The sequence below is a fragment of the Chiroxiphia lanceolata genome, chromosome 14 (genome assembly GCF_009829145.1).
Source record: "Chiroxiphia lanceolata isolate bChiLan1 chromosome 14, bChiLan1.pri, whole genome shotgun sequence".
In the NCBI taxonomy this organism is placed as follows: Eukaryota; Metazoa; Chordata; class Aves; order Passeriformes; family Pipridae; genus Chiroxiphia; species Chiroxiphia lanceolata.
The window spans coordinates 13,654,606-13,776,501 of record NC_045650.1 but is presented as its reverse complement, the minus strand read 5'-3'; the positions used below and the strand labels follow the sequence as shown (position 1 = coordinate 13,776,501).

Genomic DNA, 121,896 nt, shown 5'->3' with positions numbered 1-121,896 from the left:
TCCTGGCTCACTCCATGGTGGCCAGGGGTGATGGTGGCTTTGGCATGGTTGGTTCCCTCAGAGAGAACTGGTGCAGCAGAGGGAGGCCATTTTTCTGGGGAATGCTCCCTGATGAAAGGGCCATTCCCATCTCTGCTGGGCAGAGGACATGGAAGCAGCTGTGAATCAGCAGTCAGACTTTATCTGACCTTTTATCTGTCTGACCTGCCCTCCCTACAAGACTGAACACAAAATGTCATGCAGTTCCCTTCTATCAAGCCCACAGGCAAAGGTTTATCTAAATTACACGTGTCTGTGTGTCTTGAGTCATGCAGCCAATTTTCCATCAGTGGCTCTCTAAGCACTACATGTCCCTTGATCCACCACAATGGGTATCCAGCCAGGATTACAAAGCATGCAGATCCAAAAGTGACATTAGCCTGAAGCAATAAATAAACTGTTTTCAAACTACCTGTCTTGTTAGCAGCAAGACTTGTTCAGCTCTGCTCCTGTGAATGGCCTCATTTCATCTTCCAAATCCCAAGATGTGCACATTGAAAGGATCTTACATCCCCAGCTTGCTGCACGTGGAAATTATATTAACAGCAACTACACTCCTCAGCACAGAGCAATTAAAGGATCAGGTTAAATAACAACTAGTCTTTGTATCCAAGCCCAGAGCATGTGCTAAACAAATTTGTGCTTGTGGTCTACATCACTGATCAGTAAGTGGCTGTGGCAGTGGCAGGGATATGGTCAGGAGCTGGGGCTGGGGGGCTGCAACTTACCCCAGCCCCAGGGGGATGCAGACATGAGTCCAAGTCACAACTTCATAGTTCTTCATTATTCTGCAAATAATCTCCCTGATACACAGGCGCATGACATTTCTTTGCAAATTTGTTTGAATTTGCATCCAAATAATTTATATGAATGAGTCACTGCCCAATAAGAGATTTAAAAAATGGAAAAAGCATTAAATGAAAAACGTGGAAGTTTTTCCCTTTGCTTATGAAAATAATTAAAGATTACAGCTACCTTTTATATTAATTTATTAGAAAAAAGATACAGTTTAATGTGCAAATATATACACCAAACATTACAATGAAACATGAGGAAGGTGAGCCCCTTCCCTCTAGCAATGACTAACTCCTTCATAACAGAGATGACTGTTTAATGCTTCCCCACAGATTTACAAATACAAAAAATGTATAATGCTTCATTTGCACAAGACAAAAGTCTATTTTTATTTGAAAAAAAAATAATTCTGGCTTTGACATGGCAAAAGTCTGCTATTTTGGTGGCTTTTGTTTTTTTTTTTAAACCTGAGCAAGTTTTGCAGAACAGGGGGACAAAGGGAAGGCATTGCCCTGTGCTTCGTTCGTATCACAGCATCTGATGGTCTTTGAATTACTAAACCACTGAGTCACTTCAAGTGAATGCAACTCCAAAATCTACATCTATGATGTAGTTAGTGACATAGAAGAAAGCGGGCACTACCATTGGCAAAAGTGAGCTGGCCAAAAACACCTGGCTCCAGTTAAATGGCGGTTGACATTTCTCAGGTTCATATCTGTCAGTAAGGACATTAATGCTGCCTCCTGTAATAAAGGAATTATAAACGTAAAATGCAGTTTAGTCCAAAAAGCAAATGAGTTGTGGATCCTGCTATGCCTTGCTCATATATGTGGTCATTGAAGGAGTGCAAAGTGAGGCCATATGAAACCCATCAGTGAAGGAAACCAGATGAGGGCCTCAACAATAACCAGAGGACTCAAAGCCTTGAGCTTGGTTATTTTCCACATCATCCTGCAACCAAGCTTCACCTGGCAACTCCACAGGGTGACATTTCCAATTAAACAAAAACTATCCTGCTCATTTAGAGCTTCTCTCCATTTTAAACAAGAAGGCCCAGCAGTGCTGGAGAAGGCACTACAAGTCCTGAGCTGGGCAATGCCAGTTCCCCCAGAAGACAAGAGTTTCCCGAGGGACCACTGGCCATCCCATGCTCATTTAGGTGCAGAGCCTCTCTCTGCATCAGCTCTTGTGACACTTTTCTAAAAAATACATACAAATAACAGATCCATGGCAAAAACAAGACACCACCTGGTGCCTGGCTGGCCCCAAAGCCGTGGCGAACTGAGAGCTCTGGCCTGGGCTGTGCTTTCAGACATGACACTGTCAAAAGCTGACTGAGTTTTCAGGTTTTCCTTCCTCTTTGGCCAAGGGATTGGGATTTAAGAACAGACTTAAATAAACAGTGGCTCCTTTTTGCTCTGTAACACCCCTCCTCTCCCACCGGCTGCTTCTGTGGGTACTGGCCTAAAGGTTTGTCATCGTGTATTAGAGCAAGGGCTGCTGTGGCTTCATTCACACCCAAATCCTTAGGGACAGGGTGGCCTCAGCAGATTTGGCCTTTGTCATCTTCCTACCATCCTCCTCCTCTTTACCCTCTTTGAAGTATTGTGGAATTTGACCAAACAATAGAAAAAAAAAGCCTTGGTGGAAGACTGCTCGGCTTTTGGATTTTTTTTTGTTGGATATTTTTAATTTCTCCTGTTTCATGTGTTGTACTGGCACAAGAATGCATGTCACAGATCCTGGAGCAGAGGGTAAAAACAGACTTTACATGAAAATTTGAATAAACCCTCAAATTTAGCTTCTAGTTAAAAAGAGAAAACCAGTGAGCAGCATTTGATCAAGATAAGAGGGCGGTGGGGGCAGGCAGGGGACACAGGAAGTTGAAAGAGGCCATTCTGATCTAAGGACTGTCCTTGCCAAGGTATATGCTTATGTCCTTTTAGGGAAATAAAAATATCGAGAGAGCTCTTTTTTCTTTCTGTTAGCCAGATTTGTTGAAATTTAAATATTTTTACAATAAACTAGAATAACAAGTGAGTCAGTTGTCTCCAATAACTCAGTGTTTTTCCTCTTCAGAAAATTTTCTGACAGCATGAAAAGAAACACTCCAGTCAAACACAATCTGATCTGTACGCGATGCTGATCCGCATCGGAGGCTGCCCTGACATCACTCCACAATCCAGGATCTGCAGTAGCAGAACACAACTTTACCTGCCCTCTGTGGAGATTTTCTGTCCCTAACATAAAACACTGGTCTTTTAACCCCTTCAGTACGTCATCATACACCAAGAGCTTTCAGTGATGCGTTATTTGTACACCTTGAAAGAAAGGCAATTCTTTTGAGCAGAAAGTCAAAGGTCTCAGTATCTGTGGCCCTTCTGTGCTTCCCTCTCTCTGACACCTCTGTGGAGGTACAGATCTCCACTGCCCCTGTTGCAATACCACTCCCAGGGCACGGTTGCTCACAGCTCTGCTAAATCAGTTTGAGGACAAACCCCGGGGTTTTAACAAACTAAATTTCACAACAGACAGACAAGATGTATACAGAAAAGTCGGAATTATTTTCAAAATTTTTGTGAACATCAACTTTCACTTTAGAGCTTCTGTGAGGGGGCGAGGAGGAGCAGAGCATGGGGGAACAGCAGGTCAGCTATCTGTAGGATTAACCCCTGTTTTCCAAGCAGCTCTGGTCTGGGACACTTGGTGCCTGCAGGCCTGGGTGCCCAGTTTGCCCCAGAGTCAATAAAGGTGCTGGCGAACCTTTTTCTTGCAGGGCAAGCTAATGAGAGCCTGGTCACCACAGATCCCCAGGGTTTGGGCTAAAGAAGCAGTAAGACTTGCAAGCCCTTCAGCTCTCTTGAGGTAGGAGGAAAACTGTGTTTCTGTTGGCTATGCTGCCTCTCCCACAGGATGTGAGACTGGGCCACATCTCTCAGCCTCTCAGAGTGCCTGAATGGTTGGAGCAGAGTGAGTGCAGAGGAGGAAGTTGAGTAGAAGCCTTGAAATGCCAGTGGTTTCTGCAATGACATTTCTACAACCTCTGTTTGGTAAATCAGCATTTTTGGGATGTCAGGTTACAGTAATGCAATGTGGTAACAACAGGCACACAAAGGGAGGGCAGTGACTTGGCACTGTCAGAGAAGAAATCTTTTGTAAGGGTCCTGTCTGTTTGTCCATGTCGACAGGATCAGACCTCTTATGGCTACTGGGACTTACCTACAGGAGCAAAGCCTGCGAGACCAAATCCAGAGTGGGTCACTCAGCGTCACTGTCTACTTCCATGAGTCAGGTGGCTGTGTGCCACTTTAAAATAAAGACTGCAGCCAAGCGTTTAAAGTTAAATATCTTATAAACTATACACATATGTGATCCTGAGATAGTGCCTGTGACAAGTCCCAAGGTAGATAAGCTTCCTGAACCCAGAGGTCCTCACGCCGCGGGAGCGCATTGTTGTTCTGTTTTGGCAGGCTCCCGGCCTCTCTCGGAGCGCGCTGCACTTCCTAACGCTCTTTTTTTTTTGGGGTGGGTCTAGTGAAACAATCAGATTGACGACTGCTACCAGCAACTCCAATGGCATTTCTTCTGCTGTTCAGATGAAAGCATTCTTGATCCTTTGCCAGTTCTCTCAAGACTTGCAGAAACAGGCTCACAGCTTCCCTTTCTATTTTTTGGCCAGCCAAGGGCTGTGTGGCTGCAGCCTCCTGCTAGAAGAGCAGCTGTGCTGGGCCGTGCTGAAGACACTTCTCAAGATAGGGGAGAAAACATGAGTAGGAATCAGACAGAAAGGCGACAAGTATGAGCCACAAAGGAGAGAAGAAGCTTAATACAATGACTGTCGTCCAGAGGGTCAAAGACCATGCGTTCCAGTCGCATGGGCACGTAGTCCTGTTTTGAGTTCTGACAGCATCAGCTCACAGTCAGACCTTTTAAACCCAGGGGAAAAAATATTTTTCAAAATTCTCTTTGCTTAAGCACTATATATTCAAAAAGTTCCTTTTATTGTTTCAGTATTTTAGCCCTTAGTTGATTAGTCACCAATACCTGTCAGATGCCTGCTGCCATAAAAGCACTCCAAGCACCTGCAGTATTTGTAGGAATATTAAAAAACAGCTTTAGCAACTAGGAATTATGCAACTGAGGGAGAAGGCAGGACGAAGTAGATTAATGCAACTTGTAGTGGATTTGTTAACGTTAAGTGTATGACTCGTCGCAGAATCATGCCAGAAAATGGTACCATGTAGCTTAGTGGTAAGGGCAGTAGAAAGAGTAATGCATTACTTTAATCATCAGTGAACCACTCACTCACTCAACATACTATTTCCAGCTGAAATCAAAGGTTTCCAGTAAAAATGCCTCTACAGATTGTATCTTACAACTCTCTCTGCCTTTGAACTCTACTGTGATAGCTGCTTCATTAACACTGTGGTTCCAGTGCAAAAAAAAAATCTTCCAGATCCCAAATCTTCTTCCTTTAGACTTTTGATTGTCTTTCATCTGTCCATTCCTGCTTAGTGTTCTGTAAAGCTTGAGTTTTCTGTTCATCTACCTGGACATAGTCCACCCTCTGTTCCTCAGACAGAAAAGGTTTCTGCAGGACAGAGAAGAAAAAAACAATATATTAACTTCCAGGTTGAAAAGGAATGCTAGTGAAACTTGTCTTGATTTTCTATTTTCCCTTTCCCTCGTTCCTTGATTGCTTCACTTCACCTTGAAGCTCACAGTGACATCAGCTGACAAAAGCTTTGCTTTACAGCCTGCTTTAGCTATAATTATCCATCTGTTACTCTGTCACTCAGCCCAGCACAGTGAGCGAGGGAAACGTGCTGTGCTGGCTACTTCCATGCAGATAATCATTCTCTACTCATCTGAGTGATCCTGCTGCAGGGATGAACTAACTGCATTTTAGCCACAGGGAGGGTTTAAATAAGAAAGCTTAAGAGTCTTTTGCATCTAGGAGTATTGGCTGATGGGGAAAATGATACACAGGACATAAGGTGACCCAAACTGATAACAGTTAATTTCTTTGCAGTGGTACCTACCCACCACCTGGGCAGGTTAGAAGCTCTTTGGAACAAAGAATGTATTTTCTCAGCAAAGGATATTGAAATGGTTTTGGTGATGCAAGGATAAAGATGCACATTTTACCATGTTACAAGAGATGGTACAGTTCTACCCCATGAATTTATCACAGGCCGTAAATTTGTTACTGCAAAGAGATTTGGGGGAAAACTAGCAGGAAAGGCTTTGTGGAGACTTGATGAAAATGAAAGAGCATGCAGAGATCCTGAAGACATCAACCAGCTTGCCCACAAGCCCTCATGGCTGCATGTCCCAGCGCTGTCTCACGCACTATGCTGAGCTCATGTTAACAGCATCCCTGTAAGTCACACTAAGGACACCTTGTCATCACCATAATCGTGCTCTTATTATATTAATCTTGAGCCTGCCACAGATGCAGTCAGCTGGAAACACAACTGCCTTCATCGTGACACTTGGGGCACCTAGCAGAATGTGACCCTGGGTCTTGATTTCCTCCCAGCAGACAAATAGACAGGAGGCTGTGGGATTTTTTCAGATGACTCGTACCTTCTGCACAGGGGATGGGGAGGCAGAATTAAAATCCAGTGCTAAGTAATCAAGGTTAGATTTCCTTGTCCATGGAAAAGCACCACTGTATGGAGATGTTGCCTGTCTGTGTTCCTGTCAGGAAAGAAGAGAAACTTTTAATGCTCTTAAAACATGATCCTAAAAGGAAGCAGGACCACAACTGTGAGATTTGCCTGATAGAATGAGAGTGAGGACAGTCAGGAGCCACCTAATTTTCTATGCCAAGGGTGCATTTGGTTATTAACCACAGCACAACACTGATAATTGTGGGATGACAAAAAGAAAGTGTAAGAGCCTTTTCCTCCTGGAAAAAACAAACAAACCAGACTGATTTACATGCAATTTTATCAGGAAGGACTTGTGCTCAGCTTCTCAACTCAAGCTCCTTGGAGGCTCAAAGTTGCAGGGGTGCCCTCTTAAACATCATCATTCAGTGAATTTGAAGAAATTGTGAAAATTCTGTTCAAATCTAGCAACTGAAAATTAATCTCACGAAAATCACAGGTGACCACAAATGCATGGAAGGGTTTATTTAACCAGAGAAATCAAATGGGGAGTGGTTACAACTAGAGCTGCCCTCCTGAGCACATTTTCATCTGGTAGAGATGTGGGTTAAAATTTTAGACTGTGTTTCATGGAGGCTGTGGTCAGTTTTGCAATATACTTTTATAGACATTACTCTTGAGCTTTGGCTATGGAGTCAGATTTGTAGACATTGGCTCAGATCTAGGGATTTGAGATCCATTTGCAGCTAAAATTCAAAGGAAACCAAGATTCTGGACTTTTGCAAGATATGGCTAAAGAGTAAATGAAGAAAAGGATACCATGAAGCCAGATGTTCTTCTTTCATGAGATGGGAAGTGGGGTTAGTGCCACCAGCCAAAGCAGAAGCAATAAGAGACTTTAATGGGAGTTCTGTTTCTGCACAATATTTGGTGTGTTTCTTTAGGAAGCGCGCTAACGGCTTTCTGTCATTTCCTGGGAGATTTTGCAGGGCACATTTTTAGAAGGTGAAAAGATTTAATTTCCCTTTGCCTTAATGAGTTCTCATGTAAATATGGCTGATCCCTGTGATCTCTTGGAACTGCTCAGCAACATTCGTGGGCGAACAGCTGAGTTCTGCAGAGCAGGAAAAGGGCTTCCCTTATCTCTCCGTAAATTGGTCCCAGTGTCTATGGTTTAAAACCGTTTCATCATTTAAAAAAACCCCAGAAGGCAAAGGACAAACCTCCTCAACGTTTTTTCTTAGAAAACAAACTTCTGCATTCTCCATCAATGTGACAGAGCAGAATAAAGCAAAGGATGGCTGTGTGAAAATGAAGATTACCATATGAATGTAACTTTCTTCCTCTTCTCCGGAAACTGAATTGGCAAATATTCTTGCTGAATTAATACCGTCTCTTTCTGGTGAGATAAAGCTCATTCGATTGCTATGAAGAAAAACACAGGAGAGGTTAAGGAAGCATCTTACAGATGCTCTGAAATGAAGCCAAAGCCTGACACAGTCCATATGGTGAATAAACTCACACTAACGCTGCAGCCTTTATGGAGAGAACGTCCAAAACCACTCCTTAGTTCTAGACATAGTGTGCTATATTGCTATGAGTGGTTTTGTTGATTTTCTTTTCTTCTGGGATTTATGAAAATTTGCTTTCTGGTATGACAGAAAGCATAAAACATTGAAGCAATTGTTCGAGCAAGGGGCACAGAGACAGCTATAATTCATTTGGGTAATAATGAGGGTAGTTACTTAGCTGTGAGGGTATTCACATATTGGAGATTGATGTGAATTAATCAGCTGCTGGAGGTCCATGCAGAGGAACTTGTCTGGCTTTGCACACAGTGGCAACACATGCTATCTCTGCTATGGAGATGGCTGTGACTCAGCTCTTGCACAAGAAATCTCTTCCACTATTGCAGAATCACTTCCACTTCCATGACTGTCAGAGGTACGCGGTGAGTGACTGCAGGCGAGTGCAGTGGGGTCAGCCAGTAGGAAATAAGGTGGCCACTTTGAGCAGCATGAACAGCATAATTCCTTTTGCTTCATTAGTTCCAGGCATGCTTCTTTTTTAGCTTCGTTAGTGTAGAACATGCACACTCCCCCTGAGCTCGTTATCCTCCAGGACTCTGCACTGTGTCAGCACTGATTAACCCCAGTGCTCTGGCAGAGATGCTTGGGAGGAAGGCTGTTGGCTTTCCCTGGGAGGCAATGCCAAAAGGCTTAACCAGCTTTGGACTCAATGGGCTGAGAGAGGGGTCTGAAACAGAGAAACTGTCCGTCTTATGTCTCTTTTGCCCTTCCCATGACAACCTGAAGTGAGTGGAAATGCCCTGCCTGGCACCCACGTTAGCAAAACCCCACATTTCCTGGAGTGCCTGAGGTGCACAGAGGAGGTTGGTGGGAATTCCTGGCAATCGCATGCACACTCCAGCACAGCTGCTTTCCCCTTAGTGCCAAGATCCCCCCAGCCAGCAGGCTGCAGTCCTCCCCTGCTCATGAATTCCCTGAAAATGAGTCTTCTGCTGCCCTTGGAGCCAAACAGTATCCTCTGTTCATACTACCTTGGCTTTGAAATCAAAAGCATTTGTTTTACTAACAGCTAATTTCCAGTGACAAAAGGCCACACCAACAGTTCAAGTCTGAATTGCTGTGTGGCAGTGCAGAATTCTATGCTCAGGCTCCAAGTCAGGCAGATCTTTATCTCATCTGGTTCTCCCTTGCTATATTAATTTTCAGGAACAAAATTGGCTCTTTCACTTAAAAAAAAAAAGAGTTTAAGCATGCAAAGCTTTTATCCAGCATAGCAGCCACACCAGAGTGCAGACCAGCTCCAGGCTGCTTAAAAGGAACCTTCAAAACAGACTGAGCATCACTGCATGAGGCTGAGTGCACTGGAGCTGCCCGTCGTGAAAGGGAGCCTTGCTTTTTAGAGACAGCAAAAGCCTGGGGGACGCTGGAAGGAACCCTGGGGAATTTTTGTTTGTGGACTTTGCCAGGAAACTGTTTCTTGTGGGATGTGATAAGTTATTTTTAACTCTAATCCACAATGCTAATGCTGAAAACATTGGAATGGCAGGTTTATTGTTGACTTACTAAGGCACAGTCCACATCCTGGTCACGGCAGCATGCTCCCGGATTGTGGAGAGGTTCCTCAAGTCCAGGGGAGGTGGCCGTGCTGTAAGAAGATACAAAACCAATTACATTTCCAATAGCAGAGCTAATGGAAAGTACAGACTGTTTAGAAAAATGCAGTTTTATATTAACAGAAAGGAACTAACGGAGTATTTCACAGAACATAACCGAGACAGAAATCAGTAACAAATGACTGCTTCAGTGGTTGCTGGAAAGCAAAGTCCCTCAATCACCTCAATACCATGTCAATAACAGAGTAAATACAGTGGGCATAAGGAGAGCAAATGCCCCACGAGATCTCTGAGTTTGCCCCAAATCTGCTCTGCATACACTGCCATTGAGAGGCTCGTTCACCCTATGGGCCATAACAGGTTTTGGGCTCTGTTCTAAACAAAAAGACTTCACACATTGGGATCCAAGATCATTCCTGTCCCCAGTCAATGTACACATGCCCTCCATTATCAAAACCCTTTCAGAAAGGGCATGAACTTGCTTCACTTCATGGCAGCGGTCTAAATTTCTGCTCCCACTTTACAGTAACATTTTCTATACCAATTTCTGAGTAATCCTGTGGCTCTGCAACCCAAAGAGCTTTACTGAAGACCAGGTTTAGGCAATTTCTCCACTGCAAACCTGAACTTTGTCCCCAGTATATTCTCTAGAAGTGCAACCCAGATTTTGGAGATGCCATGAAAACCAGGAGTGGAAAATTACCATCAGCAAAAGATCTGCAGGAAATTCCCAATTAAACCAAACAGCTGTGCCTACCCAACAGAGATTTAACCAACAGCCCAGACATCAAGTTTGAGTATTTGAGTGTTTGGATGCCCTATTCCTGGAAGGTCAGGGAACTGGTGAGACAGCAGTATATGTACTTCAGAGCAGCAGGTTTAATCTGCTGTCTCTTGAAGGCTATGTCCCTCTGGCTGTTTGCACTTGGAGTGGATCTGAAGCTGGACTGTGCAGCCACCTGGGCTTTGACTGTGAAAGTAGCCACAGATGCTCTTCTTCTGCTCACAAACCACCCTGCAGGCACATCCCTGGTTACAGTACTGTGAGTCACACAGCATTTCAGCGCATCTTCTAAAGTGGGAACCACTTCAAAACATGCCAAGGACACTATCAAAGGACACCACCCGTGTCCCTGCCATCAGGATGCCCTGGCTGCCATTTGCACTTGGGTCTGGGCTTACGTTTCCTACGAGGCTTGAGGTCTCGGTTCACTGGAGGGGGCTCCACGTCCGAGGGCAGCTCAGGTAACGGGCTGGTGAGTTTTTCAGTGCTGACGACAGGGAAGGTAAAGGTGGCCGAGCCAGGGCTCATGGGGATGTAGCCGTCGGGGGAACAGTCGGAGCCGGGCGCAGAGGGAGAGGTGCTGGGGCGCATGGGCACGTAGCTGTCCTCCGCGCCGTCCGAGGCCGTCGAGTAGAGCGGGGAGAACCGGCAGGGCTTCGGAAGCAAAGGAGGAAAAGAAAGAGAAGTGGGTCAATAAATGCACAGCCAACCCCCTGCAAGCCGGGAGGTGCTTTGAGCTGGGAACGGATCTGAGCCAAGCGCGGTCCAGGAGAGCTCTGATGAGACCTTTCAGAGAGGTGCAAGATGGAAAGACAGGAGACAAACACATGAGTTCAGATGCACAGCCCAGCTTTGGAGAGGTCCACTTCTGAGCTTTGCAAGCCACTGCTGGAAACTAGAGCCAAACTTATCTGTGACTTTAGTAGGTTAAATCCTCCGACTTCAGTGAGGTTGCACTTGCCCCTCCCAGCAGTAATTCTGACCTATAAAATGAGGGAGGCTCCTTCATACCAAAAAAAAAAAAAAATCTGAAAGAACATCTGATGAACTAGATTTTTGCAGATGTGGAAGCTGAGAGAGCAGACAGACTTACAAGTTGCTTCTGATCGCTGAGAATAAGCACTAGAAAATAATTTCATGCAGGCTGGTGCTGGCTGAGTGGCCAGACAGAGACATTACAAACCTTGCAAGCTTTCAAATGGGGGAAAAATATAAGTTGCCCAACACCAGAGCTTACATTCACACAGCAAAGGATCTCCCACAGAAGACAGTATCCAGCACACTGGCTGTGTGATGTGAGATGGTGCTACACAGAACTGTGTCTGTCAAAGGCTGACACAGGAAGCTTTGGGCTGACAGAGCCCTCAATCACAGGTGCTTTGAGAGCAGGCACTTTCCCATGTCCTAAAGAAGAGATATCCCTCAGGATCATTAAGTGATAGACTTCTTTAGACCCTTTCTTTCAAGGGATAAGCCATTTTCTCTGGTGCCCTTGGTCAACAGTTTAATTCTTGAGGCTACTGTAACCTTTTTCATAACAGACCCAGCTTCATCTGCCTTAAAAACAGGGTGCTTAGTTTTGTGTCCTACCTCTCCCTCCTCCCTCAAAAACTTCCTGAGGCCACAAAGCAGCAGCAAAGAAGATGCCCAAAGCCAAGTGCTTCTTCCATTTTTTCAATTCTTCTGCTGAACACAGGAGGGGGATGACTGAATATCGGGATGTGAAATGATTCACTCTGAAGTTTGCCATGTGTCAGTTTTAAATTTGTGCAAGCAGAGTACTTACCAAATTCAAGCTAAGCCTCTTATCTCGACTTCTTAAGGAACTGCCTTCCATGTCTGCTGCAAGGAAAAGAGAAGTGATTAAAAATGTGATAAGGCAGTGCAACCTTACAGAGATAATTCTGGAGTAAAACTCCTAAATGAGGAAATCCAATGACACTTAAGACCAGATCCAACTCAGTAGCATTTCAAGAGTGATTACATCCATTTTAAGTATGATGAAACCAAGGAACATGTTCATGTATAATCCAGCTGTAACTTATGCTTCCTGTAACACAAGCAGTTGGGGAGAATGGCTGGTGCGGGAGCAAGGAAGCAAAAGTTTAAACCCAGAGAGCTCTAGCTCCTCTCTGTCAAAGTGGGGAAATTACATGAAAAGGGACTGTAGGGAATATTATTTCATTGTTGCTTGGAGAGTTATTTAGGAGCCTGGTATGTAAGGTGTCATGGAAGTAAGTGTTATTGTACAGAGAGTGGTGCATGGGGAAACTTAATAGTAAGAGAAAAATTCTTTGCTTTGCCATCCAGAAGTGCTGATATGGTGCAAGTGGCTCAAGCTGATGGGGAACAAACAGCCAGAGAAAGAGTTACCAATCTCAGTGTCCTGTTTTGCAGGTGGGCCTTTGTCTTGGTGCAGGTCCATTTTATTTTTCAAGCAAAACTCAAAAGCCCTAAAATCTACCACTCAGTGCATAGAAGATCAGCAGTGGGAGATGCTTACAAACACCTCTTTTTTCTGGAAAGGGATTTTCTGTGCAGAAAATGGCTTTTCTATGGGAATGCCTTAAAACCCTGAAACCATGTTAATCCACTCTCTGCTCTTATGATGGAGATGTCAGTACTGCACTGCAACTGGGGGCATTTGTGGTGGTTCCAGCGAAAAAGACCAAACAAGAACAAAGCAATTCTATTAGTGCATATATATATTAAGATGGATACTGTCCTGGGACAGCTACATTTATTTATTATTTTGGCACAAGGCTCCATCAGATGGCAGGATACAGATGCCTTACATGTGTACAGCTCATCCCCCTTCATGGCACTTCCACCAGCACATACTGCCTTTACACAGGGCTAATTACATCTGTGCATCTTTTGCAGGTTGCCAAGGGCAAAAAGTGAAGGAAATGACTCAAGTGGGCTCACTATGGGAGCTGGTGAGGAAGAGCTGCCTTCTCCTTGTTTCTTTTTCTGCTCTTTCTTGTTAAACACATTTTAATTCAGAGTTTAACCTTTCGAATAGTTTCAGCTTCACTTAGGGCAAGAAAAAGTGGCAGCACTTATTAATTCATTGCTGCCCCCGTCAGGCAGAGATAATCCTGCAGCACTGCAGCACAACATGACATTTGGCCACTTAATCCTCTTAAAACATTTTGGTGTAAATTGGGTTGGAGGAACATGAATGGCTCAAGTGTGCCAGTGATGTCGGAACATGTGCAGAAGCAAGAGCAGCACCTTTCAGGGAGCAACAAAATGTAGCTGATAATCAAGAATAGCAATTCCACTGATGGGTGTTTCTCCAGAAACCTTCCCAGAATTGTTTGTACACTGATAAACAGGCTGGACAGAGATCTCCTTGCTTTAGCTTCTGAGCTTTAAGAGCAAGATCTAACAGCCCCCAGTATTGTCTGGTCATTTAAACTGCAGGAGCCTAAAGGATGCTTGTCCTCAAAAACCTACTTTTTTTTTCCTCATCAAAACTGAAGCTTTTCATGTCTCTGCAGTATACTTGATGATTTCCAGCCAGGTATCCCAGCTGCCTTTCTCTGTTCTGTGACTCTACATAATAAAGTTTTCTCATTCTGCCTTTACTGGTTTCTGACACCATGGTGTTCCGGGTTTTTGACTTATTTTTGTTTGTGATTATAGTGTTTCAGGAACAAGTGGAAAAGCCAGCTCAGCTCAGAGTAGAGTCTGCTTTGCAGCCAAGCATCACCCTGCAGCAGCAGGTTTTCAGACTACTCTGCCTGAAGTGCAAGGACAGAGTGGGATTTGTTCAAGGACACACAGAGTCCCTGGTTCAATTGGGATTACATCCCATCCCCAGCATCTCCCTGACTTCCCGGTCTTTACTCTAAGCTGCAAAAAGACATGCTGCTCTTGTGGAATGGGGTGGATGTAGAGAAGCAGCACAGCTCCGAAAGAATTTCCCATGTGCACACTTTGACCTGCATAAACAGAGATTTTGGCATTGCCTGATTCAGTGGTTGACTTTTCATTTTGGTGGTTTTTACTACTTTCCCTTTTGGAGAGGGAGGGGGCATGGAAAACTAGCAAGTCATGAGGCACCCTGAAGGGATGACAGCAAAATTGCTGCCCATTTGTACACACACTGAGGGGCTTCTACAGAGCTGGAGCTGAACATGAGGGACAGGCCTGAATCCTGCTTGCTAATTCATTTGAAAGAAGGATTTTGTGTTGCCTTGGGTTGTGTATGATTCCACAGAGAGAAGGACAGAAAGGCACAACTGGAAGTTAGCACCCGCTCCGCGCTCTATCCCTCCCATTGGTCCTGCTTTGCCAGCTCTCGGCAGTGCACTCACCTTTCCAGTTCCTCATGTTGTCTAAGCTGGACAGGGAGATCCTCCTGGGCACCAGAGCGACCTGAGCCCTGCAGATCCCTGCGTGCCCATTCTGGAGGGCCCCGCCGCCCACCTCCTCCCCTCTCCTGTCCGAGAAGTGGGTTGGTTTGGGGGGCCGTGGTGGAGGCGTGTTGGACAGGATGTCCAGCTGGGTTACACCGTAGGGCAGCGCGTTTTGGCTCTTGTCGATCTGAAAGGTTGGTGTCAGCGGCGTCCCCAGCAGGGGAGAAGAGGAGGAAAAGTCACTGGATGGCCCACTAATGTCTATGTTCCTGGACACGGTGCTGGGATTTGCCAGTGGGGCCCCGTCCTGGTGCACAGTGCCAGCACTGGTTGGCTGTACAAGGTACAAGGAGGGCTGGGATTGCAAGGAGTCAACAAAAACGTCGTCTGATGAAGTTTGCTCCAGAGATCTGTCTGAATTTGACCAGCTGTCACACCTGCAAGAGACAGAGGTCAGGAACTGAGCTTTCCTTTTCTCCTGGTTCCAAGAACACAGCAAACAAAAAACCCAACCCCACAGTTCAGGACAAAATCTGTCCCTTCCCTGTGACTGTGGAGGGTCCCCCCTGACAGGGGGATGGGACACTCTGTGGAGCACCTTGGGCAGCAGCAGGTGTCTGGAGGGAGGCTGTGTGTGAGGTCCCCAGCCACCCACCCTGGAAAGGGACAGGACCAACATATGACGCTCGACCGCTAATCTGCGCTATGAAAAGCACCCTCCAAATTGGATTAGGCTGGTGGGCCCCTGCTGTGCCCGGGAGCCTACCCTGAGTGGCAGGGCTCCAGGAGCAGTGTGCCCCGATTTCATCACTGGGCAGGCTGAGGGTGGCTCCAGCCTGACGTATCCAGCAGACCCCAGACTTACCTGTTGTGGCTGAGCTTGCCCGACTCGCAGTTGGAGAGGAAGAGGTAGTCGGGGAGGAAAACTGACCCTGACTCGCTGGGGGTCTCCTCCGTGGCAGACGCGTCGGCAGCAGCGGTGTCGACGGAGAAGGAGGGGTCGGCGATGCGGGAGGCGTGGGTGGAGGCGGCCGGTGATGGCTGTGGGGATGAGGTGGTGTGGGACAGGCTCTCCACGGAACCTGCAACAGGAACAGATGGCCCTGGCTGAGGGACGGCTCTGACTCGCCCTGGCCCACTGCCTCTTCTGGATGCCTCCACCCTGCTTTTGCACCGGGGGTGTTTTACCCCAGAAGGGTGGTGAGTCAAGGCAAAAACTGGTTCTGGGGACAGGGGAGCCCAATTTTGCAGCTCCCTCTGCCCAGGCTGTCAAATTGAAGGGCTGCGGGAGGTACAGACCCTCTTCCTCCGGGGTCCTGCACTCCTGCAGGGCTGTGGCATCCCTCCTGCAGCCAGCAATGAAGACAGCCTCTGCTGAAGAGAGAGCTGAGGCACAGCTGCCTGCTTTATCAAGTATTTTTTGAGTATCTAATGCAAATAATTAATTATTCATCTCCAACACTTCAAATTAATGGTGACAAGGAAAGGGATTGATTTCCTCCCACTTTCTAGATCTCAGTGGACAAAACGGAGCTTTGCAGCTCATGGAGTAGCCAGACAAGCTCTGAACTTGTCTGCAAACTCCTTATGCCTCTCTGGGCTGGACATCAAAGCCACGAAAGCTGTAGTGTAGCTGCTTCTGCCCAGCTGGAGGCTTCTTGGCTCTGCTGAGAAAAGTAACACTATTTTTCTGGAGGCCACAAGACACAAGGGAGCCTGTTCTCAGTGACACCTTCCCTGGGCATAACACTCCAGTCACCCTGGCACAGATCAGGGTGACAGTAGGAGAGGAATAGCTCTGGGCTGCAGCCAGTGGGGTTGGCCCAGAGCTCAGACCATCAAGACCACCCTTCACTGGCAGCATGTGGCCAAGGCACTCCGGCCCATCTGGCCTGGGAACTGCTAGGCAGCACAGTAAGTCTGGTTCTGTTCCTCTCCCAACCTCCAGCCCTGCTGGATAGCTGGGGACATGGGGCTGGGGGGATGAAGGAGTGATGGCTGAACCATACAGAGTTAAGGCTAAACATAGCCTCTGGCCCAGCTTTTGGGGCATTTCAACGTAAAAAATCAAGTCCTCAGTGCAAGCTGGACCTCCCACCACACGAGGAACGGAGTGGGAAGGGTCTTTGCAGAGCAGCTCCCTAAAAGCATCTGCTCCTGGCAGGAATCAAAAATGGCAACACCAAGAGCACAAGTCCTCAGCTAGAGAATATGATTTTTCTAATGAAATTTCAGGTTGCTGCATGGCAGTTCCCTCACCAGGGCTGTGCAGGGACCAGGCACTGCTCACTGGGTGTCCCAACTATCCCCAACACCTGCAGGGCTCGGCAGTGGGTGCCCATCTCTCTGGCTGAGGTGCAGACACTGCCTGAGTCAAAGCCTCAAAACCCTTCTTCAAAACGAAAAACCCCACAGCAAAAACAAACACAAGAAAACAGCCACTGCTGATAAAACCATGCCAAACAAACATGTCTCCAAAGTGTTGCAGGATGGCAGATTTCTCTAATGCCAATATCCAGAATTTGCTGGAAAAGCTGGGAACCAGCTGCATGCAGCCTGCAGGTCAGATCCTGCACTGTATGAGGAGGTCCTGAGATGCTCCAGCAGGTCCAGCCTAGTCCTTAGCTCAACAGAGCCACAAGCCTTGGCACTGTACCAGGTTGTTATAGTCACTTCTCAGCCCTGGGAGGTGCTGGGTATATGTACAAGCAGATCAGGAGGGATGGAGGGGGCTGCCAAGACTTGAGTGGTTAGACAGCAATATCACTAAACACAAACTGAACTCTCTCACGGTGCACTTCTTGGGGCTGTCATGTACAGGGGCAAGAGTTTGGCTCAATGATCCTTGTGAGTCCCTTCCAACTGAGGATATTGTATGATTCTAATGACCCAGAGTCTCATGTCAACCACAGCAACATTCACAGTCAGAAGAAGAATAAAAGAGCTGATCTTCCCTCCCTGCGCTATCCCACATCTCATCCCTTTGAAGTGGGGAGAGAGAGCTGCCTCTTTCCTTCCCATCTACCAGCATGCACTCTCTGCTGCTTCCTCCCATTAGCTTTGGAGGTCTGGGGCAGTGGTGGGCTTCAGGTCAGCAAAGCATATAAGCACGTGCTTAAATTCAAGCTTAAGCAAAGGATTTGCTTTAATTTTGAGCAGGTGCTTATAGCAGCAGGGTTTCAGCAGTGAGCATCTGGAAGGAATGGCTTTTACAAGGTTTCACATTTGCAAAGCAGAGCTGAGGGCTGCAGGCTTCCCGTCTGAAAAATAACTTTTGTTCATCGTGCTGGCTCAGACAGTAACTCTGCTCTCCAATCTTGGACTCGGAGAGCTGTCTTGCAAGTTGACAATGATCAAATATGCACTGGGCTGACTCCCTAGGGATCTCAGAAAAGCATGTTCACATCACCATCTGACTACATTAAAAAAAGCCCAAACCAACAACTAAAACTGCCACAGTGCATAAGAAAGAAATTAATGACATTCTGGGTTATTAACACAGAGAACGAACAGGCCTGAACTCCATCTGGTACTCACAGGGTTTAGCCATGGATTATCCCATCAGGAAGGGCTGTGAGCTGCAGACCACATGGCAGCGGTTGTGAGCAGCATGGAGGGATGGGGACAGTACGGACCTGCCCTTTTCTAACCTTCAGGAGCTCAGGAACCTGCAGTCAGCTCCTAACAGGCTGTCCCTGCCCCTGCCAGCTCTGCTGGTAACCCAATCCTGTGCATTAGAGCTGTACCGCAGCAGCAGCTGGGCAGAATAAATTATGCATGGCTACTTTTAACGGTGAGAAGGCAGAGAATAGGTTTGGTGCCTGCCCTACCCTTTGCCAGAGAGACAGCAGGAGGCTTCAGCTGCCAAAATAACTGCTTTTGTGGATATTAACCCAAAAAATTACTGCCCTGCCATCATGGGGAAAGTCACCATAGAGGATGCTCTGCATCATGGGGAAAGTCACCATAGAGGATGCTCTGCATCATGGGGAAAGTCACCATGCAGGTTTCCCCCCTGCTACAGACCCCAGCCCACCCCTCAAGAATTGTTATGGTGGAACAGCAGTGCAGGGACCTGGTGAAATGGGGGGTTCTAGCCCCCCCAAGGCTACACAGCCATACCAAAGAGGTAAACCCACCCCTCCTGGCCAAGGGCCAGAGCCTGATATCAAACAGCAGCCTTGAGTCTGTGCAACTGAAAAGGGATTTTCTCCCGTGGAGAGGTGAGAGTAGAGGGAGTAGACCCTGGCTCCCCTTGCTCTCAGCATGCTGCCCTGGCTGGGAGAGAAGCTCCCCAGTGTGGCCTCAACAAGGTCCTGGGGAATCAAACCATCCCTTGCCCACGTGCAATGTCTGTACACATTGGCAAATAAAATAAAAAATAAATAAAAATAATTTAAAAAAATAAAATAGAGACACATTTAAAGAGGCAAAGAAACCATCAGGGGAGCAGGCAGAATGGAAGAAGCTCACAGCAGCAGGTGAGGATGAGTGTGAACAACACAGTGACAAGAGGTGAGGGAGAGGTAGAAGAGCAGAAATGCTGTAATTCAACTGCCAGGAGCCAAGAGGGACCCAAGGATAACCTGTCCCTTAAAGTGATCCTGCCAACATCATGGTCCACGTGCTGTGCAGGGAGGGCACCAATGGGGGAGTCTCTCCAGGGACATCCTGCTCTACTGTGGCCCTGGGTGCTGTGGGAGAGAGTAGAGCAACAGGGAAGAGATGGAGATCAGATGGGATCTTCAGGAAAGGGATGCATCCAGGATGAGCAAGGTGTTTACAGAGGATGTTGAACTATGTCTGGAACCTGTGGATGGCGTGAGGGTGAAACCCAAGATGAAAGGCCCCTCTTGGGCTGAGGAGCTGCCTGCCAAGGCACAGCCTGGCAGAGCATTATCTTTAACAGTAAGGCTTCCTAATGAAACAGGTTAAATAACCTTCCCAGCAGTTTCTCCAGTGAAAAGCTGCTATATTAGATTGTATCAATTAGTCATGGTTTCAGCTTGCACATGGGGTAAACTGTGCCCCTGATATCCCACAGCCACCTCATTTCATCTCTTTCCCTGCCCCAACCACTTGGGCCAAGCATCCTCTTGATCCCTTGCATGGCCATGGGTCCATGGGGGTTGGAGAATGATGGTTCTACTGGGAGACTTCCCCAAAGGTGAATGCAAGATTTTATATAAAAATGGAAGGAAAACAGAGGGAGCAAGGCCTCTTCCTCTCTCCCCCAGCTGACTCCTCCGAAGGCGCCACCTCCCCTGTCATTTCCAGCACAGCCAGTGCCACGGTTCCTTGTGGCAGCTGAGTGTTGCAGTGTGCTGAGTGCTGCTGGCAAGTCCTTCCCGACAGCCGCCCTCCCAGGTGCTTCCTGACATCTGCCTGGATCTTGCATTTCATCTCTGTCTCTCAGCCGTGCCTCTCCTGTTGACAACAAAGTTCTCCTCACAGGAGCCACGGCTCTGGTAACTTTGCTCTGCATCTGGCTGCTAACACCCCATACTGGAGGCCTCTGGTGATGGGAAATCAGCTGTTCATCCAGCTTCCTTGCTACTGGAAGGGACTAACTGGGAATGACAGGACAGTGTTTAAAGCTGAGTCACTGTCTAAACCTGTGGCTGCATTTTGTGCATTAAACAAAGAAAGCAGCAGATTGGGTTTCAGACTCAAAGTCACAGCAAATTTTCAGAGATGCAGAGATTAAGAATGACTGATTTCACAACATATAATATTGTCTTTTAGCTTCATTTTAAAAGGCAGAACAGCTTATTAAAATTTTCTGCAATGGTTGTGTCTTTCTGCTGATGATTCGTATCAGGGACTATTATTTTTTTAACATGGTAGCATTCAAGTTAAAAAAACATATGACATTTAATAGGGCTTTTCTCTTCCAACGTTAATTTTTAAGGGTAATTTGTTTAAATCTACAGGCTCTTGGGGGATTTAGGAGCTTCCGAAAAGCTGAAGCAATTAGCAACTGTTTGAAATATGATGTGCAACTTGTGGAGCCGTGTAGATTTAAATCAGAGGATCTGAATATGCCCAGCAGCCTGACCTGAATACACCCCAGACTTGAGCTCACCGGCATGAGCTGCAGGATAAATAGAAGCTCTTATGAGCTATTTGGCATTAGAGATACAGTAAGTGCATGTCTGGAGGCTTAGCTCACGCCATCCCCAATGAGGGCTGTAAGTTCAGGTGCCAGACGTTGCACTGAACCAAGGCAAATGCTCTGCACTGCTGAACTTTGTGTGGGGCAATGTCTGCCTTGGAAAGCTGGGATGTCAGCTTTCCCAACTGCTGCTGCAAGAGCTGCCATTTCTCATCCATCAGTGTCCACACTGGCAATCTTTGCTGGGAGAGAAACACAACTGTGTAATACTATGAGTATTGCCCATGTGCAAGTCTTACAGGCAATGCTGCACTGCAACAGCAAAACAGAACAGGCACTTCCCAGGATAAATGCCTCTATCCAGGGACATCCAATGTCTTAGCTCCTCTGCCACAGATCACATCCCTCTATGCACATCCTCATGCAGTGCCAGGAGAAGGCTGCTTACACATTTGAGAGACAAAAATTATTTTTCTCCCTTCTGTTTTATGTGGAACGGCTTCCCTTAATTTCAGAGTAATTGGTAAAACTATATCTAAAATAATCCTGCACCAGAAGTAACGATGCAAGAGCAACATCTCAGTGTCAACAAGGGCAGAACAAGAAGAAGGTGGTTGCTGCATATCCCTAACTACATCCAAGCTCCAAAGGGCTGTTGATGCCAATCCCTCAAAGCTACCAACTCTCGTTCAGAATTTGTATTCATGGGCAGCTTGTACTGACACGAAAATCTGTCAGCACGTTTTTCTGGTGGTTTCTAAAGCAAATGGGAAAAGAACAGATATCACATTTGTCACAGGACCACTGCAGTGTTCTTCACACTCGCATTTCCCTCAGAAGACACTACCCAAGAGAAGGCTAAGGAACGCTAAGAACGTGATAGATTAAAATAAAGCCTCTCCCATAGCCTTTTGTTTCCTTTCAAGTTATGAGGTAATGGTGTGGCCATGCAGCAGTTGCAGACACCAGTAACACTCTGAGTGCAGCACCACAGAGACCATGGCAAGATAACCTGCCTGGCCACACTACAATACCCCCAAACATATTTACTGCCCTTGGGATCAAGTCCCTCCACTGCCGCCCTTTTCTACTCTTGCACTGCCTCTTATCATACTGAAGGACTTCATTCTGACTCACTTCCTCTAAAACTCTCAGATTGCTGCTGTATCTGCCTCTTGGAAATGTCAAGGGAAAGACAAATTGCTGTTATCTGAGCCCAATTGTCTCATTTAAAAGGTAAGTTAATGATGATACAGGTCCTGACTTTAATTACTGGCTACATCCATCTTGGAGTGGTTAATTCTTGGAAGCTTTCCAAGAAATTCACCCTGCTGAGCACATACAGGTGTAGGGCCTGGCAAAACAGCTGCCTTTATGCTTCACTGGTAGGACCATCTCTTAAGTCTAGATACACACTTCTAATGCTCTCCTATCCTCTGCTTTTTCTTTATTTCGTCTCATTAACAGACTACGACAGCTTACTATTTCTGTCGTTGATTTATGTACATGCATATACACCCAAGTCTGTGCACATTCCACATCCAGCAATGCCTGAGAAAATGGGAGTTTTGCAGGACACTTTCCTGGAACAGGTGTCTTACATTAAGCCAAACTAAATAAATACAGGACATGTAATGAAATAAACGGCCCCAGAACATAACAGTCAGCTTTTCACATAAACAGTACCTTTTCTTATTAAGGACCTGCTGTTTGTTCTAGCAGGAATAGCTTCATCAAAGTGAGACCAAGCAGCCAGTCAGTATTTCCACCCAGCAGCAGTGAGATCTCTGAGAACTTTCAGATGAGGGTTTAGCAGCATCTCAGTGCTGGGTGGAGCTGTAGGAATCACAGCCCTATTACACCTGCCCAGCCCAACCAGCCAGCAGGGTCCATGACTCCTGTCACCCCTGGGCATTCTCCCAGCCTCCAAGATGAGCATGATCCTACCTGTGCCATCTTCTAGATGTCCAAAGTTACAGATCTGGCTGATATTGTGCACCCAGATCTGCATCTCCTCCTCAGTCTTGGCTACCAGGTAGAAGGTGCGGTAGGTGGTCCTCACAATGAAGACAAAGTTGTTCTGAAATTCCTTCTTGATGAAGTTGGGCCCTGAGTGCTTCAGCACTTCGCACTCATTGAGGTCGATGATGCGGATGGGCTTCTTGGAGTGGTTGTTCCTGTAGTATTCCAGCACGTCGGGGTTCCCGCTCATGCGGCCTCTGCGCAGCACGAACCAGCGCCTCCGCCATGCCTGCGAGGGGCACAAACAGGGCTCCTTCAGTGCCAAGCATGTAACACATCGACCAGCCCACACATGGACTCATTAAGGTCGGAAAAGATCTCTAAGCTCCTGACCTCCCCTGACACAACTTAGGGCCATTTCCTCTCGCCCTGTTGCTTGTTACCTGGGAGAAGACACCGACCCCCACCTGGCTACAACCTCCTTTCAGGGAATTGTAGAGAGAGAGAAGGTTCCCCCCTCAGCCTCCTCTTCTCCAGGCTGACCAACTGCAGCTCCCTCTGCCACTCCTCATAGGACTTGTACTCCATGCTTGTTTTCTTTCAGGTTTTATAGTTGTTTCGATAAACTGGCCAAATCATGACTTTGATTTGATGTGCTTGCTATCAACTTGCATTTGAGACCAGAAAAAAGGCAGAGGGTTGTCCCTTTGGAGGTCAAGAGCAGTAAGACTTCTCTGTTCCCCTCAGCCTGCCTGCATGGTGTAATCAAAATGATCCAACGCTTCACCACCTCATCCATATAAGAGATTTTTCCACAAAGACATTTTTCTTTGTGAAATGAAAACACCTAGGACTGCACATATCTGGAAACAAGTGCTTTTTGCCTACCAAAGCCAAGGGTTCCAGATGACTTGTGCAGTTTCCCTCCTATGGTTTTCAGTGCTAATAAAAAGCTGTTAATGAGCTGCCAGTTACTTCTGAAAGCCCAGAACAAACCTTAAGGAAGTTGTAGCATTTAAAGAGAAAATTTCAACACCTTACAAAAGGATGATTATTTACACAGGCTCTATCAACCCAAACCAAACCTGATATTTTCAGACCCTTTTGACTGAAGATATGGATCCCGTAAAGGCTTAAATGAAGTCCTGGCAGCATCAGATGTCATCAGATGCAGCATCACTTCATAAAGCTATATGCAAGCTCCTAGGAATAAACCTCCCTACCTGAATCTTATTCAATAATTATTTGCAAACAGCCTTGTTACAACGATGTAAATCTGGGTGATAGCTTGTGTTTGAGTTAAAAATCTGTTCATTTTGCAAAGGGTGTATCTGTCAGTTTAAAGAGAGGCAACCATTCGGCCTTAGGGCAAAATAACTGAGCTCAGGATGTTTTCACTAAGATGTAAGAGTCCTTACTGGCACAGTTTAGGATAAACCAGGCACTACAGCTTTTGTTGATGCTGAATTCCCATGGGCATGGTGGTAGTTAAAATGATCAGCAAAGGTTAGCTACAATCATTTGTCAAGAAAAAGCATTTTTTTTCTTACTCTAAAGAAAGTTTCTTGTAGTGCAGCCAGCTTTTCACAGTCTGTCAATATTCACCCAGAAATTTATCTAGAAGTAAGTCAGCTCAGCCTGGCAGTACTTCAATCTATTTTGAAAGCAAATGATTCTTCAAAAAAAGTACACAGGGAGCAGAGAACAGAATATCACAGATGAAGCTCTTGCAAGGCTGAACAAACCTGTGTACAGGAGGGCTTTACAGAGTGGGGCATCACATCAGGAATAAAGAGGAAGCAGAGGTGAGGAGCAAAGTGTATTGCACAAGGAAAGTTTTTTTGCCCCCACTGACCTGCTGAGGTTTGAAAGTGATTTTGTCTCTTTTGGAAGTAGCTAGAGATTACTGATGTATCTTAGACAAGTCTAATTTTGTGGAAGCCAGGAACAAAAGAACACACACAGGAAACAGAAACAAAAAATGTTAAATGAAGAGATTTCTGGATTAGCCAGCTGTGACAGTGGAACACAGCCCAGGAGGTGCCTCACATGTAGTCCCAGAAAAAGCCCCCATTTCTGTCACCTGCAATCCAAGTTCTGCACAGCCTTAATGCACTCTCCACATATGAATCAGGACAGAAAGGTGACATCTTGTAACTAACTCTTACCCCTAAACAACCAAAGAGAAATGCTTCAGAAGCCTTGAGCCAAACAAGACCTGCTCCTTTGCCCCTCAGAGAAGCGGGCTGCTAAAGCAGCAAAGGGAAAAAGGCCATCAAACCCACTGCAAAACCACTCTCTATTCCTCTCCCAAGGCTGCCAGCCCTGCAGCTTAAATGCTTCTGCTGATGGAAATTGGATGGAAATCACCTGCTTATGAGCAAGCTGAGGAGGGAGGGGATGGGGGAAATAGTCTGCCTAGCTGGCAGCTGGAGGAAAGTGAGGGTTCAGGGTGGCTGGTACAACACCCTAAGGCAGGACAGCCCAGAGCCTGTCCCCATTTTCAAGCACTTTAATTTTCATGAGTCTAAAGGAGTCCGTAGGTTTAGCACAGCCCAGGCAGCTGGTGAGAGGAAAGAGAAAACTGCTGCTGTGCTTTGTGGAAAAGTCCATTCAGAGGCAAAGGCTGACTGAGGTGTGTGTGAGTGGCTGAGGCTCTGCTAGCTTGGGTTTGTACTGGCTGAGAAGTTACCTCTTAACCTGTTTCCCTGTGGATACACCATTTCATCAAGTTTATTGTCTGGCTGGAGCTGTGAGATTGGAGGTGGAGAGGTGCCTGGTCAGAGTGGTTTATGATGGGAGAGGAGAGTAAGGCTCTCAGAGAAAAGACTGGCTATCATAGCTGAGCAGTCATGAAAACAGGGCTGAGGGGAAACAGTGCCAGATAGCTGCCCAAATCTGCACTGCCCTTGGGAAGGGTGGGCTCCCCGCTCCATCTCCTGCAGAGCCACCCTCAACACCTTCCCCAGGCTCGTGGTGGGGCCCATGCAGCCAGCCAGCCCCCTGTCCAGCTGAAAAACAAGTAGATTTTTCTTGTGGGGGTAACACATGGACTGTAGGAAACATGCCGGAAGTCGGGGGTGGAGTGAGACAGAGGAACTGCCCTTTGGTGGTACTGTAAACTCAAACAAGCCAACAGCCCCTGGCTGCCACTGTTCAGTGCCCCAAATATTAATGTGCTCTGAGCCTGGTGGTGGTAACTCATTGTGAGCTGTAGGGACCAAAGCAGATACCCTGCCTGTGCTGCTGATCTGCCGCTGAAGCTGGAATGGAGGGGAGGGAGAGGCGCTGAGGGACGGCAGCCTGAGTCAGCAGTGCAGGTGAATCAGCATTCACGGGCTCAGATCTTCACAGCCATATAAGCACTCAACCCCTCCTGAAAGCAGTGCAGGTGCCATGGCAGGGTGGCAGCAGCACAGGACAATGGGGAGTCTGCTGGAACCACCTGTCGAGCTCGCCCATTGCCCTGTGCCAGGGGTGCTCCATGCCTGCCACCAAAGGGAGCCATCTCAGGGGGCAAAACTGCCTCATCCAACACTGGGAAAAGAGGAGTGCTGCCAGCCCAGTGCCCCAGCACCCAGCCTTGCCTGAACACAGACAGGTCAGCATCAGGGAGGGGGTAGGAGAGTGGGAGATGTGACCAGCTCTTCCCTGGGTGCTTGCTCTTAACATTTAAACGGCAGCTTAACTGTACCATCAAACTGCATCCACACACACACAGTGCACTCACACCTTGCTTCTCCAGGCTCCTTTCTTTGTCCTCCACTCTCTAGGGAACAAATGGCATCAGCTGCTGACACAATGACACAGCTGCCTGCATGGGTGGGGTTGAAGGACCATCTCCTCTCATTTGACATATCCAGTCCCATCACTCTCTCTCTCGACTCATCTCCATTCTGAAACTTTCCTCAATATGTGCCTTTACTCACAAAATGTTGTCTTCAAGACAGTTTCTCTTATCCTACAATGCACAGGGGTTTTGAGCCACTTGCAGCATGCCTACAAGAGGACAAGAACAGGTTTGCCATTGCCAATTCATAGGACTTGCCCTACTCCGTGGTGTAGGCAAAGCAGGGGGTTTGGTTCTGGCATACCTAAAAGCAGGAGGCTTTTATCTCCGAGTCAAATATCCTCTCCTCATTTTCCTGGAGTTTGCCTGCAATTTGCTACATTATCTCCTTTCCCCAGGGGAAGGGGAGGCAGCACGCTGGGGTCACTGGGAGCCCAGCTGTGGCAAGCCTTGGCCAGACAAGCCTTTGGCAGCAGCTTTTAGCTCACAGGGACCCAGTCAGATCATTCAGCCACGTGCAGAGGGTGCCAGGCACCTCGCACTCCCTGTCTGCAAGGCAGGCAGTCATGCCCTTCCCCACTGCCCACCCCAGCCCTGTGGCAGAGCATGGTGGGCTTTACATAGTTTTACATCCCTGGTAGTTTTCTTTTTACCCTTTCCAATCACAAGGCTGCCTCCTCTTTTCCCTGTTACAGTTCTTCCTGCCATCCCTGTTTTTGTGCCTGTGTTGCATGACCTTCACCGACAGATGTGATGGGGTGTGGTATGTGCCTCCCTTCTCCATCCCTCACCCTGTGCTGACACCACAACACAAGGCACTGAGCACCTGAGGAGGCAGCAGGGCCAGAATGGTGGTGCTGTGGTGAGGAGGGATTTATTTCAGCTGATTGGAGCCAATAATATCTGACAATATTTAGTCTGGAGCTGCATATGCTGCCAAATTTACAATAGAATTTGGATCAATTTAAGGGTGAAATACTGCACTCCATTTACTTAAATAGGAACTGATTCCTGGGATTCAGCCTAGGCTCCTCACTCACACTGTGGAAAGGATCTACATGTCCAGACAAAATATTACATTTATTTGGGGGCCTCCTGAAATAATTTTTTCTTCATGAGGAATGATAGGATGATGATACATTTACATGTCCTCCAAAGCTTTGTGGGCATTAGAGAGAGGCTGTATCAGAAAAACACAACTAGCATCAGACAAGAGCCAACATAAATCTGGAATAATTTTCATCTGTCCTTCGTAAGTGAAATAGTTTGGTGCCAAAAGGAAGAAAGAATTTGCAGCACTGTTGGTCAGCCGCCAGCACACTGCTTTGTGTAACACAAGCCATCAGTGTTTTCATCTTCATACTGAATTTTTGACTTTAGGAATTCCAGAGCCACTTCTGAAGGGAACAGGAATAACTCTGTTTCCATGTCAGTAGGGTTTCTAAGAAAGCAATCAGTCCTTCCACAACCTGATGTCTCTGCTTCTGCTGAATAGGTGGCATGAGGTTTAGAGGGCTGCTCTTACCTGTGAGCATTTGATCTGCCACAGCAGTGTGGGATAAAACAGGCCACGAGCAAACCTATTCTGTGCTGAAAAACAGCTGGCTAGTGAGCAAGGCAGAATGAGAGCCGGAAAGGTTTGGCCAAAGATCTTCATCGCTTACCTTCTGCCTGAGGACTATGTTTTCATTTGTTTTTACAAAATACGCAGTATTTGAGATCTAAATAATTAATTGGAGCACATACAAGCTCAGTGAGGTAAATTTGCCTGAAATGTAATTTTTCCTGGGGGTTTGTTTTTCTCTGGTTTTAATAACAAAACACAGAATAGCCAACAAACCTGAAATTCCTGACTAGATACATTAATGCTCACGACTCCCCCATGAGGATAATCTTCATTTTACAGAATGCAGCAAGGGGGAAGGCAAGGGGAAGCAGAGGGAAGGGTGCACGTGTGCTGACTCCTTGCCTGCCTGGTGGCCTTTCAGCCCTGCTTCTGGGCACAGGACACGTGCTGGTGCCCAGGTCTGCTCTGGCTGAAAGAGGAGTTTGAGAGCTCAGCAATGGGGACAACTGCAAAAGGTTTGGCCATTTGGGATTGTGTCATCCCGCAAAATCCCTTGGAGAGAGGAGAGCAGCAAATCCCACCAGTGAAGGGCCTGGCACAGATTCCCTCCCACAGCTGGCTGAGGGCTGGGAGCACTGGTGTGCACAGTGCTCCTCCTGCCACTCACTGTGGGCCCATGTCTTGACCCAGAAGGCATCCTGGGGGCAAGAGAACTAGCAGAGCTGCAGGATGGTGGTCCCACGGGAGTGCCAGCACTTGAGACACGTTTTCACAGCTTGTCTTTTTCAGAGAACAGTTTTTAAACATACTCTTGTGGAAAAAAAAAAGAAGTTAGGCAGAACTTTATAGCATTTCCTGTAAATGACTTAAAAGAGGAAGTTAAAATTCATATGTAGACGGGTTTGTAAGCAGCTGATTCTAAGCCCACTAAGACCATATATGTTAAGGTTTCCCTGCCTACACAGAGTGGGAGATGTTGGGACTGCAGAGTACAGTCCCTGCAAGAGGGGCCTGTACCAGGAAGGAGTCCGGACCAGCTCCCAGCAAACATAATTGTATTCAAAGAGGACATTGTTGGGAGCTCTTTGTGCCACTCTTTCAAGAGTACCCCCATGCAACTCACACTCCTTGGACTGCGAGACCCTTGCAGGAGGGCTCACGCCTTCTGCTGGGCAGCCTGCAGGGCTCGGCAATAACACTTCATTTACTCACTCACAGAAATCTGAGATGAAAAAGACCTCTTAAACTGCTCAGCCTCTCCCCCAGCTGGAGTTATGGTTTTGCTGTTTGGAGTTGTGGCTGTTGATCTGCAGCACCCATCAGCTCTGCATAATAAATCTCTCCCTGATGAGGCTGTCTGCTTGTCCCTTACAGTGTGTCCCCGTGCAGCTTTCTGGGAGCAGATGAGCTCATTGACCATCAACTACTGGTTTAATGCTTCTCTTGGATTTTTGTCTGCCTTAATTTCTTCTCGGCTCTCACAAACTTCTTCAGCAGTAAGAGGCTGAAACTCATGGTTTATGACTGAGAAAGAAAAATCAATAAATACTCAATTTCAGAGAGGGATACTCCTCCCTTAGGCCCTTCCTGTGCCTCTACAGCCACATAATTTTATTTAACCTAGAGAATAGGAGAAATTTTCTCCAGTCATTTTTGTCCCTTTGCTTGTGTCTCTGGAAGTTGAGGTGCATTCCTGGAGTTTCTGGAAAGGCATCAGTTCTTCCTTCCCCTGCCTGTTCATGCCCACTGCACCTTTATTTTCTCAAGATTAGGGCTCAGCTCTGGTGGGAAGAAGCCTTGAGGCTAACCAGTCTTTCCACACAAAACAACTTCCCACATAGACTGGCACAAAAGGTCTGGCTCATCCTGTGCCAGGGGCCATCACACGAGTTCAGGGCAGAATACAGACTAACACTGGATTTCCATCTGCTATGTCATGAGTCCTTTACTGAGTCACTTGTCTTTCTGATTGTGGTAGTTTCAGTATGACTCTAAATGAACCTTTTTTCAAGAAAGTTGGCATGAGTCTTCCTCGGAGGAGATGTGACGGGTGCATAGTGCAAGGGGAAATACCTTCTTCCCTTCAAGGTGATACAGCTACATCAACTGACGAAAAACACCAGTCAAAAAATTTCCTGCACTGCAAGTGCAATGAGAGCTTTGTAATAAAGCATCTAAGAGGACATCCTGTAGAAGCAGACAGGTTTCCTTTGTTCTGTGTTTTACAGAAAGAAACCTGTGGTTTGTGAAGAAAAAATGACACACACTTAAAAAGAGGAGAAAAAAAATCCCAGTCTTACATTGCCTGCTAACCTACACACATTCCCACTGCCAGTTCTCCATCTTAATCCATAATATTTATGGTGCTTTACATATACAAACATCTGCAACAGAATGAGTCACTGCTATTTAATAAACATGCAGATTCTTTGTAATGCTAATGGGTTTGTTTGGGCATGAAAGGTCAAAGTCATCGTGACCCAAAAACTTGGGAGTTTTAATTTCTTTAAAACCTTGTGAAAGGTAAGAAAACAAGTTCTGAAAATAAAGTTATTAGTAAAACCACTGCATTTTGGGGAGGGAGAAAGGAGCCAGACACTTGGATGAAGAAATGTCATTTCAATCATGTCCCCTGTCCTTTAGTAAAAGCAGTAAAGAACCAAAAACTGTGATTCTCACAAGCATTTTGATTAGAGGTTTCCTCTGAGGACACTGGCAAGGTGACAGTCCCTTGCCTAAGAGGACTAGAAATTGTTTGACAGGACACTGCTGGCTGAAGGGGAGCAGCACTGCTGTGGTCTCCTGGCTTTTCCCATGGCTCCTGTTAGGTGGATCTTAAGGGGCTGTCCCGCAGAGAAGAAATGCTGGTGCTGTGGTCATGCTGCCCAGATGGGTCCCTGGATTTTACAGGGGAAGATGATGATGGAACATCTCATCCCACAGGATCTTGCTATAGGGAAAAACCCACTGGCTTTGATCCCAGCTACAACAAACCCTACCACTGCAGGAAAACACCACACCTCGCCTAGGGGGGCTGCAATGTGTTACGTGGCTTTGAAGGGCACTGCCCTGGGACATGTGGGGCAGGCAAGACCCCACTGCCCCAGGGAGGCTTCACAGAGCTCACTGCCTACTAGTGTCCTGTGGCTATGGAAATGCCTCTGGGCTGGTAAAGCCCTACCTGTGAAATACACAGCAACAAAACACCAAAGAAGTGGTGGCAGGATGACAATCCTATTTCAGTGTATTTCTTTAACAGTGACATCCTGACACAGCCATGGAGTCAATGAGCTGCCCTCCTGACTGCCAGCCCAGGGCATCACTTCTCTATTCTTCCTCCTGTTTTAACAGCAATGGTGCTGACAGCTTGGAGCTTTCCTTGTTAAGAGCTGCCCTGCCAATATGTGCAGGCCTCTTTGAGCTCATTTATAGAATGCATAAGGATCAGCCATTATGAAATTATGGCTAATTTCCACCACAGGGCAGGAGCCCAGCTGTGCCCCGCAGAGCTGCACCTCCCAGGAAGGGGTTTGTGGCTGAGTGGGGTTTGTCAGGAGCACCAATAGACCAGGACCAGCCGGCAATTTCGGCAGCATCTGCAGGGCGCCAGGAAAAAGACACAGTTGGTATTAATAAAAAAATGAAGTAACTCCCCAGCTGCACTTGGCTGTGTTTCATTGGGACTAACAAGACGGTAAAGATGTTCTCACACGCTTTCAGGAAACAACCGGAATTTTTGTGACTCGGCATCACTATAAAGCTGTGCCCAAAGGGATCTGGAGAACTGACGAAAAATCAGGCTGAGGAAAAGAAAGCCAGCTGTGGTGTGAGATCTGCACAAGGGAACAGCCTTGGCCCCGGGATGGCCGCCTTCCCTCTGGGCTGCCAGCGCTTCCATTGGGCCACCAGCTCGCATCAAGAGGATCCTGTGATGGGTGAGCAAAAGCCCTGGGTGGAGGGAAGCTGATTTTGGCCAGCTGACCTTGCCCCTGCCCTGGGCAGGCAGGAGGACCCTGTCCCACCTGCATCCTGGCACACTGCATCCCAGGCAGCCGTGACGCTGGGTGGGGGAAACCAAACTGCTGGGGCACCGGGGTAGATGTGACTCACACCACGAGCATCCTCATAGTCTCTGTTTCATTTTGTCTGTCTTTTTCACTTTTCATAGATGTAAAGTAGGTTGCAGCTCAGAGCAGAGGTCCCAACTGCAGAAGACAGCACTGGAGTGATTAAAGCCATTCAAGGATCTCCTCCCAAACAGAGCCCTCTGCTCCTCTGGCACATTTTTTAATTTCTGAGGGCAGGCACAGCAAAACATTAATTCCTTTAAACTGCCCCCCAAATGACACCACCTGACAGCTGCTACATTTTTGCAGGCATTTAAGCTCCCTGACAGTGAAGACTTACAGGCAGGACTCTTTATGTGAGGATGTTTATAGGCTCCCCAGCTAGCCAAGAGTTTTAGTTCCATATTCCCTCCCTTCATGTTTATATGTAGTATCTAAAATGACATTATGATCCTGAATACAGCTTAAATTTCTGGAGTGCTTTTTTTCACCTTTGAATCTTAAAGCACTTGACAACTGGTACATGATCATTACAGACTGCATATGATGTGATTTGTTCACCTGTCACAGGGATACACCTGCCTCTGAAGTTACACTGTGTTCCTGATAACAGGGATGCTTCTCCATACACCTCCATACAGGGATGCACTCCCACCTGTGTGTTTGCCTTCAAACAATATGCAGTGAAACTTTTGCATCTGAAATCCATTTTACCTGCATAAGGTAGCAGAAGTTGATGGACAGAGGACTGCTGATCTGGCCTGGTGCCACTCCTCTGGTCAGTGAAAAAGTAAAATCTGGATTCTTTAATATCGACTTTAGTGATAAGACATAATCCTAAATAAAGCTAAACTTTGATTTCTTAGAATGGCTTTAATCCAAAAGTCTTGCATAGTCTTAAAGGATTTTTAGAAGATTCTACATGGATCCTTGAGATCTTAATAAAAAATAGGTTCCTCTCAGGTTGTTTAAGAAGCAACAGTTCTAAAATACAAATGCTGGGTATAAACATCTGCTGGAAAACTGAAGCTAGCTAAGTCACAACAGTCTTCAGTCATTTTTAGAAGCAAGTATAGGAAAATGCATATATCAAAGGGACTGAAGTTTGAACAAATTTTGAGCAAATTTGCTAAACTAATAGCTTTTATGGAAGGACTCCAAACCTGCTTCACTAAGGAAAGAAATAGAGTTGGGGCTAATCCCCTTTCTTGTCACTCGCAAGCAAGATGTGAACACAGATGTGCAAAGCAGTTAAAGACTAGAAAGAACTGCCTGGAGATTGTGCCCTGCCTTAAGCTATCGGGACTCCCTCTCCCTCTGTTTTACTTGGAACTGGAAGTTTTCTCAGTATTCTTTACACAAACAGAGCAAATTTTGCTGTTTCACCTTGTTAACTGAACATGTGGCGTGAGGTCAGCAACAGTCGCCAGCCTATCTACAACTGTCTGTGCTCACATGATGCCGTGGCTCCAGCATAAACAGGAAATTGGGCAAGTAACTCTTTTACTAGGGGACTACAATGCTGCTTTTTTAAAAAAAAAACTAGACCCTTCAACAACACGTTGTCAGACCTAATGAAGACAAGCAGAGTAGCCGGCAAGATCAGAATAAAAGCCGCAAATCTTTAGGCTGTAGCACTTTTGCCTGGTCATAACAACGTGGTTCAGCGTCAGGAAATGCAGCAGTGTTTGGTGTTCTGCTCAGCTGATCTGGGTGAGCACAGGGGGGAAAAAGCCGTATCCTCCACATGCACTGTGGTCCGCTGTTCTTTTTTACATCCTTATTGACTTCACGGCTACACGCTGCAAAGACTTTGACCTTTGCACTTCATTTCACTCCTAAAATTGCCGGGAGAAAGGAAGTGTGCAGGAGGCAAGCAGAAAAACAGGGAGGAGGCGCACATGTGTGGGAGGACTTGTTGTAGAGAACAGGTCACTTTTGTTGAAAATAAAAACCAACCTCTCTGCACGTATGTACAAAGATAGAAAGAAAAATAGGAACAGGTCCAATATCATAACAGCAGCCGTCTAGTATACAGATGAGCTCTGGTTTTAGGCATGTGGAGGGGGACACTGATTTCATTGCATGCTTCTAGCTACACAGACTCCAAGATCTCCACTGGGATCTACGTATTGGCTGGAAATCTGTCCCACGGGAACCACCCGGCCTTTGCGGTGACATTTAAACTCCACTGATGTAAGTGGCAACACTCCCATTTGCTCCGAGGGGGCCAGGTCCTCCTCTTGACAGGAAGGCCTGAGAAATGCAGATTCCCAAAAATGGAAACATGATATGAAGAAATTATCTGAATAAAGAAAATCTGCCTCTGGACTGATGAGGAGCATTTCTATCAGCCACACAAGAGGATGAACTCTCCCTTCATGGGTCTAGCCTGGGGTTTGCGGGTTGCCCACTGGCTGCCCTCAGCACTGATTTTTTTTCCAGCCAGAGAGCAAACATCTACTAGTGACTTCAGGCATGGTAAAAGCCCCTGTCTGTGGGAAGGCAGCCCTCATAGCTCTTATCCTGGCCATGCCTGGTCGGGGCAGGCATCATGCAGCACAAACACCACCTGACAGCAACACGGGCAGAGCAGCGGGCTGGGTACCAGGGCAGGCTGCCAGGGCTCCTGAGGGAGCAGAGAGTGTCTGGCGCACTGCGAGGGCTGTCAGAATGTAACCAGAAAACAAATGAATTACGGTGAAATAAGCTGCAGTTTGGAAGGGTCTGTATTTGTCACAGATTGGAGAAATTGGGTCTCTCCAGCTTCAAACTGGAAACAGTGCTGCGTGATTCAGATGCTCAGCCGAAGCCAGTCATCACCGGCCAGATTCCCTCACTGATTATTTACAGAAAACAAACCAGATTATAAACTAAGAGTTATTTGTCAGACCTATTTAGTAAATATTTTAATTGTATTTAAGAGTACACTAAGTGTGTGGGTAAGGCACAAACCAAAACAGACGGTGGAATGAATCGGATGAAATCTGTTTCTACATTGCATGTACACAAGTACAGATGTGTTTTAAAGAAGATATATTTAGGTGGCACATGTTTCCTTTAAAGGGGGTTGAGTTGAACCTCAACAACACTGAAGGAGGCTGAAAGTGCTCAATAGCTGGTTTAACACCCATTTGCTCATTTCAAAGTACACTATTAGAAAACCAACTATACTAAGGAATTTTAAAATCTATTTTGATTGCAGTTCTGCTGTTTTCAGCTTTTTTCTTATCAACTAAATTGTGTGGTTTAACCCTTAAGGATTCTGCTAGGCAGTGTTACATCTATAGACCTGGGTTTTCTTCTTCTTTAAAAGCTGTCTTAAATTAATTTCTGCCCTACATTTCAGAGGAGGTGGAGCTGGTTTTTAAACATTTTTAGACTTATTTTTTTGTTCTCCTTAGTTTGTGTAAAAGTGGTCATCACTCATATGGCTCATAATATACAGCACCCAGTGCCTGTCATTTTTTATTTTAAAATACATAAATGTTAGGAAAAATATAAACAATGCTCCTTGTGCCAGGTTTTCTTTTGTTTGTTTAAGAATTCTCTCTGAGTTGTCAGAATTTTTTTTGTTGCTGTTGTGCTCTGTGTCTCATCCAAGAAAACAGGGTTTCAGGACTAATGGTTTGAAGAAATAGCACCCTGCGAGCTCCGTTCTCCTTCACATTTTAGGTGCTTTTCACAAACTCAGCTGGTTAAAGTCAGCTTGAGTATCCAAACATTCCTTGTGTAAACTTCCCATGCTCAGGAGATAACTGTGTGTTCCCCCTCTCTGCCGTGGGAAGGCAACGCTGCCTGTGAAATTCTGCAGACCTGCACTTTTTTCCTCAGTGCTCTGCCTACTTCACACCGGCCTGTGGAGCACAATGCTCCAGGGGAGCTGGGAATGAGCACCAGGGCACAAACCCTCTGGCACAGACTCGGGACTGTGAGCCTGGATCCTGAGCTGCACTGGTGGTAGAATCATAGAATACCCTGAGCAGGAGGGGACCCACAAGGATCATTGAGTCCAACCCTTAGCCCTGCACAGGACCATCCCCAAGAGTCATATCAAGGGTCTGAGAGCATTGTCCAAACACTTCTTGAACTCTGGTAGCCTTGGTGCTGTGACCATTTTCCTGGGAAGCCTGTTCCAGTGCGTGACCATCCTCTGGGTGAAGAACCTTTCCCTAATATCCAACCTAAACCTCCCCTGACACAGCTTCATGTTGTTCCCTTGGTTCTCTCACTGGTCACCAGAAAGGAGATCAATGCCTGCCCCTCTTCCCCTCATGAGGAAGTATCCTCAGTCCTTTTTCTTTTCATCTCCTGAGACAGGTTTTTCCAATTGCAAATCACATGTAGGTTTAGCTTTTTTAGTCCCCCGTTACCACTGCAAGTTTTTTCCAGAGACACTGATGTGCCCGGGGCTGGCATACACTGTATAGCACTGCTACTGAAAACACACAGTGTGGCAAATAAAGCCCTAACAGTGTATTTAATGTTTATCTTCATTTGCATGACTTCTCAAGCTTCCCTTGCTGAACCAAATGATGAAATCACAACATGTTCAGAAATATTAAATCATTTCCTCAACATCTGAATATAACAGGCTGCAGAAGGAAAACAATTACTTTTGGCATATTGCACACTTTACCCTTAACACTCAGAATTCTGGCATCCCTGCATTTTTACAGGCTTGCACTCTGATCACAGCAGCATTAAGAACAACGAGGGACCATGATTTATTTCCTGGGAAACGCCCCAGACTTGCCAAACACCAGCTTTGCCTATACAGTGTGGATTTTAGGTGGCCAGACAATGCACACACAGGCAGGAACTTCAGGATGCCCAAAAAAAGCTTCCTGCTGCTGGCCTGTGGGCAGCACAATGGTGCTGCTCAGGAACATACCTTGCACTGGGTAGTGTCCTGCTGTCTCCATGGTGTAGATAGCCCAAATTCAATGTGGCACTAAAAGGATGAGGTGTGATGCCATATGAAAAGCCAGGTCCCAGGCATGAGAAATCCTGGGAGGGCTGCTGGGTGCCAAGGAGATCAACAGGGACTCCCCAAATGGAAAAGAGAGAGAGAAAAGAAAAAGTGCTCATTTCTGCAGAACCCCATGGATTTCATACCCAGAAGGGTTCATTGCTGTGAGCTGATGAAGCTGCAGCTTGCAAAAGGACAGGCTGGCTTTCCTGAGCAGGTGCCTTCTCTTTGGGGTTATATTCAGCCAGTTGTCAGGGGTTTGTAATGCAGATTTTTTGTGAGTACAGCAGGAGTAAAACTCACTGCCAAACTCCACAAATAGTGGAACAATTTGGGAGTAAAAACAGATTTCAGAAATGAGAGTTCAGCTTGATCTATTGAGAACAACGTGCAATTAATGTGCTCAGCAATGTCTTAAATATGAGCAACGTGGGAGAAGGGTAATAGCTCCCTTTCTATCATTTTTCAACCTGTCAGCACACTAATCTATGAAACACCAAAAGCCAGATTCTTAGTAAATGTAAACTGGTAAACACAGTTGAAGGCAGTGGTGTTCAGCCTATCTGGATCTATATCTTTTTTAAACCATAAAAGTATCAGAAGAGCATGTGCTTGTGGGATGCTGAAATAGGATCAATGTTACTGTTACAAAAATGAGGACAATGAGCCAGCTGGGTTTTTCCACAGGCATTTTCAAAACTACAGCGTTTATTTCTGCTTTCCTGCAACTTCTTCTCTATCTCTTCTCTTCCCTTCCCTATCCTCTTTCTTTTTTTTTCCTGTGGTTTATGCACTCTGAGCTACACCCAGAGAATGAGGTCACCAGGGAGCAGTAAGGATGTGGATGCAGTCTGTGACTGCATCATTTGCAGTGTGCATGCTGCCAGCTGCCTCCCTGCACCAGGACTCCCTGGAGGCAGCCAGGGGAAGGACCAGGAAGGAGGAGAAGGCACTGAGACTGAACTGCTGCTGTGTGGGGATGTCCCACCCCCTCTGCTGCTGGCGCTGGTTGAACGAGCATTGGAGAAACACATGGCATCGATGCTTCCCAGAGACAAAAGGGATGCTGCTGCAGGGAGAGGTGCCTTCTTGTGCCCTCCCAGTGTCTGCAGCTAAAGAATGAGGGATCCTTCTGACCTAGACAACTGTGTCCCATGAACATGGGGCTGGAGGGGTCTGTCACACCTCCACCCAGCCACTCTCTCCTATGCCAAGTCTGCAAGCAAATAGGGACTATGAAGAGGTCCACTAGCTCCTTGGCTATCCCCTTTCCTCTCCATTATACTGCCTCACCTGAGTGTGACATGTGCCTTCCCATCCCCCTGTGTCTTGGGCAGCCCCTCATGGCTGGCCATAGCAGGTCAGAGCCACCATCTCTGTCTGACAGTCACCTTCACGCCTTCTGCCCTAAGGTAAATGTCTGTACACCTGCTCCCCCTGTGCCCTGAAACATTGGGAGCACCTGAAGCACATCTGGGGCACCTGAATCACATCTGGCTCCAGCCCTACTGAGGCTGCAGGGCTTCTCAGGATAATGCAACCCCAACAAGATGGTGAGGCCACGCTGATGTCTTGAGGTGAAAGGCCCCCACTTAACCTTGGTAATGACCAAAAAGTCTGTGTTCTGCTTTCCTCTGATGGGAAGAGTTGGTCAATTGGCTTAAAACCATACCTCGCCCAGCCCAAATTTGTAAATCTTCAAAACTAAAAGCATACAGTCCTCTGTGCAGCCTGCAGTGCTTGCATATGCTTCTGAAGGAAGTGAATGTAAGGGTAGCCGATGCTAACGCTTAAGCTTCTTGAATGCTGTCAACTTGAACTGCAAAACAGGAGCTGAAGTGAAATTCTGGCTGGCTTGGAGTTCCTCTGCTGATTTTTGAAATCATATAACCTCATCTTTGGTTTTAAGTGGATTTTATTGCTTCTAATCCTATGGGAAAGATTCATGAAGACAGAGAAACGAGCAGCAGAAACGCCAAGACAGCCTTTTACACTGAGATCTGCTCCAACCACAACGTACATGCATAAAAACTCCAAATTCTTCACAGATATAACCATTTCCTGATCAGCAGAATGTGCAAGCAGAGTTAATCCACAGGGCCCTCCCTTCTTTGTTGAGGACACTGCACTCCCTTCCACTGTTGAATTCTTCTCTTCCTCCCATCAGTGATGCCCCAGCCACAGAACAGTTAAATAACTGAAGGTCTCTGCCCAACAATTTGCTTTCAGCTTGCTTTAAAGAGTGCAGATCCTGGACAGTTAGTGCCTTTGCACCGGCTAAGAAACCTCTGCTCAGAACATTTGTCTTAGGGAGGGTGTGGACACAGACAAATTTACAACCAAGAAACCATATGCAACATCCTCAACTCTACGCTGAACTTAGCAGTGTTCAGCCTATTAGAGAAAAGTAGACTTTCCCCATGGCTGCCCTCGGTTGTAATGTGGTGTTTGGCAGCCATGGGGGACTCAATTTTTTTATAACAGGTCTCAAATCTACTTCTGTTTCAGCAGGCAATGTTTTGCGCCCCCTGGTTCTGCCACTTAGGCTCCTGCCTAGTTAATTTAGGAGCGACAGCATGTGGGTATCACAGGCCTGTTGGCACTTGTAATGATGGGAGAAAGGATGCAGGCTTTGTTCAAAGAGGGGTCATTTCAAGGGTGTTTATGTTCTAGGAGCAAAGCAAAAGTAGAGCAATAATAAGTGTTTTCAAAGGGAGAGTTAAAGTGAGAACTGAGAACTAAAAAAGGAGAGTAGGGGAGTCCCAAATGGGCAAGAAAATTGGAAGGACAGGAATGGGAGGAGCAGGAAAGCTGAAGGAAGGAGGACAAATTAAAAATGAACTGTGGGGACCATGCAAAGAGAGGACTCGGCTCTGCAGCTCTGTGGGCAGGATGTCATTGAGGAGCAGCTCCATCCCCAGCAGCTCACATTGCCACAACCCACAGAGGGCTGATAGCAAATCCCTGCTCCCAGGTTGAGGAAGCCATGGCTCCTCCAGCAAGGGTTCTCAAAATTAGACTCAAGTTTTTACTAAGGGTGGAGTAGCCCCATCATATTCTGAATCATCGGGCTGTGGGCTGGCCATTGTATGCATTGTTATGAGGTATCTTCTTTGCTAAAGCCAAGCAGAAAGGCCAGCAAAGCAACAGCAGGGAAGGGGCCGTTACTGAAGTCCTACGAGAACTGTGAGGAATGATGACAGACTATGGCTCACACCCTTGCTTCGAGTGCAGGAGCTGCCACTGCAGAGAGCACAGTGTCCCAAGCGCTGTGTGGAGGACATGGCTGGCCAGGGCAGCTCGGGGAGCTGGCTCTGGAGCACCTCTGGCTGCTGTGAAAGAATTGCAGAGCCTTAGAAACCTCCTGTTTTGCTAGCACACTGCAAGCAGAGGGCAAGAGCTAATCAAGCTGCCTGTGCTAATTAAGCTGCCTATTGCTGGGAGAGGATGGGGATGTGGCTGGATGCCAACAGTAATATGGTAGGCGGGATCAGAGGGCTCTGCTGATTCCCAGGGAAAGGCTGCTTTGGTAACCTGGTACTTATGCTTTCTTTCTTCCCTCTCCTGGGGTTGCTTGTGGAATGACACAGCCCGTGCAGCCCTTTTGGATCCCCACACACCTCCTAGAGATGTGTGGGCAGGAGCCACTGATCCTGCTGGGAGGGCAGAGCTGTGGTGGGAGGCAGCCGCTGGCCTCGCGTCCCCTCTGCTCAGCCCCGCTGTGGGCTGTGACGGCTGGGGCTGGTGCTGCTGGCAGAGCTACAGCCTCGTGTTTTTTGACCTTTTACTCTTCCAGAGATAGAAATGGGATTTGTCTGAGGCTTGGAATAACTTCCTGCGATTGTGCTGGAGAGGGCTAGTCTGGCTTGCTAGATAGCTGTGTCTGTCGGGCTGGCTCAGGAATGGAGAAAGCCTCTGCTCTGTGACTAAGCCGAAGACAGATTTAAAGGAGCCTAAAGACACCAGCTGTGCCTTAGAGAAAAATAAGCTGAGAGCACTGTACATTGTTCCCAGTAGGACAACTGGGCCTAGGCTGCTTCTCGGTTTGGGCATTAGCCATTACTGGAGAACCACAAACAACCCCTAAAGCAAATGGTGTCTGTGTTTTGATAGTGATTCCTCAGATGGTAACTTATAAATTCCCTCCAGATCAGTGACGTATGTGTGTCTGCATGTGTGGGAAAGTAGGTAATGGTCTGAAAATTGATCCTTTGGGATGATGAGAGCAAGCAATAGTTGTGCAAGCTTCCCCTTCCTCCTCCTCCAGCGCTCCTCTGCCTCTGCTGCCAGCACAGGCAGTGACACTGGGCAGGCACCGAGGCTGAGGTGAGGGCTACTCTGCTTTTCCTGCATCTTTTGCCACTCTTCTGCATCTTTTTTGTTCCATCTTTAATTGGCTTCTGGCAGCCTTTATAGGTGACATTGTCAGGTGAGTTGTTTACAGAAGAACTTTGCCTGAAGAGGTGGAGGAGCCTCATCACCTTTGCCTCAGCACTGGCTGGGGTGGGGGGACACCTGGATAAAGGCACTGGACCACTCTCTTGCTGACCATGAAGAGGCTAATACCTACAGTCTGACAAACCTGTGCATCCCTGGGAATCCAAAAAGGGATAGGTGCAGACATACTATTGCAAAGCTCTTTGACAACCTTCATCCATGGCCCTGTTGCACCAGACAAAAACATTAAAGCCCAAAATGATGAGTTTTGATCCAAGGTGTTTACAGTCACAACTAGTGCACTGGAAAGTGTAATGGCACCTGTAAGAGTTGCTCTCAGGTAAAAAAGAGCCAGCCTGTGCAACCAGGACATACTCCACCTTAACCCCTAGGTAAAGGTTTTACCTAACTGTTTGGTACTGTGGCTGTGGTTACTGTCCTTCCACATCTGGCACATGGTGCCACTGTTGGTAAAGGCAAGGTAAGACCTCACCTAGATGGTCTCTTGTAATTCAACAGATCTCTTGGGATCTTGGCATCAGCCCTCCCTGCTTGGACAGGACTGGGAGAACAGCTCTCCTCACCTCTGCAGCTGGTGGTTGAATCTGTGCTGTTCCTGATCCATGAGTGTGCTTCATAGCAGGTAAGAAATAAAAGATTTGGCTCTTCCTGCCCAGCAAAAGCAGAGCTGTCCCAAAGCCAAGTCATGTTTCTGTTGCAAACAAGTCCTAACACAGAAGTTCAACATACTTAACACTTCTGTGCATGGACACCATTCTCAGGTTTTCAACCTCAAGGGAATTCCGGGCGTTAGTGGTATGTATCAGCAAATGTGATTTATAATGTAATTGTGTAATATGGTAATAGTGTAACATCATGCCTTTGAGCTTCAGCACACAGCAGGCCTCTTATGTAGCAGAAGAAAACAGTACTGGACTGCACTGCTTATCTGTTTGCATTAAGTTCTGACTCCTACATGTATTTCACTTACTGCTTTCTAAATAGGTAGTGTCAAAGAAACTGGAATTTTGTATCTGAACATATTTTTATTGAAAAAAAAGAAAAGAACTGCAATCCTAACAGAGTGAAAATTCAACAAAGAAAAACTGCTTAGTTTATTTGTAGGTAATTTCATGTAATTAATTAATTTAAATCCTTTTAAAAATCTTTTAAATGCTTTTGTGCATTTTTACTGAATTCCAATTCCATTCAAATGGAGTGCTTTCAAATCAAGTAAAATAGTCCTTGCTGCGGAACAGCAAGCTTTCCACAGTGATACCTCTTAAATATCAAACTTATAAAAAACATAAGTAATTGTATATTAAGCTACAGCAATGCCTTGATATTTATGGATGGATATAAAGTATCCCTGTTAGCAAAAACAAGTGTTACATTTGTCCTAAGAACTCCATTTCATGGTAAATCATTGCACATCAACTAATGAAAGTGTATTTCAAAGAAATAAATGAAAACTACTTGGGGAAAAAACTGAGATTAAGAAATCATAATTTAATTCAAAGATTTCTACCTTCTCGTTTAAATTATTGTAAAAATCAGTCTTAACACTGCTCTATGCAGATTAATACTCTATACAGGGATGTTTCCTCAAGGTGATTGGACTAGACTGGAGATGTATCATGAGGGGAGCTGCTGAAATTAAAAATAAAATTATTCCCAGACTGAGCAAAACTTGTAGCCCGTGACCAATGGTGTTGCATGCAGTGCTCTTCTTCTACCCTCAATCATATAGGTCAAAAAGCAGTGATGGACTGTCACAACATGGGGCACCTGCTCACCCACAGCTTAAAAGGTATCCAAGGGCTGAGTCATTAGTCTTTCTCACCACACCTTAATTCCAGCGATTCAACCCAGTTATTTTAGTTGTGGTACAGCAACACCAGACATTTTCACAAGGACCAAGAGAATAATGCATGTTAACAGATTCCCTGGAGCTTCTCATACAGGTGGGTTTTACTCCTGGTCTCACTGTTAGCAGGCTCTGAGCTGGTGACTACAGTCACAGCTAGAATTTCATGTAAGAACAGATATGCAAATGTACCTGATACCACTAAAGACCAGGTCATGCTATATATGTAACAGTTCACACTTTGATGAGCACGTGTGAAGTAGGGCAGTGATGAGAGTGTCTGTCTAGGCATAACATAATGTAGTGTGTAGGTGTGAGAGCAGTCTTACCATACTGAAACCAACAACAAATCCCCCAAATAAACACCACCAGAAAAAGATGCAAAACAGTGCAGCTCAGCTCCCTGCAGGCTTAAGCTCTTTCTCTACTACAGCAGAAAAACAACACCCAGAAGAGAGAGCCTGTTACTCAAACTTACTTCAGAGTTCAGCTCTTTTCCTTTGTGTTTTTGCTCCTCATCACAAAGCATCCCAGGGTTTGTTTATTTTTCCATCCAGACCTCTTGGGTCTCTGACACAAACCCCACACTGCAACACAAACCCACGTAGGCATCCCACACCATGGCCCTGCGTGGCCCTTCTGCATCAAGATGCTCTCTCATAGTAACAGACAAATTTCAAGTCAGCAAAAATGTTAGATCATCCTGAATTTCTATGTGCATTCTCATGGAGTTTCTGGAATTCTTTGCAAAAAGAGGTCTGCAGGTTGGCTACAGAGCTGAGAGCTTCCTGCCCCATTCCTGAAGGTACATGTCTTCTAACACTTCAAAAGCCACCTGCTGTTATTGTTTGACCCAGTTCCAGGCTTGCCCGCAGAGCAGGAAGCTGTGCCACTGCAATACCACAGCCCCTGGTACTGTATCTTCACCTGACGACCAAACTCAGCAGGATCTGCTCTGTCTTCAGAGCACTGATGGTGGCAGGAGCTGTAAGCAGAAGCGTGAAGTTCACAGTCGCTGGTTTTGTTAACTGAATCCCACAAAAAGTGATGTGAGATAAGGGCTGTTTGAGCACAGAGCAAACAAACACTCTAGATAGAGCACTTTGATCCTGAGACTCCAGTGAGGTTAGCACAATTAGAAGAGTCCCTATCTCACGTGTCCAAAAGATAACAACCTCTGAAATTCAACCTGACAGAAACTCTTCTGTGTAAGGCTGTTTCCTGAGGATACCAAAAAGTCTAATCATTTATAACCAAATAATTTGCCCTCCAAGTTTAGATCCCAGTTACAGAAAGCACTTGAGCACAGGCTTCACAGCAAGCTCAGGAATAGTCTTTAACCTCATTTAAACTAAAATAATTTTAAGGAATTGAGCCCACATTTTTTTGGATATTGTCCAAATTTATCCTGCCATTTTCACTGCCCAAAGTCTGAGCGGATGCCCAAAGCCTGGCAAGATGAAGGGAGAATCTTGACTTCAACTAAGTGATGTGCTCCTATTTAACCATCTTCTCACTTCAAAGATAATGAAGATTTTCTTTCTAAAAAATGCTATTTCACAGTATGTATTTGACACATACACATTGTGTATGATATGAAACTGAGGGGACACTTCCTCTTCTAATGCAAAACCCACGCACCACTGAGAGACGAGTAAGCACAATACATGAACATGTGCATGAGAGGGACATGGAAATCTTCTTGGGTGCTGAATGTTTGATGTCCACTAATTCTGATTTGCAAATGGGCCATGCAAATCCAGCAGCACGATTAACCTCTCCCTGTGTGGGAGCTGCCTGGGAATAAGTCTCCCCTGGGTTCAGCAGAGAGAGTGAGGCAGTGTTTGCTCCTGCAAGCCTTGCAATGATTCCTTAAGTATTTCTTTGGAAGTGGTGGAGTCACCATCCCTGAAGGTATTTAAAAGACGTGTAGATGTGGTACTTGGAGACATGGTTTATTGGTGGGCTTGGCAGTGCTGCATTAATGGTTGGACTCAATGATTTTTGAAGGGTTTTTTCCAACTTAAATGGTTCTATGATTCTGTGATAAGGGATCTTGGGGTATGGGAGCACGGACTGTGTAAACAGAAGAGCTGTTTATGCTCTGAGTAAGGAAGTTTAAATTTGACCTGCAATGAGTGTGTAAGGCTGCACAGAGGAAGGACTTTCTCTACTGCTGCACTCAGAGCAATCTCTCTTTTGTCTCAAAGGCCACTGTGGCTATGACTCACACACAGCCATCAGACTATTAACACTTTTATTCCAACTAGTTATTTCTGGCTTTCAGCAGTCAAAATACCTAAATGCCCAGAGTGCTTCCAGGGTAACTATAGTAATTACAAAAACAAACAACAGCAGCTCGACCCAGGGGTCAGCTGAAGCCAAACTCTGAATCACACACTTCTTTTTTACCTATAGTTATGAAAAGGAATTTAAGCCTGGACAACAAGGCAGTACATTTCCCAGCTCCCTGGAAGATGCTCAGCCAGACAAGCACAGTGCAGGTGCTGTTACCTGCTCCCCCCTTCCATGGGAGATGCTGAGAGGTGGGGCTGCACAGCTTCCTCGAGCAACAGGCAGCCCCCAAACAGGACATCATCACACACACTTTGTAAATCCACCGGAGGATGAGGAGCTGTATGAATGCTGTGAACTGATCTCCTGTGTATTCATAATCTATGTGCTTCAGAGAGCTCTGTTAGAGTTTCTCTCTGTTACTTTTTGAAGTTAGGAGAAAGACTTTGTTCAAGCTCTAGACCTCCTTTACACTTTCAGTCTTCCTATTCCTGCAGCAGCAGTCAGTTTGCTATCAGCTGTGTCAGTAATTAGAAACTTCATGTAGGAAGGGGCAGGCTCTTCCAGAAGAAGCCAGAATGCAGTCAAATCAACTACCTTGTATGTCAAAAACTTAACGCTTTATTTTTAGCCAAAATACACTTGCTAATGCAAAGTTGCATTGTATTGTTGCTTCACCACAAGGGGTTTCTTCAACTCCTCTCCCTCTCTAAAAAAGTCAAAATTTACCATCTATTTTGATTTTTTAGCATATTGTAAAGAAAGGTGGCTCAGTAACCAGACACCTTCCAAGTACATAAGCCAAAGGTTAAAGTGCAATGTGAGAAACCAGACTAATCACAAATGAAGAACAAATATATTAGAGAATAACACATATTTTAAACAAAGAGAATGGTCATTGATCCTTCAGTTGTGTTTCTGTTTTACTTATTTTCTATAAAAACTATTTTGCTAAACTAGAGGGCCCTGAGGTATGTATCATCAGTAAATAAAACAGATCAGAATACAAGACCTTTGTAGGAAAAACACCAGTCTGGAAGCATCAAACCTTCCAGCAGAACAAGGACCAATAAAATGTGTAACAGGAGCAGCCAAGCTAACTTGGTGAGAGCTCCCAGTTCCCTAAAGCCCTGTGCCTCCTCTTAACTGAAAAAGATCTAAACTAAATTAAATCCAAAAGCTCAGAGTTGACAAAAATAAACTAATTCAATAAAGAGGAAGAGGAAAAATATAATGAAGTTATTGTTTCTTCTGGTTTTCATTAAAACATACCAGTGCAAAGTGCTGTCTACAGACATGAAGCCAGAGTCTCACAGAGGAGAGAAATTCTGTCCTGCGTAGGCTGAGATAATTCTTGCACACGATACCTCAAAAGGGTGGCCCTGAATAAGAAGAGGGATTTTCTTTAAGGTGTTGCCCTTGTTGCCTGGGTGTTGCACAGAGCAACAGTGCAGGGAACAGTGCACAGAAAGGACCTCTGTAAAACCATGGGTGTTGTCAGGAGCATTCGGGGATGGGCACCGTGTTTGGAACCTTTACAGCTGTCTACTGTGGATTAACAGACATTTTGAATAACAAATCTTTCACATTCTGTAGGGAAAGACAAGGTTCATCCTTGTGCCATTCCCCATATCCTTGCTGTTTTCCAAGGGAAGAATGCTGCAGGAGTTCCCTTCAAGGAGAAAACCAAGCTAGTAAAATCCCTTCCTCTGATCCCTCCTACCCCAACAATGCAGAATATTGTTGAGTAAAAATGGAGTCATAGTCGCAGGCAGCAGATATAAAAGAGACTTCTGAAAGCAGTGGTTGTACACAGAAAGCAGTAACTGCTTTCCTTTTTTAGACTTCATGGCTTATTTTTTTTTAACCACAAAGAGACATTTGCATGTTACCCTTTTCTGGTCAGACACAAAAAAATAACGAAGAAATAAATGCAAGAACAAGTAACACCTCCTGCTAACTTTCAAGTTTAATTTTAACCCATGAAACACTTTAACAAAGATCCATCACTTGATTTTACATTTTTAAAGAAGCAAAATGTATGATCAAACCTGACTTTTCTAAGAGGTGGAAAGAAACAGCAGAACCCCAACTATTATCTTTTCTTATTTTAAACTTCATCCCACACTTGACACAAATTTAGATCTGAATGCGGAATTACTCCTACTCTTCTCCTTCACTTATGACTCTTTCTTACCATGAGAAGGAGTTTGTAAATGTGACTCTTTAGGATGCAGAGTAACAAGTAACATGTATGATGTATGCCCCACCACGCTGTGTGTTGCTGATGCAGCGACTAACATGTTAAATCTAATTGCTATGTTTAAATGGGAGGTAAAATACCCCCTGGTCAGGACAAGGATTTGTGTTACAAAACCAGTAATGCTAAATCAGCCAGAAGGAAGCAGAATCTAAAATCTAAGTTTAGGTAGGTTTTTCAGCCACAGAGTAAGTGTGGCTGTAGCAGAGATGCTGCCATTCAGAGGGCATTGGCACAGAGCTGATGGTTTTAGGAGGCCTTTAAAAGGTGGGCTGAGAGAGATGGCAAAAAATAAGGGTAAATGTGAACTTCTGAGGGAGTTTAATGGTTGATCTAGTCCTTCTGCAGATAGAAAAGCCTTTTCTCAGTAGAAAATATGGTTTTTAATACTTTACAAAGCCCAGGAAGAATCATATGGCCATGCTGTCTTGATGTTTGTGCTAAAAGTCATTGCAAAATCCCAGGGAGCTGTTTTCCAAGGGTATGCCAAGGGAAGTGCCTCTTCTGTCCCTAAAGACTCTGATTTAGAGGGAAGACTGTAGAGCAAGAAAACAGTATTACCCAGGAGGATGAAGAATGGCACCCTGGCCTTAGGGAAACAAGGGGAAAAATTCCTTTTCTTACCTCAGCAGGTTACAAGAATAATCAGACACACACAAAAGCCACACATACTGTGCATGGTAAAGATGAGTGATACAATGTGATGTCTCAAACCATGGAAGTTTGCTGGAAAGTAATCTACCCAGAGAGCTGACAGATTTACTGTAAGATGTAAACTGAAAAAGCTTCCTAGGAAGGCAATGGAGATTTTTATGACATGACTCCTTGCCCAGCTAACTGTATTTTCTTGGGGAAATTTCCAGAATTGCAACAGACAGGAAAAGCTGCTGCCACTTTCTGGTTTCACACTCAACACTGCCTGAAATGGGTGGTTTCTGATGGGTTTGGTCTGTACCAGGTACGACTCAAAGAATTTTGGTCCTCCCTGTGGTGCTGCCATAGCTACCTTTGTGTGCAGTCAAAGCAGAAGTTGGACAGATGAAGGCTTGAGGTGAAACATGAAGCATTACTATTGCCAGGCAGCTCCAAAACTGACAGTATTTGCTCAGCTGGCTTCCTGGAAATTTTGAAGGAAAATCAACCATACTGACTTTTATGGCATTCCAGTGTGTTCCTTGTTTTAGATGAAACAATCCTGATGCCATTGTTTAATGTTCACATCCATCAAAGACTGTGTGATGCTGATTTTCCTTCACTCTATCAGCATGGATGCTCAGCCTATCTTTGATACACCCACTAACGTTTTATTGTGGGATCCAATCACCACCAAAGAACTTACATAGGAAACAAAATGGATTTAGATGTTTAAATAACTTACACATACTACAATCTAGTGTGGCAGCAATGGGAAATTTGTACCTGTATTACTCAAAAGGGCACCTCTAAACCAGTAATGCAGCAAACTAATGATAGCACACTCTTCTGCATGCTTCACCCTGCTTTGCAGAAGTAATAATTAGCATTATTTATTTCACTTCTGAAAAAAATTTTGAAATAATATATTCATGCAGAGTAATCAAGCATGAAATCTGACACAACTCAGCAGAGGCATGGTTTCCAGCTCTGTGGTTTTTCACCTCTGAGAGTATTTACTATTTGCTTGCCAGTAATTACCACAACCATCTCCTGCTTTGAATTCTGGTACAGAAAAAGATTTCCAGTTTGGTTCTTTAAACTTGAGGGGACTTTAGTTTTAAAACTCATCTGAATGGAGAACTTCCACAAATCAGGTAATAAAACCATTTGCAAGTTTTTTCTTCTTACTTGTTCACCAAGTGAGGCATTATTGGCTTCCTTCTAAAATGCCCTGGTCAACAATTCTTTTCTGTCCCTGAAGTATTTTTTGTTGTTGTTGTTTAATACACCCTGTGCCCAAAGGGATAAATACTTGGAATTGTTTACATTTTTACTCGTTTCTTGGAAATCATGACCCACAGATAAAAAGAATACTTCTGCAACAATAATTTGGCACTTAGAGAGCTTCTGGTCTTACTGATTGTTTGAATTCATGTTTTTAAACCTATCACATATGTTCATATTTTATTCTGTGACTTTCTTATTGCTTAACATAAGTTGAGAATGACAGTGCTTACTAATATTATTGCACTGCTACTGTCATGAAGTTAAAATACACATAATTTATACAATGATTTATTGAAAAAAAAATGGAGGCAGAATTTTAAGCCTATCTAGGAATTTGGGGTATTTATTTGAGTAGTCATCTTTTAATAAATCCAGTAGAAGGCTATCCTGCTGGTGTTTTAAATATGTGATAGGACACCTCTGTCCATCTCTTTGAATGCTAATTTTGATCCTGTAACCCGAGTCTCCTTTCCATTATGGTTTATTTCAATTCTTACTAAAATTAGGCAGAATAATCCAATTGCCTTGAATCCAGCTGGATTAGGACTTTGTATTTGTTTAATCCAAGGCTCCTTCTCCATGGCTGATTTCATGTTTGTTCCTATTTGACAGTTAAAAGGGGAACTAAAGATTTTCTTGAGTGCAAAATCATGTGCAAAATCAAACCCATAATGTACAACTGAAGCTGAAGGTGAATGAAGCACTAAAACCATCCCAGGCCCCCTCCCACTACCATTTCTTGCATCCAGTTTGAAAAAATTGGTATTTGCAGGCCAGAGTACTCTTTGTTTTATTGGTTTTCAGGATGTTTTCACTTTCATTCTTTTGCTGTAAATAATCAACGTCTTTAGAAACATTGTTGCTTGCCCACTTTCTAATCCACATTTAAATCAAAACACATGACATTTAACTATGATTAATTCCACTTCACAAAGTGCTTCAGCTCTGACGTAGAAACACTCTTTTCTCAACCCATTATGTGATAGATGTCATGTGTTCTGTGTTAGGAAACCTTCTGAGACATGTAGCTCAGCTCCTCTAGAGCTCCAGGACCGCAGCCCTCACAGGACTCACAGGCAAAGTTACCCTGCTCCATGTCCTGCTTTACAGCCTGTGTTTAAAGATGTTGCTGTTCAAGGGAAAGAAACAGCAATGAGAGATCTTTTTCCTTGTTTGCCATCTCCTAAACCTGTGGCTACTTTGCTTTTATGTGGGCTGGCACGGATCACAGACACCCAAGGAGGCCAGGGAAGCACTTGGATGCTGAGGGTTAACCATGAAAAGCCTTGTCTTTGCCCAGGGAAAAAGTATCAGGCCTGCATTTGCAGCCATAGAAGTGTGTAACTGGGAGGGAAGTTCCCCAGCCACAGCCAGGCACTATTTCCACAAAGATTTACTGTCAGCGACTTCCGAAACCTAAGAATCCTCTCCATAGTGTTCTGCTTCTGGTTTGGTCCTTGATTAATTAATGGCTTGACATTGTGAAACTAAAATTTTCCTAACAGCATCATTTGCAGGAAAGAACAATTACAGGCTTAGGACTGAAACCATTAAATGCACTACACATACATCGTTGGACTCATTTCGCAGAATTAAATTAGTAATTAATGACATTTTCACCAAAAAGCTGAGCAAATACAGAAATAATAGTAATGTCAGACATGAGTGTCAAAAGAACAGGGGACAAAGTTGCCAATTCCTCCTATAGTTACGTAACTAGATGGATATCTCAGCTCTTCTTTCCACCCAGCTGAAATGTCCCCACCATTTACCACAGTTATACCCCTGGCTGTAGGAGGGGAGCATTAGCAGAGTTCTCTTGTGACATAGCAGGTGTTTGGTTAGAAGTCCATCAAGTCAACATTTATTTTTAATAACTGGATTGCCAACAGGCGTTGGACGTGTTCCCCTCTCCCTTTTCCCTGTTGCTGACTCCCTGCCCTGGGGCTCTGGTGTTTGCTGACTAATGAAAGCATCTGTAGCCTGTTCCCAGAACAGACCCCATCCACGGCTCAGAGTTTTTACTGGGAACAGAAGAGGCAACACCCTGCACCAGCAGAGTGATAACTGACTGTTTCAGACAAAGTTTTTCAAACAAGTTGCTACAGGCAGAAAGGGTTTCTGCATGGGTAGGGCCCTTGTCAGAAGTGGTTTGTGCTTCCTGCAAGATCTTCCTACAAAAGGATAAGATTTTTTTCCAACATTTCCCTTTGCTGCTGTGGAGGCTCCTCCACTGTCTTTGGCAGCTCCATGCCAGGCCTGTTGCCACCATCCCTGTTTGAGGACAGTCCCTGGATGAGTCAGGAGGCTGGGACTGGGTCCCTGAGCAGTGTTAGCACCCTGGTGCCAAATGACACCATCTCTGGGGAGGAATGGTAGCAAACAAGATTTTTTTTGTCCTCTCTGTATTTCTTCCTGGCAAAAATCAACCAACCCAAACACATAAAGCTAATTTTAGTTTCCTTGAGGTGATTTCCTCACCTAGCTAATTCACTGAATTCAGGGAACACGCAATTTCCCAGACAGCCACTAATGTTCAACCATGGAAAAAACATAGTTTGATTATTGCTTTCTGACTACTCTCTTGCACAAGTATGCTTGAACATGAAAGTTATGCAGTATCATAGTGGCTTCCACTATTTCTTATGTAACTGTTTTACTGTAAGCATTACAATGCCCTCAAAAATCATCTTCGTAGAAAAAAAATCAGCCAGCATAGTACTGTTTTTAACATCCCTCTGCTTCTTTATAATAAGACAGATGATCATGGTGTTTAATTTTTCCCCTTACTAACTTAAATATTTCCCCTTTGACTCACGGTCCTTACACTGAGAAACACTTCAGAGAGTTTGATTTTACAAGCAGTGCATATAGATCTGGATTTTCTGTTGATGGTTGGTTTCTGTACATACAGAACTGAATTATGAAAGACCAGAGCATTCTTTTTGCTAAATACTCTGTAAAAATCCAACAGTGAAATATCATTGACCATGTATTCTAGTCCACCACCTGGTCCAAAGAATCTTCATGGGGAACTCACAAAATTACTGTTGTCCCAAGGGCTGGCCAATCCATGATGGAAATAAAAATATCTTTAAATGAGCTCAGTGAGTTGGGTAGTCTTAGTGCAGGCTCAAAGAGACTATAGAAAAATAGGAGGCATTAAAGAATCTCTTTGTTTGCAATTCAAGTAAATACACCAAGGGCAAAGGAGATACAAAACCTGAACTATGCTCTCAAAACTTTAAGATAACAAAAGGAATCTGACAGGATAGCGTGTGGGAAAGCAGGGATTACCAACTGCTTGTGTTGCTGCTGCTTGAATCTAAGGGTTGTCTGGATTTTTACTAGCACAGCTTAGCTGCCATGTATCTGCTGGCACGAGTATGCCATGGGAACGCTCTGATATTGATAAAAAGAATGTTGTTCCCAGCTCAGTTTATATTTCCTCAGAAACAGTTTAAGATAAACGAAAAAGATGTCACTCACCCCAAGAACATCTAAGAAGATGTTTATCAGCATAATTATAGTGATTTGAGTTCATTCATCATGATATATCCATGTGATTTTCCTGCAGATTACACTGGAAATGAAGCTTCTTGAAACAACTTAGTGGCAGTCACTTCATCAACATTACATGCAAACTGGTTAGCAAGGCAAGTTTCTGCTGTATCACAAAACATGGATTATTGGAATTTCCCGTATGAATATATTGCTCTGAATTAACAGTGGTTTGTTAGAAAAACACTGGAAAAGAAGAAGCTTCTAACACTGATATGCTGAGTGGCATCACAACGTGACTGTGAGGCGGCAATGGCCACTCTAAGCTATTAGTGGTAAAGATGATTCTTCCACGATCTCGCCATGAGTGCTTAGATGATTTGCAAATGAAGCCCCAAAGACTCACAAACAGTAAGCAGCAAAACAGATCCTCTGGAGGAAGTCAGGTGCAAACTCACCAGTTCTTACACAAAGAATGGGTTTTTGGAGATTTTTTGAAGTTTTTTCCTAAAATTCCCAATGAGCTGTAGTTGTTAGGGAAGGTGAAAATCACACAGGTTGCACATGAAATCTCTCTGGCCACTGGACTTCACTGCTGGAGGAAGTGGAATTGTAGGAAATAAACCCGAAATATGCCAGTGAGGCTGTTCTGTGGCCCGAAGTGCTTTTTTTTCCCTTCTGAGGGATGTGCCAGCTCAGCCTGAGTGCTGCAGCCTAAGGCAGGAGGAGGCAGCAAGGTGATGATCCTTGTCAGTGTGGATGACAAGGATCTTCACTTCTAGGATGGCTCTGCTCTGTTTGGACCGGGAAGGCAAAACACAGGGGAGGAAACTGCTGTGATGCAGAAGAGCAAAATGAAGTACTGTTGTGGAAAGTTCAGTGTGCAGCCAAGCAAGGCACCCAGACGGGAGAGGGAGGGCCCGGCTGGGGTAAGGAACACGGCACCTGACGTTACCCTGTAGCACCAAAGGGCAGGGCTTTGTTTTTGCGTGCTGCTATACCACTACTCTCATGTTTAGATTAGATGTTAGGAAGAAGTTCTTTACTCAGAGGATGGTGAGGCGCTAGAAGAGGTTTCCCAGAGAAGCCATGGCTGCCTCATCCCTGGAAGTGTTCAGAACCAGGCTGGAGGGTGCCCTGAGCAACTCGATCTAGTGGGTGGCATCCCTGCCCATGGCAGGAGGGCTGGAATGAGACGAGCTGTAAGGTCCCTTCCAACCCAAGGCACTCTATGATTCTGTGTTCTCACACATACTGTGGTGCATAGCAGCTCATCTGCTGGGCCATCTGCTGAGCTCTCTGCGTACTCGAATTAGGACTGCGGCTCCTCATTCCTACGTGCAGCCTTTCACATTTTACACCCTCCTGACTCAAAACTTTCTTCTCCTGCTTGATCCGTTACATCATCTATCCTCACCAGCTGGGGCTGACTTCTAGGGCAGCAGTGTTTGGCACTCTTTGCACTTGTTCTCACCCTTCAGGTTAATAATCTCACCTTGGGGAGAGAAGCGTTATATGCACTTGCCTGCACTCTGTGTGTTGCTCCATCAAACAGGGTCATCATTTCAAAGATGGTGCAGGAATCCTCCAGCCAGAAGCCAGCATCTGCTTTTGTGTTCTTTATTTCTAGGTCCTCAGCATACTGCTGGCCATGAGTCATGCAAATTCTATGCCAGGCAAAGCAAAAATGGCTGCACCATGCATAGATTTTATCTCTCAAATAGAAAGTGTTTCAGTGACAGTTTATTCTTCTTAAGAAGTTACCAATTTCTCTGCAACTCTGCTGTTATATTTCACCATCATCTATCTGGCTGAAATCTCTTTGTGGGGAAAGTGTTGTGAGAGAGACGTTACACAAAACAAACTGAAATTGTGCATTTTAGTATATTCATATTGATTAATTGTCTTCAATTTCCAGCTACAAGCTGGTAAATGCAACAGTTCCCATACCACACACCATCTCTCCCAGTAGCACTGGAGCTACCAGGAGCTCTGATAATGGCAGATCTGGGAACCTCCATTGGGAGGCAAAATCCTCCTATCTGCTTTTCTCTTCCCATGCCCTTGTTTCTGAAGACCACAGCTCTGTGCTTGATTTGCATCCAGCCAATTCTTACAAAAGCTAAAGAGAAAAGCCTCAAACTCAACTGTGATATTCCAGTTCAGTGTTTAATGAAGATGAGAGATTACCAGTCACAAGGTACTATTGTTAGTAGTAAAGAATATGTAGGGAAAACAGCTCAGATCATTTAAATTTTCCCCACATACATGGTCATAAAGGGTTAGAATTTGAGACTACATTTTTAAGCTTCTGTTTTCTCCCTAAGCTCTTGTTTTGCTAGAGAACATGGGGTGCCATTTCTATTTCAAGGTATTTTTTTCTGATGAGTCTAAATACTTTGTCCCTGAAATCTTTTCAGAGAGGACAAAGAGGTATTCCGAGAAGATAAAGGCAAATGAAAGCTTCAGATCTAACCTTCCAGTTTGACTGTGCACCTGCACAATACCAGCAGCTTATTAAAGCCAATGTTTACTTGGTCTAGTGACCAACTGCCCTACAACAAACTGATCTTAGGCTTTATGTCCATTAATAGTACAAGGTCTAATACCTGAGTGCTTTCCTCTGCCCCTTATCTTTTATTCATGTGCGTAGATGGCATATGCATACATGGCACATAAAATAGTTGCTTTCTTAAAAAAGCCGCCGATCTCTGAACTAAAATCTACAACAATATGCTCATACAGAGATCCCAGTTCCATTTCCAAATCCAGTAAACCAGAGGAACAAGTCAAACTGAAACCTGCCCGTGGGTGCACAGTAAGTTCTGAGCATATGAGAATTAGGGCACCGCTGCTGAAGTCTTCACATAGCTCAGGTTGCTAAACTACATGTAAATCATTTGCCTGGAAATATTCCTGATAGCACTGGGATGCATCTCTATGACTATCCCTCTCCAGAATGGCACTGTGATGGCACTGTATTCTGGAAAAGACTCCACAGCTCCTGCTTCCCAAAGGATCCCTCTGTGTCTTTACCTCACAAACGTGTGCCGCCCGTTCTCGAAGGACAACCTTCACTAAAGCACCTCTGACTCCACAACAAGGTAAGTGCCACAATGAGGGGAGTTCTTAGTGATTTAAGGCAGCAATGCAAATATACTGTACCTTCATACAGCTTATCTGAAACCTGGCCATGTCTGCCATTTTCTGCCTTGACATAATTTCATTCAGTTTAACAATCACACTGTTTGCCCCAACAAAGAGCACAGGCAAACATCACTGCGGCCCATTTGGAGCACCCTGATGGGTAAACTGCTTTAATCTAACCAGCCAGCAAACCAAGTTTACTTACAAATTTTAGAAGATCATTTCAAGGACCTGGAAATATAATGAAAGACAAATATGTCCCTTGGGAGGATAACATAACAGAACTGCAGAGAATATACTTCATCCTTCATTCCATTTAGCAATGGTGCTGCTGCTGCTGGTTAAAACTGGGCAGTTTGCTGAGTATAGGCAACACAGCCCTGGAAAGGACAGGCTGTAGGTTGCACTTCTCCCAGCTGGAGACTTCTGTGTAGAAAATGCCTGGTAAAATCTTATTCACTCCGAAGACTGATAAATCATAATAATTGCACTTTCGGGTTTGAGATAAATGCAGTCTCTGGCAAGGGTAAAGGATTTGACAGAGTCCAAATGAGAGTTTGAACTCCACAGGGGACAGAAAGCCTCTAACACCCACTCCTTCAGTGTGAGGCTGAATACTGGTTGTGCTAGAAAACAGCCAGTGCCTCCAATCACAGCAGCAGCAACCTCTGTTGTAAGTAAATAAACAACCCTGATGGATCCTAAATTACTCATTTGTTATCTGACACAGAAAGTCAAGAATTCTGCAGACTCCCTCAAGGTCTAAGGCACTAGGGGTTGGCTTGGGGCTGAAAATTAGGAAAAATTAGGAAAGTTTCTTATTAAGCCAGCTGTTCACATCCACCATTTCCACGTTAGGAAATGCTCCTAGTCATTCAAGTTCCATCCCTTCACTCAAGGAGTATTAACAAAGAAAAAGAAAATTTTAACCCCCCTGCAATGTAAGATCAACCCCAGTCATACTTAACATCATTGGCTCTTGTTGTACCCTCTAATTTAATCCTCCTCTACAAGTTTTATGCTAAATGCGAGATTTTCTGGAATGCCTCAAATCTAAAGGTTTCTTGGGTAGGGGGAACATTTATTTGGTTCTTTGTAGAAAAGTAACAGATCTGTGGAACTACAAAAATAACACCAAGAAATCTTTAACAGGATTGCATGCACTGAACTGGTTTAGGTTGTGGCTGTGGGCTTCTTGCCTACTTCGCAAAGGAATTAGAGCCCTTACACTGTGTCACGTGAATAATTTGTTTGTAAGTAAACATATACATTTAGAGAAAAGATCTTCCAGATTAATTACAAATCTGCTAAATTAACTCATGCATGAGTGAGCTTGGTCCAGTTCCTGCTTCCCACCTCCTGCTAGTGGGAAGGTCTGACAGCTCACAGCTGCTGCTTCCAGGAGAGCAGAGTGGCCAAGGGCGAGGCAGGACCACCGGGGTGCTGTGCCTGCCCACTGCAGTGTAGGGGTTTTGTGCTGGGGGAACACAGCCCAGAGCTTCCAGTGTCTGCAATACCGCTGTGAAAATAAAGTCAGGGGCTGCTCTTTGCGAGTACTGAGGCTGCTGTGCTCATTCCTAGGATAAGGGCTGCTTCTGCTCCGACTGGGTTTGATCCCCACGTGGGCCATTCACTGAGGAGTTGGACTCAATGATCCTTGTGGGTCCCTTCGAACTCAGAATATTCTGTGATTCCATGGCTGACATGGATGGAGGGAGGGCTGGGCTCTGTTTTTCATATTAGTGGCTTGCAGTTCCCACCATTTACTGAATCAGCCCCTGGAGCTCAAACAAGAGCTCGTGGTGCCAATGTACCTCAGGAGCACACAGAGGCAGCAGAGGAGGGGTAAAATGGCCCTGCACTTGTGCACGATCATGAGCCAGGCTCACAAAGATGTTGAGGCAGCTGAAGGTGCAGGCAGGTACCTGAGGCCACTCATAAAGAACCTAAACACGTTTTTGTATATCTGGTCCTTGGTAACCTGCCAGACTACTCCAAAAAGGACAATGGACTCAAATTTCCTGTTTCTGGCTTCACAGGAGCACATTTTCTCAAAGCTTGTTCCCTCTGTCAGATTTTCCCTTCAGAGCAAGCCTTTGCAGAGTGAATTTTCAACAGTTCCCCATGTCCTTTGATACCTCCGAGTAGCTACTCGATTCACAAGAGTGTGAGGTGCCACAGTTTTACCAGTTTCCCTTGCAAATTTGATTTTGCAAAGAACAAAGCCAAAAGACTTAGCAGAACTCCCAAGGTGTCATTTTTTTAGTACTCTCACATGCTCAGAAATTCTGTTGTAACTTCCTTCTAAGTAGTTGGGGGTTAATGAGACTGAAGAGAATGATAGGAAGGAAAGAAATAATTATATATTCTCTTTTTTTTCTCCACATGTCCCAAATGTCACCTCTGACCTGGCTTTCTATTTCTGGCATGGACTAAACTCCCTCTATTTATTTAGCAGCCTACACACCATTACAGTAACATAGCAACAGTACTTTCAGTTGTGAATTTGAAAAAAAAAGGAAAAAAAGGAACATATGAACATGTTAAAATTGTTAAAGCATCGCAGTCTAGTAACACTTCAATAAATGCTTCTTTTTTTTTTTTCCTTTAAATGACAGAATTATTAGGTTTTCAATCTGCAAACCCAAAGGAGAGGGATGCACAGGGGAACCAGTGTCACCACCACAAAGCCTGTTCTTCATATGTCAATCCAACTGTCCCCTAACCTTTCTGTTTGTTTGTCTTAATGATGTTTCAGCTTGACTATTTCTCAGGCTCAGTACAGATGAAAGCGGGAGTTTGGGGAGGATGCTGAAATAATGATGAAATTTATCTGGTGGTTTTCCCTTTCTTTTGAAAAACAGTTCACCATTATTTTATAATTCATAGCTCAAGGGTGATATGACACTCAGAGTTATCTGTCAGAAACAAACATTTAAAAAGTATAAAGTGAAGTTGGAGTAACAGTGCCATTTTCAGCTGACAATCCAAATCCAACTGTTCTACAGGAAAAGTTAATCAGCGTAAAAGCAGCCCCGGAGTCAGGGGAGGATCCAGTGAAAACATGTTGTAAATCTTCTTTCAGTGGGAGCAAAGCACCTAAAAATCTCCAAGAAACCCCAATTCCCTGAGCTACTTGAGTGCTTCTTAGTTTTAAACCTAAGGCCTCAGTGAGAACACAATTATTTTCTTAGGATGGGTTCAGAATGCCGAACTTATTAAAAATAAAACTTCTTAAGCTTGCAAAGCTTCCACTATAAATATTAGTAAACAATACAGATGATGTAGCTGGAATAGCAGTGAGCACTTGGCCAAGGAGCGTATGACTTCTCCTGAAACTGTTTCTTCATTGCTACTGTAAACTCAGCTGGCACCTCTTCAGATGTTTCTTCTCCTCTCATAGGGATTTGATCAGCTCAGTCACCTCTGAACACCAGGGGCTTTCCTATGGAATCGGCAGCAGACCTTGGAAACTCAGCTTTACAGCAGGGACACATGGGCAGCCTTCTCAGCACTCACAAACTCAGTTCCTTGGTAAACTTAGTGCCTTCACTGCACAGTTTGTAAAGTCTGCAACGAAAACATAGTTCACGCTTGTTCTGAACTATTGGTTTCTCCTTGGCACGACCAGTTAATGTCAGCTTGAAAAAACGGCCTCACAACCGTAAAATCCTTGAACTTCTACAAACAGTTTGCAAGTCTGGTATGTAAAAACAGATTGTTCAGAAACTATGTGCTCTGCTGGCACTACAACAGTTGTGAAGTTAGAAAGTGTCCCCTTATGGCCGTTATTCTGTCCAACAGAAATATGAATACATAACCCATGGTCCCTGGGACTTGGGAGTCACAGGATGAATATTTATAACTAACAGGGCTCACAGAAACAATTGTCTTTAAAAAAAAAAATGTCAAAAACAAGTTGAAAACTTTCGTATGACACCCTAAGTTCCATTTAAATTAACACTCTCATTTAAATAATTTCAAATTCATATTAATAACAACATTGTACTGACTTTCTGTAAAATGTTCTATGGGAAGGGATCCTGGGTAACTGAAATGTGCTGTTCAGGGCTTTTGTGGAACACTACAAAGCAGTTTTGACTGCAAGGGTCAGATGGGGTTTCTGGCATCAGGTGGGAAGGGAATAACAAAATCTCTAAGAGCAGTTGTCTCATTCTAACAATTACAAAGCTATGAATGAGTTAGCCTCAGAAAGGGAGTGTTTTTCTGCCACAAGAACTAGACATCAGTTTTGGTGGTCTTTTTTTAACAAATACTAAGTTGCAGCAGATTTTAAAACTGAGTTTTGTGTGGCTATCTGTTTGTTGGTTTGTTTATTTGTTTTCCTGATGCAACACAAACTGAAACAAGTCAAGGATAGCAGAAAAAATTCTTAAAGTTCAAGTATTTAATTTTATTCAAGAATTAAATGAGAGAGAAGAAAATGTATTTTAGCTGGCTAGAAGTAATGTTTTGACATGTAAATTTTATTTCAAACCCGGCATTTTTTCCTTGTCTTATCACATTACTAATTCATTTCCAAATCAAATGAAAAGGACAAGAAAGTAAATAAAATGACTGTTTCTCTACTGAGTAACATTTTAGGTGCAAACTTGTCCCTTTCCCTAAAAACCTATCAAATTTTCATAATGCACATTCATAGCAATTTAATGCATCATTGGTAGAAGTAATGTGTTTATCCATGGTTTTAATGCTACAACAAAGAGTTCACCAAAGTATGACTTGCAATGCTTTTTCCTCTAAGCCATGTTTGACTGCATCACTAGTTGGACTACCACTCGAGTTAACATTTCCTTCTCTATTTCAAACTAGCATGTTTTTTTTTCCCAAGTCTCTATTTTTGAATGCAAAGACCTGATAACTTGTAGGTTTCTGTTTTGAAGAGAAACCCATAGCGGGACATTCCTGTGCACTGAAAACATGAAGTCAAAGATTAAGCTGGGGCTTCAGGACTGTTACGGCTCCACCCAAATAAATAGTCCAAGGGAAATTATTCTGATACACGGGTTGCCAAGAACAGCAGTGTTTTTTCGAAATTATTTCTTTCTTAGAAATCAACCTATCTCATTAAACATTGCATTTAAACTATCAAAACATGGTTAAAATGGAAGAAAATGGTCTAGAATAAACATTGCACTTAACCTACCAAAACAAGGTTAAGTGTGGAAAATGGTCTGATTTGCACTTAGCTAATTGCAAATGCTTAACTCCAGTGATGGAAACTCCTCCCTAACATAAATATTCTGCTGTTATTTTACCAGTGAGATCAATTTGTACAGGATTTCACAGAGAAGGGAAGGTGTAGGCTGCCACATAGGAGCTTCTGCTTGGAGGCCTTCATTTACTTAAAATTCAGTTCTTAATATACAAACCAGATAGACCAGAATATACACTGGATTTTAAAATGAAGTAACAACAGAAAAAACATAGGTAAAAAACTTGACCTCACATAGCACTGGGGGATTTCTTTAGGGGAGGGTGGCAGTGTCCTCTGCTGACAGCAGCCCAACGTTAGATCCGAGAGCAGATGCTCTGCATCCCACCCGCCCGCGGCAGTGCTCTGCCACTCTTGTTCCTATTACTTCAGCAAACTCTTCCATAATTCTACTTTACTTTTTCTTCTCAGTGGCCAGTAACTTCCTGTTTGCTCTCCTGATAAATACCAGAACTTCAGCTAAAAATGGAGAAGTTGTCTACATTCTCTTATCTCCCAAACCCCTGGCCATGGTGTGCTGCGGTCGGGTCCTGGCAGATCCCCCAACGGTCAGAGACGTGCGCCTGCGCCCTGCTGGGCCCCTCTGACAGCCCAAAGCACAGAGGCAGCAGGAGCAGACACTGCTTTACTCTCTTTTTCCATCTGGTACACTAATTTACACCTCTTATTTGTCTTCCCAGACCAGACACTCCGAGAAGAAGCGTGGCAGGAAGTGCAAGGCTACATTTTCTAATACGAGGTCCATTTTGGACTCTTGTTCTAGAAAAGCTGACAAGGAATTTTGATTTTCAACAACGTTTGAAGAAATCAGTCACTCAAGTAAAGTGGGAAACTTGCCTTTTTTTTTGAGCAAGTGGTCTTCCCTCATCAAATTGTATAGTACTGAAGATTAAAAATAGCTCTTCAGCAGGGGGACAGCTGTGCAGCAGTGACTTAAATGGAGCTGCACTGACTCACAACAAGCAAGCATCTGTATATAGCCCTTTACTACTGCAAACCACGTAACTTAACACTGCCAGTAAGTAAACACTGGTGTGTCATTCAGCAGAGCTACTGCTGCTGTTCCTCACTAGTGTGGCAAACTATGGGACAGTGGTTTAAGGACAAGCTGCAATTAGCTGTGTGTTAAAAATCCCATCTCCTTATCAGCACATGAGCAATGTGTCTTCTCAATGGTACTAGTCTCTTATTTCATTAAACATCCTCTGTGCCTTCTTCCATGTTGTTTTCCTCTCATAGTGACTTTTGCACTGGCTGTGGTAAGTCTTTTGTTTTCTAGGCCATGAAACCATTCCCTCCTTCCACCTCCACCAATAAATAGAAAACAAACAATAACAATCAGTGATCACATATATTTCCATATGAAAAGTATCAAAAAGCCAGCTGTTCAATGCTGACATCACAGAATTGGGATGGATGTATTCAGCACTAATATAAGGAACTGTGAAACCCATCAAATTTGAAGCAGATTCTCCTATGGCATCTAATTTCCTTATGATCCACTAACATCAGTACCAAAATTTCCAGCGGGGCCAGATTCTCCTCTTCTGGAGCTGAATGTCAAGCTATGCCTGAAACTTAGCATTTTTGGTCTGGAGCAGGATGGATTTCACCTCCATCACCACCACTTCTTAGTTTTTGTTAGCAACTTCTTCGTCTCTCTCTCCGCCCCATACCAGCCTCCCCCAAGCTTTGGGTGTTCCTTGGCACTGCTCAGGCCCACACAGCCCTGATCGGTGAGAGAAGCTGGAACCAAGTGGGGAAATGAGAGCAGCACAGCTTTCAGGTCACAGTTAGAGGACAAAGAACTGCAACACACACCAAATACTCTCCTGGGAGACTCCTTGCACAACTGCCTCTTTAGATAGGCTGACGTGGTGGTTTCATGGTTCAAGTATCAGACAGAGGGAAAAGCATTGCCCATGCTATTAAACCACTATCAGAGTATTTGCCTGCTGTAGCAAAGCTCCCTGCGCTTTCTAATGAATTCTGTGCATTTAGCATTAAGCTCTCTGTTTTTACAGAAAGTTAGACTTGGGTAATTAATCTCATGTTCGTTTCCTGCACATGCAAGAGAGCAGCCTTTGTTAGGGAATGATAAGACACTTCTAAGAATAGTGCTACTAAGAGCATCAGCTTTGTAAGACATTACAGGAAAAATATAGATTCTTAACACCTGCTTTTTGCTTTTCAAAGTTTTGAAAACAATGTTCTGCTTACCTAGACCCAAATGCTGACTTGTTTACACATAGAAAACCTAATTGTTTTCTTCAGAGAACAAGGATAAATAAAGGTATACTTTGGTCTTTAGGCTCTAGCCTTGGAAAGATTAATTTGTTTTATTTGATAAACACTGTAAATATCCTCAGTGGCTTCAGTGGGACCATCTGCAGTTCCCAGTCTCACAACACGAATTCATCGCTTTGTCTAATTTCTTAACTACAGATTCAACTGAAATTAATTAGATTTTCTTAGTGGTTGTAATAGGTGGAGGATTAAGAATTTCTCTGCATGTAAAACAAGGTGACCCTCAGGTTGGACCTTACAAAGGCCGGATGCTGAGCTCAGGAAAACATAAACTGGGAGACAACCCCATGAGAGCAGCGAAGCCTCGGCAGTGTAGGAGAGGTCCCATGAGCAGCAGACCAAGCTGGCATTTGAAGCTCCCTGGAAGCTTCAGCTCAGACCGTGGGGCTTTGCCAGCTGAACACAAAGGGTGGTGTACCGTTTGGGGATTTATGTATGTTGTCAGTTCAGAACCAGAGCCAACACCATTCTCCTGTAAGCGGTTGACACTTGACACCTACTGAAGTGAGTTTAAACAGTTATTGTTTTAAAGCTCTGTTGTTTTTAAGCAGTCACTATGGTTCAGCCTGAGCTATCTGCCACCCCAGTGCAAGATGCACAAGCTGCCATGCTGATGAAACTATATAAAAAGTGGAGGGAAAACAGTTTACAGCAGGTGAGAGACAATTTCCATCTGGTTTGTAGCATCCACTGTGTAACCAGTCATATGAGAAAGGACATTAAGCTTTGCTGTACTCGCAGCAGATTTATTTCTGCTTTATGATGGACAAAGGAGTAGCTTATCCTCCTAACCAGAAAACAGAGCCTAATCTGCAGAGATCTGGCTAATCTAGTGGTTGATGTTTGGAGAATAACATAGAACAAATTTTCCTTGGTTTTGTTGTGCAAAATCTGAGCAGAGCAGACTGCAACTAGTCTTGTGAGCTGATCAGAGCCCCTGTTGTGACTATTATCTTGACTGTATAATGGGGGCTTTCAAATCCCAGCTTTATCACATTCTGTTTTCTCTACTTTGCCCTTTTATGAATATTGAGTCATCAAAAATAGCTTCACTGACAGAGTTACTAATGATACCAGCTGGGTGAATCAGTGGCTCTTACACTGTGTCTGCTATACAGTCCTATTCGTAAGCTCGTTACAAAATATAGCAAAAATTAGAGACCCATATTTTATTTGCAGCTCCCCTGAGACACATCATAGTGGTTATTTTAGAATTGGAAAATCCTAACCGAACGAAGCAAATATTCAGCCATTTCAATGCAATACTGTGGTCTAAAAGAAGAAACTCAGATTTAGAATAAGTTAAAACTAAAATCTAACATCAGGAAATTATCCTTTCTGCTAGTCTTTGGGGCTAAGAAAAAATACACTACCAAATGATATCCACCACATTCTTCACGATACAGTTATGCCTCATATTACTAGAAAAAGCTAACATCAGCAGTCCGGAGAAAATGCTGATAAACAGAAGTGAATACGACAAATGATGTAAGCCATGCATTCGGCTCGGCAGCGAGAGACACGTTCGGTGGCATCCTACTAGTACAGAGCTCGGGGGTAAGTTAGGGTAGAAGGGCATGACTCAAACGGGTATTACCGAATGCAAAAGTGTAACAACACAACAACATATCAACATGCCTGATGAAGAACCACCACAAATGAGTATGCAAAATGGCCCACGAAGGGCTTTACATTTTTAATGCTGTCCCAAGCAAAATTTTAAGGGTCATTTATTCCTACCCGGAGCGCCTTCCTCAGAGCCCTGCAACGAGACAGTTTCCTATGTTTGCAACACACATCCTTTTTTTTTTTTTTTTTTTCCAAACAGGCAGGCAGATAGAGAACGAAACAAGGGGCCCCCTTCACACATAACGCAGTTGCAGCTCTCCGTGCAGGGCTCGCTTATTCTCGCCAGCCCCCTTCACCTTCCAGCTATCAGGAACTTTACAGAACAGCATCTTCCAGCACCTCTTTATCACGGACCAAAAGTGAAGCTTTCTGCTGGCTACTGGATCTGGCGTTGGTAAATAAAACTATTGTAGATGTTGCCTTTAGCAAGTGCCATTGCAATTACAGAGCATTTTAACAAAGCAGAGCCTCAGAATTTAAATTATTAGGATTTGGGCTGTTTGGTTGGTTTTTTTCCTTTTTTTTTTTTTTTTTGTTAGGATGTTCTTGCCCGTCTCTGGAAAAGTGACATCTGCAATACTATTACAACAATTCTGCTAGTTACGGCAACATTAACTGAAACCGAAATGTGGTTTTTAGCCTGATATGTTGCATAACAACTGAAGAATTATACTCTTACGAGACGGGAAAGGTTAATTCCAAAGGGCACAAGAATGTCGGTGAAAACTAAAATACTCCATAAGCGCATGGACTTGGAAATCTTTTTGTTTTGGTCCAAGGCGAAGCCGAAACAGGAGAGAGCTTTCAAAGGGACAACGAGACAGCGAGCACACGCCGAAATCCCTTTAGCGAGAGAGAAAAAAAATACCAGCAGAGCCTCTGCACTTACGTATCTCTTGAGTTTCTTCTCGGGGGGTGATTTGATGAGCCATCCAGTGCAAACCACGTCCCCCGAGCTCATCTTCCCCCCCGGCGCGGAGCGGCGGCGCGGGATCCAGGGTGCGGGCTGCGTGTGCGTGTGTGTCCGCCCGCGGGTGTGTGCCTGCGTGTGCGGGTCTGGGTGCTGCCGGGTGTGTGCTCCCGGGTGTGTGTGTGCGGGTGCCTGTCCGCCCGTGCGGGTGTGTGGGTGTGTGTATTGTTCCCAGCCAATTCGCACCCGCAGCAATCAGCTTCCTTCAGCTGCGCTCTGCCGCGGCTCCAGCCCGCGGAGGAAGTCATGACATTGATCACTGACACGGCCAGCCCTCCCTCCGCCGCCAGCACAATGCAACAACTGAGCACGTGATGGGCGGCCGGGGCTCGCCGCCGCCGCCTGCGACACCCCCGGCACCGGCACCGACAGCGGGCTGCTCCCGCCACCGGCCGCGCATCGCCCCGGACAGCCCTGCCCGCAGCTCTGGGGAGGATGGACACTGCCTGCCCGGAGCCCCGGGGATGCTGGACATCCCTGCCCGGAGCCCCGGGGATGCTGGACATCCCTGCCCGGAGCCCCGGGGATGCTGGACATCCCTGCCCGGAGCCCCGGGGATGCTGGACATCCCTGCCCCGAGCCCCGGGGATGCTGGCCGCCCATGCCAGGAGCCCCGGGATTAGCGGCCATCCCTGCCCGGAGCCCCGGGGTGAGCAAACCCCAGAGCTGAGCCGTGGGAGCGCCGGGCGGGGCGCGGTGACCGCGGTGGTCTCCGTGAAGTGTCGTGGTGACCTGGCGGGGTTGACCGCGATGGTCGGAGAAGGGCTCTGGCCTGCGAGGGAGGCGCAGCCAGCGCCGGCAGGGCCAGTCCCCACTGCTGCTGTCCCCACTGAGACCTCCACTGCAGCTTCCACCATCCGCCAGACTTTGTCGGTTTGCAGATTTAAAGGTTTTTCAGTAGGATTTAGTCCCCTGTATGAATTTAATAGGAATAAACTTGATTTTTCTTCTCACATCATATATTTTTAGAAACAGACTTTTTCAGAAGTGCCTTCAAGGAGACAGGTTGCCATTCCACTGTCACAACTAAAAAATACTCCCACAGAGTGCATAACTCTGCTGATATCCTTGTAGTCATTACCTCTTTCCAGGATGAGAAATTCCTGCTTTTTCAAGGACAGGGCAGCTTGTGTTCATTTTTAAGAGTCCTTTTTAACTTTGACTTAAAGTGGACACAGTGATTCTTCACTGAGTTTCACGACTCTGTAATTCCAGGAGTCTCACGTGCCCCTGCCCAGATACAGCACTCGTGGTGCCCCTGACTCTGCAAGGTGTGATCAGCAGCATCGGGCCAGTGGGAGAGTTTAATACTTTCACAGAATTTTTCGTGTCTCTGCTGGGGCTCTTTGACAGGGCAGGCTGAAAACAGCTTGCAGTGTCACTGCTGGAATCTCACAAACTAGAAACCATAACTGGTTTTTTAAAGTTTTTAAGCAAAAATGTAGTGGCAATATGTATTTATTATATTTAATATAATATGTACTATATATGGCATACAATATATAAATATATGCTCTATGTACATTTACATAAAAATATAAATAAATCTGTACAAACTCATAGTGTTCCTGTTGCTAGTGCTTTCCATTATCACTGATCTTAAAAGAATCCTACCATAAATGAAAGCTGTCATGAATAAACTATAAACAGTTTATTTCAAATGTGCTCAGACTTTTGATATGTTTTTGTTTGAGGGTGACTTTCATGCAGCCCTACAATACTATTTAATTCCCAACCTTCCATTCTACTACCACCTTCACTCAGCTCCATTTATCCTTTATTCACAGTGATGTTTTAACAACTTCACATGTTTAATAGCAGGTTTGTGAACAAGGCTTTGTAAGACTTTTCCTTGGAGAGATGCATCTAGCCACAGAATTATTTAGGGAAGGAAAGTCACACTTTCCTTCCACATGTGACTTGCCTGTGTCACTCTGATAGATACAGTAGCCTTAAACCTAAAGGCTGTAAAACATCAGTCTGCCAAAATAAAATGAGTTGTGATACACTTCATGTGTTATCCCCACAGTGTCCTAACAATACCCATTTTTTACTGGATCATCCTTTAGACAGATGGGTTCCCTTGTGTAGCTTCATAACCACTTGCAGAAAGGCAGCAGAGGGAATGGGGAGGGAACAGGACACAGGTATAAGGAGCCTGGACTGCCAAGTGGATCTAAACACTGGATGCCAAACCACATCTTAAGGAGAGCTCTGGCTCTGTCTTTGCTGTGGTCAGTGGTAATGCTGCTTAAATGACCAGTAGTCACCATCTTTTAAGTCACTTGTCCCTGCCCTTCTGCCATCGCCTCCGTTACACAGACACAGTTTATTTGTGTGCCTACATGAGGAACTGAATCACAAAACTGACTGTTTGGAAAAGAATGAGTCAAAAAAGAGAGCTTATTTTCCAGTTGGATCAGGACTAGTTTCCTGATCTGATAAATGCCGTGGCCTACTACACAGTTGCACCTGACCAAGGGAGCGGGTGATGCAGGGGCAATTATAAGAAATCAGCAGTTGCTTAAATTGGTACTTCTGCCCAAAAACCGCCTGCTGAGTGGTAGCCATGGTGACAGGGAGGGGTACAGCGATTCTGTTCCCTGCTCGATGTGTCATTCCTCTGTCAGACAGCTCCTGTCCTCTGGAACTGCTGGAATGGCTCAGCTGCTTGTGAAGCACCTGCCCAACAACTTGCATTCAGTGTAATCAGAACAAATAAAATCTGTGCCAGTTTACTTACTGTGCCAGTAGCCTGAGGAGAAATACAGGAAGCCATAATTAAGCAGAGCATGTGGGGGTTAACATGTTTGTTATGAAAGCTGCTGTGCCTTCTTGGCATTTGTGCTCCAAACATTAAAAGAGCAAATAAAGTTCTTTTCTTACCCTGACGACTTTCATTGTGCTGATAATGTGTCACTCATGCATGTGTTTGATAATAACAGGCTTAAAAAAGAATGGTATCTCATCCTGATGGAAGAAGTGGGATTTCACTTTTGTCCTGGTCCATGCAAAGATTATTCAGCCACTTTTAAAATATAAAATTATTTACTTAAATCCATCATCATGACGGTGAACGACAGAGTCTTTGTTTTAAAAGTCTTGCAGTTGAAAACATATACAGAGGGCGAACAGAGGTTGGAAAGAGAATGGAAAGTGATGGGAAAGAAGAGCAAAGAAAAATTGATTTCAGCTGAACACTTCTGCGAAACCCTTGGGGTGTTCTATTTTAGTTCCCGCTTTTGCATTTATCCATTAGCATTTCGTTTTGGACTTCAAGTATGTTTTGAATACATTTGGTGAAATCACAGGCAAAACTCAATTAGGAAAGTTTAAAAATAAAATTTATTTTCTTAATATTATTGTGATGCTGGCAAGTTTGAAAGTGTGGAATTACACATATTTGCTTAGGTTTATTTGTCTCACTTGGCTTATTGCATTTGATGGGAAACTCCTTCGTGACTCTACAGAGCACTGATTTAAAGAAGTTAAGTGTGCTATTTAAACTTGTCCATTTCCATGTTGCAGAACAACTGGTGATGTTATTATTAATCTTGAGAGCAGTGAAAGTTCTTATTATCCTGTGGACAAATGAATAATCAGGATGGAAAGGATGGGAAAAATCAGGAGAATTTATTTAATTCACAAATTTATAGGTATTGAAGGAGGAAGAGACACCAGGGTTATCTAGACTGACATTTCCACAAGCAGATATTTTTCTGAGAATCCAGCCCCACATTTAATTTACATCACCACACAGGCCTGGTGAAGGTTGAGGTGCATGCAAGAGGCAGTCACGGCCTGGGAGAACAGCCCTTTTCTCTCATCTAGCAACTGATCCCTGTTTACACATGGAACTCGCACCACACTTACTCAGCAGAATGCTAACATGCCTCTGCAGCATTCCCTCAGCAAGCAGAACAGCCCAGTGCCACAAAAAGACATGACACAGTATATATGTTCCAGCTGTTCCTGACAGTTACCACTCCGCTCCCCCCTGCAGACAAATATTTCACTCCCTCTCCATTCACAAGGACAAATTTAGCAAAGTCACGGGGGATAATTCAGCCCCTTCTCTTCCTTTCACTAGCCTGTCCTCACCATACAAATCAGGTCTCATGGAGGAATGCACACAGATCCTCAGAGCAGCTTGATTTGTTGCTGTTGTTTAAACAATTAACTACAGAAGCCTGAGTCTGACCACGGACACAGACCGATGCTGACATCTCTGCACTGTTCTGCTTGTCTGAGGGATATGTTCTGCCTGGTTCATGCTGTGCACTTGGGCACCCCCGGGCTCTCAGTGGCAGTGAGACCCAACACCTGATTCCCAGGCAGGAGCCACTGTGAAAATAAAAAAAGAAAACAGACAGTTGAACGTTGCTGTGGTTTTGCTCCAGGAAGCATATGAACTATGTGAGCTGCATGTGGGTATGGCCTTTATTGTTGTGGACAGGGCAGAATCTAATTTTACCAAAAGCACTCATGACACATAGGGAGAACTCTGTCAATCCCTTTCAGAAAACAGACCAACGCCCTCTGGCACTAACCTCCTCTGGGAAACAGCAGCAGACATCCAGCATCTCATAGGAAAGTCTCCTGTTCAGGAAAGTAACTGGTGGAAGGGCAGGAATTCTGCTGGATAGTGCATTTATTTGCAAATGTAAAACTGTCTTTTTCTAAAGTGGGGGTGCCAATGAACAGGTTCACTTTGGTTCAAACCCCTGCCCTGCCTCTCTTGCCAGAAGAGAGGCTTCTCTCTTCTCTGTCATCCACAAAAGCACAGATTAAAAATTGCATTTTTGCTACTTTTCAGCTTCTGCTTACAGACTAGTAAACAATACATAGGTGGATAAGTAGGTCTTACACTCTACATAGGCATTGCTAGCAACACTTTTGTGAGGATCTCCTTGCGGGGTAATTACAACAATGGCTCCTCAAGGTCAGCAAATAATCCTTGCAGTTGAGGGAGGAGATACTGAAGCAGAAAAGATGGCGTTTTAAAAGAGCCAAAATTTCTGTTCTAATTGTCTTAATCACCTTTTGAACCTAAGAGAAACCCACTTCATTTTTCATACATAACAATGACCAGTACTCAGCTCATATGTGAGGTCTACTGATTAACTTTATATGGCAATTTGGAGGAGTTTGCCTGTGCATAGCTGATGGATCCTGGTGACATGACACAGCCAAACCTGTAACAGCCAGGAATCCAAAATAATCTCTTTGACATCAAGATTATGACATGCCTCTTCCAGGTCAGAAATAGCAAATCATTATTAAATTTTAATTTTAACCTCCTGAAAGTGAGGACTTGCTAAAACCAGTTTACTCTAGAAGTTTACAGCCTAAAGTTTGGATATGAAGGTGTCAGGAAGGCCTGCAAAAACAGATGGAAAAAGAAGTTTGTAGTTTTATGTTTAAATGAAAAAATATCTACCTAGCTATTTTCAGAATCATAAATGTGGAAGGCTCATCATGAAGTGCAAGATGGGTCTCAGCTTTCCTAAAATATTTCTACTGATAACAGAGAACACTCTGGAGTGATGAGAAAATAAACCCGTGAAAATTAACAGAGGACACTGTCTGCCTTTGTTCTCTATATTGCCCAAAAATGCCTTACTGAGAGTTATAGGAACTCTACCTCTTACACTGTGACTTGAGAGAAATTTTCATGCAGATGGCAGAACTGTGAGTGGAAGAGAGACCTTCCCCCACTAGGCAATTGAACTACTTTGTTTAAGTATGATTGAATAGAGGCTATTACAGCAAACAGACCAGATTTCTGAACTCTGTGTGTAAAAGGTTGCCCTGTGTGAAGAATGTAAATGCAGGAAAGGAGGGATTGTTTTGATGGCAGCTGTGTGTTTGAGACTGTTACAAAAAAGGAAGAATCATTACAGGATGAGGAAGAAAGAAGGCCTAGGCAGTCAGGGAAGCAAAATAGAAAAAAAAAAAAAGAGGTAGCAAGGAGAAAGGCAGAAACATATTCTATGTGGACTGGGATAAATTAAAACGAATTACTCTTATCTAACAGATCTTTTAATATTCTGGAAAATATAACAGGTTCAGTCTAGTTTTCCACAGGGTGTAGATGCTGGTAAGTAAAAATAGATATAAAGGACAAGATTAAAAGTATTTTCACAGCAGGGTAAACCCCGTGGCAACTGAAGTGATGGCTTGTGGCTTATGCAATGCATCTGCCATGTTTGCAAGGCCAAGGCAGACTTTATACATCTAAGCATCTTTTGTGCATTTCTCATATTTAAAGGAAACCCTGGTGCATGCTAAAAGCTTTGGAAAAGAACTGTTACATTTACAAATAGTCTATGATCATCTTAGGGATAACAGTGTGAAATCAAACCCACAGGAACAGGCTTCTGCTTAAGGAAGAGGTTATTTATTTTGGGTTGAAAATTTGTGAAGAAAGAATCTCAGCTATCATTAAAGAGACTTAAAGGCTGTACTGTACCAGCTTGCTCACTGGATACTCACAAATATTCAAAATTTTGTAATATTCTGTTTCTGTTATGGACAGATCATTTATAGGTTTTCAATATTGCAAAATAACTGCATATGTTAGGGAGAAGAGGATGCCATTGCAGTGAGCAGCAAAATATGCTTCAGATTTATTTAAGTTGGAAAAAACTTTTGACAGCTTTTGCTTTGACCTAAAATCTCTTTTAAATTGCCTTTCACTTTCAGTGAAACTGGACTTTTCTGGTTGGGGACTGTCTTGAGAGAGTGCTCAGATTTTGGCAAAGTCATAGCTTATTACATCAGGAAATATTTTATGACCTTTAAAGGAATCACTCACTGGTCATTGTTAAATTTTCATGACATCATTGTTTGTAGGTATGCAAAATCTGGAGTTCAGGACAGAATACACAGTTGTAAAACTGTTTATTAAAGCCTGGGCTATGGTAGCTTAAACTGATACAAATTAGTGTGGCTGCAATTCCACCCTTCATCTTGCCATGGATCTGTTTTGCTGCTGTATTGGCACTGGCCCCTGAGTGCGTGGGCAGTTGAGTTGTTTTGCTGTGCTGATCTGAGAAAAAAATAGTAACTTTCTTTGTTGGGATCAATTTTTGCTTTTTAGAATCTTGAACTAACCCTTTTCTCACCTGCAGAAACGACAATACCAGTGCAAGGGGTCTGGAGCAGAGAAACATGGTGTGGTGGGAAGGTGTTTAAGTTCAAAGCTGCAAAGGGCAACTAGTGTCCATATAGGTAAGGAAGGTACCTTTGCAATATGTTCCTGATGAGGCTTGGTAAACTAACACATTCTAACACGATCACATAATCCTGGCTCATCACATCCATGAAGAGATGACAGTCTTCTCACTTTCATAATTTACCAAACTGTGAGAGTTCCTGGCTCTCCCACTGCAAAAATGAACACACAGCCAAAAAAAGAAAGAAAGAAAAAAAAAAAGAATACCAAGTGAAAAAAATGTTGAGGGGAAAAAAACCCCCCTGTGCTTTGGAAATACAGCCCTATTAGAAGCCTTTTCAGTACCAAAGTAAAGCTTTGGCTGCTAAAGCCTGGATTAAAAATGCAGTATTGGGATAAAGTTGTAAAAACAAAGAGTATTTGTACAGCTATCAACTCTTTGAACCAGATACAAAGGATACATTAGCTATTTTGTTATAGTTCCCAAAGCTGAATGCGGTCTTGTATTTGCAAACCCAATTGGCAATGCCAGAGACTGTCTGTTGGGTAAAATGAAAACTTGATACAGAAAATTGATGCATGAACATGAAGCCTGAACCACAAAAAACAAACAAACAAACAAATAACCCTCCAAACCCACCAAAACAAAGAAAAAATCCACCAAAACAAAAAACCCAAGAGAAAAAAAAATCCCAAGCAAACCAACTCCACAAAAGCTCCATCCTCCCCAAACAAACAGACCCCCCCCACACCCTTTCTGAAAGAATACTCAATGTGAAGCCTATTAGAGCACATTAGTGCCTGTAGATGATGCAGAATCAGGTAAGCATTTGTTTGCAGCCCTGAATTGCCTCATGCAGGGGCTGGGTTGCTCTCATCTGCTCGGCTTCCACAAAGCCCTGCAGCAAGGGACATCCTCAGAAATTACATCTTCAACAAAACCTGGGTTCCCAGATGAGTGACACAGAAGCCAAGAGCTCATTGGAGAAGTATCTTGTGTATTGTAAGCTCTAGAGAGGAGAAGGCCTATGCTTCTTTCTAATCCTATGAGAAGGGAAAAGAATCTGGAACCCTAAAGCAGATAAACTTTGTAAGGGAACCTGTGAAATAAGGGTCTGAATGAAACAGGGCTGCACAGGTAAGTGCAAGAATGCATAGAAGTGTGCCACTGGACATAACTGAGGTTACTTGCAGAGAGATAACCTGTTAGCTTAATAAAAGCAATATTAAAATAGCAACATGATATAAACATTTTAAGCGAGATGGTAGTACTGCAGTCAGGGTAACACATGGTTAGTGCACTGTGGTGGCTCACACATGGAGGCTGATGTAGGCATGGAGATAAAGGTGGCAAATATGAAAGTCAACAGGCAAACACCTCAGAGACAGCACTTCTCAGTTACTCCCAGATCCTATTTGTTTCCAAACTATAAAGCTGTTTATTGCGTACAGCTGACTTGTATTGCACAGTTGTGCTTCAAGTTCATTGATGGAACAATTAAGCTAAAAATGACCAGTGTTGTAGATGTGGATTTTGGACTATGGCATTCAATGGAGAGCCTCCTGAATGTGCACAAGGGAGTGAACAGATCCCAAACTCACAGGATACTACCTTCCCAAGGCCCTTCTTAACAAGACTCTTTTGTCATTTTATGGGAAGATACTGGTTATACACGATACAGTTCTAGAAATATTTAAAAATCAGTAAGTAAAAGACGGTTTACAAAGCTAATTTTTATAATTTTTTTTCCCGTTATTGATCAAATCAGTTTCAAGATTGAGGAGTATTCATATTAAATAGGCCATAGGCTGCCGGATCCTCTTGCCAGGACTCCCGCAGACGAGTACAGGTCGGTGTTGCCACCTGGTGGCACATGACAGTGGTACTGCCACTTGTAAATCCCCACACAGTGCATTCACATGGTTGGACTACACCTACCACACTGAGTTACCTGCTTTGTGTAACAGTTGGGATTTGGCAGACTCTTGGTGTACTGAGTTTATCTGTTCCCGTGAATTCAACAGGTCTGCTGGTCTCTAAAGCTTATCAGTTCTTGGGAGATTTTCACATATTATCTCTTCTCGTAAGGGCAAGAGGAGGGGCAGGCACTGATCTCTTCTCTGTGGTGACCAGTGACAGGACCTGAGGGAATGGACTGAAGGTGTGTCAGGGGAGGCTTAGGTCAGATATTAGAAAAAGGTTCTTCCCCCAGAGGGTGTTTGGGTGCTGGAACAGGCTCCCCAAGGCAGTGGTCACAGCACCAAGCCTGACAGAGTTCAAGAAGTGTTTGGATGATGTTCTCAGGCACATGCTGTGACTCTTGGGGATGGTCCTGTGCAGGGCTAAGGGTTGGACTCAATGATCCTTGTGGGTCCTTTCCAACTCAGCATATTCTGTGATGCTGTGCTTCTGTTATTCTGTGATTTTAGCACATACTGTTTCATTCTTCAGCCTGCTTTTTGGTAACATTTCTCGATCCACAGCCATATGTTGGTACCTATACAACCCCTCCACAGCAATTCACACAAAGGAGGTTTGTATAACAACTTGGCCTATGGGGTAATTTCACAGAATACTAAGATTTATTTTAAGAAGTTACCCAAATCCAATATATCTGTGCTAGAGAAATTGAGACTGCTACAATTAGTCCTCTGTTTTGAAAAGGTTGAATAGCCACCACCCAAAATTTTAAAATCTTATGGAATTATCTAGATACTATATGAAAATGCTACTGGATCTGTATCATATCAACACTTTACAAATTTCAGCAGTGTTTGAAATACAAAAGTGGGAAACGGTGAGCCTAAGTGTATGCAATTTCTCTTTCTAAATCTGACAATAAAACATAATTCTCATCATACAATATGTTAAGTGGCATCTTTCTGATTTGGGCAGAGGAGGCTTGTAGATTGGTGTGTAGACTACACATTCAGCCCTGGTGATTGTATCTGGCAGACTAAAATAAGGAGTAATAAAGCTGGGAAAACAAAAGAGCTAATACCTAAATCTACAACTTTAACATGACAAGTGGCCTCCTGCCTCTCAACACATAAAAAAAAAAAATTGGAGAAACTCAATGGAATTTTTCAAATATTAGCACAAAAAATATATATATAAAATAAGTACAAAAAAGCACTTCACTACTTTAAAGAAAAACCCCAATTAATTAGATTATCATATGATAATAAGCGATTTTTTCAGCCAATGGCCTGTGGATCCACGGGAGTACACAGCATAGTCTAAGAGTAGCAGCTAAGAACATCTCTGCATAGTGTCAAATGCAAATGTGAAGTACACAAGCAAAAAATAGCCAAAGGAGATCTTTCAAGAAAGCAGCAGCTTGGTTGTTTTGTACAGCATGCAATGTTCCTGTGAATTTCAAGGAAAAAACAAGCTGTAACAAACACTTGAGAGTGTTTGGCATAAACAGAAGCTACAAATGTTTGAAAGTAGAGAAGGAAAGTCAGATGTTAAAAGTGGTTAGTGAGCTATTTTCCATAAAGGTTAAGAACAAACACGTCATAATCTGGAATTTTCCCACCTTAGAGACTTTCTGCATAGCTAATGGTAAACTTAATCTTCTAGACAGCTCTGCTTGGAAAAGCTATTTGGAGCACTCTTTCAAAACCAGTCACGTCACTCTTCTCAATTGCACTATGAAAAATGTACCTCCCAAAGCTTTTAAAAATAAATCATGTGGAAGGGCTACTGCAGACACCGTGGGCCTTGCTTTGTTGTGAACTGTACAGCAGACATAGAAGGCAACAGGGGGCTGAATAATTTGGAACAGCACTGTTACTGCTTTGCAGATGTTTCACAACACGAAAAAGGGGAGTTTAGAACTTAAATCTTCTGTGCTGGGCCATAATCTAGATAATGAATCTCCGAGTAATCAGGCAGTCATGGAAACAGTTAAGACACGTGTTACTGGCACCTCACTGGAGTCAATGCATAGATGGAAAAGAGTTCTCAGAGGTTTTTCTAAATGCAGTGTGTGAGTGCTGCAATAGCCCACTTGCTCAGCTTAGTTGTTGAGTTATGCAAAAAGATCTTGATAACAGTTTCTGAGCTTTTTACTGGACTGAAGAAGCTTTTATTGCTCATTCTGCCTACTGGGCTAAGGTTTCATTGCTGTCTCTCTACAAAATGCTCATGATAATGCCTTTGTAAGTAATCACCAGGTAAAATGGCTGATTTGAGCTCTCAGTTTTTAAAGTCTGACATCTCAAGGATTGTTTTGGGATCCTTTAGCAATATGACCAAGGTTACAGCTCAGCAGCTGAGAATCTGAATGTCTTGCATTGACAGTCAGAAATACATGCATTGCCAGTAACTAAATCGAATGGCTTCGTAAGTGCAATTTTCAACAGAAACATGCAAACACTGCTGAATTTAAAATGGCTCAAGAAAAAAAACCACATATGTTTTTTCCTGTAAGCTATTCTTGCTTTGGGAGCTCCACTGGTACCTCTGCAGATGTTAGGAGATGTTTTTCTCTCTAGTACAGCCTGGAGCACTTAGGAAAACACACTTGCCATTTGCAACAGGGTTTGGAACCACTGGGCTGAGTAAAAAGCAGCAAAAAAAAAAAAAAAAAAAGCATGGGCAGCAAGTGGAGGGAGAGGATTCTGCCCCTCTGCTCTGCTCTGGTGAGACCCCACCATCCAGCCCTGGAGTCCCCAGCACGAGGATATGGACGTGTTGGAGCGAGCCCAGAGGAGGCCACGAAAATGCTCCAAAGGCTGAAAAATCCGAGATCTGGGACTGTCCAGCCTGGAGAGGAGCAGCCTCCAGGGAGACCTCATTGTCATCTTAAAGGGGACATATAAAAAAGATGGACAGCGACTTTCTGTGCCGGCAGATAGTTATAGGACAAGGGGGAACAGTTTTAAACTAAAAGAGGAGACATTTAGATGGGATATTAAGAAGAAATTCTTTAATGTGGGGGTGGTGAGACACTGGAACAGGTTGCCTATGGAAGCTGTGGATGCTCCATCCCTGTAAGTGCTCAAGGTTGGGCTGGACGGGGCTTGGAGCAACCCGGTCTGTCGGAAGGTGTCCCTGCCCACGGCAGGGGGTTGGAACGAGATGATCTTTAAGGTCCCTTCCAACCCAACCCATTCCGTGACTCCCTGCAGCGGCCCCGGCCGCTCTCTCTTCTGCGAGCTGCGGTGTCACTCGAGAGGGCGGGAGGCAGCAAGGCCCCCTCGGGCCGCCCGTTGTGCAGCGCCCGGCGGGCACCGCTCGGAACCGCTCCGGGCCCCCGCTGGACCCTCCCGGTGCCGCCCCCGCCCCGTCAGTATCGCGAGAGCCGCGCGCGGGCCGGGGGAGGGGAGGGGCGGTGGGGCCGCCCCCGCCCCGGGACCGCCGAGCGAGACATGGACATGGACCCGAACCTGGGCCCCGGCCCCGCCGAGGAGCCCCGCGCCTCCACATCCACCGCCCCCGCCGCCGCGCAGGACCCCGGCGCCGAGGAGGTACCGCGCCGGGGGGGGCCCTGCGGGTGGTGGGAGCGCGCCGGGCCCCGCCGCCCCCTCCTGCGGCCGCTGCTCGGGCCGCGCCGCCCCGGCCCTGGGGCCGCCCGGGCCCCTCTGCACCCGCTGTGAGGGCTCTGCGGGCCGGCCCCGCCCGGACACACCCCCGGGCCCGCGCCGGTCCCTCAGCATCGCCGTGGCATCACCGCCCGCTTGCGGTGCCCCCGGCCCGGTCCTGCGGCCCGGACACGCCGGTGCCGGGGTCGCTCAGCCCCCGCTCCCCTGCGGACCCCCCGCACCTCGAGCGCTCCTGCAGGGCCCGTCCTCGGGAGCCCCGCTGTTTCCCTTCCCCAGTCCCCAGGGAAAGCTGGGACGCTTTCCATGGAAGAACTGACGGCCGGCGGTGGGAGTGTGAGGCCGGGCCGAGGGGTTCGAGGCTGACCCGCTCCGCCCCACCCCGCACGGCTCAGGCTGTTCCCCTGCCCGGTCCGAGTGCTGCCCTGGTGCAGAGCACACCCCTCGAACGAGCGCGTAGGGCTGCCAGCTGGCTCTCGTTAGTTTTTTTGGAAGAAAGACAGAAGGCTAAGGCACAAGGAATGTAAAAAACTGACGTATTCAGGTATCCTTGGAAACTGAACAAGGTTCAACCTGAAGAGTGAATCTTATAAAAACTTAGTAAGAAAGAGGACTGTGCATCAAGTATTTGTGGTATTGGAGAAAATTGCAGAACTACTGATAACAGTGCAATCAGAATTTTTAGCCCAGTTACTGAAAGTCTGTTTTTGTCTGTAAGGAACTCTTGAGGCTTTAATTCATTACTTATGTTTACAAACAGCTATGAGACACGGTGCAGCGTAATCCTGAGCATTGCCTGGTTGTTCACGGGAAAACGTTTAAGGGCTATTTCTCTATTAGATACAACTTATTCTGCAAAATTTTATGTATGTGAACTGATGAAAAGTCAGTACGAAATGTTTAGGAATGCCTGCATGGAGAAATCATTCGAAAGCAGTGAATGGATTCAGATATTATCAACTTTATGCTGCTGTGCCATACTGGACAGTATCATAGAATTATAGAATATCCTGAGTTGGAAGGGACCCACAAGGAACATTAACATCCAGCTCCTGGCCCTGCACAGCACAGCCTCAGGAATCCCACCATGTACCTGAGGGTGTTGTCCAAACACTTCTTGAACTGTGTCAGGTTTGACTACTTGGGCACAGCTGTGACTATTTCTCTGGGGAGCCTGTTCCAGTACCCAACCACCCTCTGGGTGAAGAACCTTTTCCTGATATTCAGCCTCAACCTCCCCTGACACAACCTCATGCTGTGCTCCTCCACTTCCCTGCCCTTCAGTGTCCTCCAGGCTGAACAAGCCAAGTGACCTCAGCTGCTCCTTGTATGGCTTCCCCTCCAGGCCCTTCACGATCTTCTTTATGCCTTTTGAGTTCTTATTCCCAGTCATTTATTGACGGTTTGTGGGGCCTTCTCCATTTAGGACTGTTAGACTTACCAGGTAGAAATTTCCCACCCTAATACTAGTAGCACTATTTAGGGTAGTTATCAGAGATTTTATGAGGGGGTATTTTGTACTCAGGAATTTGTATTTGGAATACTCAGGATTTGTTATTTTTGAAACTGCTGCATGGTTGTGTTTCTTTGTGAGGTGTTTAAATGACACCAGTTTTCAGGGGACTGTCTTAATCGCTAATGGAAACTTTCTAGAGTAGAGGCAAATTGTTACCAGCGAGTTTCCTGAGTTAAAAATGAAAGTATTTTTTTTGCTGGTTAATTGCACTGAGACATGTCCTGTTCCCTGACAAGTCAGGCCTCTAAGTGATGAAGATACACTGTGTGAAGTTTCTAGGGAAAAACTCTCACAGACCTGATGAAATGTTTTGTGGTTCTGTGTTGTGGGAGGTACATGGTCCAGTTTTTAGTGAGAAGTATTCTTATATCAAAATGCAGTCGTTGTCAGGATGTAGATTTCTGTAACTCAGAACATTATGCAGAAGCAAGTTTGGATATGATGCTTGTCCCTACCACCTGCCGGGCTCTACCAGCACAAAATAGTATTTTAGTGAAACTGCAGCATATTGTCTTCCCCTGTAAGTTATGAGGAGGAGAAGGGAAACAGGAATGCATGTGTCTTCTTTGTCTCTTTCATCAGCTTTTGATAATCTCCTGTTTGTTATTTCTGATACATTGGGAACCATTAATGTTCAACAGAAACACTGCAGTGAGGAGCAGGGGTGGGAAAGCAGGGAAACTGTCTTTTATCTTGAAAGGTAATGTATAGGATGTGATTTTATAGTGCTGTGGCTGCAGTAACTTTACATGTCAGCTTGTTTGCTACTTTAACTCAGAGTGTGTTATTCACAAATACTTATTGCAGAATAAATTTGATTTGGATGCCACCATAAGTTTTATTCTTCTGGAGGAATCTGAGTAACAACAGAACTGGCATTGCAGCCATCTGCCTTGGGGTTAAAAAGATAATATTGCATTGCAATTTACTTGGAAAACTTTCAGTTAAGAGGGATACTCATAATACTGAGTTGTTCTGCTTGAAGAACTGTGTATTTATCACTAACAGTTCTGAAAGTTAAGTGTAATGTTGCTTGACAGACTTTTTAAATATTTGGTACCATTTTGGACTCGTTTTGCTACTTGACCCTGAATAGTTTAGATTAATTATTATTTTAATTTAATGTATTTATGGGAGGCTGATACTTAAAGCAAATTAAGATTCTGCAGTGTTACATTTTATACAGACATGAACTTTGGCAGTTCCTTTCAGTTTATTCAGAGCATTTAAAAACCAGTTTTATAATTTAATGCATCTCAAAATATATTTTTTTTTATTGGCAGGAGGTGTGTAAAAAGGCACACTTCAATGGCAAATTAGGAAAACTTTCCTAAATTAGGGGAAAAAATCCACCAAACATTTTGCCAATATCAAAGTTGTGATAAACCTGCTTTGAGCTTCCCAACTGAAGACAGAAATGAATCTTATAAACTACAGAAGTCAGCCATTTTAGTTAGAGTTGCTGAAATTTGTTTCATATGTAGTAAATAAGGTAGTTCTTTAGCTGTCTAAGAGTGTACCAGGGAGTGGTTGCTCCATGAATTGATTTGGTTGTTAATTTGTGTCTCTTCCTAGCCATATGCCTAAGTGTAGTTAAGCTGTGTTTCCAACTGAACTTGTGACTATTTATCCAGAAGTGAAAACAAACAAACAAAACTCAGCAAAGATGCGTCAGAAACTTACAGTTAGGAATGTGACATTAAGAAATCACATTTAATGTTTTAAAATGTCTTTTCAATATATTAATGATACATTTATAGCAAGATCTCTGTGAAAAATTAAACTTTGTTCTCTTTCAGTAATTTCTTTCAGTGCTTTCAACATGGATCCTACTTGTAGAGATAAACACAAGGATGAGACGAATCTCCAGCTTTCTTTTTTTCTAATCATATCTCCTCTTTAATTTCATCATGCATATCATGTTCTGCTTTTGGTGAAATAATATAATTAATGCATAATAATAGCATACTTACCATGTAGTTTGTAGGTTTGTTCAGTTTGATATCTTTTTGCTAAAAAAACTACGTAGGAAGCTGATATTTATAAAATGTTTACCTTTTGAATTCCAGAAAAATGATCCCCCTTTTCAACTCAAACTTCCTCCAAAAGCGGCTAGACCTGAAAAAGAAGTTGACCCAGAATATGAAGAGAAGATGGTAAGTGTTTTCATGATAAAACATATTGCAGCTTTTTATGGCTCTTGGTTGTTGGAACTAGATCAGCACAGTTACATGGGGTTATTGCAGCCTGAATGTGTCAGAAAAAACCCCGACCAAATGAAGATTCATCTAAACATTAGTCCAGTGTGGTGTTTCTCACAGTGACTGACAGTAAGTATTTAGTGAAGAACAGGAGAACAGAGGAAGCAGGTAGTGGTAGTTCTGTTAAACACTGTCCTACTCGTCCAAGTATTTTTGTCTGCATGATTTCTGGAGTTGGAGGCTGTGGTTTTTATACTCAGCAGTTGTCAGTTGATTTTTGGTTTTGTGGTTTCTTTTTTAGTTATCCACTCCCTTCTGTGGTAAGGAGTTACTATTCAGTGACATTTTATATTTAGAACTCCCTGTTTTGTTTTGAATCTGTCTTTGCCAGTTTTATCTGATGACCCCTTGAGTCATGTCAGAGGCATCCTTAAGCTACTTCTTAGCTGAGAGAAATACTGTAGCTTCCAGTTTTTCATCATATAAAAACATAAAGGTTTTAAATATTGATATACTGTAATAAATGTGCCATAACAATGCAAAAGATACCTGTCCATGACACCAAGGAAGGGAGCTTGTAGTGCTGAAGAGGAGATGTAACAGTAGCTTCTGTGTGACAAAGAAACAGGAGCCAGGAGAACATTGCAAGGCTTGTTCTTGAATGATACATGTAGTAAGTTCTTGGTTTAAGCTGGTATCTGTATCTTCTTGTATTTTTCTTGAAAGCTTTAATGTTGAATGGATGCCTAATAATTACAGTAGAGTCTGAAAGGATTGGATACCATGGAAGTCAGAGAAGAGTATCACTCTTAAACATACTTGGATGAATACTTATTTAGCCAAAGAGAAGACACACAAATCTGTTTGTTGGGAATGAGTAGAGTAAATAGCTAAACTTGTTTTCACAGTAATACGTGGGGAATTTACAGCTTTCCTAAATTAGCTTGTTAGTTCAGCTGTTCTAGGAGGCAAAGGGATCAGATATCAGAAGAATCCACCTTTCATCAGGGAAGAAATAGTAATTTCTTTCCAGGAGATCTCTGTAAAGGTGTTTCTGTGCCGGTCGGTGCTGTGCTGTTAAGGAAGCGCAGTGCCCTCGTGTGGCGAGATCGCGCATTGCGCGTCAGGCTCAGCTGCCCTTTTCTTTGGCTGCTGTTACTGCTGGGGGAGCACTTCCATGTCTGTTACCTGCAGAAGGGCTCTCTGTGGTTTGTGTATTTCCTGGAAATGTTATGATGCAGAACTGCTCTTTCACTGTTTTACTTTTTATCATGATATATAAATGACATCACATGAAAATTGCTTCAAGTGGTACAGTGTTACATGAAGCTTAGAAATGTCGTTGAGAAACTGATAACAATTGCATTCTGTCAGATAGTGTCTGAATTCTGTTTTTTGATAAAAATACATTTTTATGAAGAAAAGTTATCTTTTTTTTTTTTTTTAAATTCTCTTCCCCACTTTGCAAACTAGAAAGCAGATCGAGCAAAAAGGTTTGAATTCCTCCTGAAGCAGACAGAACTTTTTGCACATTTTATTCAACCTGCAGCACAAAAATCACCAACATCTCCATTGAAAGTCAAACTGGGACGACCACGGATGAAGAAAGATGAAAAACAGAGTTTGATTTCAGCTGGGGAGTAGGTTTTATTTTTCTTTCTGACTTCTTACAGTTTCAAGTAACTTATGCTTTTTAACATTATCTGTTTAGTTTGCATAGAGATTATTGTACTTTCAGTAAATCCAGAACTTTTCCTGTTAATGGTGTATCAATTTCTTTAAAAGCTGGTTGGTGTGTGCATGCTGATCCATCAGTGTTAATATGACCTTGCATCAGAAATGCACTTGTAAACCAAATTGCCTGATTCTTGCCACTTACAATGCTGTATTGTGGGGTTATATTGGACACATGAATTGAATTTCTTTTGCATGATGTTGAATTAGAAGGTGCACTCCAGAAGTGCTCCAGATGTGCTCCAGCTGCTGGTGAACAAGTCAGTGGGACCAGAGTGGAGCTAGACCAGGTTAAAACAGGACAGCGTGCATGAGTGGGGATGTTGGATCTTCAGCACAAATTGTCTTGCTCTGCCAGTCTGTCTGTATTAAGTATTACAGGCAGAGCCTGCATGCAATGCCTCTGAGGGGTTTTGGAATAACAAACAACTAGTTTTTGGAATGTTTGCAAAATGACATTCTATTTTATAAATTTTTATTTATTTTTTTTTTTAAATTTGAATGTGCGATTCTTCTGAACATTGTAGTTATCAAGTAACTGAGTCTAAGGCCACCACTGATGTGTCTTGTATTTCTGTGTTGCTCGTTAAAAAGTACCCTAGAGAACTCCCAGTACTTGTTGTCAGACAAATTGTCAACAGCTCTGGAGTTGAGGGCTTTATATCAGCGTTTCTAAATAAAGCTGGAATGACCCCTAAGGAATAACTTATTAACAGAACACTAGAACGTACCCATTGCAGATCAATGGTTGCTTCTGTTGTAATTTGTGTTTTGAGTTTGCAGTCAGTGCATTGAAATTATTTTACATAAACACGACTCTTGGGTTCTTCCTTCAGGTACCGTCACAGGCGCACGGAGCAAGAGGAAGATGAGGAGCTGTTGTCCGAGAGTCGGAAAACATCTAATGTGTGTATTCGCTTCGAGGAGTCCCCCTCCTGTAAGTATTGTATCAACACTTCTCCCGTTGCTTTGATGTAATTAAGATCTGAGCAGAACACAAAATGTTCTACTTACAATTAGTATTTTTCTACTTAGAGGAATCTTACATTTACAGATGTGAAAGGAGGAACTCTAAGAGATTATCAGGTTAGAGGTTTGAACTGGATGATCTCATTGTATGAAAATGGTGTTAATGGCATTCTGGCAGATGAAATGGTAAGCAGTCATCTTTTGGAATTTTTGTGGTAATTATTGAGCAAAATGCAACATTAAAGTGCTTATAGTATTTAATGTATGTGCAGTAGTATGCATCATTCTACAATAGTTTGATTTTTCAAATCTGAAATTGTAATGCAATGAAAGAAATTTTATTGCAAACGTTTGCTATCTGGTTTGCTTTGAACAACTTAAATGGCAGAATTACATAGTAGGAAAATTGTTCAAAATTATTTCTGTATGGTCTTTCACTTCAGCAGGTTTCTTTCCCCCTCCCTCTTTGCCAATGCAGGGTCTTGGTAAGACTCTGCAAACAATAGCATTACTAGGCTATCTGAAGCATTACCGAAACATTCCTGGGCCACACATGGTCCTGGTCCCAAAATCAACTCTGCACAACTGGATGAATGAGTTCAAGCGCTGGGTTCCGTCGTTACGCGCTGTTTGCCTTATCGGGGATAAAGATGCCAGAGTAAGTGTTGTACAGTTCAGAAATGGTTCCATTATTTTGCAAAAATATCATGTAGGTATGTGGAATTTTCTCTAAGCTAATTACTTCATTACAGTATATTTTAATACTCTCTAACTATATTAATGTTGAAAATGCAAAATGATGTGCTTGTAACTATGAGGGAAAAATACAAATCAGTAGATGAGGTAATGGACTGGGATCAAAGTACAGCTGTTTGACTTACCTCTTTCTCTGTTGTCTTCCTCTTTGATTTTTGCACCTATTTTTCTTCCATATTTGCAGTGTGACAGTGTGTACTCATTTTTCTTTATTGCACTCGCTTTGTCACCTCTTTCTTCACCTTTTTTTTAGGTAACTCCTCCCACTCTTTACTTGTATTTTATAAACCTGTCTTGCCTTGTGACTAAGATTTTTTTGTAGAGCTTTTCATCTTTCATTGTGAAGGCCTTAAAATAGATATGGGGTGTTTTTCTAACTTGGAGGGGATCAACAAGCTGGATGTTTCTGTGAATTCTGTGGCTACTAATATGACTGCCTGTTTACCATTTGAGGGTAGAAAGGCTCTAGAGAGGAAATAGGAGCTGGCAGTGTGCCCAGATGGCCAAGAAGGCCAGTGGCATCCTGGCTTGTATCAGGAACTGCATGGCCAGCAGGACCAGGGAAGGGAACATTCCCCAATACTCGGCACTGGTGAGGCCACACCTTGAATGCTGTGTTCAGTTCTGGGCCCCTCACTCTAAGAAGGACATTTTGGTACTGGAGTGTGTCCAGAGAAGAACAACAAAGCTGGGGAAGGCTCTGAACAAGGAAATGGCCTCAAGGTGCATTATGGGGACCTGTATGTGTGGCTTTCCCATAGGGTGGTATGAAAGGATTTATATTCCTAGATATGTATCCCTTGCAAAACAGAGATGGGGCAGAGGAATGAGGTATTTAAGAAAGAGAAAAGATGAGTGAGTTATGTGAGTTGCTTTGAAACACTTTTGTGGATTGTGTCTTCGGACAAGTTAGAGTTTTTTTTTCCTTACTGGTTGTATGTACTGTGTTTAAATTACAGAGGAATTATGCTGAAGAGTAAATATTTAATTTTCAACAGGAGATCATTTGTGTTTTGCTTAATCCCAGCTTTCTCTGTGCCTGAAGTACAAAGGATTGAAGGGTTTTGTTACAGTAACTTTCAGTTACTGAAAAGATGTTTCATAGTCTTTTCTGTGCTAGTTTAGTTCGTCAGTAATGTTGGTGGAAACAGTTTTCACTGAATGTCATATAAATTGTTCATATTTATAAGTGTTTATTAATCTGGTTCTTCTGCTTTAGGCTGCGTTTATCCGTGATGTTATGATGCCTGGTGAATGGGATGTTTGTGTTACATCATATGAAATGGTAATTAAAGAGAAATCAGTCTTCAAAAAATTTAACTGGAGGTACCTGGTAATTGATGAAGCCCACAGAATAAAGAATGAGAAGTCTAAGGTAAACTCAAAATCGTTTGATGCTTTGAAATTAGTTCAATACAAAAAGATTCCATCTGATTTGTGCAGATTTTAAGTGTTAGGTGTGGTGTTTTTCAAAATAAAAGCCATAAGCTATTGGGTGGTAAATATGAATTTCATGGGTAGCTCACTGTCTCTAAATTTTATTGACATTGTCTTAGGTGTCAGAAACTGATGAAGATTCACTGTGCTTATCTGTACATGGTGATGATAACTATTTGTTGTATTTGTAGCTGTCAGAGATTGTACGTGAGTTCAAGACAACAAATCGATTGCTGCTTACAGGAACTCCTTTACAGAACAACCTCCACGAGCTGTGGGCATTACTCAATTTTCTGTTACCTGATGTCTTCAATTCTGCAGACGTAAGTTGATGTTTGGAAGTACAATGTTGGTCTTGTTATTTTGATTCCCAGGCTGCTGTCTGCAGAGGAGAAGAGTGAACAGCCTAGTAAGAGACATAGGTTGTGGAAAACCCGGATTCAGGAGAAGCTCTGTGTCTTACCAAACTATAGACTGCTTTTGCTCTGCCTAGTTAAAACAGTGCATTCTGTTAGGGTAGATAAGGCCTCAGAATAGTAATAGCAAATGTAATATTTTGAATAGTTCAATAATTATGCAAATTTGGGAAAGGAATGAAGAATTAAGAATGTGAAACATCCAAATAGGTGTAAGCCTTTTTTTATGTAGAATTTGAGTAATCTTTCTCCTCCTTTACTATTAATGTTTCCTTCTACTTGTTTTGCTTGCTTCCATTATTTTTACTCTGTTGTCCATCTCAGTACTTAAGGACTCTGGATTCTTTTTCTTTTTTTAACTTCTTGCCCCATTGTTACACAAGCACTGAGGGGAAGGACTTGGACGCTACAGTGATGAGCATGGAAAACTGTTGTAAATGAAGCAGAGTAATAGTATTTTGTCTGCAGAGTTATACAGTTGACTTGAATGTTATAACATGCTGGGGAACAGACATAGCATTGCAGACTGATTTTTCTTTCACTCACAGAAGTCATTTGTCCCAAGATTTATGCCGCTCTCAGCTAGAATGAAAGAGAGTCAATATGTGTCTGTTACAAGTACAGATGATAAACTGTTCATACTGATTGTGCTGTTTCTCTCCACAGGATTTTGACTCATGGTTCGACACTAAAAATTGTCTTGGTGATCAGAAACTTGTGGAAAGACTTCATGCTGTAAGTAATTAAAGCTGTAATCACATGTCAACATTAGCATGCACAGTGTAAAAAAGAAAACTGGATTATTTTCCCCTTGAAATGATGAACGTGAGGTGTTTAGTTACAGAACTGCCTGGCAGAATTTTCATGAATTAAATATTGGAACTTACTATTATAGATACTGCTTTTTGTACCATTACTGTTTGAAGCAGACAAAGTCTGAACATAAAATGTGAAAATGAAGACTTTTGAGATCTTTTTGAAACCACTTATTGTTGTGAATGGTATCTGATGCACGTCATGCTAGTCTGAATAAAGGCATGCCTTTACCTTGTTTTACTGTGCATGAGATAAAAGACATTTTTCATCTTACAGTAACAAAACAAATCAGAGAAACTACAACATACATTGCTTATATTTGAAATGTTGGTGTGTTTTGTATATGCTGCTAGTGGAAATGAAACAGATCTTAGGTTAAAAAGAAATAGATTTTATAAGCTTATGGTTTGGCCCCTGCTTAGGATTAACAACTGGGAAGAATGTGGCAATCCTTACCTAGGGTTACATATTTATGTTTGAACTTAGTCATTACTGGACAACTCTGTTTTGCAGACTTTAGCAGAATTTTATACATTTATCTGTATAAAACCCCTTAATTTGTGTAGGTTTTGAAGCCATTTCTATTGCGTCGTATAAAAGGTGAAGTTGAAAAGAGTTTGCCTCCAAAGAAGGAAGTAAAAATTTATCTTGGGCTCAGCAAAATGCAGAGAGAATGGTGAGTTATTTACATCAAAGTAAGATTCTTTTCTGATACACATATTGATGTTATTTTTCTTCTTATAACTGTGTGTTGAGAAAGTCAGAGAAACCTGTATTTGAGGCTTTTTTAAAAAAATGCACAAGTTAAAAAGAACTCAGAAAGGCCAATGAAAAGAGCTGGGAGGAAGAAAGCAGAAATGTTTTTCCTTCCTTAAGTTTGTTTGAAAGAACATGTGCCTCCTAAGCTTCCTCCTTTGATCCAAGTATGTATGCACCAGTAAAAGTCTCACCTGAAATTAAAATAAAACTTTGAGGAGCTACATACCCAGAAAAAATGTGAGGAAAAGGAGGCAGATCAGTGTAGCAGCTTCTGTCAAATAAGTGATATGTTTAATCCACTGTGTACTACTGAAGTGAAAGATAACCCAGTAAATGACATATCACTGTCACTTGCAAACAGATTTCCTTTCATGTTTAGGTATGGATTTATAAATTCTTATTAGTCAGATGTTTTTTGCCAAGTTTCATAATAATATAGCTCATTTTTATATAAACAAAGCAAACTTCTGCATCCAGAAATAAGTAATTGGGATATTGCAGGGTTTCATGCATGTTTTGAATGTCAAATACAGACCTGAGAGTTTTTCAAAGTTGCCTTTAAAACTTCAGGTATACAAGGATCCTGATGAAAGATATTGATATCCTGAATTCAGCTGGGAAGATGGATAAGATGCGTCTGCTGAATATTCTGATGCAGCTGCGGAAGTGCTGTAACCATCCTTACCTGTTTGATGGTGCTGAGCCAGGCCCTCCCTACACCACTGACACACATCTCATCACCAACAGTGGTAAAATGTTAGTGCTGGATAAACTGCTGGCAAAACTCAGAGAGCAAGGTGAGTACTGGTTATGGACAGCAGTGATCTGAATGCTCATTGTAAGTAAAACTACCTTTCAAAAAGAGCAGAGGTTCATTCTTGTCTTCCCTCCACCGAGAAGGCGTTCATTACTTTGTGAGGTTTTGCTGAAGATTAATTTTCTGTAGATCTTAGCACATGGAGGGAAAGAAGTCTTACAGGAATGATGAGTAAGACTAAAAATTTGGAGAAGCAGAAAGGAGAAAGGAAGCTCTACTCTTCCTTTCTTGAAGAAAATTTCCAGTGAGAGGATTAGTTTGTCTGTGCACATCAGTTGTTACCTAATTATCTTATGATGGTTTGAAGTGTTCTGTTTCTTTGGTTGTGTATTTCTCCTGTATAATTTATCAAATAATCTGTCTTGAGTAGTTAAATCAATACCAGAAAAATAACTTCAGGAGAGAGACAGGAGTTAGACATAGTACAGAATATTTCACATAGATTCTCAGTCATGCTCTATATTAGCTCTGTGATAAGATTAATGTGAAAACATAAAACCAACAACAAAACCTTCTGTATTCTGTCAGGTTCAAGAGTTCTCCTTTTCAGTCAGATGACTCGCTTGCTGGATATTTTGGAAGACTATTGCATGTGGCGTGGGTATGAGTACTGCAGACTTGATGGGCAGACACCACATGAAGAAAGAGAGGTATATAAACAAGAAAGTACTTTGGTTTTATGTATTAGATTATTAAGAAGTTATTATTTACATATTTATGGGTAGCTACATAATTTTTTAAGGTAAAGCAAAAATGCTACACTTTTTAAAAGGCTGCCAAGGCCATATTCTATAAAAAATAGAATATATTGTGGACCCAATATGGATTTTTCCACTTGTGCAAATCTACAGTTTCTACTTGGATAATTTTTTTTATATGAAAATTGAGTAAATTTAAAAGAAATTTTATTGAAAAGCCACCAACAGTTTGGAAACTTGTTTGAAAGATCTGATACTTAATTGACACCATATTTTTTTTCTTTCAGGAAGCAATAGACACATTTAATGCTCCCAACAGCAGTAAATTCATTTTCATGCTGAGTACCAGAGCTGGAGGTCTTGGAATTAATTTGGCAACTGCTGATGTGGTTATTCTCTATGATTCAGATTGGAACCCTCAAGTAGATCTGCAAGCCATGGTGAGTTAACTCCCTAATACACGTTCATTTGTTGAAGTTGTCAATGTTCTATTTTGTACAACTCTTTTCAAAAAACTCCCATTTTTGTTATTTTTCTTTACTTTTTGTATACACAAGACAGTACCAAGAAACTGAGGAATTGAATGAAAAGGAATGAATAGAATTTGTGGAAGTAACTGTAGATTTTTGTCTGTAAATATTCGTCTTAATTATTTTCATAATGACAGATTGCTTCTGTCGAAATACTGTATCAATATTGTTTATAGAATCACTCTTAATATCTGTCTTTCCAGAAAAGAACAGTAAGTGAATAACAGAGGGCTGTTTCCGAAATAAATGATTAAAAGCATGCAGCCTTTTATTTCTCTTATTTGGGAAATCTATGCTTTTGCAACCCATCTTGTTTCTGCATAAGCATAAAATCATTTGGTGGTGATGCTGGGGAAAAAAGTTATCTTTGGGTAAAACATACTAAAATCTTCTCTTTCTGAGTGCGGAATGTAAAAAAAAAAATAGTCTCTAATTTGTTTCATGTGGAATAAAAATCACATGATCCTTCTTGCATGATTGGGAGGGTGGGTATTTGTTCAGTGGTTTGTAATATTTAATTTTTTTTTTAATGCACTTAAACTCATCAAATATTTCATGTGAATAGCTCATCCTTTTGATATGCATGCTGACTGCCAATAGTAGACCAACTTCCTGGAAGCTGATGAGTGTGATTTGTGAGCTTCAATAGGGTTTTCAGGAAGAAATTAATATTATGCAGGAGAGTATAAGACTTAACAGATCATTTTTAAAGGACAGTCAGAAAATCCTGGTACCCACAGCTTGAAGGATAGTTGTTTAACTTTTTTATTTAAGATGACAAAATATTTTTATTCATGTTTTCCAGAGAGGATAAACACAAGTTTTTTTACAAACACAAATATAGTGTGTCAGTTATAAACCTCATACTCTGTGTGTTGTACTGTATCAGCTGCATGTTGATGATTTAACATAGCTGGCTTAGGACAAGTACAGTATTGAAGCTGTGGCTGCAGGAACTTTGCCCAGGGAATCAATATGCTCAAGCCAGGGATGCCAGAGTTTCATTACCTGTGTCAAGTGAGAGGATTAGTTTGAAAGCAGTGCAAATGTGTGTGTGTACTGTTGTATTCCCACTTCCCAGCTGCAGTCTAGACAGACATTGAGATATCTTCATTTACAACGAGGGAGACGAATTCAGTGCTAGAGAATGACTCAAACATAAACACTGTAACAGCGAGGTATAGGTAAATATTACTACACTGGTTTTACATTTTTGTATGCTCTTGAATAGGTGAGGAAGCAAAAAGTACATGTTAGTTTGAGTCTGCTGTTTCTGCAAGCTAACTGTCTATTGCTTGTGAGTTCTTGTTGCTGAACACTCATTGATTTATGTTTGTTAGGACCGTGCGCATCGTATTGGTCAAAAGAAACCAGTACGGGTGTTCCGACTTATCACTGATAATACTGTTGAAGAGAGGATTGTAGAAAGAGCTGAAATAAAGCTGAGGCTGGACTCTATAGTTATACAACAAGGTATCAACTGCTATATATGTTTGTCTGCAACAGAATTGTTCAGTCCCTTAAAGTATGGTTAAATGACTGTACAAATGTACAGTGTTAGAGAAAGCAGGCCTTATGTATAATAGCAGTGTACTAACCCAACCCAAGAAACCCTAATATCTAAGTTATTCACTTGTTCGGCTGAATTATTTTAAATTCTGTTTCCTGAATAATGTGGACGTAGACTTATATTAAGAGTCTACATGAGAAAAGTAAACTACAGCTGAATAGATGTTACTTGGATTTGTGATGTGTTAAAAATGAGAAAAAAAAAATATGTTCCATGGCAGATAAAATAATTTTATACATATGCTTCTTACCACAAAAGAATTGACTGAACATTAAAACTGCTTTGTGTATCTTTGTTTAGAAGCTCTTGGAAGAATAGTTTGTCAAAAACTAAGGTGCCCTAGCTAAGTTTTGAAGGTTGTTTGTATTTCCTCGAGGGTGGGCTACTGAAAGGATGATGGTCAAAATATTGGTAGCATGTTGAAGAGATGAGATAGGATAAGTGAAATTTTGGGACAGCAATTCAAATTTTGGGAAAAATATTCAGAAATTTGGGTTGAAATTAGTGAAGTGAGTGTTAAAGATATCAAATACTTATTAATGGTTATTACAGAAAACTTTGTCATTTTTCATCTTGAAAAAAGATTGTGATCTTAAAAGTTCAGCTTTGTAAGAATAAGATCTTAAATGTAAAATTTGGATTATCTGAATGTGAAAGGTTTTTGTTATGACTTGATTTAAAGTTGTCGTTTTGTTATTTTCCCTGAAGCTCTTGATTGCCATTTATTGTCCTCTCCAGTGAAATGTAATTTTTCTGTGTGGTTGTTCTGTTTTTCCTTTCTTGTTCTGTCAGTGAACTAAAAAAATCCACTGTTTGCATGGTCCTACTAGACCTCCTGTAATTATAACTTTCAACACATTTCTTCTAATTTTAGGGAGGCTCATAGACCAACAGTCCAACAAACTGGCAAAAGATGAAATGCTGCAGATGATCCGCCACGGAGCCACTCATGTTTTTGCTTCCAAAGATAGTGAGCTGACAGAAGAAGATATTACCACTATTTTAGAAAGAGGTGAAAAGAAGGTTAGAGAACAGTTTTGTATGGAATTCAAAATGTATCAAACATGAAATATATATGCACAAAATTGAAATGGGATCTGGTGATGTAAATCTATTTTTATGCCAGATTATTACTTTACTATTTGTACATATTTTAAATCATATGAAAGTTTTGAAGGAGTAGAATTAGTGAGTTGTAATTATTTTCAAGGTTCAGACTGTGTGCATCATATCTTAAGCACGGTTTATTTTGTGGCCTTTTAGAAAAATGTAAATTTAATGCCAACAATTCTAATAGACACAAAATCTTTATGGAACTTCATTAGGGATTAGGTAGCTCTGTGGAAAAATGAACTACCATTTCAGCTCCAAGGAGTTGGGCATAAATTTAATTTAAATTTAGAAGTTAAATCCTACCTTTGTAGGAATACATCCCAGCATAATAAATTTAGCTTAATGGAGAGTCTTGGAGTCAAATTGTTCTAAATTGAAAAGCACAATGGGCATTTCTCTTTACAAGAAAATGTAAGTAAAAGTTTAAAGCAGAAAGAGACCTTGAGAATGTTGCAGTAATGATGACAGCTGTATTTTTCAGGAAAGATAAAATAGCTTAAGTGAGCCTAAAAGTATCTTCCTCTCTTCTTAGACAGCTGAAATGAATGAACGATTGCAGAAAATGGGGGAGAGCTCCTTACGAAATTTCACTATGGACACAGAGATGAGCTTATACAACTTCGAAGGTGAAGATTACAGAGAAAAGCAAAAGGTAATTTTTCTTAGTCTTTAAGACTTAAGTTGAGAGGTGCAAGCATAAAAGTCATAGTATAAATGTTATGGCTATGAAGGTTATTCTGGAGAAGAGCTATTGAAAAACTCACTTGGCTCTGCAAAAGCATCAATATTCTGAATTTTTTTAAATTAGCTCTCAGCTCCACTGATCTTTTTCATGGTAAAATCTGATAATATTGCTCAAATTTTATCCTTTCTGCAGCAAAAGTACCATGTTGCATCCTACTGTACTGCTGCATTCAGCTTTATTTTACTGTCACATATCTGAGGGGGAAAACCAGGCCTGATACTGTGTGTGGATCTTGGACTTTAGTCTCGTTTTGCAGTGAAAGTTTTAGTCACAAGCATTAATGTGCACTGTTTGTACATTGATTTACCTAGTAATAGAAGAATTATCCAAAGAAATAGATAGTGTTCAGTCCCACAATGTTCCCTTTGCACCTGTTTGTTTTTTGTGGGATGTATAGAGAAGATATTCTGAAGGTCTTACCTGGAATCAGACATGTGAATTATTATTTGTTAACTACAAAATGCCCTTCTAGCCCAGGTTTCGTATCAATTTTGAAGAAACATTTAGAAAAATAAATTGTTTAATGAGAATATAGTGCAGTGTGTGTGTAAGGTTCTTTCTTCATGTTGATAATTTCATTACCAGAAGTAAGTTAAATGCAGCATAGTCTTGAAATACACTTAAGTAACTTCAAGTGCTTCAGTTAAGATTAATCTACTTCTAATGGATATTTTGTCTATATTATATGTCTATATGTCTATATATGTCCTCTGTATATGGAGAAGCAATTTATTCTTATCACAAGAAATTAGAGTATTCAGAGCCCAAGTCTCCAGTCCTTCCATTGTGTTTTGGTAGATGGAATCACAGCCTTACTCAGGTGTCTGACATACCTAGAATACTATAAAAGGATCTATTCTTGCCACTCCACTGCCTTACTTGTTTATTATCTTGTATGTGTTAATCAGCTATAATTTCTAGCTTATTTTTGAACTCTGTTGTAGTACCCAAGTTATTGAGCACAACCAATACATTTGCCATGCAAAAATACATTCCTGTTTTGCAGTGCCACTTCAGTCATTGTTCCTGTGACTTTAGGAAAGCGTAAAGCTACTTAAATACCTTTTTATTCTAATCTGTGTGTAGCTGAGCATGATGGAATGGATTGAACCTCCAAAAAGAGAACGCAAAGCTAATTATGCAGTTGATGCTTATTTCAGAGAAGCCCTGCGTGTTAGTGAACCAAAAGTCCCAAAGGTAAGAAGTTGGCAAGTATGGAAGGCTTTTTACGTTAATCTTTTGCTACTCCTCTCCCATGTTGCATCCCCTGCTCTCACCCTCTGTATTTAAAAAGTGATAGGTTGCCACTGCTGCGGAATTATTGGAATTTATTTGCACAGAAGTCAAGCTTATATAATGTTGATGTATCTGTGTATTTTTGAAGGCTCCACGACCTCCTAAACAACCAAATATTCAGGATTTTCAGTTTTTCCCACCACGGTTATTTGAACTTCTGGAAAAAGAAATTCTGTATTATCGTAAAACTATAGGATATAAGGTAATGCTTTTTTTTTCCTCTTCAAACCAGTGAAATGTATTTGTATTCCTCGTTGCAGATTTGCAGCTTAAAACCTCTATTCCCCTGTTTCTGTTCCACTGTGGAGCAGAAAAAGTAATCTGTAATTCTTTTCTTCACTAAAAATTTCATATCTGTGTAGCTTTGTGTTTTGTGGTGGGTTCCTAACAATAAAATAGAGTAGAAAAAGTAGAGACAGTTCTGACGCTTCAAATACTCAAACCCAAAGGTGGGATATGTGGTCTAGCTGAGAAATATAAGGTCACCTTCCAGAGTATGACTTTTTTTGTTAAAGCTTTTGTATATCTTATGCAGAAAGTAACTTAAGATAATACTGTCTTTGTGTTGATATGAAGGTAAGTGAACTGATAATGATTTTCCTTTGATTTTGCTGGGACATAAAAGGTTTAAAGGTATGGAGAAGTCTGAATGTATTAATACTACAAAAAGGAAACCAAACAACAGACTTCTCTTTTTTTCTTTTCTTTTTAGTTCCTGCTGTGCCTTAGTTGAATTTCTCCCTTTTCCCTGCTGATGTTACTGGACAAGTAGTGAACTCAGATTCTGTTTTAATGTTGATTATCTTTACTTCCACCAGTATTGGCTGAGTAAATCAAATGGATCCCCTACTAGACATGTCTGTAACTTGCTTTAAAAAGCCCCAAGTTTCATGGCAGGTTTCAGCAAGAAGAAATCACCTATGAAATATGTTGGAAAACATAAACTTGTCATACAAAGCAACAGACAGAAAATTGGTGTTGCCCAAAAGTAGAATTAATATTAGCAAAATTATATTTTTAAGAAAAAACAGAAGGTGTCTCAGAATCTAGTTTGAAGCAAAGAGAATTTATATGGATGACAGGATAGAATTAAGCTAAGCATTAAAAGGAGTATAATTAGCTCAGGGAAAGAATTTATTCCATTAATGATCCAACAATGAAGGATGAGAGAATTGCTAATGTTGACAATATGCATGAAAACAGAGAGGTTTCCAGCCCTGTTAGTGAAACCTGTCAGACTGTATAGGTTAAACATGAATACCTGTTATCTTAAAAAGTTAGTATAACTGTTTACTGGTGGTGAAAGTGATAAATCTGATTAATTTGTTCTTCTTTGAAATGGAACTTTGCTTCTGATGAGACTTTATTATTAAAACTGAAAACTGCCATAAACAGTATCAGAAGGTATGAAATAGGTAGGAACCAAACTTTATGTGTCAATCTTAATTTAAACCATCAAAGTCAAGAAAATTTCTTAGATATTAAAAACAGCTAAACAGCTCTTAACTTACATATTTTTGCAGCAAAAGGCAATAGTTCTACAAAATCTTTACTGGACACTGGTTTCAGACTTGTTTGCTGTTGTGTGTAGTGGAATTGCAATACACAGCTTAAAGGCCATGAATATTAAATGGATCAGTGTGGAAAAAGATAAAATGTTGCTTGGCCTTGTTTACCTCATGTTGTCTGTCTGGTCCTTGCTTTGGCTGTGTGCATAATTTCATAGGAAACCTGGCAGAATTTAGGATTCCACTGTAGTTATACAGCATTATAAACCATGGGATGTGGGAGAGCAGGTCCTTAGCTGATGAAAAGTGCCACTGAGATCAGTGAACTGCGACAGCTTACACGAGGTGGGGCTCTGCCCCTCACAATACCCTTAAATAGTTGTTTGTGGAAGTGGTGAGTACAGGCCATAACAAACTTATAAAAGACACTTGACAAAATCTAGTCCTATTTTTAGGAGGAAGGGTTTAAGCAATAAGATTTGATCTAGCTAAAACACATTTGGTCATTTGTGCAGATCAGTACTTTTAAAATACAGTCTTTGAAATAACAATTGCTGCACTACTGCTTTCTGATACCCCTGATTTTAGGTCCCCAGGAATCCTGATCTTCCAAATGCAGCTCAAGTACAAAAGGAAGAACAAAAGAAGATAGATGAGTCTATGCCTCTGAATACTGAGGAAACTGAAGAGAAAGAAAAGCTTCTCACACAGGTAAAATAGAAAGAACTGAAGTATTTCCTCATATGTTTTTACTATGATGGAAAATAAGTACTAATAATGGTAAATGCACACAGGAAAGCTACACTGATGTTGTTGAAAGAAGAAAGCACCTAACATGTAATGATTTTGCTTGGTTTTCCTTTGAGGGACCTTTCCTGTCCTTGAACAAATTTACTATTTCCTTGAATGTCCTTGAATGTTTCTGAGGCCAGAACTTGTATAGTAGATGCACTACCCAGCAGCACCTGCAGAAACCCAATCAGCAGGTTTCTCCTATATACATAGAGCTTGCATGGATTTTTTTAATCAAAAAGGGTTTGAATCAGGACAAGCCTCTATCAACATAGATGGTGTTTATACAGATGTCTAAGGCACATCACATCTATTAATTCTGTCCCACTTGAGTTGTTAGGCATGTTCTTTTTATACTGGGACTGAATTCCTGTCCCTGGCTAGTTCTTGCCCTATTGGATGGTCATCCTGCTGAGTAGGGTTTATTAGAAGTTGATTGTTACAGAGAAAGGTGTGTCTCAAAGTAACAGGATTTTTTGATTCAGAAAATTTTCTGTGAAAGAAATAGTGTACCTTGGAAGAAAATTGCAAGGTCACAATTTCACTACGAATTTCACCTGTGTATAGCAGAGGAAATATTTCAGCTGGTGCTGATATGCATATCAGTACTGCTGTTAATGATTAAAAGGAAATACTTGTGTATATTATACTAGTTCTAAAGATGCTGCCCAATTGTGGAGTGAGTTTATTCAGCTGCAGAACTGACAGAGTTCCTTGTAAATATATTTCTGTGATGAAAGAAACTTAGTGCACTACAGATTACTGCTCAGGCATGTGATTGTCTTGTTTGTTCTTGGTGTTTTCTCCTTTCCCTGTCTTTAAATTGTAACGTCTCTTTCTTGGATGATGTTTTTGTGCATTGCATTTTGCTTTACTTTTTTAGTTTTGGATTGATTTCTTTGGTACATAACAAATTCTCTGTTTGACAGTGCTATAGAGTTTCCATTTGATTGCATCTTTTTGGATTAGAGATCATTTCTTGACATACTTACGCTTTCATCCAGCTGTTTGTCTGGTTCCAGGTTTGTAAATGTCTGAAGTAGGAGCTCTTGCTTTAGATACTTGCGCTGCTCTAAGAACTTGTAATGACATTGCATTGCTCACCCTGTACTCCTCAGATATGTGTTTCTTGTGTCTGCTGAAAGGTGACTGTCATTGAGCTTGTTTCTTTGGAGAAATATCACAAAAACTTTAAAAAGAGAGGGTAAAAACCTCTTACTAATGCATGTGGACTCATGCCAAAAAAAACCTCTTTAGACTTTTAATGATTCAGTAATAAGCCCCTGGATAATGCGAGTTTATGGACGTCCTGAAACACCGTTAGCTACTGTAAATACATGATGTGTCAGAGCCATTGCCAGCCAGAGCAAATGGTACATACATAAGTCAGAATTTTGCAAAATGTTTCCCTTCTTCCCAGTAATGCCTTCTTGATCTGTTGCTGCTTGCAGGGTTTTACAAACTGGAATAAAAGAGATTTTAACCAGTTTATTAAAGCTAATGAGAAATACGGGCGTGACGATATAGACAATATTGCCCGTGAGGTGGAAGGAAAGTCACCTGAGGAGGTCATTGAGTATTCAGGTTTGTGATGTTTAGAAATGTATTTCTTAATCACACAGTATTACCATCATTTTTGCTACATGTTCTTTTAAAATGCAGAATTTGTACGTGTGTAAGATTTTTTTTTTACAGTGTTTTTTTCAAAAGACTTAATTCTGTTAAAAAGGTTGATTTTTCAGGATATAAAAACCACCTGCAGCTGCCTTCATCCCTCCTTAGTCAAAATTTAGAATTATACATGGTTAATTTACATTGACAACATGGACCTGTGGAATTGTAAAGTTGCCTTGTAGTGCCAATGTGATTCTTTATGCTGTATCTCTGCTATTTTAGCTATTACACCATATCTTTGTCTTTTGTATTTACAAAATGCTTTTTAATTTGTACAGATTTCTTCTTCTTACATTCTTGGATGTAATTTTACTAAACACCATAAAATTTAGCTTTGCAATATTCTTCTTACAGTTAAAAAGGAAGAGCTCCAGAAGAGTTCCCTTCAAAGCATTGAGTTTATTTTGGATTGGCTAAAAGCTGTCACTGTAGAAACCACAGTTTACTAGCTTTTATAACATACAGACTAAGTAGTCTCTGCCCATAGAGATAACTAGTGAAAACAAAAATAGTAATGTGTTTTACTGCTACACCAGTGGCTCTAACCTGTTTCACTACTGTTATGGAAAGCAGTCCTTAAAAATAACTACAATTAATTATATTGAATGTAAAATTTGTTAGAAATTTTTACTAAACTTTTACTTATAGTTAACTTTTAAGGATACTGAATAAAGGGTCTGTGCAAGTTTATTTTTTGGCTAGCATAGTAAACTGGGAGAGCATTAGCACATCTTTTAAGATTTAACGGAACCACAAGCTACATTCTTTTTTTGCCAGAGTGCCTTAACTGAGTAAAGTAGTAAGAGCAGAGAAAAAGGTTACATTCAACAATTTTGTTTTGTGTTTTTAGCTGTTTTCTGGGAACGTTGTAATGAACTACAGGACATTGAGAGGATTATGGCTCAAATTGAACGAGGAGAGGCAAGAATTCAACGGAGGATCAGTATCAAGAAAGCCCTCGATGCCAAAGTAATCACTCCAGGTTTTTTTGTTTTCTGCAGCTGACTTCTTTCAAATTCCTTCAGAAAAGGAATAGTTGGAGATGGGAGTTCTGTATTCTTTTATATCCTATATAGTATACCATCTATCAGTGATCTACACTAGTATGTAATAAATCCTTGATGTAATAGTGTATGTTTATTTTTCCTCATTTTTGTTTTGCATTCAGATTGCAAGGTATAAAGCACCTTTTCATCAGCTGCGTATTCAGTATGGAACAAACAAAGGGAAAAATTACACAGAAGAAGAAGACAGATTTTTGATATGTATGTTGCACAAGATGGGCTTTGACAAAGAAAATGTGTACGAGGAGCTGAGGCAGTGTGTGCGCAACGCGCCTCAGTTCAGGTTCGACTGGTTCATCAAATCCAGGACTGCCATGGTGGGTATCACTTACATGGACAAGGCATTATATAAATATCTTGTTCCCTTTTTTTTAAGCACCATTACATAAAATTTGGATTTGTGCTGGAACTTTGGTGTCGAGGAAACAAGTGCTGAAAGAATAACTTCGGGTTTTGTTTTCATTTCTTTTTTTTTTATAAAGTAACCTTTTCCCTTAGTGCAGCAAACAACACAGTACAACTGAAACAAACAGATTAGAAAACCTGCCAAGCTGAAGTCCCATGTTACCCAAAGGGATTAATGCAGAGGTAGACTAAACTTACAAATATCCTTGTTAGTTTATTGCAGACTTGAATGTTTTATCGAACAATGTCTCTTAAAATACGACTTTTTTAGAACTGTTGGACAATATTAAAGACCAAAACCATCTAAATTATATACTTGGAAAAAAGAACAGCTTTTCTAATGTAGTGTTTAATTTTTAAAAGTCTGAGGAAAGTTAGTGATTCACATAGGAATTAATCATTGAAGCTATGGGTTTAAAATGCACTTCGTAGTTGTGAATGTGGATTATCACATGAAAGTGCTTAAATTTCTTTAGGTATACTTTTCTGAAGATTTTATTCGTACTTAGGGAATATAATGCAAGTTCAACAGCAAGTAGACTAGTACTCTGAATTTTAGATTTTTTTTCCCTTTGTCATAAGAGCAGAACCATTAATTTTTAATTTAGTTATTAGGTGGGAATTGATAACACCAGCAGAAACTTCAGTGGTTGCAAATAAGAAGCTGTGTAGGTACCAACATCAGAATATGGAACTCTTTCAATTACTAAAAGCTGTTAGCTTTGCCCTGGGATTTTTGTTTAGCCCTCCCCTGATTCAGTTCCTTTTTCTTATGGGTAAAATTTGTAAATCAGTGCACCTTACATAAGAAACACAAACGTGTTTTCATGTGAACGTGTTTAAATAGGAAAAATGTACTTCCAGTTTTTTCTGTAATACCAGAAATAACTTAATCTTGCAGTGAGTTAGAGCTGTAACACTTCTCTGTCTGCTCAAACAGAAAATCGTATTGGTTGTGGCTGATACAAGAGACTGGAGCTCCCTGTCCTTTATACAGCTGTTGTAGATTCTCCCCACTGTCTTGTAAACAAATTTTCAATTAAATGCTGTGCTGCAGTCATATAACTTAAATGTCATTTTGTATAGAAATCTGGATTTTTTAGTAGTTTAGTCTAGCATTTGCAGAGCCACTGTGCATTGTTGTTTACTGACTTAATTTTCTGGCCTCAGGATTTGTTTATAAAATGTTCTTTCAGAGTTCTGGGTACTGTACTAAGAATAAATAAAACATAAGATAAAATATTTAAAATGTGTATTTGAACAGGTGGGTATATTTGCTTCTCCCAGTACTGCTTGTAATTATGCAATACAATTTCTGCTTGATATTTCAGCAATTAAAGTGTTTCTAGATAGTGCAGCAGTTAGCCCTTAATTAAAAAGAATTACAAGCATTACTTACTAAAATGTCTGTTTGAAGAAATACTGGATTTTAAAATTATGTCCATAAAGAGAGAAGCCTCCAATATTTAGTCCATTAAGAAGTTTCTTTTAAGTTGTCTATGCAGGAATTCACTGAAGTAAATCACAGAGATGGGTACTAGAAATTAAAAATGTAGCTTGGCTTTTAATATTAGTTGATATATAGTTGTCAGGGGTGGAGTTAAATATGCAGTTTAAATCTCCTTGCAGATCCTTATGTTCAGTATACTTTTCTTTTTAAAGGAGATAGAAATAATTTGCTCAAGTGTAGAAATATGTTCTGTGGTGTCTAATGCTGAAATTGAGGCACTGGGAATATGGTGAATCTTCTGGCTTAGGTTTTCTCTTAAAATTCCATCCATTAATATTAATATTTTTAGTTTTTCTGCTATCACACAGTTGGAAAATAATGTTATGAAAATACAGAGCTAAAGCAATCTTTCATTTTCAGTGCGCGTTTAATTTTCTTAAATGTTTTAAATTGTCATGCTATGTATGGTTTAGTAGTTTATAACTGCAAATCACTGATATAATCTATGTATTCTAATATCCAGACATTTGTGGGGGGATTAATTTCTATGGGTCCATTTTACACTAGTTTGGTGATTTTTTTTTTTTTTTTTTTTTTTTTTTTGGTAAAGAAACGTGCTGGAAAAATCACATGATACCAAGAATAATGAACCAAATATAAATACAAATATTTATAGAGGAGTAAATAAGTTTAGTGAAAGTGGAGAAGACTTCTTAGAATGCTGAAATTCACATGTGATCATTTAAGCTGATATGAAATGAGATAGAAAGGGCAGCATAATTCTGAAAAAGACTTAGCAGGCTCTTTGAGAAAACTTTGTGTCCTAACCACTAGATGTCTCTTGAATTCCATACAAATAGCTAATTTATCTTCCATCTTATTACTTCTGTTTCTTCTCCTGAAGATTTCTCTTTGAAAAACAAATTCTGCCTCGTTTATTTATTCCAAAATCAGATGGTTTACCCAAAATGTAAGGTTTCAAAGAGATCACGAGTGCCTAAGATTGTAGGGTTTTTTTTTCTTTTTAAATTGAGCACAGTTCTTTTTTATTCTTTTATTTCTGTCCATGCAGGCAGAATGCAAAATATCATGGCAGTAGTGAAGCAGGTATCTCTTCTCTGAAATCATAAATTATGCATATTCTTTTTTACCTTTCTGCAAACCCTACCTAGCATAAGACAAATGACTCATTTGTAAATACAGGAATATCCAGGCCTGTGGATAAAGCTTTGCTCCCAGGTCAGCATCTCTGCCTTCACTCATGCGGAAGGTGATGGTTCAGTGCTCCCATCTTATTTATTGCAATACTGGTCTTTATAGCTATGAAGAGGTGAGCAAAGTACATCTTATCTCTTTCCATCCTAAAGGGAAAAGTATCAGGCCACACAGAATAAAAACTCATCTCTAAAAGTGCAAGGCATTTTAAATAAGCGTATTTTTGTAGTAATGAAATGGAATGGAGCAGTCCATATTGAAATTTCAGTGGCTCAGTGCAGGATTTATCATGCAGATTCTTTCTGATGGTAGGTGTAAAGAAACCTGTGTGCATGTCACGTCTTACTGTCAACTGCTTCTGTGATATTCCAGAGAAAATTGTTCTTGAGTCCATCCTCTGTCCACAGCAGATGTTTCGGAGTAGTGGTCCATCTGGAAATTCTAACCATGAACCTGTACACTTTAATAAATCTATGTATTTATGCAAACATTTTTCCCCAGGAAAGAGGAGGATTTAGTTGCTTGTCTTGAATTTAACACAAACCAGTTTCTCATACACTAGTAAAAATCATGCTGGTTGTTGTTATGAACCAGCTTGTCATCACTCTTTACCCCAGCTCCTAAGTCTGAGTGCAATGTACACAAATTTAATTGATGCAAAATACTTCTGGCATATTGACAATCATCTTTCTATTTCTATTACTTTTTATTGTCTGTATTCATCTGTAGAGTGTAGGATTTTGGGACAGAGGCTCTCTTTCGTTCTGTGTTTGGCGACGCAATGTATGTTGGGATGGGTTGCACTCAAGTTTACTCAAACTTATTGCCTTTTTGTCTAAAAGCTGTTTGGGTGGAATTTGAGAGGTTTCACTGGTTGAAGTGAGAGTATTTTAGCTCCAGCAAGACTGCCACATTCCAGGGCACAAGCATGGCACCCTAATTTGTGGTTTAGCCTGTACTGATGGGTGTGGGGTTACTTCTACATGCATGTGATAGAAAAGACTTATTGTAATACGAGGCTACATGCATGACACAGGAACATTTCTAGTAGGGAGTTGTAAAGAAAAATGTCCTGAACGCTTTTTTTTTGTGTGTGTGGTAAAAAGAATTCTCGTAGTGGGAGGATTCTCTGTGTCCATTCTGAATTATACAACTTTCACCCAAGGCCACAGAGCATCCTTTGTGGAGGAATCTGTGGAAACTGCAGAAGTTAAAGAATGTGGTTAAGCTTGAGCGTTTTAATGTCTAAAAGATGAGTCATTTGCTTGACTGTTTCAGAACATTCAGGATCAAGAAAGCATTCAGGCTGCATCGTTATCCATCGGGAACATGATGGCTGAGGCAATATACAGGTTACAGATGCTGAGAAAATAGTGACTAATTTCTGGGCAAAAAGGTCACCTGTTCACTTCATTGCAAATGGACCCATTTTAGGTTAAGATTTATGCTGCTAGGTGATTCTAGGATAGCTTGTGGTTCAAAAATGGCTTCATTGAATTTAATAGAGATAAGACATATTTTTTCAGCTTTTTTTTTAGCTCAGGCGAAAGCTTCCTGCTTTGAGTTGGAAAGAAAAGCCCATGGAATCACTGTTCTTAATGTACATAGAATATACTGAATACTTTTAATAAAAATTGGTGCTGTTGGGTATTTGGGAAGAGATTTTTTTTTTCCTTTGACATTGAGTACAAGAAACTGTCTGAGTCACTTGAGTTCTATAAAGCAAGACAACCATTAGTAACTGCAGTGCAGCTACTTTGAGTTGTTTGGGTCCTCATCACTTTCAGATGTCTTGCAGGTCTTGATGCTAAAAGCATTTAGGGCCTACCACCTCCTGGGTGCTGCTTGAAAATACAACAGTGAGTTCACAATTTCAGACTGGATAGATTTTTACCAATTTGGGGCTCTATGGGGTCTTACCACAAAAAACCCCCCAAAATTTAATCTGTTTGCCGCAGAAAACTATTGCTTAATGTGGCTTTGATTCTTTTTCTCAAGATAGACTTGAAGACCTCTTTTCCTAAAATCTGCCATACTATGCTGGCAGGCTGTAATTTGCTTCTTCTAACCAAGATGAAAGATCAGATCAGTCTTTTGGGATGCCAGTTTGGAAGATACAATCCTGAAAACTCCCTGTCAGGAATTTGAATATTTCAGTAAATCTTTCTCTCTTGAAAGGTTACACTAAGGGAAAGACAGATCAACAGTAACTAAGCTGCATGAATATTGAATGTTTTAGGAAAATGGAAGTACTTTGAGATTCAAGAATTTTGAACGTATTTATGTAAACAAGAGAATTTGTATAATTTACTGAAAAAAATTGATGTTTTCTGTTTCTGTAGGAGTTTCAGAGACGCTGCAATACTCTTATATCATTAATAGAAAAAGAAAATATGGAAATTGAAGAAAAGGAAAGAGCTGAAAAGAAGAAAAGAGGAGCAAAAGTTACAGCAGTATGTTTAGCAGCATTTACTTTCCTTCTAGTGGGGCAGAATTCAATTATATTTTGTGAGAAAATGTAAAAGATAATGATAGGCACTGATTACTTTAGTAGAAGCCATTAGGTGAGAGATTAAACTGAAATATTTGTCTATTCACAGCTCTACTAGATTTTTTAGATAGGTATTCCCAACATACAGTATTTTGGGGCTTTTTTTTTTTGAAAAGTCTTTTGTATAAGTAGCAGGGGAAGACTGTTCTTAAGATAAAGTTACACTGCCTACTTTCTACCTACTTTGGTACCTCATATGTTGGTTTCATTTGTTCTCAGATTGTTACTCCTCCTCTACATAGTAGTTGCTGGAAGAAGAAATTAAAGTGCTTCTTTTATTTTGAAGGGTTGTTATCTTTAGATCAGAATTGTGTATAAGTCAAGGTCCTGATCTTTTCATCCAATTCATGGTATGTGTGGTACCTGCATCACTGAGACCATGTAATGATTCAAGAATATAAAAAGGGTGGCAGACTTAAGTGTCTACATCAGGGATTTATGTTTGCTGTGTCATTATATCCTGCAAAGCTGAACTGAACTCCAGAACACATTAAGGTCACATATCTCCCTTTTGAATAGTTAGTAACAAACTTAAAAGTATAATTTTTTTTTTTATCATGCCACCATTTTGTTAAATTTATAATTATTTTTTCTCTTTAGTCACAGAAGAGGAAAGCAGATTTGGCTGCTGAGAACTCTGGAAAAAAAGATGCCAAGAAAGTGAAGTCGTGAACCTGAAAACTGAATGCTAAATATTAAACTGCCACTTTCTTCACTCCATCTACGTGTATTAATTGCCAACTTCTTTGTATTCATGGTACTCTCCTCCAAGTCCCATGGTTTAATTTTGCAAATTTTGTATACTTCTCAATGCCTTCTTTACCTGAAATGTGTAGCTTTATATCTTATGCATTCCAGTATTTTTGTGTACTGTATTTTGTGAGTTTCATGTCTTTGGCAAAATTCACTCAGTCCTTGGTTTTTTGAAGCTTGTGCTGAGGTTTTAGCTTTTATATGTTTTATATGCTGCTGCTTTGAAAGAAAACCTAGATTCTATAGCTGTATTATTGTTGTTTCATATTTTAAATTTATATGGCTGTTGGAAAATAAACTGACTTAATTATTTGAAGAGAAATATACTTCATATTTGTTTTCCCTACCCTCCTTCCCTTTTTTGCATAGCTACATTTAGAGAGAATGTTAAGGTTTGTATAATTGTGCCTTCATCATCAATCAGATTTTTTTCACAGGAGTGCTTAGACAGGATTAGGAGCATGACAGAACAAAATCTAATTAGACTGACATCCTTGTTTGCTGTCAGCATTAAATGGACATTTTTCTCTGAAATGTTCAAAAGAAAAGCCAGCAAATACTTATATACCTTTTTTTTATTTTATCACTGATTCCACTGGGCTTCATACATTTTTAAACACAGGTGAGGTGTTTCTCAGAATGACCTCTAGATGAAAACTTTTCTATGCCAAATAAAAGGAAGTAGTCAACTACCAGCTTCTGGTTGTTTAAGTAGCAAACAAAATAATTCATTTTTGGGTAGGTAGGCTGCTCAGCTGTGCTGCCTTGTTGCTCTGATTATCTCTGCTGAAGTTCTGCTTTTACCTTTGATTCAACATGTCAGTCAGAAGCAATGGGGATATGTTATGGAGTGCTCCTTTTTAGTATTTCTATTTTAATGAAGGGATGAAAGTGTTGGATGTATGATTTTTTGACTTTGCAAGAATGGCCTTTACTAAGCAGGTTCATAGTTTCTGCTCACCTTGGAGTCTCTGCCTTTCCCAGATCAGTAGAACAGTGACTGTGACATCTAATGTTTTACTTTAATGTTCTGTCTCTGATCTGGTGTTTAGTATGGACCTTGCTGCAGTGAGACATGCCCTCATAATGTCAAGTCTAGATTAATGCAGTGTGCTTTACATGGTACTTCCCTTGAAGACTTACTTGTACATTTCTTCTGGTGCAGTTTGCTTCCTTCGTTGGTTTGAGGTGTTTTGAGATGAAGAAAGCTCTTTAAACTCCTTGTATTTCGTGCTTTGCATTGGGTACCTTCTTCTGTATTTGTAAAATCAGGACTTTATAAAATAAAGTTCTTGAGTTCTGCCCATGTTCTTTAATGTCATTTAAAATATATTGGTATGTCTTTGAAGTTTTCTGGGATTAGTATCTTAGTATCTCTGTATAAGTTTGATGAGTAATTTCCATCTTTTCTTGGTGGTCTGTGTTTAAGGTTTGGGTTAAAATGAGTGAGCATTTTAAAAGATGAATAATTTTATTAATTTGAATATATTTTGGAATGGAGTTTTTTTGGGGGGACCAAGTTATTGATAAGCTTTTATTTGTATGTCTTGTAGTGTAAAAAAGGGTATTCCTCTGTTGAGGCTCATCTGATGAGTGGAGATGTACATCTGGTAATGATGGGGCACAACTTCAGGCAGAAGGTTAGTCATGGGTGTCAGTGTGTGCTTTCAATGAGTGTGCAACCCAGATGGGATAGGTCTGCTCAGAAAAGAAGCTTGTCTCTTCAGCTGATGCTTTTGGTAGTGGAGTAGTTGACATCCTGCTTTATCCTTGGGAGAAGGACATCTCATGTAATTATGGATGGGGAAAAGGCTGTGCAGCTATGTACATATATAATCACAAATCCCTGGAGTATTGCTATTAATAGAGAGAGGAAGATGCCTTATTTACATTTGCTTTTCAGCTCATGTGCCACTCACTAAGTTTATGGCCTGAAATTATAAAAACCAGTTAAAAGAGGAGGAAAATAAAAGCTGAAAAGCCAATTGAAATTTTTATGGAATTACATGGCTAGGTCTAGAGCTTATTCCATTGCTCCTATTTAGCATTGGATGAATATTTTAATGTTTTAAGTCTTGAAATAAGTGTATTCTCGTTTTGTTTATTGTAGATTAGCTTTGTTTGACTTGCATGTTTTTGTGTATCCAATTTCTCTGTGTTGCAAAGTGTATGGAAAGACTTAAAATGGTAATATCTCAACATGTTCTTTTATGCAGATTTCTTGGTTTGAGTTACCACTTGAGTTAATGTTCACTCTTCTCCTCCTCAGCGACACAATATACAAGTTCTATAGCAAAAGATCATGCAATTGTTCTTCCAGATATTATCCCCTTGACCAGACAGCTTCTCTGAAGAATGATAGATACTCCCAGGAGCTACCTGTTATCTTTTACAGTCTGTAGTCCCTGGTTAAGCTGAATGTGCTGTTGAACAACAGTCCTTGAGAGCACTTGTACACTATAAACTAGTTCCTCAGCGTAGTGAGTCTTCCCATCCATCATGTCCTACAGTGATAACTAAAGAAATTGCTAACAGCTGCTGGTCAGGATTAAAGTAAAATGGATCTTTCTTGCCCCTTTTCTGTTCCTCTAGTTGCAGGTACACACACAGTGTGTGCCTAGCAAGTATCGTAAATGATATGCTGCTGCTGTGACTCAAAATTAGATGGTGGAAATGAAAGAATCTTCCTATTTTTAACTGCTGTTTTCTTAGGTGAGGAATACTGTTTGTAAGACGTTAGTAAGCACTGAATGTAATGTGATACAAAACTTCCAAAAAGTCTGGGCCTTTAGGCAATTTGAGAGTTACCAAAAATATGACAAGATATAAAATTCTGAAAATAACTTATGAGTTCCTGTTCAGCAGACAACTAAAATCTGATTGTGTTAGCATTAGGCTTGAAGAAAGAAAAAGTCATCTAGCACCTTTCACACATCAGACAGTGCACATAACATCTTGGGAGAGGTCAGAACAATTGTGGTGGGTTTTCTTTTTCACATACTCATTACTTGCCAAATGATCAGTCCTTTTATTTTTGTCTTATATTAGTGATGACACCAAAAAAGTCATGCTGCTGACCACCTTCACTGTATTTAATTTCAGTTTGTTGTGATGACAAAGAGAAGGAATGAACTTTCTTCTTGCTGGTAATATTAGACCATCTTTAGATACTGTTTGCACAAGTAGCTTTACTATACTAGGTACTATTAAGTAAGAATTTTTTTCTTATAGATTAGCACTGCTTGTTTGATTTAGTGCTAGTGCTGGTCATGGTTTTAAAAAAAAGTGCAGCTTTCACTCTGAGATCATAAGCAAGGGGTACAGTATGCAAAAATTAATCAGAATCTTTCTAAATGCCTGATAGAAATAACTTTGTTGTGCAGTGCCTGCAGTTCCTGCTGGGCACTGCTGTGTTACAGGCGCTCTCTGTGCATGCCTCTTGCCCACGTTCAGTGGAGGGATTAAGTACTTTCAGTGATCATAAATAAATGCCAAAGCCTTACAGCCTGAAAAAACATGGAATTTTGCAGTTAGTACCGGTTTATGTGAATGTAAAATGACAAGGTTGGTGCAGACATTGGCACTTGTGTTGCTGGAGGGGATTGATCACTGACTGTACTTCTGATCTGATTAAGAGAGCATGACAGTTGTAACATTTTACTTAAGTTTATCTAGTCCGTGTACTTAGCTTCAAGCATGTATGTAAATGCTTTAGTGGGTCACAGTTCTAATGTTTGTTATGTTCTTTTCCTGAAAGAGTTAAAGTTGAACTTAGTTTGCATATTTTGAAATGTAATGTACTCTTTTAATTGCATTTGCATGATATCCATTCTTTCATGAGAGCCTTAATAGAATATTTGCTGCCTCAAAGGTATGTCTACATTGTGTTGTTTAAAGGTAACTTCTGAACTTTTTCAAATTGAGATTTGTTTCTTAAGTTGTACATATATGAAAATAAAAATTAATATGAACCTGATGTCTTCTGGTAATTATACCTCTGGTACACTTGGGCCCACTCACTTGGATACTGTTCAAGATAGCTTGATTTGGTTTTGTTGCTATTGTGTCTCCCATAACTTTCAGGCTATGGTGACTGAATGTAAGGGCTGTGCGGTTGTTCCATGTCTGCTTTCAAACTATAATTTCCTGTAATCTAAAACAATATACTAGTAGTGCCTATATTTTTGTGACAGCCTTGCCTGTGTTATCTTGTAGTACAGTATTGTACAATGTATGTTGATCCTGTATTAAAGTATATTGGTTATTTCATACCTTTGGTGTGTTACTAAAATGAAATACTTTGGAGCTTAAGTCTGGGTGACATAGAATGGTAGGAACCATGAACTATGTTGTTGCAGCAGTAGACATGCTAGATATTCTGCTTGCAGAGATGCATGCCCTAAACAAATCCTCAGTTTTCCACTTTTTTTTTCTCAGGATGACCCCATTAAAAAAAGAGAGACAGTAAGGAGCTCTGGAAGACCAGTTTATCCTGGCATTGGCTAGCAGCAATTCTCTCAGCTTCACAGTGACTTTTGATAGACCTCACTCTTTTTCAGGTGAGGCACCTAGACTGGTATGAAGGAGCTGGGAATAGAGATGTGGTTCTACCTTATCTTCTCTGCAGTTGCAGCCAAAACAGTTGTCGGCTTCACCACAGGAACTGTAGTTCTTCCAAACAGCATTGCTTACTGCCAGGCTGAGCAGGATCCCATAGCTCATTTCTACTTCTTACATGTTCTCAGGGGTGGGCTGCCAGCACTAAAGTCTACTGTTTTCAAGATTTTCTTGGAAGCAGTACCTGCCAACTCTCCTGGAGGAGATGGTCTGTTCAAACAACAGAACATTTTGATGGGAACAGTGATCCTGGCTGTGGAGTTCGGTATTGTTGCATGATGATCATTCTTAGATGCACTCGGTGTTTTGGGGAAGGTTGGGCTTTAGACACCTTTTGCAAGGAACAGGTTCTTTTATTTCTACATGGCAGTTTCTTGCCATAAGAAAATACACTGAAAAGTCATCTTCATCTGTCTTCTCATTTGTTAATTAGGTGGACACTGCTGAAGGCCACAAAATCTCAAATTCCGCTCAGCAGTTTGGCCTTCATTATGTGTCTTCTTTTTTTAGCTTAGGTGGATATTCCTCAGGAGATGACTTTACAGTGAGGGTTTAAGAGTCCAGTAAGACTTCTGTTATTTCTCTTTCCTTTGAACTGTTGCTTTCAGATTTTCTTAAAATGACCTTCTGATGTTCTAGATACCTTGATTTTCATGTCTTTATTAATTGAGGGTTGTTGGTCAGGGATTTTTGTTTGTTGGGTTTTTTTTATGTTGGGTGTTTTGGGGAGTTTTATTGTTTTTCTTTTACTTAGAAGGCTGTTTCAAATGGGTGGGGTGTAACCTGGGCAGAGGTGTGGGATGATGTCCACTTCAAGAGCCCTGATACTGCAAGGACCTTTTAGCCTGGGTGTTGTTGAGCATGTGTGTGTTCCCTTGCCTACTCAGCACCTCCTCCCCTTGTTTTCAGTCAGCTCAAAAAACCTCAACCTAATGTGGCTTTGTGCCTGCCTAATTTCTGCTCTGGGTGGCAGGAGAAGTCTTCTGGGCCTCTCTGACTTGAGGTGACACTTCTAGTCCTTAAGCTGAACAAGGCCATCCATGGTCTTGGGAACCTTGAGTGCCCTGTAGGATTAAAAACATGTGGATTAATATTTTCATTCAGTGCCCTGGCACAAAGGAGGCTGTTGCTTGTCTGGTCTTCCCTTCTGCCCTGCAATCCATGTGAGGCTGCCATCGGTTCCTGTGTCTCTGGCTGGAGGTTACAAACCCTCCTTGGAGGCACTTGTTGTTCTGACCTCTCTGGACACACTAATTGGACCAGTCCTGGACCCTGATGCAAAGCTGTGCTGCCACATGCTGAGTGGTGCTTATGAGGCTAGAAAACAAAGGGGAGAGAAGAAGTTGTAAGTTATTCCTGTATTGCTTTAAATACTGACTGGTATTGGGATGGAAGAGTGGTGGAGTCCCTGTGAGGAGCAGGAAGATGCACAGGTATGTGATGTGCTCTTGGTTGGGACTAAGCCTTTGCTTCTAGGCCTTATTTCAAATCCCACTGGGTCAGTTGACATCATGGATGTTTTCATTCAGAGGCTCCTTGAAAAGCTGTTCAAATTAACAGACGGGGTGTCTTGGCACAGTTCCCAGTCCTTGTGCAAGCCCTGCTCTCACGGCAGGCTCCTCTTCTGACATTTGACATGTGGAGGGAAAAGGCTGAATCCTGGAAAAAACTGCCTGTGCTGGGCTGGGAAAATCTGTGTGTACTTAACAGGAGATTTGATGGCTAAATCTATCTGTTTTTATTGGTAGTAAACTGAAATTTAAAGTAAAGCCACTGTAACTTGCTGCTGAGTGAGTGGAGTTATGAATGCACTGGAGCTGTGGGTTTGCCTTGGGGTGGAGCACAGCTTGTGGGGGCAGCATTGGGCTTTTCTCTGCTCTATCTTTCCTGCTTGCAGTGCTCTCATGTTCTTACCCGTTCAGACCCCAGGTGGTGGTGTTGGATCTGAAAGGAGGAAATAGGAAGATGGAGAAGCTCCTTTCACTGTGAACAAGGCTGGTGGTGTGGCAATATTGAGGTGCTCTACACAATTGCTTAGATTTTTGTCTTGACAGGGCTATAGTCCAGCTGTCTCCACAGAACTACCACTCCTTCCCAAACATACCTGCAACTTCTTGGCTGGCTGGCTGCTGCCACGTGAGAGGTGATTTGAGTAGGTCTTCCCATCTAAAAGTTGCATTAGCTGGTATGGCACTGGGTGCAACACTCAGAGCAGCTCAGAGACAGCCTGCAAGGTCTGTACTGGCTTTGTATTCGTGCACATTCAATGGCTGCTTGAAGGGGGGCACCTCTAACCCACAAAAAAGAAACATCCCTTTGTGCCACAGGATTTTTCTTCAGCGACTTACTATTAAAATTATGTTGCTGGAATTTTAAAAAAAAACAGAAAAACCTATCCTTTAAAAATGTTTCACCGTTATTTTATGGCTTCTGCAGGTACATATCTCTAAAATGATTTTACTTATTTATGTTACAAAGGAATGATTAACATTACTTGAATGTGTGGAAGAGGTACAAGAAATTTCTTTTGCTTGACATCAGCCCTGGAGACTCAACATTTTCTTTCAATATTCAAAAAGGAATTTAATTTTAGCTTTTTGTGATGCTCATTGATAATTAACTGCTCCACGTACTGCATCTTATTATGCTACAGGCCCGAAGATTTTCTGTTGGAAATGAAAATCGATTTCAACAAATTCAGTTGTTGCTGCCTTATTAGGTTATGGTACTCAATGTAAATTAAAGTTTTGAATTTATGTCATTGATCAATAGATGCAATTATTGATTTGGGATGTATGAGGTAAAAAGTGAATAAATAAGTTTTTGTCTTTGTTTTTGGAACATGGAAACATGTCAAAGTTTACTGAGCTGCAAGTAACTTTGTAGTGAACCTCAGACAGAATCAGAAACACAAAGAGTAATGTTAATCTATTTTTTTCTTCGGTGCTAGTAGGATTTTCTTAAGATGCTGACTGACAGGCATCCTGGTTTAGAAGTTTATTTAAAACCTTGGGTGTAAGGGTGGGCTGATTCCAGCTCCTGATGCCCATCCATGGATATTGTACATAGGACAACACATCACTCTTCAGAAATCAATATCTTTTCTGCACAGAGGGCTCATTGCAGTGTTGAAGGTAGTCTGTCTGAACATGGCCAGAAAGTCTCCATCACTGGAGGAAACTAAAAGTAATATGGAGCTAACACCCTATTAACACAACATATAGAAATCACTACTATCTTTTTTTTCTAGATTGAAATTAAACCATTGATTGCACTCTAAAATATTCCAGGAGCTTTGAGTGGATGTACTATTTCTTGCTCAAAACTAAATATTCATGGTCTGGACTAGATGAAGCAACATGGGAAACCTGTCACTCAGAGCCTGCCTGTGTGTGCCAAGGTGTGGGAGAGCTGAGAAGAGTCTCCTTTGTAATTAGTGCATCAGGAAGAGTTTGTGTTCAAGGACAGTATTGGTAAGACTGTGTTGGTGGATTATATACCTGTTTTTTCTGTGTTGCTTTTTGATGAACAACCTGAGACCAGCAGCATTTCCAGTTTTTCTGCATAAATAATTTGGTTTTTATTTAAAGAGCTTTGAGATCTTTCTTTGAGGATAGCTATAGAAATATTTATTCTCATTGGGAATTAGCTATAGTAATAAAAGCTGAGAAAATGCAATATTTTTTACTACTTTCATGGACCTGGGCCATTGCTTTTAAATATAGAGAGGAAAAAAACTCAAGAGTTGATTGAGGACATAGTTCACTTGATCAAAAGGATGCAGAGCCCAGCTTGCAGGAAACCTATTAATATAAAAGACAAAACAGATAGTTTTGTTAGATGGGGACTGCATTCCTGTGGGAGATCAGAGGATTTGCATCAATCACAGCAGCAGTAACTGCAGGTTGTACGTGGTAGGGCCTGTGCAAAGACTACAGTTTGTGTCTCTATCGTATATAGATGGAAATAGATACAGATATCTTGTCAGAGTTAGTGGTATCAGATGAAAAAGTGTGGATATCTATCTCTGTGCTATGGTAGCACTAACAGTGTGGGCTATGATCATGGGTAGGGTCTCAAGGTGCTGCTGTAATATTAATAAGAGACTTGTAATAAGATTCAGTGTTTGCAGTTCTTTCCAAATCATGGCTGTTCTGAGTAGCTCAGAGTATCAGGGCCTTAGCTACGTATGAAAATAAGTAACTGATTTGCTTTCCATTGAATAAATGACATGCTGGTGGAATGATTAATGAATAGGAAATCATGAGTGTCACTGGCACACAAATGGGAATCATCATTCCCTTAACAAATTTTTTTCCGGTTGGGTTTAACTTTCCCTTGGGAATTACAGTTTCACTAATTTAACAAAACCACCCAATAAATAACTCATCATTTTTTATAGAGGTCCGTTAAATAAATCTGTATTGAAGTACTGAGAAATGACACTTGTAGAAGAAACATTGCTGCAAATAATGAGAAAATTGCAGATGTATTTTATACCTCTTCTGAAAATCAAAAGGTCTCATAAATACAGTCTGTAAAAATGTCTGTGGAAGAGTTAACATAACTGTACAAGCAATAAGCCTGACCTTTCAGTGTAATTTATTTTAGATTTGCTCAATCCTTTTTTATTAAAACTAGCACATCTGAAGCAGAATTAAATCCTATTACACCGGCTCTGTGATTGTATCAATTTTTCTCTGCCATGGCACACTTTATTAAAAATTACTTTGTTTCATATTGGTTAATGCAATCAGGGGAGTAAATGAAGTTTTGTGGTCTTTGGTAAAGAAAGAAGCATGTGGTTTCTATCCTTGAGAGCAGTGTAAATTGCCCTGAGGATCAGCTGAGTTCCAGCTGAGTTTCCCTGCAAAAATCAGTTCAGGTATTTCCTCTGTAGTGGTGAGACACAGGTCCCCATCCTGTCCCAGTGTCTGCACTGATCCTGGGACTGGGTTACACGGGGCCACCTGCATTACACCTTTGTTCCATCTTCTGAGCAAAAATATTCCTATAAACTACATACCAAATCCTTAGAGAAGCTATTGATATCATAAGAGGAATCTTAAAATGAAAAAATGACTTCTCAGTCCCTTGTGGCAGATTCACCATAAATCTCAACTTTACAAAACCAAAGGTGTGCTTGAGTCAAGCTAAAATAGCTCAGGGAGTATTTATATCTCGATTAGTCAGGTCAAGGTTGTTCTCACAGACTGGAACTGAAGCCTATTATTCAATTTAAAATCTAAGTAAACTAACTTTTCACTTGTTATGCAGGAGTTGAAAGCAATGTATACATCTGCAAAGTCTTAGGTTCTGTATTGTCTCTATAAATATGAATTTGGGATTGATGAGGAGAGTTGGTCTTGGTCTGGCAACGCAGGTGGCAACTAACTGCAGATAAAGTATGGGAGGGATCAGCCACACTGTTTACATTCACAGCAGGTTTGCAGTTCTGTTCTGCACCTATCCTGAGCACAATACCTCTGAGACATCTGCAGTGTTCTTACTGCTTCTGATAGCCAAAGAAATAGAGGTTTTAGGGGTTTATATCCATTTAAATGGGAAGCAGGTGTTGGGACAAGGAATGCAGAGCTTTGTAGTGCTGTATTGTCTGGCAGCCCAGGACCTCTCAAAAAAATCTCTTGCTCTCTTTCTGGCTCTTTACTTGGGAACATCCAACGGTATTTCTGTATGTGTTGGGCTTTCTTTCTCTTTTCCTACTGTCTCACTGGAGTGTCTTTGTTTCTGCCTTGTACATAGTCCTGTGTTCTAATGTGAAATCACCAGTTACCACCAGTGGAGCCTGTTTCTTATTGTTTCTATTACCTGAGCTGACTCAGATATATCTTTGTTCTGAATAACACTGTGTGCTCACAGGTATCCCCTGCCTGTGTTTCATCCCTCTCTCGTGTTTTAGTGGAGCCTGTTTGTCATGCTGGGTGTTGATGTTTGCTCTAGAAGCCAGTAGCTATGAAAGTGCTGCTGTATTTGCTGTCCTTGTGTGAATTTTACTTGATTGTCTTTCCCCTCAGTTTCTTACAGTGCAGAAACTGCAGTTAGGTTGGATTGCAAGAGGGGGATTTAGATGGAGCCAACTATTTTTTAATGTTTAAAGTCTGTCCAGTGCTCTTTAACTGACTAAGATCTACAGCGCTTTGGAGAATTTACTGTTCACAATTTCAGGACCAGCCTCAGTAGCCTTGCTGAGCATATTTCTATGCTGATGACTTGCTTACAGTGAATAATAAGAACTGACATATTTCGTGTGCACAGGTTAATGCCCCCAAATCAGGTGCTGTAAATTGTTATGGGTGGGTAGGTGGGGCAAGAACTTGTTTTTCTTTTATACAGCATTATGGCAAGATCTGGAAAACATGTGAGTTTATTTCTTGCTTACTCTACTCATTGCAGGCAAAGTGAAATGTTGCCTCTTTCTTCCCCTCTCCCACCTTGTGTGCATAGATTGGGGGAAAGGGTGTGGCTGGAGCTGTCCTGAAAGGATGCACTTTGTGGGAGAAGATGACCAGAACCTCAGGGCAGCTCTGGGTTCTTTGAGGGTCACATGGGTACCTGCAGCTTCAGTTTGAAGGCCCCGAGGCTGAGAGGATGTAGCAGCCTCTCTGCACTCCCTCTCCAGTGTCTTCTCTCCCTCCAGAGCACAGCTGCTCTCAGTGGCTGCAATGCTTTTATTGCTACTGTGATTTTGCTCAGGTATTCAGAGCAGCCTTCATGAGAACAGTAGTCTTCCCTCTAAGACAAAGTGTCTCAAGTTCTGGCCTTAAAAACAGTGTTCCAATTTGGAAAATCTCAAGTAGCCTTTTGCCTTTAAAATACGTTAAGTTTTTTTATCTCACAGGAGTAAAAGTAACTCAATATGCATATCAGGTAGAGAATGAGGCCTCTGGGCAGTGTTATTGGTGGTGTGGGACTACATAAAGGAAAAATGGCTTATTGCTTATTTCCATCTGCCCACAGCTGACCTTTCCAGGTGCAGTGTGTTTCGTCTGGTGCATCTGGAAATGCTCCAAAACTGCAGTCTCCTAGGCTTTGGGACTGTACATATTTCTTTAGAGAAACCCACATATTTGCAAATAGGAAAAAAGGAGAAAATTCTAGAGGGGAACAGCCTACTCATCACTGAATGAGATCTGAGTTTTAACAGGTTCTGTTGGGTTATAAATGCTACCTTGAACATTCACTTAGAACAAATTTAATTCTGGTGACAAGTAATGAGCTAATAAGCCCTGATGCCAAGAAATCCTTTGTTTTGCTCCTGAACCACTGTATTACAGGCAGCTCAAGAACAGACCTTCCTTTATGGAAAGGAAACTCTCAGGGAGCGTGGGGGTTTGCTGCTCACTACACTTGCCCAGTGAGCCTCACCACTGACACTCAGTAGTGTTACTTGAAGGCACAACAACAAAACTCATTTCACAGGGACCATCCAACACTAGACATTAAAAAATTTTCCATCCCTACCCCCAGATAAGACCTGAACCAGTGACCTGGAGGTGAAAGGGGCTGCTGCACGGCTTTGGAGCCGTGTTTGTGTTCATCCCTCAGAGCACTTCTCTTGTATCAAAAGGCAAGTTAATCTGTCACACAGAGTAATCCTGTTTGTCTCAGAAGTAAACACAATTTTCCAGCGTAGAGGGGCTATTTTAGACGATTTTTACATTCTAAATCAGAATGTCAGAAAAAATTTTTGCATCTGTTTGTTTAAGATTTTCGCTATGAAAGTCAAGCGACTACCTTTGACCTAAATGACTTTTATATGAGGAAAAAAGTGGACAACATAATAATGTACATGATAATGTAGAAGCCTTTCACTTCCTATAGGCAACTTTTATTTTATTTAATTTTTTTTCTGATTTGGAAGTGGAATAGACAGAAAACATGATATGCCAGTAGGTGGACCCATCTGTCACCCCAGTCACTGTGGGCTTTGCTTCTCTATCAGAAGTGAGTATCCCCTATCAGGCCAGGGAAGACTTGGAGAAGTGGACAATTAGAGAGGCAGTTACAAAAGCGCAGAAGTCTTATTATACCAAACCCTCTGACAGGTTTTCAGCTTTGTAGATGTAGGTAAAGGTAGACACACTGGTCATTACATCAGTAGATTTGGTCTCTGACCAGACTCCACAAATGATCTGCTTGGACATCTTATCTGGTACAGGGTCTGTGACTGAGGAATCTGGTTTTGTGAACACAGCTCAGTATCAGTGCAGTTTCTGAGTGGAATATTAGGCAGTGGCTCACTGCTAAGGGAGTCCATCTTCTGATGTCTCTGGGCAACACAGGAGGGGGAAGCTGTTTGTATTCTCGCGCTTTATATCAAATGCCAGTGATGACATGTGCTTAAAAATAATTAGTGAAATAAATACTCAGGTGTCGATGCTCTGGCAGGAGGTAGCCAAGGGAATTATCTGTGTGAAAAAGGATCATTTAAGTTGAGAGCATCCACAGGGATAACTGATGCCAAATCTACCATTACCATTGATTTAGGCATAATTAGTTTGGATGAAAACAAAAGACTGTCATCAAAAAAAAATAAACTGAAGCATAGCAGCTAATTCAAAAGTCAGAAGCCTTATCAAAGGTGTTTGAGGAAGGTGTTTTGATCCTCTTGCACTAATTATGTGACTTGATGCATTGGCTCTGGCTGGTTTGCACTGTGGTTGGGCACAGACACTGTGCCACAAGAAAACTATCCTGATGCTCCCAGGACAGCATTAGCCAGCTTGCTTGTTGTATTATGTTTGGAGAGCTCTACACTGAAACAGCCTTTCTGACCTATTACTATGTTAGGGATTTCATGTGTTTCTTTTCCAACTCACTTTAAGATTGTCTTTGATTTCTGGATCTGCTGCTAGTTTTTAAAGTCTCATAAAGGCACTCCTTTTTCTGAGCTTTTGTAACTGGCTCTGAACTAACCTCAATTTCTTGGTATTGCCCTTTCATTGGTACATAGTTTGAA

General features: G+C 42.2%; 2 protein-coding genes and 1 long non-coding RNA gene across 6 annotated transcripts; 1 reads left to right on the top strand and 2 right to left on the bottom strand.

Moving 5' to 3' along the window:
• Positions 1-1,011: 1,011 nt before the first annotated feature.
• Positions 1,012-66,969, bottom strand: GAB3 (GRB2 associated binding protein 3). Of its 3 annotated transcripts, none has more exons than XM_032702227.1 (10): positions 66,707-66,969; positions 22,805-23,108; positions 15,674-15,824; positions 14,701-15,179; positions 12,162-12,217; positions 10,774-11,029; positions 9,542-9,623; positions 7,772-7,874; positions 6,424-6,537; positions 1,012-5,425 (listed from the first exon to the last, which is right to left on the bottom strand). In XM_032702227.1, exons 1-10 carry the CDS (start codon positions 66,776-66,778, stop codon positions 5,309-5,311), a joined length of 1,734 nt encoding a protein of 577 aa, XP_032558118.1. In that variant the 5' UTR covers positions 66,779-66,969; the 3' UTR covers positions 1,012-5,308. The 3 variants fall into 3 exon arrangements, with proteins under 3 accessions (XP_032558118.1, XP_032558115.1, XP_032558116.1); XM_032702224.1 differs by having other exon boundaries at positions 15,608-15,824; positions 66,707-66,968; XM_032702225.1 differs by having other exon boundaries at positions 12,162-12,214; positions 15,608-15,824; positions 66,707-66,968.
• A 3,430-nt stretch (positions 66,970-70,399) lies between these two features.
• On the bottom strand, positions 70,400-77,546 carry LOC116793971. Its single transcript, XR_004359660.1, has 2 exons — positions 77,507-77,546; positions 70,400-71,131 (listed from the first exon to the last, which is right to left on the bottom strand). It is a non-coding gene; the product is annotated as an uncharacterized LOC116793971 (long non-coding RNA).
• A 1,723-nt stretch (positions 77,547-79,269) lies between these two features.
• Positions 79,270-112,272, top strand: SMARCA1 (SWI/SNF related, matrix associated, actin dependent regulator of chromatin, subfamily a, member 1). Of its 2 annotated transcripts, none has more exons than XM_032701812.1 (24): positions 79,270-79,442; positions 83,100-83,186; positions 84,705-84,871; positions 85,802-85,902; positions 86,020-86,120; positions 86,413-86,592; positions 87,910-88,065; positions 88,319-88,450; positions 89,210-89,278; positions 89,926-90,035; positions 90,689-90,915; positions 91,464-91,585; positions 91,921-92,073; positions 93,504-93,636; positions 94,608-94,756; positions 95,379-95,498; positions 96,678-96,788; positions 96,976-97,089; positions 98,984-99,106; positions 100,639-100,771; positions 101,712-101,830; positions 102,030-102,242; positions 107,338-107,448; positions 108,147-112,272. In XM_032701812.1, exons 1-24 carry the CDS (start codon positions 79,344-79,346, stop codon positions 108,216-108,218), a joined length of 3,102 nt encoding a protein of 1,033 aa, XP_032557703.1. In that variant the 5' UTR covers positions 79,270-79,343; the 3' UTR covers positions 108,219-112,272. The 2 variants fall into 2 exon arrangements, with proteins under 2 accessions (XP_032557703.1, XP_032557704.1); XM_032701813.1 differs by lacking the exon at positions 79,270-79,442 and adding an exon at positions 80,034-80,058.
• Positions 112,273-121,896: the final 9,624 nt, after the last annotated feature.

What these genes read in the sequence shown, in the direction of transcription:
- GAB3 (XM_032702224.1), bottom strand. Translation starts at nt 66,778, where the DNA reads ATGAGCTCGGGGGACGTGGTTTGCACTGGATGGCTCATCAAATCACCC. An exon ending in CAACATGAGGAACTGGAAAG is followed by an intron (nt 12,218 to 14,700) that starts GTGAGTGCACTG and finishes TTTTCCTTGCAG; the next exon opens with CAGACATGGAAGGCAGTTCC. An exon ending in CCTCAAGCCTCGTAGGAAAC is followed by an intron (nt 9,624 to 10,773) that starts GTAAGCCCAGAC and finishes ATCTTCTTACAG; the next exon opens with CACGGCCACCTCCCCTGGAC.
- SMARCA1 (XM_032701812.1), top strand. Translation starts at nt 79,344, where the DNA reads ATGGACATGGACCCGAACCTGGGCCCCGGCCCCGCCGAGGAGCCCCGC. An exon ending in CAGAATATGAAGAGAAGATG is followed by an intron (nt 83,187 to 84,704) that starts GTAAGTGTTTTC and finishes TTTGCAAACTAG; the next exon opens with AAAGCAGATCGAGCAAAAAG. An exon ending in TTGTGGAAAGACTTCATGCT is followed by an intron (nt 89,279 to 89,925) that starts GTAAGTAATTAA and finishes TAATTTGTGTAG; the next exon opens with GTTTTGAAGCCATTTCTATT.